At 32.4% G+C, this 134,504-nt stretch overlaps 5 protein-coding genes and 2 long non-coding RNA genes across 9 annotated transcripts; 2 read left to right on the top strand and 5 right to left on the bottom strand.

Moving 5' to 3' along the window:
• Positions 1–5,406: 5,406 nt before the first annotated feature.
• On the bottom strand, positions 5,407–6,516 carry LOC111697889 (uncharacterized). The gene is made up of 2 exons (XR_002764399.1): positions 6,282–6,516; positions 5,407–5,506 (listed from the first exon to the last, which is right to left on the bottom strand). It is a non-coding gene; the product is annotated as an uncharacterized LOC111697889 (long non-coding RNA).
• Positions 6,517–23,862: 17,346 nt separating this feature from the next.
• Positions 23,863–29,395, bottom strand: LOC111697888 (acylpyruvase FAHD1, mitochondrial). 2 transcript variants are annotated; one of them, XM_023468023.1, is made up of 12 exons: positions 29,296–29,395; positions 28,633–28,685; positions 28,507–28,567; positions 28,210–28,258; positions 27,366–27,437; positions 27,112–27,143; positions 25,964–26,015; positions 25,753–25,822; positions 25,116–25,179; positions 24,822–24,871; positions 24,540–24,604; positions 23,863–24,032 (listed from the first exon to the last, which is right to left on the bottom strand). In XM_023468023.1, the coding sequence occupies exons 1-12, from the start codon at positions 29,373–29,375 to the stop codon at positions 23,976–23,978; spliced, it is 705 nt and encodes a 234-aa protein (XP_023323791.1). In that variant the 5' UTR covers positions 29,376–29,395; the 3' UTR covers positions 23,863–23,975. The 2 variants fall into 2 exon arrangements, with proteins under 2 accessions (XP_023323791.1, XP_023323792.1); XM_023468024.1 differs by lacking the exon at positions 29,296–29,395 and adding an exon at positions 29,097–29,284.
• Positions 29,396–32,165: 2,770 nt separating this feature from the next.
• LOC111697906 (uncharacterized) lies at positions 32,166–34,080 on the top strand. The gene is made up of 3 exons (XR_002764403.1): positions 32,166–32,311; positions 33,340–33,397; positions 34,055–34,080. It is a non-coding gene; the product is annotated as an uncharacterized LOC111697906 (long non-coding RNA).
• A 32-nt stretch (positions 34,081–34,112) lies between these two features.
• Positions 34,113–48,043, top strand: LOC111697895 (protein msta). Its single transcript, XM_023468030.1, has 17 exons — positions 34,113–34,120; positions 34,532–34,586; positions 34,647–34,734; positions 35,778–35,857; positions 35,948–35,989; positions 37,089–37,181; positions 37,498–37,604; positions 38,678–38,756; positions 39,135–39,234; positions 39,821–39,970; positions 41,657–41,760; positions 42,942–43,046; positions 44,143–44,250; positions 45,922–46,023; positions 46,391–46,474; positions 47,060–47,137; positions 47,865–48,043. Exons 1-17 carry the CDS (start codon positions 34,113–34,115, stop codon positions 48,006–48,008), a joined length of 1,527 nt encoding a protein of 508 aa, XP_023323798.1. The 3' UTR covers positions 48,009–48,043.
• Positions 48,044–56,187: 8,144 nt separating this feature from the next.
• On the bottom strand, positions 56,188–79,384 carry LOC111697899 (uncharacterized). 2 transcript variants are annotated; one of them, XM_023468035.1, is made up of 19 exons: positions 79,144–79,384; positions 76,835–76,927; positions 75,794–75,857; positions 74,117–74,174; positions 73,777–73,825; positions 72,005–72,907; positions 69,677–70,892; positions 68,484–68,619; positions 67,532–67,593; positions 65,696–65,756; positions 65,352–65,417; positions 64,065–64,151; positions 62,650–62,802; positions 60,595–60,658; positions 60,124–60,206; positions 59,644–59,712; positions 59,292–59,377; positions 57,874–57,980; positions 56,188–57,302 (listed from the first exon to the last, which is right to left on the bottom strand). In XM_023468035.1, the coding sequence occupies exons 1-19, from the start codon at positions 79,380–79,382 to the stop codon at positions 57,191–57,193; spliced, it is 3,708 nt and encodes a 1,235-aa protein (XP_023323803.1). In that variant the 5' UTR covers positions 79,383–79,384; the 3' UTR covers positions 56,188–57,190. The 2 variants fall into 2 exon arrangements, with proteins under 2 accessions (XP_023323803.1, XP_023323804.1); XM_023468036.1 differs by having other exon boundaries at positions 57,874–57,923.
• Positions 79,385–94,239: 14,855 nt separating this feature from the next.
• On the bottom strand, positions 94,240–108,516 carry LOC111697894 (uncharacterized). The gene is made up of 7 exons (XM_023468029.1): positions 108,301–108,516; positions 107,992–108,034; positions 102,688–102,751; positions 100,751–100,871; positions 100,484–100,579; positions 95,997–96,046; positions 94,240–94,363 (listed from the first exon to the last, which is right to left on the bottom strand). The coding sequence occupies exons 1-7, from the start codon at positions 108,304–108,306 to the stop codon at positions 94,240–94,242; spliced, it is 504 nt and encodes a 167-aa protein (XP_023323797.1). The 5' UTR covers positions 108,307–108,516.
• A 7,095-nt stretch (positions 108,517–115,611) lies between these two features.
• LOC111697893 (uncharacterized) lies at positions 115,612–126,087 on the bottom strand. The gene is made up of 9 exons (XM_023468028.1): positions 126,079–126,087; positions 124,515–124,624; positions 124,018–124,209; positions 123,887–123,956; positions 121,708–121,856; positions 120,304–120,369; positions 117,184–117,243; positions 116,690–116,792; positions 115,612–115,929 (listed from the first exon to the last, which is right to left on the bottom strand). The coding sequence occupies exons 1-9, from the start codon at positions 126,085–126,087 to the stop codon at positions 115,717–115,719; spliced, it is 972 nt and encodes a 323-aa protein (XP_023323796.1). The 3' UTR covers positions 115,612–115,716.
• Positions 126,088–134,504: the final 8,417 nt, after the last annotated feature.

Below are 134,504 nucleotides of genomic sequence, written 5' to 3'. Positions count from 1 at the left end.
CCCCCCCCCCCCCCCAGCAGGAATAGGGTTAAAAGAATATGGTAGAACGAAATTCCCAAGTTTCCGGTTTGGAGTCTTAACATTTACGTAGATTTTAATTTAAGAAATTAGAAAACAAGAAGAGAATGTAAAAAGAAACTTTACATGAAATTATATGTATTAGCGAAGATATTGATGCCTACAAAATTGCCTGATCCCATTCATGAAACCGGGTTTACGAGACTGGGTTTCATTACGAGACTCTGTTTTAAGCTTCGGGCTCTGGGGTTTCACAGCGTTCTTTGATTTCTGCACATTTTCGGGCTTTCTCATATGACCTTAAAGGGATTGTGTTCGCGAACACTCCCTTTAAAGGGATACCTGGAGTCTGGACAAAAGCTCTCATGAAAGTGGTTTACAATATACTGTACTACAATTTACGCAGTATAATTATATCCTTAACTATATAAGTTTTTTTTTCTGCTACACTACCCCTCACCCCAACCCACTAGCCACCCCCCATTCTAGACCTCCCTAACAAAGTTGTTCAAAAAAAATCCTACGATGAAATCCCGTATTTCTAGATTCAATTCAAAACAGTGCACGTTAAACATAGACAAAGATAGACACTCAGCCACCTCATTTCACAAAACCTCGATTTTAAGAGGAAGTTGGTTTCATACAGTGCACACATACTACAGGGCAAGATAATAATGCAATGATATTTAATTGCTGTTGCGTATTCTCTGCGTAAATATTTAAACCAGTTCTCTCTGGTCTGTGTTTAGGGATGTTAACATTTCGTTAAAAAAAACGATAGTTTCGTTAAAAAAAACGAGGACGAAAAATCGAAAACGAAACGATCGTTTTTTTTAAAGTTCGTGTTTTTAAAAAAGGTTGTTTTCAAAACGATCGTTTTTATAAAAATCGTATTTCGTTAACGATCGTTAACGACGACCTTTTGTTAACAATCGTTATCGACGAACCTTTGTTAACGATCGTTTACGACGAACCTTCGTTAAAGATCGTTAACGAAGAACCTTCGTTAACTATCGTCGTTAACGAAGAAAGGAAACCGACCTGAAGGGTACCTGAACTTATCATTGAGTAGTTTTTAAGAAATTATCCCCCACAACTTTTTAATTTCATGTAAGACGACATTACATTTTTTGCATGTAATTTTTTTCAAAAACTTAAACAATAAAAGATGAATCAGTGTTCCTCTCGATCCGAGGAGGATAAAAGCATTTGATTTTGATCATTTTGATAATTCACATAACAGAATATTTGATTTTTTTTATGTGAAAGATGAATCCCATGTTATGCTGTACCATCCGTCTTGTGTTTACTTTACAGCCCAGAAACATTACTCTGCAGTACAAAAAATGCGTACACCTCTGAAGTGTTTTTGCAATTTCTAATTACTAAATGATCTCAGAGATAGATAGATATTTTCCCTATAAAAAGTAAACAAAAAATAAAAACAAAGGAAGCACTGGAAAAATAACTTGTTAAGAATACATACGTACACAAACTACCCCAAATTTCTAAACTTGTAAGTTTTGTCCAGCTTGCCTGAGATGGAATTTAAAGAATTTGAGCGGCGGTTTAAATCCGTCAAAATCCGCCAAAACCCGGTTTAAATTTAGCGCCGGCTTAAATCTTGAAACATTTGATACAATCTTAAGTGGAACCAACCATATTTAAGCCGCGGCTTAAATTTAAACCGCCATACAAATTCTTTAAATTCGGCCACTGTTGTACTCAGTACGTATTAAACTTCAATCAATATCTAAACAGTGACTTTAAACTTTTCCCAGCTTGCCTGTTGTACTCAGTACTTTAAGCTTCTATCAATATCTACACAGTGACTTTAAACTTTGCCTTATCAAGGAAGATGGAGATATCAATATTTTGTTTGCTAAAAATTGAATTTCTTCGGAAACAACGTTAAATCATTTAAAATTAATGTACAGTGCAAAACTGTTCATTCCAGTTTCCGTAACACTCAATTTTCATTCTGGAAAAAAAAGGATATCCACGTTCCCGGGCAGCCGTATTACATTGAATTTCCGAGCCGGGTCAACTTTTCCGGTCCCAGTTTGTACTGCATCGCCCGGTCATTGGGTACAGACACTCAATAGTACTATAGCCAGTGCAACAAGGTTGACGCAGTCAGACTTTAGGTTGAATTTACTTTTAATGAAGGGTCAGAGGTACGTGCGTTGTCAATGTGAAGATAAAATCTTGAAGGATAATGTTAAGAAACGCTATAAAAGAGGGTCACTTGAAATAATGTCTACTTTGTCTCTTTTAGCAACTTCGACCCCTTCTTATTTTTTATTTAATAATTTAAAGTTTTGAGCTAAAAGATACAGGTTTTTTTTTAATCTAGAGTATGCTGTGTGCCTAAACATCTCATAAGCATAAGAGTTCCAGATTATCTATTACTAATATGAACATTTCATGTAAAGGGTTCCCCAGAAAGGGACCATAGGTTTAATTTAGAATTATTTATAAACTTAATTGTACATTTTTACCGATTATCGCATAATTTATGCGACCTTTCATTCAAAAAGGTTCATGTTAGATACAAAACGGTGCCCTTTAACAGATATCTCATACAGATCTTGGATGAAAAAGAATTCCGAATTTAACTAGATAAAAATAGTGTGAAATACTTTTTATCGCCAAATTTTTATTTTATGCAAAAAAACATTAACAATCGAAACACCAAATCTTTTAAAAATGATACACTATAGTAAGTAAATACAGTTTTTATCACAGATTCCTGAGGATTTCTAATCCTGATACAAAGGAATTGAGTGTTTACCACGAACTCTGATTTTCTAATCCCTATATCTTTGGATGCCAACCTCGTTAACATTTGACATTTCAAACTATGACTTCTGTTAGATCAAATAATATAAGTTTGAAATATCAAAGGTTTACGACATTGGGTTCAAAAGATATAGGGATTAGAAAATTAGAGTTTGTGGCAAAGACTCTATTCCTTTATGCTTGTAACTATAATTTACTTTTTGTAAAACACACTGTGGTCTAAAATTAGAAGATAAAAACCCGAATTATTCTAGAAAGCACAATTTTAACAATGCATTAAATTCATGCCTATAGGACATTATTAATTCAAACGTTTATTTGATAATATGTAAATATATCCGGGTTCTATATATCCGGGTTCTTTTTAAAATTAGGTTGACAAATAAACGCAGCAAATTATATCAAAAATCAAGACGACATTTAAGTCGTCCTGCATACTGTCATGTTTCGTGGGACACCCTGTATAAAGCGTTTCCACGATGTATAATTACTAAGTTTGAGTGCGTAGTTTTTGAATTTGGGTGGGTACGTTTTCAAATTTGGTTTTTTAAAGATCATTAAATAACGACGACGAAAAATAAAGTAAATATTATACAGTAAACTAATTAGATGTTAAGGAACATATTTCTCAAAAGAAATTTGCCATTAAATCAATTTTAGAATCAATCATTTTGTTTCCATCATTATATTGAATTTCTTATTTGTGAATAATCAGAGAGTATAGAAACTGATAATTAAATAAGATTTCTTATTTTCGATGATAAGATTAATTTTTATTTTCTCAACCTGTTCCTAAGTTGTTTAGTTAGTTTACAGTAGAATTTTGTTTACATTTTTTGTCGTTATTTAATATAAAAAAAACAATTCTTAAAACGTATCCACTAATGGATGTAATCCTTCGTCTTTGCAATAAGGACAGAGATCAGGGTTCAAAAGGAATCTGAACCCAAAACTTAAGACAGGGTATATTTATGAAAACCAGTTGAGCCCGAAATTTAAAAGAGTATCGTTGAACGAAACTCCCGAGTTTCCTTTTTGGGGTCTTAACATTTGTGTAGATTTTGATTTAAGAGATTCGAAAACGATGGAGAATATGAACAAACTGAAAAAAATAATATTTCATTACAAAAATATTAATATTCACAAAAATGCCTAACACCATTCGTGAAATCCGGGGTTGTTAAACTTCATACATAATTGCTTCAAATAGAGTATTTGATACAATTCAGGACCTCCCGTGTAAGATATAATGTAAGGTGAAATAAATTGTTTTGTTTTGTGTTCAGGGATTTCCCCCCCCCCCAATCTCTCATTCATTAACTTCATTGAAAATAAATGATTTTTTTCTGATACATAATAAATGTGTCAAACTCAATACTTTTTTTAATTGATTCAGATATAGACCAGTATTCTAGACTTACAATTTAGGACTGCCACTGGAAAAGGAGGGCGCGTCCCCCTTAAGTGTGTTATATAATGTGAGGTGAAATAAGTTTTTTTTGCTGTGTATGAGGGATTTTGCCCCCTTTCCCTCTGTTTTCCCTCTGAACCCCCTTCACTGTTCCTGCAATTTTTTGTTGAAACAAACCGCCCCCCCCCGTTCCGAAGAATTAGGGTCGGGAGAGCGGGTAGCTTGATGCCCCACCCCAAGGTTTGACAATTTTTGTCCTCCCCCCTTCAGGATGAATCGCCCACTTGGTTGCGCCTTTAATTCTCTGCATACTCGAACCCATTTTCAATTTTCATATAAAAAACTCCTTTTGCGTCATGTGTTTCAAATTGCTAAATAAGCTAAATATTTTTTGAATATTTGAACTTTGCACAAGGAACTTTTAAAGGTTAGAATATCGATTTGACAAATGTACATTAATTGGTTTCAGCATTTTATCATGTGTAGAATGAAGTCTACAAAAATCCCCCTCTTCAACAAAAATCAACCTTTATGTCCAACGATTAGGAGTCAGTACAATTCCCTTGTATTAAATGTTCATCAGCATTCTATACTCTAACCTTTCTCCGGTATTCACCCAAAAGTACGACTTTGAACATCGATTTTGCGCTCAAGCTCAGATCTTTAAAACGTTTTTTATGTCTCAAATAAATCCCAAAGAATTTGTCCCAAAAACTGCATACTCAGTTCAACTACCTTACATAGCCGGTCTGTCCCTTTAAGTAATTTTAAGTAATTAAGACAATTTGTATTTTCTTGCAAAATTCTTCCTCCATATTTATTCCTCAAGCATTAATTTCAAATTGTTTTCTGAAAAACATATTTATGTTTTAAGCACACTAAACTTCCAAAAAATAGGAATAAAATGGGGCCAAATTTTTACTTTTTACTACCTATTATTATATAAAATTTGCAAGTACTATATGACGCGACAATCTATATCAGAGTTTTGCAAATTAATCCTAAAAAATGTAACCTAAAATTTAAATCTTTAAACTCTTTTGTGAAGGGCAACAGAAAAGTGCTAGTTGGCATTAAAAAATAATGGGAAATGTCAGGTGACACTTTAATGTCGAGTTGAGTCTTTTTCTACGTTAATGCATGATTTTCCTAGTATTGTGTAAATATCTGATTACCTGAGCTCTTAACAGTTTTGATTGTGTTTGAGCCAACTCTGATGTAAGTAGTCCTATTTCTTTATCTCCTAGCTCAATATCTCGACGAAGTTGCTCCTCCCTATGGAATATTTGATTGACTGATAGATTCAACATAATCATTATTATTTCATGCGTTATTTACAAGGTGTATCTGTTATATGATATTGGAACCAATTAACTATTTTCTGAGGGGACTCGGCCAAATTTAATATAAAAATTCCGTTCTTTGCTTTGAAATATTTTCATTTTTAACATATCTTTATGACTTTAACATTTTTAAATTCGGTATTTCAACACGGATTTTTGATACCATGCATCGACATATTTTAAAGAAAAAACATGTTTTCACCTGCACTAGCGAATAAATATTTACAAGATTTTATTTTATTATAGCAACTGTTAGACTTTTTATTACTAGTCATACAAAAAATTTTCTATTGCAAATGTCCATTTATAAATTGTTCTATTTATGAAATTGTCCATTTATTTCATATCTTTTTATGAAACTGTTGTGTACTTTATCATAATTAATCACTTCATCGTGAATTTCATAATAAACGTGCTATAAAGTAATCATCGTGCTATACATTATAGCACGTGCGCTATACAGTTTTGATTGGTTCCCGAATTATTTGAGCTTATTTGATCTAGAAATAGCCAATGAAATAAGTACACAAACGTTTCATAAAATTATGTTATTTGGGTACGACGTGCTATAAAGTTTTCGAAGGTTCTCTCCTTTTTAGATTATATGGTGTCCCTCGCTAAAGCTCGGGAAAAAATGAAATCTAAAAAAGCTTGAACCTTCTCGATAAAGAGAAAATTTCTGTCCCAAAACTTTCAAGATAACTCACTTTTCTAAATGTGACATATTCTGACGTCTAATATTGTTTGTATTTTCTGTTGCCAGGTTCAGCATGCCTTCCAACTCAGCAATCCTGGAGAAAATTCACAAAACAAAAAATAAAAAATAAAATTTATTACTGGTCAAGGGTTTCAATAAGTCAATTGAGTGTGAATAGTTTTTAAATCTCTCTAAATCCTTGATTTCGAAAGTAACACCTAATTTGTTTTAGAAGTGAAAATAGAAATGAGTTAGTTCCTGGCTGATCGCAGTATGTCCCTCGCCAGTCAGTCTTTCCTGTGCTTCCTTTAAGCGCGTACTTTGCTTTTCATACAAAATCTACAAACAATTGCTACAGTGGTAGGCGATTATATCAATGCAACGAAGACGACTTTCTATTTCAATTTTGATTTAATTCAAGCTGTTAAGCAGCATGAATACACTTAAACATAGAAGTCAAGAGAAGCTGCCAATGAAAAAGCTTCTCTTTGATTACTTGTAAACTTGTTATTCGAAAAAAGCTTGTTAAAAATAAAAATAAAATAAAAAAGCCGTCTTCATTATATTGATATAATCGCCTACCATTTTAGTACTTAAATATGCAACTTTTTAAATTGAAATTATCTAATATGGTTTACATAAATCATAATATGGTAGTATTCTGCTTGTTGAGATTTTGAACTGTTGTTTGAGAAATGCAATGAGATGTCAAGTTATTTTGTTGGAAATTTAGAACTTTCAGAATTGACGCTACAACATTTTAATGCTGGCATCATTTTTTTGAAATGCACATCAAATACGTCAACAGACATATTTTCTGCACGTAAATATTCCTTATCTTATCATTTTTGTTTAGGTTAGGGCTTCTGATGAACCGCAAGGTACAAGAGGGACCAAAATAGCTGTGACTAGACCAGTATAAGGGACCGAGCACCACAAAAATAACAGGTTAGGTACCGAGCGCTCTGGATAAAAAGTCATTAAGCAAAAATTACACAATCATAGATAACGCTTAGCAAAAATCACATTTGCCAAAACGTTGCAACGCCTTTAAAACATTCCTAACCTGTAATCTTGAAACCTCAGACCTTAGGTTACTCTCTCTCTCTCTTGATAGTGCAAGCTCTTGACCCTCCAGACTCATTTTTGTCTCCTTACTTTCCCGTATTCGAACCTTATACAGTGTACAGTGTATTTACAATAAATGTTTAAAGGGAGTGCTTGGCTTGGTATGGGACTTGTGACGTAATTAGAGTTGTTTATAATATACTCCTAATTAGTTGTCTTGACATTTTACAAGGACTAATTTTTCCAATCCAGGTATGAATCCTAGGGATTTCTGGATCCACAATTTACTCACCGGGGTAGGGTACATGTAAATGTTTCACCTTGGATCCCAGTACTCCTTATAAATCCCTTTATAATATCTTTCTTGATATGTTTGAGGTTTACTAATGAATAGAGTTTTGTCTTCATTTAAACTTTTATTGATCAGGTAAATCTGTACAAAGTTAATCTTGATATAATCAGCTCTTTATACTATTCTGGGGAACCCACATTCAGCTAGGGAAAGTATACAGGTTCTCTGCCTGGCTATGATGGCTATGAGCATATCAAGCTCACGTGCTGGACCAGGATGTGGTCCGAAGACACCACAAGACATGAGGGAGGAGGATATCCAGATTGTCAATCAATAGCAGCAATTCTCCGTCTAGTATTGAGGTAATTCTGATAAGGCAGGCCTAAATTGTCCTCTGTCGTCCTCTATCTCAAGGTTAAGGGTGGGAGGATGTTTGGTGTCTACCTCATCAGATTCATCTTCGACTTCTGGACGGATGGTCTTTTATGGAGGCTTGCTTTCAAGTATCGATTTTTAGAAATTTTTTAATAACCCGGACAAGAAACGTAATTATTTCAACTATTTTGTTGTTTAGAAACAGACTGAAAACATAAAAATTAACTATAAAATAGGCAATGGTATGCAGTTCTCTGATTTTGTTATGTTTTATTCTTCCAAAGAATCCACGTGGCATTGTTACATTATTTACCTCGCTGGTTAGAGCAGCTGTGATTCTTGCTATCTCAGTTCTCAGTTCTGAATTTTCCTCCACCAACTTTACCCTGGACCATAGATTAATTAAAATAACAGATAGGGCACTAGATGTCGTCTTTTTAAGGTTTATAAGTATTTCGTTTACATTAACCCTGAGGCAGAAGCCCAATAGGAACTATGCTACGCCCACTTCGCGTAACTCCTTTGGGCTGCTGCCTCAGAGTTATTGTGAACAAAAAAATTATAAATCTTGAAAAGACGACATAAAGTGTCCTATCTGTTATTTTAATTAATCTATGCCCTGGACATTCGAAATTTAAAATTTCCTCCTTTTTCTCAAATTTTTCCTTTAACCCTCTTATCAGGACATAGCTGTTGTAAGTATATGATAAAACACTTTAATCAAAGAGTGGTGGATGATAGAACACTTTAATCAAAGAGGGACTGATGATAGAACACTTTAATCAAAGAGGGACTGATGATAGAACAGAGATGAATATTGAAGGAAATCATTTTCCACAGTAAGAAGACTAGGATATGTTACGGGGGGTGGGGTGAGGGGTTGAGAAATGAAATCTGTACCTGACAAGCTCTGCTCTATCCCTAGTCTGGATCCACTTCTGCTGCTCCAACTGCATCTCCTTGTTCTTCTGGAGAACACTTTTCAACTCTATCTCCAGATTCCGTATAGTCTCCTGGCTTACATGGGGACTGCTTCCAAGAAACTTGTCCTAAACCAAGAACTTAGTCTAGACCTGAGACCTTCTGATAAAACAACCTATCCCACAAATGAGAACTTATTCACATATATCCTAAACATATTTGATTTTACCAAACCATATTGTAAACCTTTTACTAGCTCTAATTCTAAGTTTTAATATTGTGTAATAAAGTGAAAATTTCTTCTTAAAGTATAACAATTTAACCTAAAAGTATAACAATTTAACCTAAAAGTATAACAATTTTTCCTGGAATTATAAAAAACTTAATTAAATAAAAAAATCATAAATCTTACGCTGACCATAAACATTTCAAATATTTTCTTGATATTAATTTGTAAAAAACTTTGATAAAAACAAAATGGTTCAATTTTATGAATTAATTATGATACCTGTAATTGGTTGATAGCAGATTGTTTACTAACTAGTTCTAATCTACTAGCTTCTAGTTTCTGATTGGAGGATTCAACCTCTTCCTTCCCTCGCTCCAGCTCTTCATTTAACTCTTGAATTCTTCGTTCTCTGAAAAGTTTTTAGATGCAAATTGCAATGAAGTTTATTTTATCTATCCCAAGCTGGAAATTTTTTAGGTTCCATACCATTAACCCCGATTGCTTTATCTCGATATCCACTATATGCACTTTTAAATTTCCTGCTAAATCCTCTCTTTGGTTTCCGATCAACGAGAGTGTGAGAAAGAAAGTAAATTGGTTTCGCACAAGATTTCCCGGCTTCGAATTGACTGTTCGGTTTCTTTAAACGATATTGCGATTGTTGGTTGAAGTTTATAGATACTTTCCTAGATATCAAATAAAAGTTAAATTAATCTGTAGATTAACTAAAAGAGAAGATCAAGCATTAGTCATGAACTTGTATACCCTTATAACTCGAACTCACCTATCCTTGCTAGTAATAGCTTGTTTCTCTAGATCCATTAATATAACACTATTTTCTTCTGCTTTATTTTTATTTTCTGCCTCCAAATATTCAACTCTGATTATCCGTGGAGAAAATAAATGTTTTAAAATTGTAAAAATAGACTTTTAGAGCAAAATTCTTTAGTAAAATTTTGTTAGAAGGTACAACATATATATATATTCAAAAGTCTTGTTTTATTATATTAATTAAGGAATTCAATCTACAAAGGTTGGCCAATTAAAAATTATTTATTCCTCCCTTCCAGTTAATCTACTAATCTTCTCAATATATTTATTCTTCTCATCACATCTGAAATTATACGTCAATTGATTCTTCACAAGTATTTTCCAGAAATAATAATCTTAACATTCAGGATTACTCAAAAAAGAATGAGACTTCAGAGACGACTGCACGTAATTTATTAAGTGTTTTTTTTTTCTAAATTCGTGATTCCCTCCGCTCCAAACTCATCTTATTCTTTGCTAAATCATCTAATATTCAATTTAAAGACAGTATCTAATCTATGAAGAGTTTCGTGTCATCATTAAAGTCTCATCCTTAGTAAAAAACCAACTTGTACAATTCATGATGTGACGCCTTTGTATACCGTCTTTTATCCACGGACTTATTTCAGAAAGGAATTGAGTTTTTGCCACAAACTCTAAATTGTCAAATCCTACATCTTAACAACCCGATGTCGTAGACCTTTAATATTTCTTAATATGAAATATGTTAGATCAAATAGTTTAAGTTTTAAATATTAAAGCTTTGCACCACCAGGTTGCAAAGAAATTTGATTTTGTGACAATAACTTAATTCCTTTTTTCCAGATTTAATTTTTTAAATTTAATTAGTTTTTTTCCAGAAACTCAGATTTTCAAATCTTATATGTTTGCAACCAAACGTACCTTTGATATTTTAAACTATGCCTTGTGTTAGAGTAAATAATCAAAATTTAAAATATCAAAGGTAAACACCTTCAGGTAGCAAAGATATAGGGATTAGAAAATTTGAGTCAGTGCAAAGACTCAATTCCTTTGTCTCCTCTTTGTAAATTGTAAATTGTAAGATATTTAAATTTTTTTTGGAAAACTGACAAAATTAACAATATTTAGATACAAATTCAATGAGTTACACGTTTTGGTCCTTTTGTCTAAGTGTTTTGTTAGCATTCAGCTTGTTACTATCATACTGATAGACATTTTTCAGCATAGAACACCTAAAATAATCTGTTCACCTATATTGTTCAATGTTCTTTATTCTTGATTCAAGTTTACTCTTTTCTATTTTACTCTCTTCTATTTTCACAAACCCTGACAAATAATAATGATTTAGTTAATTAAGTAAGTGAAGAGAAATGACGAATTCAATTCGGGACAACATTTGTTTGTACATAGTTAAAATATCATAATCTTTTTAAACATTTCCATCATAGATGCAACAGACAGAGGTAAAATTAGTAGTGATCATTTTTCATTTTTCGCGAACACTCCCTTTAAAGAACTCAAAACGAAACAAACATTTATCTGAAATTAAATTAATATTAATTATTCTTTTTGTTGTAAATATAAACTTAATTAAAGCTTACATTAACTCTCTACCCCGCCTGTAGCAATACATTAATTGTTATCTAATGGACACCTGTATCTATAAGAAAAAATATCAAGCTTAATATTTGGATTTACAGGAACTGTAATTTCAACCGACTCTCCATTTACATGGTGGCATGTCCGATTCACAACAGTTCCCTTTAATCCTCTGTCTGATCATTGACGGTAGAGTAATCCGCATGTTTTTATCGATCCCTATATCTTGGTAACCCAACTTGGATATATTTAATTATTAATCTAAGTTTGAAATATGAAAGGTACACACCATCAGGTTACTAGGATAAAGAGATTTGATAATCTTAGTTTGTGGTAAAGACTCAATTCCTTACCGGAAGACGACTAAGTGATCACTTAGGCGTTGAGTGTGAACTTAACGCAGCTGGCTCACTAAAAACTCCGATTAATTTCAAGTACCTGACCGACTTTTAGCCAGCTAGAACAAGCAGTACAGTACTAATTCAAGACAAAACGGAACAAAAACACTAAACTAATGATCCCCCAGTCTTTTGAGATTTATGTGGACTTAAATTATTTTTTGAAATACGCGGTTTTTTAACATTTGAATGAAAACTGCTTTACTTTCTGCGAAAGTAAATAATAATAATAATCTTTAAATAAAAAAACCTTGAAAAGAAAGTTATCAATAATGAAAAGCGTTTCTCTAAATTAAATAAGGATAAGTCTGTCATCCTTGTTCAGTCGAAGGTTTTGAGTGCTTTGTTCTAAATCAGACACGCCACACTACACATGGAGAATCAATTGACATTGAGTCTTAACATTTTTAGAGATATACAGGGTAAGTAAAAAAAAGTCTGCATAGCGGCGGCTGGTGCAAAATTGTACCTTTTTTTGTGAAACTTTACTGTATGCTTTGTTTTCAATATCTTTTGATTTTTTTTGGTACTTCAATAGTCTAAAAAAATCCGCGAAACTTTTTTTCTTATAAAATCAAAAGCTTAGAAAAGCAAAAATGTGTATAAATTATTTCTATAAAATTCTAAAATTTTATAAATATTGAATCACAGAAAATTTTCAAAATTGTAATATAAGAAAATTCGCAATTTTCAATTTTGATGAAATTTTTGACGAAAAGTTGTTGCTTCCTCAGTTTTCAACTGAACAACGTTTATTTATGAATTTCGAATATTCTTAGGAAATTTTATTTGATTCTGTAGTTGTGCAAATGAAAAAACAAAGATTTAAAAAAAACCTGCTTGAAGTTCAGATCTGAGTTTATTAATGATATCCTTGTTTGTTCTATCCTCCTCATCATGTTTGTAAACAATCTCCTGTTGTACGTCCTCTCTAGGGACAATCTCTTGGTTCCCATCTCTCCCACCTTCTCCTGAAAAAAAATCAAGTAGGGCCAAGGGCAGTGCCTCCCACTAGAACTCAGAGCTATCACACTTTTCAAATCTTAAACTGAAGAGTGAAGAACATAAACAAAGGAATTGAGTCTTTGCCACAAACTCTGGTTTTTAAAAATTCCTATATCTTAACAACCCAATGTTGTAGACCTTAGATATTTCAAACTATGACTTCTGTTATATCAAACAATCAAAGTTTGAAATGTGTTGTAGACCTTAGATATTTCAAACTATGACTTCTGTTATATCAAACCATCAAAGTTTGAAATATCTAAGGTTTACGTAGTTTGGTTGTAGATATATAGGAAGTTGAAAATTGGGATTTGTTGCAAAGACTCAATTCCTTTGTTTGCTGTTCTGAATTGGGGGTTTGAGGGGAGCAACCCCCCCCTAGGTGTTCATTTAAAAAAATTTCTTCTACTATCTAAAGTTTAAATACTAACAGAAGATTAAATAAAATGAAGATTTTTAAAAACATGTTGTTTCTGCTAGTATTGTTTGAAGAAGAAATAATGTAGTATTTGCAGCGTAATTTAATTGGACTGTATGTATATCTTTAAAGTATCTTATACTTATAATTATGCCTGATATCCAAATGTTTTGAATTTACAGCTTAAATGCTGCTTTCCCCTAGAAGCTTCTAGTGGGGCGGGGGCAAACAAATTTTTTTGCAGTTCGCTTATTTTGCCCCCCCCCCCCCTCCTAGATTGATTTCTGTATACACCCTTGAGTAGGGCTCTAACATTTAATCTCAATATCAATGACCGAAAGCACAACATTTTTTGTTAGATTTGGAGAATATTTTTTCAGCATTTAGAATAAGATTTAAATAATTGTCTCCAATTTTCTTCTGAATACTAAGTTATGTCCAAGTGAGATTTTGCTAGATATCCCGCAGATGCTGTTCTCAAATTTTAACTTCCTTTTTAAATACTTCATAGCTTTAAAATATGTTAATAAATTTCAAATGTTTACGTGTAAAACAAAAATTCATCATGAATTTTAGTTTCTTTATTTTATATCTGACAACTGTCGCCTGCGAAGAAAACGGGAAGCTAAATCTTTAAAATAGGGTTACCCACACAAAAGAGACTTCAGAATGTCTGTATTCAAATATTGCATAATGCATAACTATAGTACTATACACCCTTAGTAAAAGGAATTGAGTTGTTGCCACACACTCTAATTTTTTAATTTCTATATCTTTGCAACCTTTGATCTTCAAATTTATATTATTTGATCTAACACAGTTTGAAATATCTAAGGTCTACAACATTGGGTTGCAAAAAATTAAAGATTTGAAAATCAGAGTTTGTGGCCAAAACTCAACTTAACTCCTTTCTGAAATAAAAAGGAAGATTCATCCAACAGTTTTCTAAACCCCGTTGTTATTCTTGAAAGTAATTATATTAAATCCAAACAGATACATTTAATTGAGAAATATTATTTTGACAAACAAAGGTTTTTGCTAAAAAAATTACCTGAAATTTGATTTTTCAAAAATATGATTTCCAATTCAAGAATTTTGATCTGCTGCTGCAGACTCTAAACATTATAAATCAAGTACGTTTGGCTTAAATTTTCAAATTGTGTTTAGTTTTAAATTTGATAAAATGGTGGCATTATATTGAGACCAATATCAGGGTCTTGAATAAAAGTTCAAATATGATGTGGGGGAAAGTGGTTAAATCTATGACTTTCAAAAAAACAATCTTATTCAACGGAATTTAGTTTTTTTTCCACAAACTTAAATTTTCAGACCTTTACAACTTAAACTTTTTTAACTATAAGTCATAGTTTGAAATATCACAGGTCTACAATATCGGGTTGCAAAGATGTAAGGATTAAAAAAATTAAGTTTGTGGCAAAAACTCATTTTATTTTTTTCTCATAAAAATTAAACAGACCGAAGAAGCATAAAATATTGAAGTCTTTAAAAAACATGATAACCGAGAAAGTATAAAATAAAAAAAGACGATATTATAATTTTTTATGATAAAAAAGTTTCAAGGTTACTTTAATCAAAGGTTCAAAATAACAAAACACAATGAGAAGGTATCAAGTGAATTCTTAATCTAAAGAAATAGGTTTCTTTTTCAAACTTTTTTATTCGTTTATCTTTACCATCTATTGCTGCTTCAAAATTTGACTATTTATCATGGAACGTCTCAAAGTGACAAGTCAATTTTTATTATTGGAATCAATTTTGATATTAAAAGTTTTATCACTTTTATTTCTTGGTCCGTATTTTTTTTCTGATTATCTATATAATATTAACAAAAATAAATATTTGTAAAGTATATTTTGTATATGTTTAGCCACTGGCCACAGTGTACACTGTTCATTCATCTTTCAGAAAAGCAACAACTGGGTTCTTCTCGGCGCTTCTAAAAATTTTCAGAGATACAGGAGGAGAGAGAGAAAATGGCAAACTAGTATGCTGTATTAACCTGAAGAATGGACGTTTTTACCTAGTTAGATCCAGAATTTGCTACTGACTTATATACTCCTTAATAACAAGCCTGGTTAGCTGTTATTAAGTATCTGAACTCGTCTGAAAGACGTTAATTTTTTTGATTGATGTGTAAGCATCAAGGGAGCTCAGAACAGTCAGGTTCTTACACAACTCTCTCCAGTTTCTTGTGGCTAAACAGAATCCTGTGTGTGGAATGACATGGCAGTATACACCCTACTTGGAAAAAATGATAGTGCTGAAAAGGAGGGGTTTCTCTATCCTTCTTATCCCCTTCCTCTTGCCAGAAACAAGGTAAAGAGACAGGAACTCTGTAAGCCCTGGATAGAGATGGGAACTCTGTAAACCCTGGTTAGAGACGGTAACTCTGTAAACCCTGGATAGAGATGGGAACTCTGTAAACCCTGGTTAGAGACGGGAACTCTGTAAACCCTGGCTAGAGATGGGAACTCTGTAAACCCTGGATAGAGACAGGAACTCTGTAAACCCTGGATATAGACGGGAACTCTGTAAACCCTGGATAGAGACGGGAACTCTGTAAACCCTGGATAGAGACGGGAACTCTGTAAACCCTGGATAGAGATGGGAACTCTGTAAACCCTGGATAGAGACAGGAACTCTGTAAACCCTGGATAGAGACGGGAACTCTGTAAACCCTGGATAGAGATGGGAACTCTGTAAACCCTGGATAGAGATGGGAACTCTGTAAACCCTGGATAGAGATGGGAACTCTGTAAACCCTGGATAGAGATGGAAACTCTGTAAACCCTGGATAGAGACAGGAACTCTGTAAACCCTGGATCAAGACGGAAACTCTGTAAACCCTGGATCAAGACGGAAACTCTGTAAACCCTGGATAGAGATGGGAACTCTGTAAACCCTGGATTGAGACTAGAATTCTGTAAACCCTGGATTGAGACTAGAATTCTGTAAACCCTGGATAGAGACAGGAACTCTGTAAACTCTGGATAGAGACTGGAACTCTGTAAACCCTGGATAGAGACGTTCACTCTGTAAACTCCGGATAGAGAGGGCAACTCTGTAAACCCTGGATAGAGACAGAAACTCTGTAAACCCTGGATAGAGACGGGAACTCTGTAAACGATGGATAGAGACGGGAACTCTGTAAACCCTGGATAGAGACGGATACTCTGTAAACAGCTTGAATTCGAATCCTGATAGGATGGGCACTATGCATATGATACCAGTTTATACTCTGTCGGTTGCAATGCAAAGATTGATGTAGACAAGGCCACATACTACAGTCAGAGAAAAAAATTCACTGCTCTTTGAAAAAATTTTTACAAATTTTTTATTTAGAAATAAATTGTAAAAAAAGCTATAGATGGTCCAAGGGCTGAACTGAATTGGCTAACATCTTTTAAAGGAAAAATTAGATTTTCTTCTTCAAATTCGGATTTTTTATTAATTCAATTTTTTCAGCCGTTTCTAAAATTCTACGGGCAACGCCGGTCACTTCAGCTAGTTGTTAATATTACCTTAATATAATTTTCTTGTGAGGTATTCTGAGCTTGAGGACTGGAAACATTAAATCCTCCACCCTGATCAATTATTCATTGATTAAAGGGACTGTTAACGTAAATTCAAGTGACCCTCCATGCAAAGGTGGAATTGCCCGATTCGCAACGGTGCTGATCAAGTATCATTTAAAAATCCATAATTATAATTTGGAATATTGATTATTTTCAAAAGTTCGTTCTTCGCATTTCGACTGTAGAAAACAATAAAGTAACTATCACAATTAAACACTATTAAACCTAGAAAAACGACAATATCTACCACATTATTTTCAAGGGTACCGGCGTAATGAATCATGCATTTCCAGTTTTACATGGAGGGTCAATTAATCAAAATTACGCTTTCTGAAATTAAACACTTAATGTATTCTCTAATCCCTATCTTTGCAACTCAGTGACCTTAACCTTGATATTCTTGTTACTGTATCTACAAGTTCACTCCGAAATTTGGCATTTAGGGGTTTAATTTAAGGCTAAAAAAAACTTATGAAGTGTTAGTTTCCACGGCTTCCTTCTTTTTTTTCGACAACAAATATTATTGAAATCAGGCCAAATTTGAATCTTAAAAGGAATGAGCTTTTATTTAATGTGCATTGTTATATTAAATTATCGTTTTAATTTTAAGTAACGTTCTATCTAAAATAAGAGAGGCATGTCTTATTCACACCGGTACCCTTTACAAAATTTTCTGGTCAATAATGTGGAAGATATTGTCGGGTTTCAAGGTTGAAATGAGTTTGATATAACAATTTTCTCTGGAATATTTAATGCAGAAATTTTTCTCCAGGGTCATCTGATGGAGAAATGTGCAAATCGCTTAATAGAGTAACAACAGTTAAATCAGATAAAACTTTCCGAGATTTCATTGATAATATAAGTAGAGAGTCACTTTACCCTCAGTGCACTTTATCTGACTTTTAAAACTTTTTGTGGTAAAAATATTAAGTTGAAATACCATTTTCTTTGCTATCTTCGTTGCAGAAATCGCCAATTTGCTCGCTTGAAAAGTCGCATTATGCATTTGATCTTTTTTGGCGTAAAAACTATTTTTTTACCTTCCAGATATTCAGGGCCAGTGTTCCACATTCTGGACACGGACCTCTGCATATATTTATAATTTTGGAATTTACAACAAGAGTTATTAAAGTTTTTTTTTATTTGATAGAGTTAGATTTGATAATGTAAGATAAAAGATACAGTATCTGGTTTAACAATGTTTATTTTTAAATTTGATTTAATAAAATTAAAAAGTAAGATTTGTAGTTCAATTGAGCGCCGACTTAAATCTTGAAAAATCAAACACAATTTTTAGTGGAACCAACCTTTTTTGAGCCACGGCTTCTCAAATTTAAGCCGTGGGTCAAATTCTTTAAATTCGGCCTCAGGTCATCTAATTTCTGTTAAGCCGAAGTAAATGTATAAGTCGTACCCAATAAACAATTACTTTCTTTAATCTATATATAAATTTGGCTTGTCTGTTTGTTTGTCTGTCTGTCTGTCTGTATCCAATAAACGTCAAAACGGCTGTATCCAATAAACGTCAAATCGGGCCCAATTTTTTTGTGGGACATCACGTGACCACAGGGAAGGTTTATGAATGATAAAAATTAAAAAAATGTGATTTAAAGGTTTTTAATTTTGTAAAAAATTTAAATTCTTGAAAATCCGCGATTTTTTTTTTAAAAATCCGCAATATTTTTTTCTTCTTTTTTTTTAAATGTAAACAAAAAGAACATGTTCACAATTTAAATAGAAGATGGGCGCGGAGCGCCCTAAAAGCCTAGTAACCTTAAAGTTGATATATTTCATTAATAAAATGTTAAATAATATGAAATAAAACCTTGCAGATGCTGATTCCACAAGACCACGTTTCACTTCTTTCTTTTCTTTCTTCATTTTACTATTTCTGGAAAGAAAATCTTTTTTAAATATAGATATTTATAAAATAGAAATAGAATTAAAGCAGTTAATAATTTTACTTTAATGTTCTACTCTTTTCAAAGGAACCCTACCTTCTTTAAGCCAGGATCTTCAACCTGTCAAATCTGTAAGAGTAATTTTTATTGACCCTTCATAGACAGAAGTCAATGCCAATTCTCAATATTACCCTTGAAACCTTTATCAGATCAATAATAAGGAGCAACCATGTTTAAAATCGCTAATAATAAATCGTTTACTTCGTGAAATAATAGATAAATTGTCCGTACTGTACAGTGTACAGTTCGTACTGTACAGTGTACAGTTCGTCAGAGAAACTTCAGATTAATAATCCGTTGTTACGCCAAGTTACAGAAAGTTCGTGTTAAAAAATTTCTTTTTAACTAAAAATTATGTAATTTAGCAAAGACAATAATTCTATTAAAATTTGTTTAAATACTTGTAGACGCCTCACTGCAATATAGTTCTTAATTACTAAAGTAAATTTCAAGCTAATCACTTCAATTAGAACTACTCTTATTCCATTTTGAATCTATAGTAATTAACCAAACAGAGGAATTAAGTCTTTAAAACAAACTCGAATTTGCTAGTCTCTATATCTTTGCAACCTGATATAAACCTATGATATTTCAAACTTGGATTATTTGATTTTTCAGAAATAATTGTTTGAAATCTCAAAGTTCTACGACAAATTGGGTTGCTCAAATATAAGGATTAGAAAATCAGAGTTTGTGGTAATGACTCAATTTCTTAGCTTTTATCATACTTTTGTGCATGAAATCAAAACTAGAGAAGCCACATATCAACAATGTCACAAAAACTAGGCCTTCTCCTCCTGTTTAGCGGAGTGCATTATTGTTTATACTGTGATAAGGTTTGGAATTTATTAACAAAACTTGAGAAAGGTTTTTCCAATAATTACTTTAGTATATACTTTCCCATACTTTCCTTTACTCAGCCAGGTAGGTAGGTAGACAGATAGATAGATAGATAGATAGATAGATAGATAGATAGATAGATAGATAGATAGATAGATAGATAGATAGATAGATAGATAGATAGATATAGATAGATAGATAGATAGATAGATAGATAGATAGATATAGATAGATAGATAGATAGATAGATAGATAGATAGATAGATAGATAGAAAGATAGATAGATAGATATAGATAGATAGATAGATAGATAGATAGATAGATAGATATAGATAGATAGATAGATAGAAAGATAGATAGATAGATAGATAGATAGATAGATAGATAGATAGATAGATAGATAGATAGATAAATAAAAGCTTAAAAATTAAAGAAAATAGAGACACACAAGTGTTCTTTTTTCAGCATTAAAAATTTGGTCCGTATAATGTATAAAAAAGGTTAAAGCGATTCAGCGGCTTTAAATAAATGTGTTGAAACCCATATTGACATTTTTGTAAATCTATTTTTCATTCTTTTTTAAAAACTATTTCTTCCTCAATTGCATTCAGTTTTCTATTTTGTTAAGTATTGATTTATTTTTCTTTACAAAGCTCTGAAAATAGTTAGACGCAAGTATAATATAGACCCATGACTAGGGCCCATAGAAATAGTCCTTGCAAGGTTTGGTTTCAAAATCGACCTGTGCACCATGGTATGTAAGCATACATTCATAATTACATAAAAATATTACACATACATACATAAATAAAAAATAAAAATAATACACAATTTTCATCCTGGGTTAGGTTTGATTATCAGGTTGGTATGTAGTAAGATGATGAAAAGACTGCGCATACATAAAAACTAGTCCAAATTTTATTTTGTTAATGAAATTTGCCCTGCAGATGAGTAAGAAGGTTAACACTAAAATGTTTGTTTGAAGAAAAAAAGTTCTTTTCGACATTTTGATTGAAATTTTGCCACATGCATTGGATCCGCATATTTTTAGGATTTCTGCTCTAGAAACAATTTCGGGAATTGTTAGAATTAAACACTAAAAGCGACGAAGTCTTCTCATTATTGGTAAAAAAAAGGTTTAAAGGGTAATGTAGTCTTTTGAGTATGTATGGAGGGTCACTAGACACTAGACAGTGATGGTTTCTTTAAAATGTTAATTTGATACTCCAGGCCAGGAGCAAAATATAGATATTCACCAGGAGTATGCAAGAAGCAATATAAATAAATATATAAAGATTATAGAAATTGTGATTTTGGCCTAAGATTGATTCATGTTTAAAATATGTTATGATAATATGATTTGTTTTAAACCTATACGATAGTCAATTGTTTCTATGAAAAAATTCTTACTAAATGATTTAAGAACAACATTTAGTCTAAAAAACAAAACCGACCTAATATTTTATTTGGTTGCCTAGTATTACCGCACTGCCGGATTTTTAAACGCATTTTTAAAAAGCTTTAAATTCTCCAAATCAGTGTATTTTTCATATGTTGTGATCTGATAAAAGAGTCAATGACACTCTCCACTAAACCCCACTATTTATTTGGTCAGAGTACTGGAAATCGCTGGAGTACACACTGAAAGCTGAGTTGAGGGTGATGAGTTTACACAATAACACATTGTGTAAACTTTTAAAATATGAAACACAAAATGTTAAGACGATTAAAACTTTATCTATTTAAGCGTCAAATCCAAAGAGAATAGAATATATTAGAGTGGAATTTACTAGAAAAAAGTGAAAAACGGCCATTTGTTGTACTTTTTCTATACTGCAGGTGTACTTCACACATTAGTGCTATATAACCTTTTGGGCCCTGGAACATCATGTTATAGAAAAGTTTTCTTGAAAATTATTTTATTTTCTCTAAATCAATTCTCTAATAGCCTGTCATGCATTCCCGGGTTCATTTCAGCAGAAGTTTCGATAAAAATCTATTTGATGTTTTTATTTAGTAAAAAACATAATTTTTAATTTGAGGAAATCAAACAGTAAAACCAATGTGGGCACTAATACATTTAAGGCTACAGGGTTAACCATATGGGATGAGACTGTGAAGACGACTTAAAAAATTTTAAATTGACAATACCAAGTTTAGTCCTCTGCCTTAAGTATAGTCTTCTGGGAAATATATCATAAAAATAAAATAAATATAAAATAAATATATGTACATAGACAGTATAAATTAAGTACAGTTGTCACTGAGGGCAACCCTGTATATGCTTGATTTCTCAATTCAACTTATTCCTTCACGAGGATGTCGAAAATAAATTCAATTAATTTGTAGATCTGCTATACATATAATATGGAGATCAATGCTTGATCTGTAGATCTGCAATACATATAAGATGGAGATCAATGCTTGATCTGTAGATCTGCATATAAGATGGAGATTAATGCTTGATCTGTAGATCTGCATATAAAATAGAGATCAATGCTTGATCTGTAGATCTGTATATAAGATGGAGATCAATGCTTGATCTGTAGATCTGCATATAAAATGGAGATCAATGCTTGATCCCGAAAGTCACCTAATACAAGTTCGGACTTCTGTTGTAATTGGGCTATTACTAATATTTTAGCAGAAGCAAACAAGTTACATATTCCGATCATGTATGTTTGGGGGTGGACAATGTGCATGCACATTTTGGATTAATGTGGCACACTCCAGAAATGTGAACTGACCCGGGACAAAATCTATATTTACATATACTTTGCTTGCCTGTTGGGGTGGTTGTCCGTTTGTGTCCAATAAACGTTAAAACGGCTGAACCGAATGGGTCCATATTTTCTGCGGGACCTCACAGGACCCCAGGGAAGGTTTATGAATGATCAAAATTTCAAAAAATTGCCTCCAACAAAATTCGATTTTCATTAAATGTTGAAAATCTACGAAATTTTGTTTTATTAAATCCGCAACTTTTTCTTGTTAATGTTTTACAACGTATAGAGAAAGTGTTTACTAAATTTGAGCTAGGTCGCTGAAAACCTACAGTCGATTCAAATAATTATCTGTAGTTCTGTAACGTGTTATAGTTCAGTTATTCAAAGTTTGCAAGCGCTCACGCACAAATAGATTGGAATTTTGCCAATTACTTAATTGTAAAATGAAGTTAAAAACGAGTGTTTTAGAGTTCTAAAATGTCCATGTTTGAGGCTTAATAAAGTATAAGGGAGTTATTGAGGTAAAAAGGGTAAGGTGTGTGTTGTGACACTTCAATGTCGATCTTGAAAACTGATCCAACTTTTTATAGCAATGTAAAGCTAAGCGAAGACTCCATGTAAATTCAAATAGTTGCATTATTTCACTCAAACCGTAAATAATTCAATCAAAATAAAAAAAAATTTTCTTTGAAAATTATTATAAATAAATTCTGGATTTGATTCGGTTAATTTGAATGCATTTGACATAGCATTACATTTCTTCTCTTATTCTTCGTTGACAACTTATTTTTAAGGCTGGAGCTGGATTTTTGAATAAATGAAAATATGCAAATCTCGTCTTAGATATTAAAAATATAATCGCATCATATAAAAATTAAAATTAGGATTATATTTTTAATTTATTCGAATGATCTAAATCGAATCCGGAATTTGTATTGTACAGTGAGAACCAGAAAACTCTATAATAGGAAGAGGACTGATAGTCATGACTTTAAATAGTCCAAAGAGCATGGAACATCACAGCAATTGTGCTGTGTAATTTTATATTACAGTATTTATAGTATCAGATCATAAGCTTAACATATTTGAATTATTAAGGGTTAGAGTGGATCAATCCAACTTTTTCAACCGTTTTCTCCTTTTTTACACAACAGATAAAAGTAAAATTAGTAGACGGGGTGCGTGTGTGCAGATGTGTGAGCACCCTATTAAATTGCTTTGACCATCATTTATTTATTTTATACATATTGTTAAAAAATAAAATTTAAAAAAAAAGAATCTTAAATATTCTATGAAATGTCCTATCTATGAATTTATTTTTCTATGAATGTCCCATCTATGAATTTTATTTTTCTGTGAAATTTCCCAACACCGATTTATTCTAAATTTATTCACATTAAAAGATTTAGACAACAAAACAACTAAAAATAAACTATTCCTATTATTAATTAACAAATATATACTGACAATAATCCCAAATATTATTATTTGACGTGAAATTCTATTTTTGTAATCTCTTCTCCCATCTGGACCAGGCCAGCCTGAAAACAAAAGATTTCGAAAACCAGTTTATTTAAGTAATATTTTAGTCAAATTAAGGGTAAAGAAACTGAGTTTTTTTTGCCACAAACTTAAATTTTATAATCCATTTGTCTAGCAACCTGATGATTCAATGCATTTGATATTTCTTGCTTAAACTATTTGATATATGGTTTAAAAAGGGCTGCGACATCGCGGGTTGCAGAGATACGGATTATAAAATCAGAATTTGTGTCAAAAACTCAGTTCAAATCGTGATAGATTGAAATTATATAAGTTTTAATCATAGCTCCTCTTTCTTAGGCGTAATCAAGAAGAATAAAATAGTTTTTGAATTTTGATTGTGCAATCTATGAAAATTTGCTTTCTCATACATGGAGAAAATACGAGGTCACAAAACCATACAAGTAATTTGTCATGACCTTCTCCCTCTGTATAGTGAGTTTAAATGAATATAAAATGTTGTTATTCTTATATATGCTGAAGTAAATGAATATTAATGTTTAAACCTGAATAATATCTCCTGACACAACCCTCCCTACTCCTTCAGGGGTTCCGGTCAGAACCAAATCACCTAAAATTTCAAGTAACCTCCCATTTCAGAATCATCGAAAATGTGGAGCTTAAGATTTTTATTTTAACAAATTTTCTCTCTTATTTGATATTTAAGCACAATTATATATATATATATATATATATATTTTCTACTAAATATATCCCAGATTTCACAAATATAAACTTTATATATTTATAATTAATAAATAAGACAAAAACCTTGGTTTAATACTGACCTGGTTCAAGAGTAATGAATTGAGAAACGTAGGAAAGAATCTGAGGAATCCTGGAGATTAAAAGTATTTTGTGCTTTAATTAGGGGGGAAAACTCAGTTAACGTTCAGAAAAAAAGATTATTCTCAAATCAGTATCGAACAAAAATAATCGTTGCAGAACACAACGATTTCGAGGTTCGCCAAGTGAATTGACGCCTAATGCATGTACTATTATATAAACCACTGCTTACTAATTGGTACCTTACAAATGTCTGAAAATATATGAACGATCCCTTTAATGACTTTTTATTTTACCTGAAAATGAAATATTTGGTATTTGATCTTTGTCTTTTAACTCCGTTCACGGATAACCAAATATCTAACCAAACATATAGAAGTTTTAACTTTGTTAATGATCAATCAAATATTAGAAAAAAAGTATATAAGTTTATTTTGTTCATGTTCATGTTCATTATTCAATCAAATATTAGAACAAAAGTATAGAAGTTTACTTTGTTCATGTTCATGTTCATTATTCAATCAAATATTAGAACAAAAGTATAGAAGTTTACATTGTTCAGGTTCATGTTCATTGTTCAATCAAATATTAGAACAAAAATAAAGAAGTATTGACTTTGTTTATGTTCAATTAAATATTAGATCAAAAATATAGAAGTTTTAATTTTGTTTATGTTCAATCAAATATCTGAACACAAATAAGAGGTTTACTTTGTTTGTGATAAATCTAATATTAGAACAAAAATATAGAAATTTCAATTTTGTTTATGTTCAATCAATATTAGAACAAAAATATTGAAGTTTCAACAACGTTAAAGTTTCATGATATATCAAGAAATAAAATAAACTTATTTTTTTGACTAAATTTTAGACAACTTATTAATATTATATTATTATTATTATTGTTATTATAAAACTGAAAAAAGCTAAGTACCAAGGGCATGAGGATCTGATATTTTATCTTTGCTAATGAATTCGCCAACTGGACAGCTCGTATCAAACATCTTAATTTTTTATTATCAATATTTTCAATATTCGTATTATCATTATTATAATTTCCATGATTATTTGTATGCATATTATCATGATTAATATTTTTACTGTTATTAGTATCATTATTATTAATATTATCGTATAGTTAATACTTTAGCTAAGGTCCACGGAACTCCTGCATTTTTTGCTTTCCTCTGCTCATCTCTTAAATAGATTTTTGAAATATATATTTTATTTTCAGCGAGAACAACAAAAATTGTCGAGTCATTCTGATGTTCCTGTCAGTTGTTTCTGAAGAAGAAATGTGCAAATCACCGTATTGAGAAAATAATCAATTTTCAAAGATGAGATAATGGATATCTCATTCTTGATCAGACAAACATTTTTAGGTTACAGATGTGAATCGGACCTGACACTTTGTAATTGGTGCGTCAGTTGAATTTAAATCTATTCATAGTCCCTTTAAGGAACAAATACGAACTTTAAATCTTTCACTCGTTTTTTAGATTTTACTAAACAGACTTATTATTGGGTGAACCATGCTATGTCTATGAAAAGAAACGAATCCGAATGAATGTATATTTACTGTTCGCTCTCGCAGCTTAAGGGGACTGTAAAGGAAAAATTAAAAGAGGGATAGGCTTAAACCTTAGAATCTCAGGAGTTGATTGAGACATATAAAACTTCTATCTGATGTTCCTGTCTCGAGAAATTCATATAAAATTGTGTCAAATTTATACCAAACGTATATATATAAGATTTTGTATAAGATTCGTAGTATTAAACAGATCATATTCAACAAATACGCAACCAATCTGAAAACAACGATATCCTAGAGGAGCCTGAGAAACTCAAGTTTGCTCATATTATTATTTGAATTTAATAATAATGATATAATTGATTTTTATGCGTCTGGAAAATGTCACCAGAACTCCAACAAATTGCAGTGCAGCATTATTGTCACATGTCTCCGTCTGTATCATGGGGGGAGTTATGGTTACGTGATGCGGACGTATATTTTGCGTTTTGGGTTAATTTTGACACAGTTCTATGTCAATTTCTCAAGACAGGAACATCAGATAGAGGTCTTATAGTTATTGTTCAACTCCTGAGATTCTAAGGTTTCAGCCTATACACCCTTTCTTTTTTCCTTTACAGTCCCTTTAAAGTAGGTACTTGAAATAAACTGTCCCAATATTTATTTTTTCGATATTTTAGTTATTTTTAAGATTCAAGTAAACTTTGAACATATTATTCAAAAATTCTTTATGAAAACACGTTTAAAGTAATTTATTTTTACCTGGCGGTCATATCTAAAGCCAATGTGTAACCCTGTTCAAACATTTAATTCAGGATCAATCAGAGTTTACAAAAAATGTAAAATTTTATTAAAAATAAAAATGTAAATTGTGTATGTTTTTAAGTTGAAAAGATTCAGATTTACCAATAAGCAGGGTTTGTAAAAATTAGCGCAATAAAGAATTTTGCTAAGAATTCTAGGTGTGCCTTATAACCATCAATCAGCCAAAAATATTAAAAATCCTCGAAATCTTCCTGAATCCAATCCATAGCTTTATCTTCGGCAATGTTCTTCCCTGTTTTGCTGATTATAAGTCCTAGTTCAACCTAAACATAGCTGATTGTTTGTCCTAGTCCAATCTTCACATAGCTGATTTTAGTCCTAGTTCAACTTTAACATAGCTGATTATTAGTTCTAACTCAACCCTAACATAGCTGATTATTAGTTCTAACTCAACCTTTACATAGCTGATTATTAGTCCTATTTTCAAGCCTAACACATCTGATTAATAGTCCTATTTTCAACCTTAAGATAGCTGATTATTAGTCCTATTTTCAATCTTAACATAGCTGATTAGTAGTCCTATTTTCAACCTTAACATTGCTGATTATTAGTTCTAGTACAACCTAAACATAGCTGATTATTAGTTCTAATTCAACCTTAAACCTAGCTGATTATTAGTCCTGGTTCAGCCTGAATATTGCTGATCATCAGCTCTAGTTCTACCTCACCATAAAGGGTGTTGAACAGAAAACAAGGGGGCAGGGATACAGTGGGGATAGGGATACAGTGGGGATAGGGATACAATTGGGGGCAGGGAGACAGGGGGAACAGGGATTCAAGGGGGCAGGGAGACCTGGGGACAGGGATTCAAGGGGGCAGGGAGACAGGGGGACAGGGATACAAGGGGGCAGGGAGACAGTGGGGACAGGGATACAAGGGGGCAGGGATACAGTGGGGACAGGGATACAAGGGGGCAGGGATACAGTGGGGACAGGGATACAAGGGGGCAGGGATACAGTGGGGACAGGGATACAAGGGGGCAGGGATACAGTGGGGACAGGGATAAATTGGGGGCAGGGAGACAGGGATACAAACCTCATGTTGAAGATCTACACACCCAGGAGGCGTAATTATCTTTTCATCCCTGAAAACAATTTAGGAAAATAAAATTGAAAATCATAATTTTCTAAATATCTTTATAAATTAATTCAAACATTAAAATTTAAGCCTATCATTGTCTTCACAAATTCCTAAAATTATTAAAAAATTAAAGAATTCCTCAAATTAATTTAAAAAGATTCAGTCCTGAGAAATAAATTCTATAGAAAAATACATTTCAGCTTTTTTATTAAATTCTTTCAAATCAATTAGTATTTTAATTTTGCTTTTAACCTTGTTATATAAGCTGTGGTGGGTTTCAAAAAGAAAACAGGTACACTTGGTACATCGTTCCCTTAAGAAAATGAATCTACCTAACGGATTTTTAAAAAATATAAAATTGATAAAAAGAATTCGTACCTAGTTCTTTCACATGCATCTCATAATTTCGTCCAACACATACAATCTTTTTACTAAATTTGAAAATATCATAGTTTGGAATATAGAAGAAAGTTTTTGGAAACAGTTGCATCTTTTTTTTACTTTAAAAGCAGTTTTTCTCTTAAATTGTTAAAGATACTTTGAGGACTAGAACTATAAGGGCCGGATTCCCTGGTGGGGAACCTAATAGGTTTATAATATATAGAGAATGGGGTTACAGTGATTTGATCTCAAGTCTACTTATAGAAACAACAAAGACGGGTTCATATACCATTTGATTAATGTTGATGTCAAGTCTACTAGAAACAACAAGGACGGGTTCATATACCATTTGATTAATGTTGATGTCAAGTCTACTAGAAACAATAAGGACGGGTTCATATACCATTTGATTAATGTGAAACTGAATGTCAAGTCTACCAAAAACAAGAATGAGTTAACACCTTTGGACAAATGTGGATGTCAAGTCTACTAGAAACATCTTAAATGGATTTACGTATTTTGATTATTGTGGATGCCATCTTTCACTAGATTTTTCTTCAGTTGCCTTTCCAAAATGTAAGTATTAGTTATTTTTATTACGACGAAAAGTGATTATTTTTAAAAGCTTCATTCTTTCTTATTTGTAATATTTTGAATGACCTGTGCTTCCAGAACTGCTCAAAATCACACATTTTTTTACTAAAAACAATTATATTTTTAAAACAATTTTTACGAAACATTGAAGTTAAAATCTAAAAATGTGAAAACATAATATGTCTCACAACTAGTATGCTTGAATACTGATAACACATGTGTACACTGAATGTTTAACATGATGAACTGAGTCCGAAATTTAATAGAATATCATTGAACAAAACTTCCGAGTGTCCTTTTTGGGGGCTTAGCATTTTGTAGACTTCTATTTAAAAGATTCAAAAAAAAAATATGAAGAAACTAAATAACAAAACTGCCTAACCTCATTCGTGAAACACGGGTTTCAAAACTGGTTTTCATATCTTAAGTTTTTGGCTCTATAGTCTGTAAGTAGAGATGGGCAAGTTAGAACTTTTAATTTAGAAATAATGTTCGTTAATAGTTATTCAAATTAACAAAAAGAACAGTCCTCTCACGTTTTTGTTAATTTTTAGCCAATACTAACCGATTAGTTAAAGGAACCAATTGCCGAGCCCTATTACGCACAGCTTACGGTTTCAAACGAAAAAACTGATGAAAATTTTGCCAATTACTTCTTAAAAACTAAAGCCAAAAACAATTGCTTAAGAGTTCAAAAATTGACATATATAAGGCTACATAAAAGTATAAGTGAAAACCAAAGGCCAAGGCGTTGCGTGAAACCTATAATTATGTGGACCCAATCTTGAAGATTGATGCAATTTTTCATAGAAACGGAACTTAACCCAACCCTAACTGTAGGGAGTATTATCGCGGTGGTAGACGATTATATCAATATAATAAAAAACTACACACAAACTTGGAAACAAAGAGAAGCTGTAAATTAAAAGCTTCTCTTTAATTACTTGTAAACTTGTAATGCGAAAAAAGCTTATTAACAATTGAAACTTAAATACAAAAGTCGTCTTCATTATATTGATATAATCGCCTACCGTAACCAGAAATGTTGGGGGGGGGGGTGGCTATATAAAGACAAGAGTGTGACATGCCGGTACAACACGTACTGTAGACGCATTCAGTCGTACCGTCCAGTTTGACTAACCACGGTAGAGTCGACCCAGTATTTTTATGCAACAAATGCAGCCTGAAAAGATCACAGTGGAATTAGTGCATTTAAGAAGTCAGCACACTTCAATCAGCCAAGTGGACCTAGTTTAACCAATTCAAGATATTCATTAAATCTGACCTCAGAACAAATATCTTTTTTTAGTATTGACATTCAATATATTGTTTTCTTTTTAAATATTAATGCTATTTATAATATCTCAATTATTAAAGTGTATTGATTTTACTAATAAATTTTGACATATCTCATGGGACCCCTCCCCCACGGTGGAAGTATTTTAGGGGGTCATGGAGTGGTTGACTATTTTTGTTCAATACTCCTCTTAAAATGCATTTGTCTTGTGTTTCATGTTGAGAATGGGCAAAATGAATATATTCTGATAATCTTTTCATTTACTAAAAGTGTATGACGATGCAGCTAGCAATTTTTTATAATGATTTCAATTTCCCGTTCATATATTTATCATTGAATTGATCCTGTAATCCCGCATTATATTTAGATGTCGTCTTTGTTACAACGAGTATTTCGGAAGAAAAACTTATATTTTATAGTAAAAGCGCAAGAAATCACTGGGGTATCGGGATAATCTAAATATATAAATAGATTCTAACAGCTATACAGAAAAGATTTAAGGGCTCCAGCAGCAACCAAAATCCTTAAGTTCGTCAGAGTAGCGTGTTGAAAAATCTTATTTTTAGAGTTTTCAATGAAATAGCGGGTTTTCAGTCTAAATTCTTAACTAAAACATAACATTTATCATTGGGTTACAAAGATATAGAGATTAGAAAATCAGAGTGTGTGGCAAAAACTCAACTCCTTTATTCAGAATTCCAAAGAACTCTAATATGTACAAAAAGAGAATATTAAAATTCGAACTGTATTTATATATATAGTTGAACATATTTTTGAACTTCATCTTTTATTTTAAATTGAATAAGGAAAATTTGTAGGTCCAAATCTGGGGAAAATGGTAAAAAATTACATTAAAAAAATGATCCAAATTATTTACTTCACACCCCCATCCACTTAGCAATTTACCCAACATGCACCTCTTCCTATATAATATATATATAATTTGGATTGAATATGCATGTAATGTATATATATGCGAGTGTAGTGTATACTGTATATGTGTGAAAGTCAAGATGACAGCTGGGCACACATCTATTTTTAGTCACTCGGTATCCTAGCTTCAACAGTTCAGGAGTACACTGATATACATAGTACACAGTAAACCTAGCTTCAACAGTTTAGGAGTACACTGATATACAAAGTGCACAGTACACCTATCTTCAACAGTTTAGTAGTACTCAGTTATACATAGTACACAGTACACCTATCTTCAACAGTTTAGTAGTACACAGATATTGATAGTACACAGTACACCTAGCTTCAACAGTTAAGTAGTACACAGATATACATAGTACTCAGGACACCTTGCTTCAACAGTTTAGTAGTACACAGATATAAATAGTACACAGTGCACCTTGCTTCAACAGTTTAGTAGTACACAGATATACATAGTACTCAGGACACCTTGCTTCAACAATGGGTATATCTGGTACATAATACACTAAGCTTCAACAGTATAGGAGTACACAGATATATCTAGAACATTATAGTACACCTAGTTTCAACAGTTAAGGAGTACACCGATATATCCAGAAGAAAGTACACATAGTTTCCACAGTTTAGCCATGAGTACACAAATAAATCTAGTACAAAGTACGCCTAGCTTTAATGTTTCAGCAGTACAAAGATATACACAGTACAATTGTAAAGTTGTCTAATATGTTATATGTACACAGTTTCCTATAAAGTTACATTGTATAAGTACACTATATAGTTAACAGATAAAAATGGAACCCAAGCACTGAACTACAAACGGTCTACACACTTAAATAAAACTAGCTACAGGTATGAGTTTATTTTACTTCTGTTTTGAATTGTTAAATAAAGTTGATAATTATTTAACGAGGGGAGGAAGGCCAGCCACAACAACTTCTCATCCGAGCCACAATCTCCCCATTTTCTCGTTAGAGCCACCTAAGAATCTTCGTCCTTCGATTATTATGTGTCAAATTCTCGAAGATAAAACTCTATTTTAAAAATCTGACCACGTAGGGCATAAAATATGGATGGACTGAATTGCAATGATTACATCATGTTGGAATCTTTAAACCCATGAGAATGATGTCAAACTTTATTTGGGTAAAACTTAAATCTTTTCAACCTCCGTAATGGCTAACCTTCTCGATATAAAAACAAATCGAAAAATATTTCGCACAACTCTGCATATAATTTTCCCCATGGAACCACCTGCAGGAAAATTTCTATGGTTTTCACTATAATTAACAAAAAAAATAAAGTTCTATTATTTGCGGAATTCTTCACCAGGAATATTTGAAAATGCGCGTAAAAAGGCGAACATTTTTAAAAACATTAAATTGGAAAACTTGAATTCAAACTGAAACTTTTTTCCGATTTACAAAAATTCAATATTTCATTAATGCGTGGCCCGATTCTTTAAAAATAGTTTTATTTGGGAGGATTAGACAGTTTAAAAGAATAAAATTGAAAGGACGAGGATTTCGAGGTAGATCGGACGAGAAAATAAGGAGAATGTCAGTGGCTCGGACGAAAAAATATTTTTGTTGGCCTTTCACCCCTCGTGTAACATACAGTTGATAACTGTATAACATACAGTTGATAACTGTATAACATACAGTTGATAACTGTATCACATACAGTTGATAACTGTATCACATACAGTTGATAACTGTATAACATACAGTTGATAACTGTATAACATACAGTTGATAACTGTATAGCATACAGTTGATTATAACAAAACTGTAAAAAATCGACTAAAACTGTAAAATCAACTTAAATTATATTTTTATGATGATTATCTATTAAACCATAAAATAATTCTGTAATCTTAGAATATGGGAGAGATGGAGGAGAAAGGAGAAGATGGAGATGTAGGAAACGGAGATACAGGTATAGGAGGTAGTGACGGGACATAACTTAGCTTTTAAAAACTATTAAGGTTTTCCAAACTTTTATATGCAAAAAACGAACCAAAACAACAGTTTTTCCATATATTTTAGTTTAGTAACATCAAAATTTTACATATAGGGTGTCCCCCTGAAACATGACATTAGCAAGACGACGTAAAAGTCGTCTTTAAACTTTGAAATAATTTGCTTTTTTTTTATTCTTAATCCCAATATTAGAAATAAAATTCTAGAGCTAATAATCATAAGCAACCCATGGTATTGAAATTTCCAAAATGTGGTCCGCCTTTTTTGTGCTTTCAATATTACCCGTTTAATGAAAAATTTCATTATAATTTCGCTAACTTTGATCTTTTTTAATAAAAAATTATATCTGAACGAAATTTTTTATATCTCTGTTAATATTGACAGCACAAAAAAGGCGGACCAGATTTTGGAAATCCCAGGCCTATACGAATTTTTTGGTTATTGTTTTAAGTATCATAGAGTGGTAGCCGATTATAGAAATATTATGAAGACGACTTTTTATTTAAATTTTAATTGTTAACAATCTTTTTATCGAATTACAAATGTACAAGTACTTAAAGATTGTTTATGTACAGGTTAATATGCACAGGTTAATGTGCAGGTTTATGTTCAGGAGATGCAGAACAGTTTGTATGTGCAGGTTTATGTTCAGGAGATGCAGAACAGTTTGTATGTGCAGGTTAATAATAATAATAATAATAATAACAAAACTGAAAAGTAATAAAAATGCTTAGTTGTTCTAGAAACAGTAATGCTGATTAGCAGTGATAATGATAAAAAAAATGATGAAATTAAGATTAATGAAAAAAATGATAATTATGATAATGATAATACAATTAATGATATTAATAATATTAACTGTACAAGTTGCTATGTTACGTAGCTCATTATATTTACTAAAGAAAAATATTTTTCATATACATAAAAGATTGTGATTATTATAGTAACAATTTTTGTTAAATTAAATAACCTTACGAAAATAAGAATATTTAGATTTAAAAAATAATATTAATCAATACTGCTACTGATATCAATAATATGTTAATAATAATATAAATACAATAACGATAATAATAATAATACTAATTAGAGATCACCAGAAACAGCACTGGAAAAGACATAAATCCTCCTGCTGTGCTTACAAGGTAAATAAATCAAAACTTTTAACAAATTAGAAAAAACGAATTTAAACATTTTTCCTTTAGATTTGTATGTCCCCTGAGTTAGGGAGATACTTAGTTGCAACCCGAGATCTTAAACCAGGAGAGATGGTCATATCAGAGACACCACTAGGCAACCAAACGAAATATATAACAACATAAAGGGATAGTTCACTAAAATCTATATATTTCAACATAAAGGGATAGTTCACTAAAATCTATATATTTCAACATAAAGGGATAGTTCACTACAATCTAAATATTGCCACATGAAGGGATAGTTCAATAAACTCTACATATTTCAATATAAAGGGATAGTTCACTAAAATCTAAGTATTTCCACATGAGGGGATAGTTCAATAAAATCTAATTAGTTTAACATAAAGGGATAGTTCACTTAAATCTAAATATTTCTACATAAAGGGATAGTTCACTAAAATCTAAATATTTCCACATGAAGGGATAGTTCACTAAAATCTATATATTTCAAAATAAAGGGATAGTTCACTAAAATCTATATATTTCAATATAAAGGGATAGTTCAATAAAATCTAAATATTTCCACATGAAGGGATAGTTCACTAAAATCTATATATTTCCACATGAAGGGATAGTTCACTAAAATCTATATATTTCAACATAAAGGGATAGTTCACTAAAATCTAAATATTTCCACATGAAGGGATAGTTCAATAAACTCTATATATTTCAATATAAAGGGATAGTTCACTAAAATCTAAATATTTCAATATAAAGGGATAGTTCACTAAAATCTAAATATTTCCACATGAGGGGATAGTTCTATAAAATCTAATTAGTTTAACATAAAGGGATAGTTCACTAAAATCTAAATATTTCTACATGAAGGGATAGTTCACTAAAATCTAAATATTTCCACATGAAGAGATAGTTCACTAAAATCTAGATATTTCAATATAAAGGGATAGTTCACTTAAATCTAATATTTCAACATAAAGGGATAGTTCACTAAAAACGAATTAGTTCAACATAAAGGGATAGTTTAACTTAAATCTGAATATCTCAATATAAATAAATTTTTTACTAAAATCTAAATATTTCAACCTAAAACATAAAGGGATTGTGCGATATACCTTTTTATTTTTGTTAACGTCATTACTAAATCTATGTGACCATTTTTGGTTTTGTTTTGGTTAGTGTTGGGACCAATGGCTGTGACTGTTCCTGTGTGTTTAGCCTGCTATAAACCTGCTGATGGGAAGTTTAGCTGTCTCAAGGTAATATTTTTAAATATGTATAACTAGATATGCCTAGTGTTTTCAATAGCAAAGATCATTTTGATTATTTAAAAATATTATCTATTTTAGTGCGGTTGGCCAATGTGTAATCCTGGTTGTGCTAAATCCCCAGTAAGAATAATTTTATAATTATAAGCAAAATGTTTTTGAAAAATCAAAATAAATTAAAAGATATTCGAAATTGAAGTTTTTTGGTGGACACTTTTGTTTAAAGGAACTGTAAGCATAATTTCAAACGATGACGATGCCCGATTTACAACGATACCCTTGAAAGTTATGTATGCAGATCAAGTATGAATTAGATATCAATAGTTTTGTTTCTTTAAGCTGTTTAATTTTAACGGAGAAACTCACAGAAATAGACCCTTTTCGAGTCTTTTGCATGGAGACTTGAAATTACTCTGACAGTCCCTTTAATTTTATCCCATGAGGTCGGTCATTGGGTTATTTTATTTTAAAGCAAAATATTCTGTACATGAACGAAGTACCTTCCGAATACCATTACGGTCCATGAAACCTTCCTAATACCATTACGGTACATGAAACCTTCCTAATACCATTACGGTACATGAAACCTTCCAAATACCATCACGGTACATGAAACCTTCCGAATACCATTACGGTCCATGAAACCTTCCAAATACATTACGGTACATGAAACCTTCCTAATACCATTACGGTCCATGAAACCTTCCGAATACCATTACGGTCCATGAAACCTTTTGAATACCATTACGGTACATGACACCTTCCGAATACCATTACGGTCCATGAAACCTTCTGAATACCATTACGGTACATGAAACCTTCCTAATACCATTACGGTCCATGAAACCTTCCGAATACCATTACGGTACATGAAACCTTCCGAATACCATTACTGTACATGAAACCTTTCAAATACCATTTCAGTTTATGAAACCTTCCGAATACCATTACAGCACATGAAACCTTCCAATTATTCCTTTACAGTACATGAAACCCTCCGAATACACAACTCAACTCTATACTATTAGGTACATGTACACTGGCACACCTCTATACTACAAGGTACATGTAATCACAACTCTATACTACTAATACATGTAGACTGTAGAGTGTACACATCTTTGCTACTAGGTACATGTACACCTCTATACTAGTAGGTACATGTATTGTACATACACCTACATACAACTAGGTACATGTACACCTCTATATGTACTGCTAGGTACATGAGCCTGAGTGTACTCTGACCGCTAGTCGAGGTAGCCCACTACAGATGCCATCTAACTGTTATAATAAACCCTATCCTATATATGAGGTAAGGTTTTTTATCTTCATTCAAAAACTTTCTTTCATCTTTCACAAAAATTTCAAACTTAAAACTTTTTTATTTCAGTTTATTTCGAACTGAAATTGCGTTTTAAAAACTTTATTTTACTAAAAACGTTCACATTCCGACGCAAACATTTACAAGGACTATTAAAACTGAAGCTAGAAACACACCATGGCTTAAAAAAGGTATTGAGAGTCGGAACTGTCCTTTTTAGTAAAAGACCTGACTACACTTTCTCAGTTATGAAATTTATTGTTGCTTTTTCAGTGCCTTAAAACAAAAGCATTATATTTTTTACAAGGTTGTGACCATTTTACGGAGTTTGTATCTCAAGCAGTCCTCGCCCAGTAAATGGAAGAAATTTAAAGAACTAGAAGCTCATGAAGAGGGAAGAAGAAGAAATGGAAGGTAATACAGGGTTACCTGCAGCAAAGGATGAGGCAGTAAAGACGATCCGAAACTCGTTTATAATGACGATTAGATTAAGTTTGTTGCCTTACATATATATCATCTTTTAATGGCTTAGTCGTCAACAAATAATCTTAATTTAAAGGAATTGAGTTTTGCCACAACTAAAATCTTCTGATTCCAATATCTTTTCACCCTTATGGTGCAAACCTTTGATATTTCAAACTTAGATTATTTTATCTATAAGTATTAATAGTTTGAAATATCTAAGGTCTACGGCATTGGGTTACAAAGATATAGAGATTAGAAAATCAGAGTGTGTGGCAAAAACTCAACTCCTTTATTCAGAATTCCAAAGAACTCCAATATGTACAAAAAGAGAATATTAAAATTCTAACTGTATTTATATATATAGTTGAACATATTTTTGAACTTCATCTTTTATTTTAAACTGACGGAGTTATGCCATATTGCCTGGGTTTATCTAAACATTAAAATCCATTATCTCTTACGCTAATAAATCACTAAAAAGCAGACTTTTCTTGGAAAGATTTGGAGGGTTTTGATAGTATTTTTAAGTACTATAATAATATAAGTGTCAAAATGACTGGTAACCACTTTGAGTTTTTATTTTTTTAATTTTTAAGCAAATTTTTAAATTACTGAGAAGAAATTTAAAACAGGTGGTTCTTTTTAAGGACTCTTCAATAAGAGGGGTTATTATTGAAAACATTTGAGAAATTTAGATTAATTTGACGTGGGCATATGAATCTCATTTTAAAGATAATACCCGCAAAGGATGAGACTGTAAAGAGGCTGGGACTCATAAAATATGACAATTTCAAGATTAAATTTAGTCTACTACGTTAAATAAAGTTTATAAAGAGTTTTTAAAGAAAGAAACAAGTTTACAGAATTGTAAATATTAAGAAACAAACAGATATACATTTCGTGCAGTAGTCTCTGAATTATCATTCTTTATGGGTAACCCTTAATATCAATATCCAGAAAACATAAAAGAGATTTAATATTGACACAAGCAAATACTTCTGCAAATTTTTGTAAATGTTTAGATATGATAAAGATTTGAGTACGATGGTTCGAGTTATCAGAGAGTTCTTAAGAATACCAGAAACTGTCTTCACGCAGCAGGGAATAGTTTGAAATAATTTTTGCTTTAGATATTTTTTGCAATCCCATCGGCAAACTATGATCATTTAGATAAAAAATATTTTCTTAAACAGTGGTATGCGATTATGTCAATACTATGAAGACGACTTTTTTATTTAGGTTTGGTTGTTAAAAAGTTTTTTTTTCGAATTTCAAGTTTACAAGTAATTAAAGAGAAGCTTTTTTTTTATTGACAGCTTCTCTTGACTTCTATTTTTAACAGCTTAAAATAAATCAGAATTGAAATCAAAAGTCGTCTTCGTTGTATTTGTAAAATCGCCTGCCACTGTATGTAAAGCAATAAAAATAAAAATAAACATTTTTCGATCTATTACAAACAAAGATGTTCTGAAAATTCAGGAAATACTGGATGTCTGTGGGGTGCTAACAGTAAACGCACATGAACTACCAATAACAACTGTTCCTGTGCAAGCCCTCTACGCTAATATATCCTTACTAGGTAACAAAGAAAAAAATCCATCTGAAAAAACGTATTTAATTTAAAAGAGCATGTATCCTTTTATTCAGAAACTAATAAACTAAATATTTTGATACTATTTTACTAATCATATATATATATATAGACACTGATTACTTCATTAATATTTAGATTTATTACTTAATCGATATTTATTTACTAAATACCATAGATTAATTAATCTATGCTAATACGTTGATATTAAAATGCAAGCAACTTAATTATATTTCACTTCTAACTATCTTTATAGTGATACTATTTATGTATAAATTAATAGTTTGATTATTTGTGTTTAATAAACACCAACACAGCTGAATCCATCCATGACAACTCACATGACCCCAAATGATATTTATATACTTGTAAGCAACCCCTATACTGCAGATATTGATATTGGCATGTAGAAACAATAACCTAAATATCTATAAATGAACAATAATAAATATTTCTAGAAGAAAAAAGATTACTAGATATTGACAACTTCATTATTGAGATACAAAGCTTCAAGATTTTAGCTTTTAAATGCTAACTATGTTAACTAATCTTAATAATATTTTCTTTATTTTAGAACATTCTTGTATAAACAACGCCAGCAAACATTTCGATGGAGATTTTCGAGTTGTAGTTCGAGCAGCTGTTAATATTAAGAAGGGAGAACACATTTCCATTAACTACAGTGATCCAATGTGGGGGACAGCAAGCAGACAGCTGCATCTAGGTAGGATACAGCTGGCAGACAGTTGCATCTAGGTAGGATACAGCTAGCAGACAGCTGCATCTAGGTAGGATACAGCTAGCAGACAGCTGCATCTAGGTAGGATACAACTAGCAGACAGCTGCATCTAGAAAGGATACAGCTAGCAGACAGCTGCATCTAGGTAGGATACAGCTATAGCAGACAGCTGCATCTAGGTAGGATACAGCTAGCAGACAGCTGCATCTAGGTAGGATACAGCTCTAGCAGACAGCTGCGTCTAGGTAGGATATAGTTAGCAGACAGATGCATTTAGGTAGGATACAGGCTACAGCTAGCAGATAGATGCATCTAGGTGGGATACAGCTAGCAGACAGCTGCATCTAGGTAGGATATAGCAAGTAGGCAGCTGCATCTAGGTAGGATCAGCTAGCAGGCGGCTGCATCCAGGTAGGATACAGCTAGCAGACAGCTGCATCTAGGTAGGATTCAGCTAGCAGACAGCTGCATCTATATAGGATATAGCTAGCAGACAGCTGCATCTAGGTAGGATTCAGCTAGCAGACAGCTGCATCTATATAGGATATAGCTAGCAGACAGATGCATTTAGGCAGGATACAGCTCTAGCAGACAGGAGCATCGATGTAGGATACAGCTAGCAGACAGCTGCATCTAGGTAGGATATAGCTAGTAGACAGCAGCATCTAGGTAGGATACAGCCAGTATACAGCTGCATCTAGGTAGAATACAGCCAGTATACAGCTGCATCCAGGTAGAATACAGCCAGTATACAGCTGCATCTAGGTAGGATACAGATAGTATACAGAAGCATCAAGGTATCGGATACATCTAGTAAATAGCAGCATCGAGGTAGGATACAGCTATTTTTAGTTAGGATCTTGATACAGCTAGTAGACAGCAATATCTAGATAGGATACAGCTAGTATACTTTAGTACCGTCTGAGCTTTAACGTTAGATTGTGCCTGCAGCAAATATTATTAAATATTTAATATATCCAAAATGATTATATATTTTCCCCAGTCAAATATAAAAAATTCTCATATTTAAAGGGAGAGACCGGTTATGTAACATATTTGAGCTGCAAGTGCAGTATTGTATAGAAAACTTTAGGATTCATTTGATACCAATGAGACAATTTTACGGTGTACACTTTTTGAATGAGTGTAAAGTCGTTTGCAATATTTCACCAGTTGTTTCAGCCAGAAGAAACGTTATTATAATTATATTTAATAACCCGGACAAAACATCTAAAAATTAAAATTTTCAAACTAATACATATTTCTTAAAAAAAATTATTGATGGCAACAATAGTAGAACCGTAGAATCGATAATTCCATTATTGCCATTACCTTTGGGGTTTCTATAAATTTTTTCACAGATTTCTTCACAATTAAAATAAAAAAACAAAGAATTTGCATAAATCTGCGAGATTTTAAAGCGAATTTAATAACTTATTTCCAATGATAGATCTAGTTCATTGTTTTTCTCAGCTCAACCTATTCCTATATATGCAACTAGTTTGTAGAATAGTATTTGTTACACGTTTTCTCCATCGTATTTAAGAATTGTAAGCATTCGTTTCTTCTCCTGCTGGCTGAAACAACTGGAGAAAAATTGCACTCTCAGTTAAAATATGATACATAGCCGGTCTCTCCTATTAAAGCAAATAATTATGTTTAACTTTTCAGCGGAGACCAAATATTTTAACTGTCAATGTGTTCGCTGTCAAGATCCTACGGAAATGGGTACAATGTTTAGTTCCATTAGATGCCCTCAGTGTACTGTGGAACAGGTGTGTTTAGGCTTAACAAAGGTTATAATGCAAGGAAAGTTAATTGCAGTTGCCTATACTCTGCGTACATATTGAAACCAGTTCTCTCTGGGCGGAATTTGTAAACAAAAATAGATGCATCAGTGTTTGTTTAGTATCCATGGAGGATAAAAGCATTTAATTTTGATGTTTTTTATAATTCACATAATAGATCCTTTGACCAGAATATTTCATTGATTTTTTTTGTGAAAGATGGATCCCATGTCAGGCTTCGACATCCTTCTTGTGTTTACATTACCGCCTAGGGACAGTACACTGTAGTACAAAAGATGCGTCCACCTCTGAAAAAACTTTCCTTGCACTATAACCTTGGGCTTAACAAAAAAAATGTAAAATAATTCGTCCACAAATATGTTTTGTTAAAGTACCGTACCAAGTTAAAGGCAGCCGAGAGCAACAAGTACAGTTTACATACTTAGAATATATAGCAGTAAAACGGGACGGTAAACCAAATGAATTCTACTTTTCCTAAACCACCCATGCTATCGCATGTGCTTTGAAAAGCACAAACAAATCCTCTAACTTACTTACACTGCACTACCATGTGATAATTTCAAAATTTGGCAAATTGCAGAAAAACAGTTATACAGGGTGCAAATGTATAGTAATACTATTGGTATACAGTACAGGGTGTATACGATATTTGTGTACATTACATGGTGTATGCAATATTGGTGTACAGGGTGTATATATATAATATTTATGTACAGTACAGGGTGTATATATATAATATTTGTGTACATTACAGGGTGTATATAAATATATATATAATATTTGTGTACAGTACAGGGTATATATAAATATATAATATTGGTGTACAGTACAGGGTGTATATATATATATAATATTTGTGTACATTGCAGGGTGTATATATATATATATAATATTGGTGTACAGTACAGGGTGTATTATATATAATATTTGTGTACAGTACAGGGTGTATATATATAATATTAGTGTACAGTACAGGGTGTATATATATATATAATATTGGTGTACAGTACAGGGTGTATGTATATAATATTGGTGTACAGTATACAGGGTGTATACGATATTTGTGTACATTACAGGGTGTATAAAATATTCCTGTACAGGGCGTATAAAATATTCCTGTACTGGGTGTATAATATATTTCTATACAGGGTGGATATCTAGTATCTGAGAACCCTACAGGGGGACCAGCAAACTGGACCTGTATTGCCTGTACTAAAGTACAACCTCATTCTTTTGTGGATGCTGTCACTCAAGTAAGTTATTTAAAAATAATTAATTAATTAATTAATTATTTATTCATTTTACTTTAATTTAATCAAAGCAAACTCCTTAGCGTAATAATTAAGCAACTTTCTTACTAAATTTAAACAATTTTTTGAAAAAAATATTTTTAGATAAATAACATTTTGCGCCAGAGCAAAGTTTGGAATTATAATAATCCAATAGTTAACTTTTTTCATCTTAGAATATAGCCCATATAATTACCAAGTGAATTCAAATTAAACCTTTCTTCATTTAGATATTCTTAAACAAGCATTTAAGAATTTATTTCATTTCAAAGAGAAAAAAATAACTTTTTTTGTTTACTTTTCTGGAACACGTTGTATTCAAGAAAATTAAAAGAATGAACCAGCCCCGCAATTTAATTATGATCCATGCATTGGTTTTCTGTTTAAAAATTGAAAACTTGAGATCTCCACTTGCAATGATATCAACTGCTGTTATCTACATCAAGCGAGCACGAAAACGAACGAAAATTCTTTATTTTCAGAAGAAATGGTTTATTGTTAAAGATTAAAATGTTACTGTTTCGAAATCGTTCATAGCCGGCAAAATTAATCAAACTCAAATTATTCTACAACTTAAAGAATGCAAATGAAGAACATTTTTGAATTAAACCAATTCATATTTTTATTATAAAATATAGTATAATTATTTTAACACCAGAAAACTGTGAAATGAATGTCATCTTTGTTTCTTTTTTGTTGCAACTGATGTACGTAGTAGTAGTACGGACATCGTAAAACATCTGAAATCACATTTTTATAAATTGCTCAGTTCACCCTGGACTAACCAGGGTGAGATGCGTTCGGTTTCTTCTATTTGAATTAATCTTGCTTTGGTCTATAATTTAACAATTTTAATCCACAGACCTTTTCTTAAGTATAAGTTTATTGCAATCAAAAGTCACATCTTGCGGGGGGCTAAGGATCGAATTGTTTAACCCTAGTAATTAGCAAATTTAAAATCAATGGCGACTGTATTTTTCAAAATTGAGAAAGAATACGATGAGAATTCCACAATTTTCTGGTCACCACTGTATGCATATTACTATAGTTTACTATTTAGTCAATAGGAGAGGAGCTGGTTATGCTTGAGAAAGGAAATATCGAAGCTTGCCAGGCATTTATTAAGAAGCATTCACAGAACCTACATCCTAACCACTACTATCTCCAGGTATATTATTATACACAGAACCTATATCTTAACCACTACTATCTCCAGGTATATTATTATACACAGAACCTACATCCTAACCGCTACTATCTCCAGGTATATTATCATACACTGCAGAACCTACATCCTAACCGCTACTATCTCCAGGTATATTATCATACACTGCAGAACCTACATCCTTACCACTACTATCTCCAGGTATATTATTATACACAAAACCTACATCCTAACCACTCTATCTCGAGGTATATTATCATATACAGAACCTATATCCTAACCACTACTATCTCCAGGTATGTTATTATACACAGAACCTACATCCTAATCACTACTATCTCCAGGTTTATTATTATACACAGAACCTATATCCTAACCACTTCTATCTCCAGGTATATTATTATACACAGAACCTACATCCTAACCATTACTATATCGAGGTATATTATCATACACAGAACCTACATCCTAACCACTACTATCTCCAGGTATATTATCATACACAGAACCTACATCCTTACCACTCTATCTCGAGGTATATTATCATATACAGAACCTATATCCTAACCACTACTATCTCCAGATATGTTATTATACACAGAACCTACATCCTAACCACTACTATCTCCAGGTATATTATCATACACAGAACCTACATCCTTACCACTACTATCTCCAGGTATATTATTATACACAGAACCTACATCCTAACCATTACTATATCGAGGTATATTATCATACACAGAACCTACATCCTTACCACTACTATCTCCAGGTATATTATTATACACAGAACCTACATCCTAACCACTACTATCTCCAGGTATATTATTATACACAGAACCTACATCCTAACCACTACTATCTCCAGGTATATAATCATACACAGAACCTACATCCTAACCATTACTATATCGAAGTATATTATCATATACAGAACCTACATCCTAACCACTACTATCTCCAGGTATATTATAATACACAGAACCTACATCCTAACCACTACTTTCTCCAGGTATATTATCATACACAGAACCTACATACTAACCACTACTATCTCCAGGTATGTTATTATACACAGAACCTACATCCTAACCACTACTATCTCCAGGCATATTATTATACACAGAACCTATATCCTAACCACTTCTACCTCCAGGTATATTATTATACACAGAACCTACATCCTAACCACTACTATCTCCAGGCATATTATCATACACAGAACCTATATACTAACCACTACTATCTCCAGGTATATTATCATACACAGAACCTACATCCTAACCACTACTATCTCCAGGTGTAGGGTTACCCACAAAAGAAAAAACCTTAAGACGACCTGAAATGTGTTCTATAATAAACATGACAATCAAGAGACGAGTGATGGTCGTTCAACTACATTAAAAATCATAAATCTGGAATAAAATGATGGCATACTTGTATTTGATGCTATTGCTGTTACAAAGCAAATAGTTTCACCAGTAACTTATAAAATCACTTATTCAATAGAATGGGTCTGTTTACCCATGTTTAGTGCACTATTTAGAGTCATATACTTTGAGTCCAAATGCCATCTTTCTATTCCAAGGTTTTCTGGTTCTTATCTTATTGTATAATTATCTCGCTTATTCATAAAATGGAGTCCCATGCTTTATAAGAGAATATATTTAGGATATAAAGCTAGCACTCTGTCAGATGATTGGACAATCAGCTACTGGTCAAGGACATGAAGTCTTTAATCTTTCAGAAAAAGAACTTGTTTACAAACAAAAGGTAAACTTAAAGGTTTTAGAGAAAACAAAGAGAAATTAGGAATAGAATAATTGTTTTTTTAATTGCTAATTTTTTAAAAAGATATATAATTTTTAAAGAATTAAATAATGTGTTGGTACAGTGGTCGGCGTTTATATCTAAACAATGAGGACGAATTTTCTATTTAAGGTTTGATTTCTTGCAAGTTTTTTTAATAACAAGTTTACAAGCAAGCTAGGAGAAGCTGTTAATTGTCAGCATCTCTTTGTTTCCCTGTTTACGTGTAAGCATTAGAATGTTTTAAAGCTTGGTAGAAATCAAAGTTTAATTTATTAATGCACAATTAAAAGGAAAATAAAATAATAATTATTTGTCACTATGTGTTTAGATAGGACTTGAACTGCTCGAAGTAGCTAATAGAATATCTCCAGGAATATCAAGGCTCAGAGGGGTGATATTGTATGAACTTCAGGTACAGGGTTACCCAGAAACAATGAGTTTTTAGAGACGATTGTATGGAATTCATACTGTCTGTTCCCTTATATTTATTTATGATCTCCTGCAACCTTAAACTCATTTCGTTCTTTGTCAAATCATGAAATAAGCTATAAAAAGACTATATTTAAGGCAGCAAATTTAATGCCTGATAAAGTGCCAATCAGCTACGTTTTTTGAATCTCTCATGGCCTGAGATTATTATGGCTTCTAATCTAAATATTTAAATTAGCAATCTATGTTTTTTTTTTTGCTTTTTTGAATGTCCGATCATAACTCATGAAACCCTGACAAATTTGCCTCAAATTTTGATTCGGGAGAATGTTCTTAGCTGATTTTGAGATTCTAAGTTGAGTGGGTCGACTTGAAAAATGGCTAAACTCGTAATTTAAGACCAAGCGCGGGTAAACGGCGGAAGCAACCATGAGTAACCTAGGCAATGCACAAACTTTACTAACTTTACTACAATTTTTTTGTAAGGACATATCCTCATACGTTATTTTAAGTTACGCTGATGGCATACCTTACAGGTTCTTTAAATTCACAATCTGAAAATGTTCAGGCTACACTGGCTGCCTATGCACGAAGGAAGTTTTCAGCTGGAGAAATTTCCTCCGAGCACATGAGAAATATTATGAAGGTAAACTATGACCTCCGAAGGGTGGGGGGGGGGGGTGTTCCATTAAACATAGAGTGTATCTTTAACTAGGTTAAGAAGGTTACCTAGATACTAACTGAATAAAGAGTCTAAAAATTCATGGTTTTTTAAAAGGAAAATTTCTAAATATTTGACAAAACCCTCTTTATATTTTAATGAAAACCAATTAATATTTTAAGGAGGAAAAAACGATCATTAACGTTTCTAAAAAACGATCATTAATGTTTCTAAAAAACGATCATTAATGTTTCTAAAAAAGCGATCAAAAAAACTGATTTAAATTTTTTCCCTTAAAATTGGTTCTTGGTCACAATTTCACAAACTTTAAAAACGTCATGTAAGAAGAGATTCATAAATTTCTCTTGCTGCAGAATCTTTTTAAAAATAAAATCTTTTAAATTCAAATTTGCTTTTGGAAACATTTAATAACATGATGGTTTTTATCTTTATCATAGTTTTTCAAAGACCAAAACGAACAGTCCGTTGGTTTTAACCATTTCGTTTTTTTAAACCCGAAGGCTCGTTAGTTTTGAAAAATCAAAAACGAAACTAAACACGACCTTTTCCTTTCGTTTAACAATCCTAGATACATAATTAAATAATTTCTAATGGCATCTAAACCATATTTTTTACAGTGTTTGAGTTAATGTCCAAGAATTTTTTAAAACTACATTTTTGGTTTTCTTATTTGAATTTTTGTTTTGTTCAGGAGGTTAAGAAGTATCTTGTTGAATGCATCCAGATCTTTAGCTTTGAGCCTCCATGTCTTCAAGAGGGTCGCCTTGCAACCATTGCTAGACTTGATCTCCTAGAACTAGAAACCTTTCTAGACAGCCTACAGAACAAAGTCTAAATCTTAGTGTTACGAAATACACTTTTTAAAAATTTCGTAAATTTTGTTTTGTTCTACTGAACATATTTGTTGTTGGACTCCTGAAAAAGTTTAAAAGTAAGGAATGATTAATCTTTTAAATATCAAACTTATCACGTCGATATATGTAATGTCCATTGTCCAATGTGCACTCAAAACCCGAGAAGAAGAAGGAGAAGCAGAAATAAGTGAATTGAGCGTTTAAGCCCCATTTTCCAGTTCAGTTGATATTTTACAGCAATTTTTTTAATGACTGATACCTTTTACCTGGGGGATGGGGGGGGGGAGGGGGGGTTATGAAACAATTGAGTTCATGCCCAAACTCTGATTTTCTATTCTCAATGTCTTTGCGAACCTTTGATATTTTAAACATACAGTGGTAGGTGACTATCAATGAAGATCAATACAATGAAGACGACGACTACAATTACGAGTTTACAAGCTTTTTTGAATGTCAGCTTCTCTTGACTTCTATGTTTATGTGTATCTATAATTTGGTTCCAGAGATAAAGGAATACGAAAATCAAACTCGATTTCTTAATCTACATATATTATTTGGAAACAAGATCTTTTTTCAATGACATCCAAATTAAGTTAAATAGTTTTTCAAAAAAAGTTTAAAACGTTTGAAAAAAATAGAACTGATTACAGCTATATACATTCAGAATAATTTTGTCTCCAAATTCATTTTTTTGTTTTATGGCGATCACTTTTTTATTGTTTTAACGGCCGGCCTACACCCTAAAATTCAGAAAAATAAAAACCGGTTTCGTAACAACTTTGTTCGATCGTTGCATGAACAGTAATTAGGGTTTCCAGCGAACGAAAACTTTCGCGAAAAAATGCGATTTTTTTTATATTTCCTAAACTTTTTTTTGTGAAATCCCGCATTTTTCGCGAAAATAAATTAGGCAAAAGGAATTAAAAACGATGCGTTATTTTAAAAAAACTAAATATGCGCGAATTTAACGAAAAATTGGGAACATTTTCGCTTTTTTGCATTCACCTGTTTCGCACAAAAATGCAAATTTTTTTTGCAAAACCAAAAATGCGAAGTTTTCTGAAAAAAATTCGCAATTTTCCGTGAAATTTTTGCGTTTTTTTGTGAAACAGAACTAAGCGAAAATAGCGAAAATTTTCGGTTTTTTCTACAAACGGAATGCCAAAAAAAACAATACTTTCGGCGAAAAGAAAAATTTTCGCGAAACGATTTCGCCTTTTCGCTGGAAACCCTAACGGTTATTGCTCTAAAATTTTCGAAACTTAAACTATAATTTTTCAATTTTTTCTCCAAGTTAATTGGTTTATTTTTGAATTGTAGTTACTTCAATTGTAATTTTAGCTGCTAGAATAAACTTTTTCCTCTACTTTCTCCATATCAGATAGGCAATGCATAGTGAATAGTAAATACGATTTTGTTTATTAGAGACGTTTTATTTTGATTAGTACACTGCAGTAATTTCTAATGTTAGATTTAGAAAATAAAAATTTAAACTTTGTAATATTTTTACACCTAATTTAATTAAAATGTACATCTTAACCAAAAGTAGAAGTCTTTGTTTAGAATATTCCTTGAAAATGATTAGCTATATTTGTTTATAATTTTACTTACCTTTTCAAATCTGATGAGACATCCTAATCCAATAATTGTACATAATTTAATAGTAATGACAATACTAGATTCTTATTCAGTTTTATTTAAAATTTTACAATAATAATAAGATTTACAATAGCCTGGTACCCACACAAAGGACTTATTCTGACATGACGTTCTAAAACTCTAAAATTACAATACTCTAATGGCGAAATCCTTTGTTCGTCTATGAATATAGTTGCTAAATGATATAGCTCTGAAGTCTCATCCTTTGTGAATAACCCCTGTATCTATATTGTTAAAATGCTAGAGCAAAGATGAATTTACCATAGATTGAATGCTAGAACAAGGATGAATTTAATCTGGATTGAATGCTAGAACAAGGATGAATTTACCAATTTATCCTACAAAACCAAGGGTTGAAGGGGTAGAGATTAGAATCCGTTAATTAGCTTCCTCTTCTTGTTCTCTTGAAGTTTTATCATCTTCTTCATTTATTCTCTATGCATCCGGGTAGTCCAGGCTGGCCTGTGCCAGGATTATAGCTTCTCTTCTTGGTGTGAATATGGTGGGCTCCAATAAAGGTGAGGTTTTTCCAGTGATCCATAATCCTCCGATCCCGTCTCCGGTCCCTCTTTCTTCTATTGCAGGAAGGGGGGAAAAAGAAATGGGAGGGGGGAGGTAAGTTTTGCTATTCTGCATTCCATGTAGCCAAAACATCTTTCTTCATTATCCATTAATTATCTTCCATGAATTCCTTACTACTCCTCTTCTTTGTTTTGCCAAATATGATTATTTGCAAAATCTATGCTTCAGGTTTGAGTGTTTTACACTTCAGATTCTTTTTACAATTTTTAGATTAATTATAATACGTTCACTATCAATTATCTATAATGTGATCAGCAAAATATTAAAGTTTCTAATCTTTATTGAATTGAAGTTTGAGTCTTGTACTCATTTATCATTCCTCAAATGATGGTCTTTATTCTGTTCTTCCTTAGAACATAGTATAGATCCGTCTCTGTTTGCAAACTTGCTAAATCTTCAAGAGAACTAAGAGTATCAAATAATAAGAATTTTTTTAAATATAAATGTAGATCTGTCGAATTTATTTAATACTTCTGTATGTCTATTATTTGACATATACAGAGTATAAATGTTTGCACTTGGGGTTATACATCTGTGTTTTGATCTTCCACTTTGTAGATTACACATCTGTTTCCTGGGTTCCTTATGGTTTCTCATACTCTATGGTAGGTTCTACATTCTCCAACTCATCCGTTGAATAACAGTTTATCCAGCTCGGTATCTGATGCATGCACAAAATTGTTTCTTTTAATGATGTTGCAATATTTATTGCAATATTATTATCATAACATCCCCCAAACAATTCGTGCAATGCATTGCAGAAGTTTTAAAACAATTAATCCGATTCAAAATTAATTATTAATCCATTAGAGTTGAATGTTGAAGTTAATCAGATATATAAAAATATCTCTAGATTAATTTATATAGAATATATTTCAGTAGTAAACAGTAATCAGATATATAAAAATAAATCAAGATTATAGTTCTTCGTATTTTCGAGTTATTATAAGCTGAGTCGTCATGCCGCGTTTTCTCCAAGCTGTAAGTCCGTTTCGTTGACTGCGCCACTTTGTAACATTTAATCCTTTGATATCGTTACAATCCCAGACATAAATCCTAGGGAAATCAAGATCAATCCTTGTCCCTCATCTTTGAAGGTTAATACAAGACTTCACTTTCATTCCCAGTACCAATTCATAATTTACCCAAACCTCTCATCTTGTTTATAATATCTATCTCTCAAGGTCTTGAATAAGTGGGTTTATCAATATACATTTTATTGGTACAAATATATCTGTTAATATCTGTTTATATTAAATCATATTCCATATATCTGTAGAGCGGTAAAACCAGTCTCCACTAGCTCTTATATAGGAAGAGTCCCTCAGCGGGAAAGCAAGCCTCCACTAACTCTTATATGAGGAAGAGGCCCTCAGCGGTAAAGCAAGCCTCTACTAACTCAGGAAGAGTCCCTTAGCGGTTAAGCAAGTCTCCACTAAGTCTTATATATGAAGAGTCCCTCAGCGGTTAAGCAAGTCTCCACTAACTCTTATATATGAAGAGTCCCTCAGCGGTTAAGCAAGTCTCCACTAACTCTTATATATGAAGAGTCCCTCAGCGGTGAATCAAGTCTCCACTAACTCTTATATATGAAGAGTCCCTCAGCGGTTAAACAAGTCTCCACTAACTCCTATATAGGAAGAGTCCCTCAGCGGTAAGCCAAGTCTCCACTAGCTCTTATATATGAAGAGTCCCTCAGCGGTAAGACAAGTCTCCACTAGCTCTTATATAGGAAGAGTCCCTCAGTGGTAAAGCAAGTCTCCACTAACTCCTACATAGAAAGAGTCCCTCAGTAGTTCATCTGAGCCTCTGTTCCCTGCTGGGCTAGATGTGGTGTCAGCTAATCCTTCTATAGATAATATAACTGGTGATCTCCGGATCAATCCTAGCTATATATCAATCTGCTACAGACCTATGATCTTCTCCTGTGATACTTGTAACTGGTGATTTATGATCATCCTATTTCTCTGTCAATCTGCTGTAGATCTATGATCTCATACTTGCAGTTCTCCTGTGGTTCATAAAGCTGGTGATCCATCCTAGCTCTCTATCAATCTGCTCTGGATCTCTAGTCTCCACAGTATCTGCAACTTCCACAGTATCAGCAATACTTCCATATCTGCAGTGTCCACAATATTTGCAGTATCCTCAATATCCGCAGTATCCACAGTATCTGCAGCATCCCTAATATCTACAGTATCCACAGCATCTGCAATATCCTCCATATATGCAGTATCCTCCATATCTGCAGTATCCTTCATATCTGCAGTGTCCACAATATCTGCAGTATCCCCAATATCTGCAGTATCCACAGTATCTACAATATATGCAGTATCCACATTATCTGTAGTCTGCTCTGCATCTCTTTTGATCTGCTCTTTATCTCCGTGATATGTAGTCTGATCTGCATCTCTACAGTATGCTGTATATCTCGGTTGATCTTCCATCAACTTGATATCTCCTTGATCTGTAGGATGCTCTGCATCTCAGTTGATCTCCCATCTACTTGATATCTCCTTGATCTGTAGGATGCTCCACATCTCGGTTGATCTCCCATCTAATTGATATCTCCTTGATCTGTAGGATGCTCTGCATCTCGGTTGATCTCCCATCTAATTGATATCTCCTTGTTCTGTAGGATGCTCTGCATCTCGGTTGATCTCCCATATAATTGATATCTCCTTGTTCTGTAGGATGCTCTGCATCTCTAAAACGATCGTTATTTTTTAACGATCGTTTATTTAAAAACAATCGTATAAAAAACGGTCACTTATCGTTTTTCTGAAAATGATCGTTTTCAAAAACGATTGTTCTTCGTTTTCTAACAGTTCAAAACGAGTGGGTTGTTTTAAAAACGATCGTTTTTTTGAGAAAACGAAACGATCGTTTTTAAAAATGATCGTTTAACGAAGCAAAAAACGATCGTTAAACGATCGTTTTCAAAAACGATTACCAACCCTAAGTCTACGACTAGCAATAATAGAAACATTCCGGGACCAGGGCAGGATGTTCTACAGTGAGGAGGAACACCAGCTCAAACAGGAACTGGCACTTGTCACAAACATTTCCCTTATCCTGGAGCAGCGGTTGGAGCTGCTACAGTTCCTTGCCATGAGAGTTGAGCTTGGATCCGAATATTAATCTCCTGAAATGAATAATACTTTATTAATAAATTTAGATCAATAAATATGAACTAAGAGAGTTAATTATTGTGTTAGAAATTCTGCTGTAGACCGAAGCAAACTCGGGGTTTACAACAGTAGGTAGTTGAACCAGCTGTATAGAGGTGGAACCACATCTCTCTGATTCTATTGTAAACCTGAGATATCTATCTCATCAATGGTTTATTCCTCTGATCTGTTGTAACCTGAGATATCTGTCTCATCAATGGTTTATTCCTCTGATCTGTTGTAACCTGAGATATCTGTCTCATCAATGGTTTATTGTATTCCTGAAGATGTGATCATGTAAGATATAATTATGTAAGTCCACATGCTGTAAGCCTTCTGAGAGCTGTCCATGAAGTGCCTGTCCCCTAGGCTTTGGTTGAACAAACGGAGCTTGGGCTCATATGTCTGTTCGGTTCAAAGGTCTAGGGTGCACTGTTGAATCTTAATGAATCAGGTTAACTACTCCGCATTCATTAAAAGAAACAAATAGATAAAGGTGTGAGGCTGGGGGAGGGTTTTAGCATGAGTCTCCTATACTTTAAATATTACACCTCCATTCATGTCATTTTTTTGGTGTAGATTGATTCTTATTAAGAAAACTTTTTGTCCATGCAAAGTTGAGTTTTCCAAGCAAGTATTTTATATGATAAAAAAATAAAAAATATTCTCCAAAATTATGATTTTCTTTTTGTCATGTATGGAATGCAAATTTAATTTTTTTAAATTTTGAATTTTTTGGAAGTCTAATAATTTGTAGACATTTGATAGATGCGACATTTGACATTTGATCAAAAGCAAAAACAATTTCTAAAAATTATAGCTTTCTTTATTGGAATGCAAATTTAATTAAAAATCAATTTAACATTTTTTTGTACATTTCATAGTTTCTTGGACATTCGAAAAATGCGACTTATGACATTTCCGACATTTTTATTGAGGAGACCTTTGAAAAGTAAAACAATTAACAGATATGACATTTGACATAAAAAATTATCTCCAAATTTATGATTTTCTTCATGTATGGAATGCAATTAAATTTTTTGAATTCCGAATTTTTCGGAAGTTTAATAATTTGTAAGACATTTGATAGATGCGACATTTGATATATGCAACATTTGACATTCACAGATGCGACTCATAATATTTGCGACATTCTTATTGAAAAGACATTTACAAAAATAAAAAAATAGAAATACTTCAATAACACACTTTTATTTCTAATCCATTCTTCTTAAATGCAATTATTTTTATTTCTCTTTTAACTCAACCCATACTTCACTTTTTTTAATCCGTCCCTCTCTTGAAACTCAACCCGAACTATTTCTAATCTTTTGAAAGCATTCTTATTTTACCCAATCCATTCGTAATTCTCTTGTCTTTCCGTCCTTTTTTAAACTTATAGTAAATTCAACCCCCTTTTCTCCTTTTAATCCGTTCTTCCTTCTCTTTATAATCTGTCTATATCATTTTAAACATTTCCAGTCTTTAAACTTAACCCATTATCTGTTTTTTAATCCAACCCATCTTTCAATTAAACCGTCAATTCATTCCCCTTTTCTTATGTAATCCGTCCTTTTCTATAAAGTTATAGACCTTTCCTATTTTAAATTTGTCCCTGTCTTCTCTTTTAAAGCTCTCCTTTTCTATCCGTCGGTGTCTAAACCATTCATCGCTTTTAATCCGTCCTTAGTCTCGTTAAACTCCAGTATCCTGTATATCCAAAAACATGTATCCCGTCTCCAGTATCCAGCATCCTGTATCCTGGATCCAGCATACAATTCTTTATCTCACATCGTTAATGAAATCTGTATTCAATTTTTTACTGTAAAGGTTTAGTAATTTTTGTAAAAAAAAAATTGTCATAACTATGGGTTTTGATCATTTTTATAGTATTTTCACGTTGTATAACGCCAAACTGAGCCTGGCTTAAACAATGGCAAATTGTCCTCGTGAACCGTAATGATCTGTTTGATGTTGTAATGACTAGCTTGGGAACCTGACTACCCATGGCAATCTAAATTTTCCCTAAAAAAGTCGACACACTCGAAATTTAGAATTTACTAACCAAGCTAAAAACGTTCCCGTGGTTCTACTGAGTTCTCATATCAAAATTTGATGCGAATAAGACAAAAGGTTACTGAGTTATGATCAGACTTACAAACAAACGAACAGAGATTACTACTTTATCTACATAGATTTCTATATTTTATAGAACTGTCCAAAATGAAAATCACAAAAATCTATATAAACATATAACATAAATCACAGGTGTGTCAGAGTCAATAATAACTTTTCATGATTGATTAGAGTCTCAATTAAAATGAAGAACTAAGTTTAAATGACCCCCCTCCAAAAAAAAACGTTAAATAATTGAATCCCAGTAAACTAAATTTGGTAATAGCTCTCAATTAATAGGAAATTAAGTGGAGTTCAATTATATACTTGGAAATTGATTCTCTATATGATTAGAAAAAACTCATACCTAAGATATTGGAATTAAGTTTAAATATACATGGGTTGAGTCAAAAGAAACTTGAAAATTTAGTCTCAATAAACTTAGGATTTCGGTTCAATAAAATAATTACATTAAGAGTATACACAGATTATTGTACAAATAACAGAATTACAACTTTATATTGGAAATTTCTCAAATGACTGGATATTTGGGGAATTTCCCAAAAACCCAGGCATTTGGGAAATTTCCCAGATACCCAGGCATTTGGGAAATTCCCCAAATTCCTGTAGGTATTTGAGGGTTGTATATTTTTAAGATTTTGGAAATTTCCCAAATATCCAGTCATTTGAGAAATTTCCCAAATGCCTAGGGTTTTGGGAAACTTCCCAAATACCTATTTAAAAAAAATGTGAATGCTGTCGTGTCATGTATTACTGACAGATTTGATATAGATATATACTTATTACTGATACAGATATAGACTTATTACTGATACATATATAGACTTATTACTGATACAGATATAGACTTATTACAGATACAGATATAGACTTAATACTTATACAGATATAGACTTATTACTGATAAAGACATAGACTTATTACTGATACAGATATAGACTTATTACTGATAAAAACATAGACTACTTATTACTGATACAGATATAGACTTATTACTGATACAGATATAGACTTATTACTGATACAGATATAGACGTATTACTGATACAGATATGGACTTATTACTGATACAGATATAGACTTATTATTGATACAGATATAGACTTATTACTGATACAGATATAGAATTATTACTGCTACAGATATATACGTATTACTGATACAGATATCGACTTATTACTGATACAGATTTATACTTATTACGGATACAGATATAGACTTATTACTGATACAGATATAGACTTATTACTGATACAGATATAGACTTATTACTGCTACAGATATAGACTTATTACTGGTAAAGACATAGACTTTACAGATATAGATTTATTACTGATACAGATATAGACTTATTACTGATACAGATATAGACTTATTACTGCTACAGATATGGACTTATTACTGATACAGATCCAGACTTATTACTAATACAGATCCAGACTTATTACTGATACAATTATAGACTTATATAGATATAGACTTATTACTGTATAGTCTATAGAGATCAAGACTTATTTCTGATACAGAGTACAGACTTATAACTGAGAGACTTATCGAGATAAAGACTTATTACTGGCACAGTTATAGTCTAAGTACTTTTACTGAGTTCAGACTTATTACTGTAAGGACTCTAAACAGAGTTGAATAGTGGGAAGACCACGAATACATCTGTGTACGTCCTGCATTGCCTCTTCAACAGTTCGACCAGAGAACCGGCCTAGATGACGCCTAAAACAGTGTTTATTAAATCATTAGTGCACACTTCAGAAACAAGATATTGAACTTCTAAACTGAGTACAGGCATTAAAATTAGATTCAAGAACCAAAGTCAATTAATGTTAGCTTAGAATCTTAATTTTTTTAAAGTTAAAAATCAACTAAGAGAAAAAATAGGGTTTAACAACCTTTTAGGCACCCACAAGTTTGTTTTTATTTTCTTATCGATTATAAATTAAGTTATTTTTTGTATAATAAACTTTTCACAAAATTATTCTGAATTTTTCCCATTCATTCATATCAATTACAATTATATATATCTTACCTACTATCAATTTAACCATGAGTTATATAAAATGTATAAATGACAATACCAGTGTAACTTTCAGTAATCTTAAATTTCATCATGTTATCATCAAAAGACAATATATACCATTTTCTTATTTAAACCTTTCCTTGCCACTTGTATATTTATTCATCACAAAAATTTAAAAAAATATGCCTGAATTGATTTGCATTTTAAATAGAAAGTTAAGAAAATAAATATCACTCTTCCTGAAGGATTTATATAGGATGGGTTTACCTGAGAATTGTAAAGAACTCTGCTCTAATGTTTTCCACCTTGTCTCTATCCTGTAAACCAGGAGTATCAGGATTATATAAAACAATGGCCACCATCAAGAAGTAAATCTAGAATATTTCAGATTACTTCTGGAAGTTATTTTTAGTTGTATTAAAGGGGCAGTATACCGTATAAACGTATGTCTCCATTTCAATAGAATGGGCATTGTGCTGGACATTAGAAAAATATATTGGAAGGACGAGGATTTCGAGGTGGCTCGGACGGGAAAATGAGAACAATGTGGCTGGGACGATAATTGTTGTGGTTGACCTTCCTCCCCTCGTGTAAGCTGGGCATGTCCTATCATCTGATCATCGACGGTTAATAATTCTGTGTGTTTCCTGCTAAAACTAAACCAGGAATTAAAATGTTAATTGTGCACAGTGTAGTGGGCTTCACGGAGAGTACTTAAAATATTTCTCAAAAATCTCGAATATTCTTTGTCCATTCTCCAACGTGTTTTTTTTTATTTCCAGAAAATATATACTTATACGATGTTTTAATATAAAACAACTTGCATAGATAGTTATCAACAATAACAAGAGTTTCTGATTAAATATATGTATATCTTCGTCATCATGGTTCAGTAAAAGGTTTAAAGGGTACCGTTGTGAATTGGAATAGGATTGAAAATGTTCAATTCCGATAATTCCCATATGTTTTCTGCAGTAGAAATGCTTGAATCACTTTTGTAGAGAAACCACAATAAAAAATAATCTGTTTTTAAAATTATAAACGTTGTTTTTTAATTTATAATTGATGAGACAAAGCTCCTAAGGGTACCGTTGTGAATCAGACATTGCCATCTTAGCATGGAGAGTCGCTTGTAATTACGCGCATAGCCAAATAGAATAGAATATATATTAGAGTGGAATTTAAACAATCCCTTGGTATGAATTTGTTCAGTTCCTTTCAGCCTGAAAGGGAGTTCAAAGTGTACAAATCATGTAAATGTTCACAAATTATATGCAGTAGAGTACATTAATACAGTATGTTCCCTAGACTATCCATTTCAATTTCGAATTTTTTAAGCTGTTAAATAAACTTTATAATGAATTAGGTGAATAAAAACATCATTTGATTTATAGTTATAACGGAAAATCATCGTTTGTAAAGTGGAAGGCATAGAGTCTATTTGAAATGATCATTGGTCAATTATGAAACCAGCCTATTTCATAATTTGGTTTTCTTTTAATATAAATTTTAGATTTTCTATAAAATGATATTCCAAGGCCCAAAAGGTTATAGAGCACAAATATGTGAAGTACACCTGTAGTATGGAAACAGTACAACAAAATGACCATTTTACATTCAACTCTAGTATATATGCTATTTTCTTTTCTCATAGCCCCTTTAATTCCTAAAATCCGCCAAGTTACCTTGTTGTCTTTCAGAAACGGTTTGTCTGTATTTTCTTCTAGAACCTGGAGAAGAAGAGTTTTCATGGTTGGAGCTAGAGGTGAACCTTTTTATCAGATCAATGTAAACTCAAGAATTATAAATCAGGGGCACCTACTCTAGTACCTATATTTAAGAATTACTTTCCCAACCCCTACAATGGATAAAAATAACCCAGCCCCCCCCCCCCCCCCCCCCCCCCCCCACCCTCTGCTCAGACCAATAGTAAAGAATCCCTCACCCCTCGTGCACCCCTTCCCTATGGTTATATTTAAGAATAGAATACTTTAAATTAAATAATAGGAGTATTGGTGATTAGAGTTAACATGGTTCCTTGGAAGATATTCTTTAATGAGGTAAGTGGAACACTCTCCCTCGTCCAGATGGAGTAATCAGCACTTCCTAAACAAAATTGAGTTTTTTTTTAACCGGAAGCATTTCGAAAATATGAACAATTAGTTAAACTTTGAAATTATACTATAATCCATCTTAAAAGAAATTTATATTTCTTCTTCTTAATTTTAACAATGATAATTCGCGCAATATGTTTCTTTCGATTGTTTCGTTGGCCTTGAAGTTTTGCGTAAAATACTCGTAACTTGATTATTTTAAGTTACGGGCTCATTTACATTATTATACTGTGCGGCGTGCCACCCATCACGTACCTTCAGAAACTTATTAACGTACTCTTTCTTTAAGGTAAATAAATTTTAGGTGTTTTTTAATTAATAAGAGCCATACAGGTGAAAAAAGGACTCAGCGCCAAATGCCGCCCTTCCCCCTTTTTTGAGGTATTTAAAACAAGTTTATTACCCAAAGCGTAGAACTGTTGATCATCTGTAGCTTGTAAATAATTCCAAACAGTAAACAGGTATCCAGCAGCACGGACATTCCTCCTGGATAAACGAACCAGTGTTTAAAGGGATAATTTAGCTCATGGGTATACAGATTACAGGGATCCAGAGGTAAAAACTCTTAAAAGACAGGATAATTTAGCTCATGGGTATACAGATTACAGGGATCCAGAGGTAAAAACTCTTAGAAGACAGGATAATTTAGCTCATGGGTATACAGATTACAGGGATCCAGAGGTAAAAACTCTTAGAAGACAGGATAATTTAGCTCATGGGTATACAGATTACAGAGATCCAGAGGTAAAAACTCTTAAAAGACAGGATAATTTAGCTCATGGGTATTCAGATTACAGGGATCCAGAGGTAAAAACTCTTAAAAGACAGGATAATTGAAAGAAATGAAGAAAGATGGAAAGATGAAAAATTATACCTGAGTAAGGTTATATAGTCAGATTCTGCCAAACGAGTCACATCATCAAATTCAAACATAAAGGCTGAATAAAACATACAATTTACAAATAGATAGTAAAGGGAGTGACCGGCTATGTGAGGTACAGGGTGTCCCAAAAAACATGGGAATTCAGTGACGAATTCGATATCGTCTTTGTTATGAATTAGCATTGTAATACCTAATTTCAAAAGCCATAATATTATTATGTCTGCTAGAGTTTATTTAATGAAAAGGGTAAAAGACTGAAAAGATGTGTCTATATTGTCTCCGCAAGATGAACAGTGAATATGGACAAGTTTACTCTGTTTGTATACTGTAATTTTCTTGTTTTACTAAGTACAACCGGTTGCAGTCAAAACATAAACAAACAAAATGTAAACATAGCAGACGAAACTCTTACAGATTACAGCTTTCTCAGTAGGTATCACTATACTAAATCAAAGAATTATTCATGAAGACGATATCGAATTCGTCACTGAATTCCCATGTTTTTTGGGACACCCTGTAGTTAAACTGAGTATGAAGTGTTGTGGAAAACTTCTTTCGGATTCATTTTAAGGATCTGTAAATCCTGAATTTGAGCGCACATTTAACGTTCAAAACTCCTTCTTTTGGGGTGGATAAGTTTTCAGAATTAGTTTTGTTTTAATTATTTAATAATGACAATGAAAAATAAAGTAAAAATTAGACGGTAATCTAATTAGATGGTTAGGAACATATTTTTCAAATGAAAGGAATTGAGTCTTTGGAACAAAATCAAATATTTAAATTTTAAATATCTTTAGAACCCGATGTTGTAAGCCTTTGATATTTCAAACTAAGATTATTTGATCTAACAGAATTCATAGTTTGAAATATCTAAGGTCTGTAACATTTGGTTCCAAAGATATAGTGATTAGAAAATCAAAGTATGTGGGAAAGAATCAATTCCTTTGTCAATAAATCAATGCTAAAATCGATTATTTCGTTTTCATTATTATATTGAATTTATTCTCTTTGAATTCATTCTTTGTGAATAATGAGAAACCAGAATAATGAAAAAATAGAAACTAATAATTGAAAAAGATTACTCATTTTCGATGAGAAGATTAATTTTTATTTTCTCAACATGTCCTATACATGACGTCTGTTGTTTATTGTAGAACTTTTTTACATTTTATGTCGTCGTTATTTAATAATTTAAAAAATCTAATTCTGAAAACGTATCCACTCCCAAAGTAGGAATTTTGAACGTCGAATTTGCGCTAGAACTCAGGATTTACAGATCTTTAAAAAGTTTTATATGTCTCAAATGAATCCGAAAGAAGTTTTCCACAACACTGCATACTCAGTTCAACTACCTTACATTGCCGGTCACTCCCTTTAAAATCTTAAATTAAGATGGTTCTCAACTAAATCTGGGTTTATAAAAATAGCATTATATTGGTATCTTTAAGTCGACCTGGGACCGAATTTAATGAATGAAATGACCAACGGTTAAGTTGAAGATTAATGAAGGATTTGAATCGGTGATTCAAATTTAAATCGGCGGTTGCAGTTTCAAACCATTTAATTCGGTCCCTGGCTGGACTGCAATGACTAATATATGTGCAATGTTTACTTGTATTCATTAGTTCAGGTTTAGCACAAATGTAGATGTTTCCAAATTGAAAACAAAATGTATAGTTTTTAGCAATCGTGACATGAACATGAACCTGATAATTCTGAATAATTTTCACTTACCCTATGTAACAAAAATAAAAAATTATGGCAACATTTTACAGTCAATAGTTAGATGTCAAAAGATTTTTTGTTTTTGTTGATCCATTTACATTATTAAGATTGTGAATTTGTGGGAAACAACTTGATCCTTTTTAATGTTTTAAATTGAATTTTCATTGAGAATCTTTTAATACCAATGATGACGTATTTTTAAGATTTTTTTGCACAAATTTGCTGAGGAGGAATTTACTTGACATAAAAACGCCCGAAATAAAATTTAATTTTACGTAAAAGCCAGAGTATATAATCTATAATATGATTTAAAAAACTGACCTACTAACCGTTCTACCAACTGTTTGTTTCCTTGAATGAAGAATTGAGGAGATATATCTCCCCCTGCCCTACACCAGTTAGCATATGCTCCCAGTACCTCAGAACCAAGATTATACCCGGACCATCGGGTCCAGAAACATTTAGCTCGGGATTCTAAATGAATATTTTACTGAATTTCCAATAAAATGATATTTTATTTTATATTATTTATTTATTAAAAAAAGATCATGCATTATAGTTTACCATCATTTTATCACCCTAGGGACAGAAACTACCTACCGCCGCCGATTCAAATCTGTAATAACCGATTCAAAGCTTTAGATTTATGAGAATTTGAAATGTTCCAGGATTTGAACCGGAGGTAGGTAGTCTTAAAACATTTTTGCCATATTCCATTTAAATTAAAGTTATATACACAGTTATAATAGACTTTATAATCTAAACCACAAGGCAAAGGGTTTACGACACTTTAAAGTCGACCCAGTCACAAAAAATTACTCCGAATTTTTATATCTCTCTGGATATCTGTGGGGAAAGTAACAAAAGATTTGAAATATTTGAGATTATTTATCATTATGAAAACTACAACTGAAAATATGGTCCTTGGCCAGGAATTTGTCCAGGGGGGGGGCCTTAATTTTTTTTCTGGGAGCTTTGACCCATTTTGGCCCCAAAACCCTCTGGAAAACATAGATTTAATTAATATATGATATTCAATTTTAATCTTTTCAGCAGAGCAGAGGCGTATTCAGGGATATGAGCCCTGAATATGCCTCTGCTCTGCTTAAGGGATTACAATTGAATATTATGGCTTCTCTTGAAGAATCCAAGATTATCTAAAACGATGAAGAATCTCCTGAAGTTTAATCCTCTTCGGTAATTTAATATTTTTCTTATTACACACCTAAGAAAAATATAAAATTACAACTTAATTTTTCTAGTATATTTTTTTACTGCTAGCATTGCTTTTTGTTTTAAGAGTTTTTCAAAATGCGAATCCAATTAACTTGTTTACATACATTTCGGTCCAACTTTATAATTTGAAAGAAATTTTTCTAAAAAATAAATAATTTGTATTTAATTGGCTGTCATAATAAGAACCAGACTTTCAAAAGAATATAATAATAATGTTAATAATAATAAAAATATTATTAACCATGGTCAACCATGGACTGCAAAACTGTAAAACTGCTTAAATAATATTCATTTTTGTTAAAATTCAAAAATAAACAATTTATTAAAACCATTTTCATATCGTATTTATGAAATTGAAGTTAATACCGGCCATAGTTGAACTACTTTTATAGTACACTCGTCAACACTAGAGTTCAACTAGCATTTTTAGTTCAACTACTTCACGTCATTCATAAATTTCGACCTTATTTAATAAAATTGTTTAATTAATAATATTTGACCTAGATATTTGATCTCCTCCACAGTATAGAGTTCTAGAACATTTGAGATTTCTAGACTTAGAACAAAATCCAATATTTCAGAATCCTCTGCAAGGTTCAGTAAACCTGCTCTCTATCTTCTTAAAGGGACTGTTTTTGAAGTGAACCAACCATTTAAAGAGTTACACACACAATTCACAACGGTAGTCTGACAGCAAAATTGATATACATACAGGGTGAGTAAAAAAAGTGAAATTAGCGGACACCTGGTGCAAAATTGTACCTTTTTGTGTGGAAATCTCCTGGTCGGTATTTTTTCAATATTTTTTTGAATTATATTTTTTGGTACTCCAGTGGCCCGAAAAATCCGCGAAACTTTTGTTTCTCTCAAAATAAAAAGTATATATTGTTTTTTATCAAATTCGAAAATTTTATAGAAATTGAATCACAGAATCAAAGAAAATTCTCAAAATTGTAATAAGAAAATTTGAAATTTTCAGTTCTTGTCTAATTTTTAAGAAAAAGTAGTTTTTCATTGGCTCCTCCGTTTTCAACTAAACAGCGTATATTTATAACTTTAGAATATACTAAGAAGAAAGGACCTATAAGAGGATGTAAAGATCATATTATTAAAGATTTTCAAGCAAAATTTTCTGCATAAAATTTATTTTAATATCTTCCAAGCTTTTAAACCAATATTTATAAAATCTTAGAATATAATAGAAATAATAAACATAAACATTTTTGTTTTCATAAACTTTTGATTTTGAGAGAAAAAAGTTTCGCGATTTTTTTCGGGCCATTGGGAGTACAAAATTTTTTTTTTAAATATTAATAAATACCACTCAGGAGAGTTGCACAAAAAAGGTACAACTTTGCACCAGGCGCTGCTAATCAAACATGTTTTTGACTTACCCTGTATATAGGTATCCTTGTTTTCAGGACAGTTTATAAATTAATGTACTACATGTGTAGTAGAATCTCGGAAGAAAATTTACAAAAATGATGCCGGAGCTGGGAACTTTAGAATGTGATATCCTTAATCCCGATCTGTTAATTAATCTGGAGATTAAATTCATGAGGACAACAAGCAATATTTAATCTGGAGATTAAGAAAAAGAGTGGATTAAGCATTAATCCCGATATCCACCATTCAAAAGTTCCCAGCTCGGGTTACATTTGTGAATGTAACCACGAGGGTCAGTTGAAATCACGCCGACAGATTCTAAAATCATATTAAAAAGTTTAACTTTTAACTTTTAGATTTTTTGTTACGATTTTTTTAATCTAAAAGCAGATTTAAGTTTCCTAAATTAAGTTCTTGTGAATCAATGCTCTCTAAGCTCGAGCTGTGCTGGAACACGGCAGGATTATCTGAAATTATTAAAAAAATGTTGACGATTATTTGTTCAAATCATTGCAACTTTTTTTCTTCTCAATTTATAAATATTTGGTTTTTATTTGTTTTAAAACTATTTCTTCAGGTTTCAGTTGGCCCAAAAAAAACCGAACGAAGCAAAATCAATAAATTTTGTCACGAATGCCCAAATATTTGGATAAGAATTAAAACTAAAGAAAGATGACACAGTGCGTCCAAAATGCCAATATATAGTTTAAAATTGTCTGATCTTTATTTTCCAAAATTGTCCTACCAGGATTAAACTCTTGATCTCTGCTCATCATTAACACACTACGCCTTGAAGTACCAGGCTCCTATACAACAGAGACCAGATTTAATAGATTGTAGTGAGAAGTAGATGAACCGCGTAGACTTGTTAAACCACCCCTTTAGTTAACCAGAGTCCGAATTTAATGAAATTGAGTCGCGTCTCAAATCCACCAAAAATCGGTTTGAATTGAGCGCCCGCTATTCATTAATTTTGATCCCAGGAATATTTTTGTGTACTTAAATGAAGAAGATGATTATTAAAAAGTTTCGAAATTGGAGAGAATGATCTGAAAAAAAATTTAGCAATAAGTTGTCGAGTCTTTTTTATAGATATAACAGACAGGCTGACCCGATCTGGCCCATATTTGTTTTATAGATATAACAGACAGGCTGACCCGATCTGGCCCATATTTGTTTTGGTGCCGCAAATTGCCTATCAGAGATAAAATGAGTTTCGTTACTTTCTATACTAGCTTGGGAACCCGGCGCTGCCCAGATTACTTATAGTTTCTCTCAACCCGTACTTTTTTACCGATTTACGATTTTACCGGGATACTAAATTTTCGCTTTAACAGTCGACCCGCTCAACTTTGATTCTCAAAACCAAGCTAAGAATATTTCCATAGTTCTCCAGACTTCCCCAATCATATTTGAGGCAAATCGGTTAATGGTTCCTGAGTTATGATCGGACAATAGACAAATAGAGATTGCAACTCTATATATATAGATTTGAGTACGAAGAAGAGCGCTAACATACAACACTTCTAAACTGTTTTTATATTGCTTAAACATTGTTACGCTTTATTAAGCATCAAATGATAAACAATCTCCTCAAAACTGAATCATTTAACAGTTACAAGTAGGCCTTATGAAGTTGTTTTCAACCAAAAGTATCGTCTACGTATTTAAAGAATAGTATGAACAATGAACACATGCTCAATCTGAATATATAGTCAATCCCCGCGGTTTTTCTATAGGAAACATGTCTACAATAAATTATAAATAAAAATGATCGAAATCTTAACTCTCTTTATTTTTCAGATGATTGTTAAAAGGGGAACTTCTTGCATGCTAATGGCACACTTCTTAACCCTATCACGATTGATGGGAAGGGGGGGGGGGGTTGTTTCCTCCCCCCTGTGTGTTTTTTTCAAAATAACTTAAAAACATAATAGTTGTGAACAAATTTTGGTATTTTTTTTTTAATGAATAGGGTAGGTTGGAGGACAGTTAAACGGCGGTTCGGTGTTTCAAAAAAATCAGAAATGGGTAATTACGTTTTTATTAATTAAGCTACATGGCTAAAATATATATATTTAAAAAAATCTTTGAAAATTGAATGTATAACATATGTCACATGTTAACATTTGTTAAAAGTAAAAAAATATTATTTTTGAACATTTTTTCAACGTACTTTTTGAACTTTTTAAAAATCCTCCCTTGCACCTAAATCATTAAAGATAGAGGAGAGGTATAATTTTGTTTTAATGAGCAGAACTTAGAAAGTTTGACTAGGGACTCAAAATCATAGGGGGTGAAAAATATCCCCCCCCCCTCCCCCCATTTCTATATTAGACAAAAATAGCCCAATTGGGATAGGATTTAAATGATGTATACAATTTCCTATCGTAAACCTTGTTGTCTGAAACATTGTTTTAATGAAGAAAAAATACAAAACATCAGACGCTCCAAAGAAATAAACGTGTTTAAATAATTTTTTATGAGATTAGCGGAATAGTAGCAAATATAAAAAAGTAAATTTTATTATTTAATTCATGTTTAAAATCCAAGTATTCCATATGAATAAAGATATTCCTACTTGAAGCCGAAGATTAAGATGAGTTTGTCCCTGATGTCCAACTTCAGGAGTTCCACACATATCTACACAATACATATTTATCATTTATCAAACATTTAAAATAAAACCATGATAGTAAATTTAATGACATATATTTGCATTTCATTCATGCCAAGAATTTGCGATTAAAAATTGAAAAACATAAAGTAAATTTTCTTAAACAAACTTAGAAATGAGTTTTTAAAAAATGTATAGCTTAAGTTACAGAATTAAATGAATAAGTTAGATTACAGAGTTAGAATGCAGAGATTGATTGCAGACTTAGGTTACAGAGTTAGATTGTATGTAGAGTTAGATTACAGAGTTAGATTGTATAGAGTGAAATTGCAGAGTTAGATTGCAGAGTTAGATTGCAGAGCTACATTGAAGAGTTAGATTGCAGAGTTAGATTGTAGAGTTACATTGTAGAGTTAGATTGCACAGTTAGATTGCAGAGTTAGATTGCAGGGTTAGATTGCAGAGCTACATTGAAGAGTTAGATTGTAGAGTTACATTGTAGAGTTAGATTGTTGAGTTAGCTTGCAGAGTTAGATTGCAGAGCTAGATTGAAGAGTTAGATTGCAGAGTTAGATTGCATAGTTAGGTTACAGAGTTAGAAAAGCAGAGCTAGATTGTAGAGTTAGATTGTAAAGTTGATTGCAGATAAAGAGTTAAAATTTAGAGTTAGGTTGCTGAGTTAAATTACAGAGTTCGATTGTAGAGTTAAATCACAGAATTAGATTGCAGAATACAGAGTTAGATTACAGAATTCGATTGCAGAGTTAGATTGTAGAGTTAGATTGTAGAGTTAGATTGTAGAGTTAGACTGCAGAGTTAGATTGTAGAGTTAAATCACAGAATTAGATTTCAGAGTTAGATTGCAGATTTAGATTACAGAATTCGATTGTAGAGTTAAATTGCAGAGTTAAAATACCTGAATTTCCAAAGCTCCCTGTATATTGTGTACTCCTAAACTTCTTGTGATAGTACAACAGATGTTTTTGAATCACTTCCATCATATAAATGTCGTCTTCGTCCCGTTTATTTACAGTCACATCAGGAAGACAAATCTTGAACAAAATAAATAACACAGGGTTGCCCACAAAGGATGAGACTTCAGAGAAGACTGAACAGAATTTATGCAGACTTTATTTTTGGTTCCCTCCAGCTTTAAACTTGTTCCTATTGATGCTAAATCATTTAACAGAACAATTAAAGACTAATTTTAGTGCAAAATACCAAATTCAATCTTCTAATTGTTATATTTTATAGATTTTTGGTCGTCATTACAGTTTCATCCTTTGTGAGTAGCCATGTACAATGATTTAATTCATTATATTTGTTTATTAGAAAATTAGAAAATGCCAACCCAGAAAATATGCTTTTAAGGCATGCTTGAAAGCGTGGAAAACCGAAGCCACCGTTGCCCCAGATTCTAGTTTAAAATCAAGTCAATAGGCATGAACCACAGCTTAGAAGGAGAAAATAGAATCAATGGAATCAATATTAACGAAGGTTTGGAAGACAGAAGATTAACTCTTCGTATGAGGCGAATGAAAGGCGGAGAGTCTGCAAGAGAGCTCCGGCTTTCCATAATTTATTAGTATCATTTTATTTGTTCTTTGTTTACATTTAAATAAATTTGTTCGTATACTCTGTAGATTTATTCACATCAGTTTCAGGCTTTAGATTTCCTTTATATCATACCAATTTTAAATGGCAACAACATATTGACAGCTGTGGGATTTGAACCCACACCCTTTTGGACTGGTGCCTACCAGTGAGTTATATAAACGTGAAACTTCATCAAAATATAACTTGAATTACACTGTGCATAATCAAAGATGAAATTAATACAGTGCTAACCAAAAACTGTGCAATGAAAAGACAAAATTATAGCAATACTTTTGTGTATTTGATTATGCTATACAACACAAATAAAATTACTTTTAACTTATTAAATCATTAATTAAGTTAAATGGGTCTGTGTTCATTATACAATTATGATGTCTCTTGTTCTTTGAACTATTTAAAGTCATAACTTGAGTCTAAAAGTCGTCTTTCCATTCCAAAGTTTTCTGGTTCTCACTGTAGCTGACAAAATGTTTGCAAATTAATTTAATTTACCTTAAATTTTTTTTCTTTGCAGTCCAGTTGTTGGGTCTCCAAAAGCTGTGAATCCCTGGCAGCTGTATTCTCTTCTATATATTCTAGCTGGTCAATGTCCGAGGTCGGGGTTAGATTCATCTTGTTAGTTCTGGTCTCAACAACATGTGGGAGTGGACTTTTTGAACTATTTAACAAGATAGGACTGCCATCAGTGGACACCTGTATTCCCTTGATATGTGCACTGGTTTCAGCTCTATGATGGATTGCTGGACTGTTGTCAACTCCAAGAATAAAATCGGAGCAAATGTCTGGTTCAAGAATAAATTTTGGATTATTGTCAGTTTCAAGTGGAAAATTAGGACGGTTGTCAGCTTTACGTGGGAATTCATGATCGTCGTCAGCTTTCAGCGGGAATTCTGGACTATTGTCAGCTCCAAGCGGGAATTCAGGAATGTTTTTGGCTTCCAAAAGGAATTCAGAAGAATTTTTAACTCCAAACGGCAATTTGGACTTAGTGTTCGTTTTCAGGAGGAATCGAGGTCTAGCCGAGGAAGCTTTTATTGTCATAGCTTCCTGCTTATATCGTGAACAAGAAGAACCTTCCTCTTGCAGTTGAGTTCTAGAAGCTTCCATCTTGAATTTAGAAAAAGGAATAGCTTCCAGATACTGTGAGTTAGCTGCAAAAGAAGCAGCTTCCAGAAACTGAGAGGTAGCTGCAGAACAAGCAGTTTTTAGATACTGAGAGTTTGCTCCAGAACAAGCAGCTTCCACATGTTGAGGACTAACCGCAGAAGAAGCATCTTCCAGATACTGAGAGTTAGCTCCAGAACAAGCAGCTTCCAGATATTGAGAACTACCCGCAGAAGAAGCAGCTTTTAGATACTGAGTACTTGCTGCGGTATCTAACAGGAGGTGAGGACTGCTACCTGAAGACTGGTGGACCAGTTGGCTAGAAAGATTACCCATACTGAACGGATCACGTGAAATATGAACATTTTTTATTTGACGTCTTGTAGTTTCTGTTTCAAGGTTACTGTTATAAGCCAATGGGTTGGAAACACTATAGATATCAAAGGTCGAATGGGTGCTGAAGGCGTCATGGGGCCGAGGAACCATATGGTTTCGCCTAGGATCAGCAATGACAGAGTGATTCCTCAGATTTGTTTCTGCTTTTGGGTGCCGATTAAGATCAGAGTCGGTTTTCAAATGCCAGTCTGCTCTTGGATGAGGACATCTAAACATTTCGTTAACAAATTAATATCAAAGATGCCGAAGCAAAAATATGTTTAATATAGCTAGCAGTAATTCGGACTGCGGACAGTTTTTTTTTATTAATATGAACTTAAAAATATATTGCAAAAAACAAGATCAACGATGGAAGTGTTAGCTTTATTTCTTATATTTCTTGGAAAAGAACTTAAGTTAATTTACGTATTTTTACGTACAAACATACCAAGCAGTTTTTTTAAAGAGCTTAGTTTTTTCAGATACGTATTTTTCCAAGTTTTTAGGTTTTTATTTTAAATATTTGTACGCATTTTTCGTATTTTTTCTTTACATAAAAATTGTATTTTTTTTAGTTTAAAAGTTTGATGCAATCCTTATAATGCGTATATTTTCGTAAATTCTATACCAAGTAAATTTCTAAGTTTTTAGTTTTTTATTCTATTTATTTTTACGTATTGTTTAGGTTTTTCTTTACTTAAAAAATTGTATTTTTTAGAGTTTAAAAGTTTGATGCAAACTTAAATAAACGTATATTTTCGTAAATTTCATACCAAGTCATTTTTCTAAGTTTTTATATTACGTATTATTCGTTTTTTTCTTTACTTGAACAATTGTATTTTTTTAGTTCAAAAATTTGATGCAAACCTCAAATTACGTATATTTTTGTAAATTTCATATCAAGGGGGGCACAGGAGCACCTGCCCCCCTTTCACCCCCTAAGGAATTGAAGAAATGAAAAAATACAGCTACTACTTGAGCTAGTACTTAATCAAAAAACTTAAATTCAAGTGACCATCCATGCAAATCTGGTAAGGCCCAATTCACAACGGTACCCTTATAAATTTTTCTGATCAAAGATGAATTAGATATCAATTTTCACAATTTTGGAAACATTTCGGGTTCTCTACAAAAGAGACTCGCACATTTCTACTACATGAAAAATATTGGAATTAAACATTTTTAAACATACAAAAACTACAACATCGTCCACATTATTGATCAGATAAAGCTTTAAAGGGAACCGTTGTAAATTAAGCATTGACATCTTTGCAAGCATGAAGGGTCACTTGAATTTACACTTACAGTTCCTTTAAATTAGTATGTTTCACATTTTTTTACCTCTTAAGCATAGTATGGGAACTTGGATCTTGAATAAAACCTCTGGGAAATCTAAGTACTGGCCCTTGTTCACTGCAACCTTGGGGTATCATGGTTCTCTCCTGCACTGTCGAATATAGAGGAGTAAATTCATATCTAGCTCTAGTGCTCTGTAATTTGTTGGATGTTTGATATTTTGAAACCACTGGTTTCTTTGACAAACAACTTTCTGATTCCAAACAAAGAATTTTTGAGGATTGGGCATCTCTACAAGCCTCTGGGGATCCGTAGCCATATGCGTAAGTTTTAGGTCTAAATGCAATGGTCGGTTGGTGGAACTTAAAAGGCGAGTTAAGGACAGGTTTACTAGGGAGAAAGTCGTTTCTTTGTGCTCCTGAACAATGAAGAGAAGGCCTGTATTGTCGAATTGTTGAACCCTGATGGAATTGGTTGTTGCTAAGCAGGCTACTCGAGGACAGTAACTTATGGACCAGATTGTTGTTCGAAGAAAGGTTAGGATCTTCTTCTGGGCCAACGACTGAAGAGGATTTAGGTTTGATGGGTATTCTGTTGCCACGTGACCAGCTCTCATTTCCCTGGATAATTGTTTCTCTCTGGAGTGAAGCAGACTTGTAAGGATCAAAGGCTGTCTGGCCAGGGTCTCGAAAATATTGATAAGCATTCGCCAGAGGAGCATTTCCGTCCAATCTTCTTAAACTGGGCTGGTAGGATGACTTTGCCGGCAGGGATGGTCTAACTGAAATAACAGGTGTAGGAATTGACTTCTGCACTGCTGAAGTTATAATTGAGGTTTGAGATGAAGTGAGAGCGCTAGAGTGCTCAACTCTGATGCTCTGAAACTGCAACATGCCACGAGCATCCAAAAACGGGATTGAAGGTCGATTACTTGATGACATAGAAGATCTGAAAAAGGATACGTATGCGTTAATTGTTCCTTGTAAATTTTGTTGAAAATAAAAGTGAAGTTCCAAAACGTGATTTAACTGAAACCGGCCAGGATGTCAAATTTGGTAAACATTAGCCAATTCATCTATTTTAATGGTGTACTTCTTTTTGTTAAAGTTAAGTAGAAAAGACAATTATTCATCTTTTCATTTGAAATGAGATGGCAATGCCCTATACGATGACACCCTTCAAAGACTTGTTTGATTAAAAGTATGAAATATATGAAATAGATATCCATGTTTTATTTTTTTTTTTTTTTAAACAGTATAATCATTTATGGTTTCTCTGCAAAAGTGACTTGTGCATTTCCTGCGCCTAAGAAAAAATGGCGACATTTTCAGAAATAAACAGTTTTAGAGTCACAAAAACGATTTTATCAATTCCACATTTTTGTTAAATCTTGGGTTTTAAGGGTACCGTACAGTCGTCGATCTCCATCTTAAGAAGCTGATACGAATTAATTCAATTTGTCATCGATATCCCATAGTGGTTATACTCCACAGGGATCAAGCATTTATCCTATAATTTAAACGCGTCCATATTGGATATCAAGATCAAACGTTTAAAATAAATGATACTGCATTTACAAGTTTCAACCTGGTTCATAAGCATGAAGCAAGGTACGGTCAGATGCAGAACAATAATTTTAAGATTTTTAAAATTTTAACCTTGCATTGTCTGGGTTTCATTCCTCATCGTTAATTCAATAATAGGCTTAATGCCGGTACCGTTGTGAATCGGGCATTTACCGCTTTTAAAGCGAATTGTAATGCGTAAATTTGGTTGTCAGTCCCTTTAAGATAAGAATAAAGCTGTAATTTTCTTACCCGATTTGATACAAAGTTTCAGGATGTCTCTCGTTTGTAGAATTTGAAACTGAAAAAAAAGATGCTAACATAACAGTACCAGTACAAAACATTAATCAAAATCAAAAACATTTAAGGTTTAAAGAGCATCAACATTTGCGAAGGCATTTTTATCAAAAACTGTTGTTTTAAGTTAGTCTTGATTTAAAATTCTTTGGTTTTTCAAGGGTATAAATGCGAGCTTCTCGTAAATTTACAAACAAAAAAAACTCAATAATAGTTTATATTTAATACTTGACAAATAAATAAATAAAAGATGAGGACAGGTTTCTTGTATTAAGTAGAGGGCTGATGGTCAAACCTTGTGTGGTGCTGGCTTGAAGAGAAGCTTTCCTCTTTAATATATTCCTGAACCTGGCCTAGCAATAAATAAATGAACAATTTGCAATTAAGAGCTAAGTAACTTAACATTGTTCTTTATGCTGGATTAAAGTTAGATTTTACAATTGTTAAAGAAATGTGACAGTTTGTAATATCTAAAGTTTACAACCTCAGGTTGAAAAGATTTACGAAATTTACGAAGAGAAGATTAAGAAATGGTTGTTACAAATGCATGGCTTCTTTCGACGACTTAGTTTCTTTCTCTTTTTTTCCATTAGTTGATTTATCTTGCACAGCGTTAATGTTTTTCTCAAGTTAATTGTCGGAAAAGTATTAATTCGAAGGTTTTCAATTCAAAATGTTTATATCGATTTGGACACGTTGTAAAATATATTAATTGTGACACCTTGTACAACATATTAATTAGAGCACGTTGTAAAATATATTAATTAGGACACGTTGTAGAACATATTAATTGTGACATCTAGTACAGCATATTAATTAGGACACGTTGTAAAATATATTAATTGTGACATCTAGTACAGCATATTAATTAGGACACGTTGTAAAATATATTAATAGTGACACCTTGTACAGCATATTAATTAGGACACGTTGTAAAATATATTAATTGTGACATCTAGTACAGCATATTAATTAGGACACGTTGTAAAATATATTGATTGTGACACCTTGTACAGCATATTAATTAGGACACCTTGTACAACATATTAATTAGGACACCTTGTACAGCATATTAATTAGGACACGTTGTAAAATATATTAATAGTGACACCATGTACAGCATATTAATTAGGACACGTTGTAAAATATATTAATAGTGACACCATGTACAGCATATTAATTAGAGCACGTTTTTAAATATATTAATTGTGACACCTTGTACAGCATATTAATTAGGACACCTTGTGCAACATATTAATTATAGGACACCTTGTACAATATATCGATTGGGACACTTTGTACGACATATTAATTAGGACACCTTGTACACCATATTAATTAGGACTCCTTGTACAATATATCGATTGGGACACTTTGTACAACATATTAATTAGGACACCTTGTACAACATATTTATTAGAACACGTTTTAAAATATATTAAATGTGACACATTGTGCAACATGTCAGTTGGGTCACCTTGTACAACATATTAATGGGTCACCATGTATAAGTTTATTGGGAATCCTTGTTCAACGTGTTAATTGGAACCCCTTGTACAAAATATTAATTAAGACTCCTTGTTCAACTTGTTAATTGGAAGACCTTGTAAAACATGATTATTGGGACCCCTTGTACAAAATGTTAATTGAGACGCCTTGTTCAATTTGTTAGTTGGAACACCTTGTACAACATGCTTATTGGAACCCCTTGTACAACAAGTTTATTGGGATTCCTGTTCAACATGTCTATTGGGACACCTAGTAAAAAGTGTTTATTGGGACACATTTTACAAAAATGCTTATTGGAACCCCTTGTACAACAAGTTTATTGGGACTCCTTGTTCAACATGTCTATTGGGTTTGGGACACCTAGTACAAAGTGTTTATTGGGACACCTTATACAACATGCTTATTGGAACCCTTTGTACAACAAGTTTATTGGGACACCTTTTACAACAAGTTATTTAATTACCTTTTTCTCATTTTCATTCAAAATCAGACTCGTCTTCATACCCACACTCTGGCACTTGGCATATCTAGTTACAAGATACAGTATATATATAAAATTCAAGAAAGAGGATACAAGATACAAGATACAGTATACTGAACATAGGGTACATAATACAAAACACAGGGTACAGGATACATGATACTGGCTACAGAACACAGGACATAACACAGGATACAGAACACAGGATACAGAACACAGGATACAGAACACAGGACACAGGATACAGAACACAGGATACAGAACACAGGATACAGAACACAGGATACAGAACACAGGATACAGAACACAGGATGCATAACACAGGATACAGATCACAGGATGCAGAACACAGGATACAGAACACAGGATACAGAACACACAATACAGAATACAGAATACAGGATATAGAACACAAGATACAGAATACAGGATAGAGTACACACACAATACAGGTTAAAGGATACAGAATACAGGATATAGAACACAGATACAGAACACAAGATATAGAAAACAGGATACAGAACTCAAACTCCATGTGAAAGAAATACAAAATTTGACACTGACAATAATTTTCTCTAAAAATTACAATTTTATTAAGTACTTCTTTTAACAAAGTTGTTACGACTTATCTTAACATATTCAAACCCCGTTTGTGTATAAACATATATAGTAGGCTTTTAGGAGCGTCAAGCCCCCTAACCTACTGACAATTTTTGCTTTCAGCTCTAAAAGTTGCCATTTTCAAATTTTCGCAGATTTTACTGTCAAAAATTGGTGTATTTATAAAATACTAAAGTTTGCCGTTTTTTCCGAGGAAAATATTTCAACTTTTACCAGCCATAAACCTTCCCCAGGATCATGTGATTTAGTTGCATCAAGTTTTTTGGCTCGATCTGTTCAGCAGTTTTTACGTTTATTGGATACAAACACCCTGACAGACAAATTATATGTATATAGATATATATACCGCGTTTACAAAATATTTGATTGTGGACTAAATGTATATAAACACTAAAAGCCCACCTGCATGCAGTACACTGCTTTCTCTCACTATGAGTTACTTTACACCCGCCTCCAACATTACATGTAGTATCTATCCCTCGCTGTGTTGCTCGTCTAAAACAAGAAAACGTTTTTACTTAATAATAAAAAAAATCTTATTTATCAGCAAACAGTATTGATCATATTTCCGCATGCAGCGCTTTGTTCATTGGGCCTGCACTTAGCAAGTCCTGTCCTTAGGTTTGGCTAAAAAATATCGAACATAATTTACATTATTAACTATATAATATGTAATAAAGCTCTTCTCTCCTATATATATATATATACAATATATTTATATGTTAGCTAGAGCTGACCAAAGGGTTGGACCAAATTGGTTGACATTTAATTTTGGTACCCATGGATACCCTAATAAAGGATGAATAACAAAGGATAACAAAGGCTGAACATTTTTTTTGTTTCAGAAATCGATTTTATTTCTTCAAAAATTCCATAATATATTACAATCAATTTCGAAAGGAATTAGTATATAATTTGTCACATAAAAGTCCCAGATCTTTGCAGAGCTTTATAAAAACCAAGATACTTTAATTTTAAAATGGTATTTAGTAAAACTGAGAAAATTCTCGTAATTGTTTAAATCATGTGGTTAGATTTTGATAAGATATAGTAGTTTTTTAGATAGTTAATATCATATCATATTTTAGCTTTATATCAAGACGTTACTCATAAAAATTAAAAAGTTTATCAATTGATAAAATTTACGAAAGATAAAATTTTTTGATAAGAATCTCTGCTTTCTGCGTTCATTATTTAGGAATCTTTATGATCAAAAGAACTGGCAATAACTGTACAATTTTTTTTAACTTCTTTGACTTGCTCTTTAGAATTTATAAATTCTCTTTTCATCTAAGACATTGCTGTGTGTGGTTATCGAAGATTAATTAAATTATCCAGTAGATCTGCATAAGATGGAGATCAATGACTAATCCTGAAATTCACCACACAAAATTCTTACTTCAGTGGTGGGAACTCCTATATTGCGAATATCAAGATCAACGCTTGATCTCAATCTTTTGGTAATCTGCAAATTAATTCAAATTTTATTCGATATCCCGCATGGTAATCATACCCAGTCAGTGGTTGAAGGAAAATTTGATCAGAGGAGGAATAAATGAAATGAAGATATGGAATGTTTTTGTTATAACTGCGTACAGGTAGGGCTGGGCACGTTCCGACTTTTTTTAAATCGTTTCTTTCTGTTCTAGAATGAGAGCCTTCAGCTAGATTGTTCCGTTCTCGTTCCTTTTTTCCAATCGTTCCGTTCTTAGTTAAGAACGTTTCCATCCCCCGTTCCTTAAAAAGGGGGAAGTACAATTTGTAGATTTAGAAAGAAAAAAACTTAATTTTCATAATCAATATTTCAATAATATTGAAAAGATATATAAATAAATTATAGAAAACAATTTCTTTCAACCTAACTCTCCCATTAGCCCTCACAGGAGAGGGAAGCCAGGGAAAGGGGGGGGGGCGGGTTTAGAGTGGGGGAGGGGTCAGGGACCGAATTAAAAAAGTCTTTAATTTTTTTCTATATGATTTAAAATGCTTTTCTGACTTAGAACGCATTCTTGATAAAGATAACACGTTCCTGATTTAACGTTCTTTTAAAGCAATTTCTGTTTCATTCTGTTATGTTCCGATTGTAAGAATGCGTTCTATGCCTTCGTTCCTTTTTTCAGAACAATGGGATCGTTCTTGATAGTTCCATTCGTTCTTGTTAATAAACGATTTTCCGCAGGAACAACCCCCCAGCCCTACATACAGGTGTAATACTAATAACGACCTAATTTCCATTCATTTAAACGTGTTTAATTATAATTAAATTCTGAAACTGTTATTACATTTTTAAAATACTTCCGGATGTTTTAGGATTATTAATGTTACCGGAAATTGAAACAAGATAATTATTCTCTTGTTAAGGGAACTGTAATCATTAAAAAAATAATATATACCTACTGTCATACTTCAGAAACCAATGTCAAAAGTTTTGATCTTATACAAAGCAGAAACTCTCTAAGTAGCAGGAGCAGCAAAAATGAATATATCACCTGAAGCAGCTCTGCAGCTGGAGCAGCAAACACCAACATATCACCTGAAGAAGCTCTGCAGCTGGAGCAGAAAAAACAATATATTACCTGAAGAATGCTCAGCAACTGTAGCTGCAAACACCCATATTTTACCTGAAGAATGCTCTGCAATTGGACCAGCAAACACCAATATATTACCTGAAGAATGCTCTGCATCTGTAGCATCAAACACCAATATATTACCTGAAGAATGCTCTGCAACTGTAGCAGCAAACACCTCCATAGTGAACTCTTGCTTTAGGAACTTTTTCCTCGCAGACTTCACATAAACTTTCAACTGTAACACTACTAGTTTGATTGCTTATAACTGTTTCACGTTCGTCAACTATTGTTCTTTCTTCAACCCCACTTGTACTTGCTTCCTGAATACTTGTACTTTCTTCTCGAACACTTGAACTTTCTTCATCATCCTTATCTTCCATTTTTATCTGAATACATGATCGATCATCTCGGTTATCTCTTTCAAAAAATAGGAGTTAAGTAGCAATTTTTAATTTTTAGATTTTTAGTATTTTTGATTTACTTTTATTTTTTTTACAAACAAAGCTTAAGGAACCGGAAGCAAACAAAAATTTAGTGACCCCATGCACAGATGGCAATGCCCGATTTGCAATGATTCCTTTGAAACCTTTATCTGATCAGAGATCAATAACATAGAAAATATTGTCGTTTTTAATTCTAATAAATTCTGTATATTTTCCAGCAGTAGAAATTGTTAGTAAACCTCCAATTGGATATACTAAGTTTTTAAAATTATAAACATGATTTTACTATTCCATACTTGTTCAGACAAAGCTTTCACTTATTTTGGTAATTCCGGGGTAAACTTTATAGCTTATTAGCTATTGATTAATATTGTTCTTACTTTTTAAAGATAACTGTGGCCGGAGAAAAAGCCAATTTTTCGTTCAGAATTTGAGCGCAAAGGGACGGTCCCTTTGTATATAAACTATTTGATTTTTTTTGTCTATGTCATGGATTAAAACAAATTTCGAATATAAAATTAAACTGTAGTATCTAATAGTTAACTGCGAATGTGATAATTTATAAAAAAAAATTTAACTTTCTATTTCTAACTAACATAACACTATTTTAGCGCATTGAAAATTTTGTATTGCTTCTCTGTAAAATGCTGAATAGAACGCGGCATGAAATATGAAAGTTGCGCGCATACAGGAACAGGATTATACATTATAATTGGGTGGTTAATAATAAATTAGACAATTGATTGAGGGGTGTCATCATCGCCAAAGGTGTGAATGAGAGCGGGTCAGAATATAGTGGGTTTAATTTTGGATTCATTCATTTCCTGGAATTGTTCCTCGAAATTTAACGAAATAGCTCGAAATAACGAAATCGAAATAATGAAATAGCAGGAATAACGAAATGCGCAAAAAACCAAGATTTTCTTCATAATTTGCGCGAAATAGCTTTTGCGCATCAATGCAAAATTATATCGAAATTTCGTGCAATTTTTACTCGAAACGTAAGAAAATCGTTGTGCAATTATTGCAAGATTTTCGTGCAAAATTTTTTGATGGGAAACCCTATACGTTGTACATTATTAACTATCTAAGTTTGTAAACCTCACGTAAAACCTATAATTCATTCACATGAATACGTAGCATGATAAGCTTAATCATGTGATATATATATAATGATGTACATATTAATTGCGCCTATTTTAACTGTGCTGTAAATACCTAACATGATTGTCTTAATCATGTGATATAGATAACGATGTAGAATTGTAATTAGGTATATTAACTTTAAATTGTAACATATAAACCACAAATACACCAGTTGAAATAGAGACTTGGCTTTGATTACTGCGAGAGAGTAATTGTGTCCTTGTTCAAAATGAATGAGTTGAAGATTGTGTCCAAGTTGAGGCATTGATAGTTTAAGAGATTGTGTCCTAGTTGAGGCAATGATAGCTCAAGATTGTGTCCTAGTTGAGACATTGATAGTTTATACAACCGACCTAGTTAATCTATATAATAGGAATATCTTTAAAACATCTCTGTACATTTATATCTTTCAAGATGAAAAATGTTGTCTTATCTATGATTGTGTCCTAGTTGAGGCATTGATAGTTTACGAGATCATGTCCTAGTTGAGGCATTGATGGCTCAAGATGGTGTCCTAATTGTGGCATTGATAGTGTTGTAAACCCCGAGTTTTATTCGGTCTACAGCAGAATTTAAAACACAATAATTAACTCTCTTAGTTCACATTTATTAATTCAATGATTGTAATAATTGTATATTTATATTTAGGAGATTAATATTCAGCATTCGGATCCACCTCGGTCTCAAATGACATCAGGAGCTCTGTCCTTCTCAGCATCAGCAAGGACATGTGGGTCAACAGTTCCACCTCCACCCTCAGATAGCGTTCCTCCCTAGATATCCTCCTATGCCCCTGAGATGCATCTACAATCAATTGATGTAGGCACTGCCAGGCAACATCTATCTGACCCTCGATCCTTCTCCAGTTACTGATAACTACGTCTATCCGGCCTCTGTCTGGCTGGAGGCCCAGTCTCGTCCACAGGAGGTCATCCTTGTCTGCATCCTCAGGCTTATCCTCTGGGTCGGGGGGATCTACAGTAGGATCCCCCGTCTGGGGGTCACCTCCTCCTGGCCCTCTCCTATCCAGATCATTCCCTCCTTCATCTACAGATCTCTCAGACACATCAGTAGCAGGCAGGACCCAAACTACAGCCCCATGATCCTCATGGTCACCACCCACTGGGGGTAGGGTGGTCGTAATCTTCATTATAGCTTTTATTAACCCTTTGTGGTATTGTTAATTACTAAGCTATTAATATACTTCTAATCAATCAATAATTATTTATCTTTTTAGTCATAAAGAGTTAGTATCCTTTATGCAGCCTCACGGAGCTATTTGTTTTACTTAACGATATAAAGCTTTAGCAACTTTTAGGGTATTTTAGTTACCTAGCTATTAATATAATTGAGAACTATCTAGAATTGGTTATAAATATATATATATAACTTTACTAAGCTATTGGTCTTGCTCAGCGTTATAGAGCTATCTTATTTAGCTTTACGGAACTATTGACTTTGCGGAGCTATTAACTTGCGGAGCTATTAACTTTGCAGAGCTATGTATTGGGTTTAGCTGTGTAGAACTATATATTCTAGTCTGTCGATGTAGAGCTAGATATTTATAGCTAGCTATACAGAGTTAGATCTTAGTTAGATTAATCTTATTTAGCTTTGCGGAGCTATTAACTTTGTGGAGCTATTAACCTCGCGGAGCTATCAACTTTGCAGAGCTATATATTGGGTTTAGCTATGCAGAATTATATGTATCCTTGCTTGTCTATGTTAAGATAGATATCTGTAACTAGCTATTCAGAGTTGAATATATTTATCAGGCTATTTTATGTTAATAGTCTGAGTTATGAATCGGTAAGAGTTTGGGAGCTGCACTTACCTAAGGTAGAAGATTATATTTGTATATAAGTCTTTCTACTAGTAAGGTTCTTTGTGCACTTCCCGTTCCCGTTTGCTTTGATTCATTATGTAGAGCGCTGGCTGCATTTTCTATATATATATATACGTAAATTCTAAGGTATTCCTAATCCGTTCCAGATTACAACAATAGTTACATGCGTCCATATAGACATTGATAGCTGATCGCGCCCATTGGTTTGGCATTAATCGATAAAGAGCTGGTGTCCTGGTTGACATTGATAGCTGAGTGAAACTGAATTGTACCTGGATAGATATGGGTTCGAGAGCAGTTTGTGGAGTACTTACTGAATGTTTACTACTATTTGGTCTAGGAAATAGTCTGGACAGTAAATTTATTCAGGAATATGCTGAGAATATCTCATGATATTTATGAGGACTCGAGAAAATCTTAGGAATTGTTCCCAGGAAATTGCCGAATTGGTAAAAAGAAATTCTCCAGAATCGGTTACAAGAAATTCTTCAAAACTGGACACATGAAACTCTCACGAAAAATTCTCCAACCGTTGTAAAATCCTTCTGAATGTCCTGTGTGAATCCAGCGAATTTCTCTATGGAGAATCTTTCTCCGGAAATTCTGATAAAATTCTCCAAAATCTGGCGACATTTTCACTGGATTTTCCAGGGTCCAGCTCCAGTGTCTTATGGACTGCATGATACCCCAGCGAGAAAATTACATAAGCACAATTTACTATGATACAACGTCATTCTACACAAGTGTTATACTATACAAACCTAGCATTCAGAGCATATTCAGGAATTTTTCCAAAGGGGGGTGATTAAATTTTATTTGTTTCCTGGGGTGGGCTCAGGACCTGTCGGGGCCAAAAAAAAACCTGAGCCACTACCTCCCGATGAATACGCCTAGGCTTGCATTCTCTTATATAACCATCCTTCGAACAGAATGGGACTGGGTTAGTAACTAGTTATTACAGTTTTGAATGAAAAAGTGGAGTCATTGTGTACTCAAATAAGTTAACAGTGAACGAGTTTGGAATGTAGTCCAATTCCATCAGAAAGCACAAATCCGTAACTTTTGTACAGATCATGGGTACTGGAATAGGGTATCCCAACGAGGCTCGCGCACGAATGAAAGGTCGATTCGGTACGGGGGGAAGATCCGTATCCTCTTACGTCACTGATTAAAACTATTGGTGGAGAATTCTCAGACCGCCAAAGAAATGCCAATCACAATTATGCGTATACTCGCCAGTGTCCACTTTGTGCCCTGTACCGGGTTATGACGTATGGTAAGATACAGAAGCTAGAATTGTATGACTACCTTACCCTATTCCAGTACCCATGGTACAGATTAAGTTATAATTCTTTCTGAGGTCCAACCACTTTCCTTTCCTGTCAAATAGCGCTCATCTAAAAACATTGTGACAACTTAAAATTTCGAGGTTAAGTGCTTGATCCCTTTAGTTCAGGGTGACCTTAACTCTGAAACATGAAAAATCCTCTTCATCTCCTAAATGAAATTGAAAATCTCCAAAATTCCCCCAAATTTAGACCAACTTTTAAAAGAACAAGTATGAAAATTGAAACCATAATTACCATGTAATAAATTAAGTTTTTTCATAACTAATAACTTTAGACAAAAAATATATATCTTTTGGTATTGATTAATTGTTTTTAACGTAGTCTATTTCTTAGCTCAGTTATTAAAAATATCCTTCTTGATCTTTATCGAACTTAATTGCATGTTATATAGATGATATTTCATAATATTATTTACTTGTTTCACATACGATGTACGTTAAACGACGATTTTTTGTCGCTAGGTGTCGTTGGAGTCGATATTCCATGTGGATCTCCAGTAGCATTAAAAGAAGAGACACCTAGTGCCAAATAATCGTCATTTAAAGTATATTGTATACAAACAAGTAAAAACTATTATGAAATATTAACTATATACAAAAAAGTCGAACAAAAATCGATGATTATAGGTTGTAATATCTGACTGATTTGTTTGGAAATAAAATAGATTTTTTTCTGATCCGAGTTGAATGTTGCAACTTTCTGAATTTGTTCGGACGCTACGTTCTTCGGTATGATCGTTGTTTTTAACAATTTTCTCCTTAAGACGCAACAGATAGAGAAGTAAGATTAGAAGCAATCACCATCGAATATTTTTCGACGTAAGCCTATACCCCCTTTCGTTTTTCGCGAACACTCCCTTTAAAGAATCCATCGCGATATTTCAGCCTGACTTTGACCTAATTATATAGATACCTACGCTTTATATGGAAAAAGGTTCTGAAAAAAAGAACGTGTTTTAAATTCGATTTTGATTTTGTGGTTTTATGCACTGTCTCGTGTGCAAAAAAACTATAACATGTGAATGAAACGTAAAAATGTAAATATTTTAAACCAGTTTAAGTTCAGAAAGAACAGGATTGTAACACAAGGCCGTTCTAATAAAGAAATGCAATACACTGGTGTAAACCCTAAGGGTATATTTACACTGGTGTATTTGTGTCCCCCGGTGTAACCTGACCACGGATTTAATAATCATTCCTGAACCCTGGGTCAGCTGAATTTACACCAGTGTCGCCATACTCACGGTTTTATTAATCATCCTTCTCTCTGACTCTCTCTCTGACTCTTTCTCTGACTCTCTCTCTGACTCTCTGACTCTCTGACTCTCTTAAAGAGAATAGAATATATTAGAGTGGAATTTACTCGAAAAAATTGTAAAACGGCCATTTTGTTGTACTTTTTCCATACTGCAGGTGTGCTTCACACATTTGTCTACACATCTGACTACAGTCAAGGAAAGTGCAGATCAATGTTGTCAATTATAATTAAGCTTTAATAACAAGTAGTTTTTTTATAAACTTTTATGAAACTATTGTGTACTTTATTATGCTTACTCAGTTCATCGTGAATTTCATAATTATAACGTGCAATAAGGTAATCATCGTGCTATAAAGTTAAATTAGCTGTACATCATAGCACGTGTACTAAAAGGTTTTAATTGGTTCTCTAAAAAAAATAGGATATTTCAAAAAAATTCTTTTTCAATTGAAATTAAAATAAAATTGAAATAAACTTTTTTTTTTACTTCTGCTTTGTTTCAAATCTATATTTAATCTATAAAAATAGCTTAAAATAAGACAATTGTACACAAACGTTTCAAAAATTTACCTAGAACACTTTTGTTTTGGCACGACGTGCTTTAGAGTTTTTGGCAAGGGATGTAATCCGTCGTCTTTGCAATAAGGACAGAGATCAGGGACAGAAGGGAATCGGTGTTAGGTATAGATCATGTAGTGACATACAGTACATCGGATAAATGATCGAGAGTTGCGGCATCTGTGTACACAGATCTGGGGTATGTAAACAGTAGACAGTTTTTCTATACCATAGCATGAAAGATTTGTTGTATAAAACTGCAAATTAAGAAGTTATACGATCATCAGTACATACTTGAAAAATTATCCGATGGGCATAACAATACTTCTCCGAAACATAAGAGCTTATACTAAGGTAAAATATGAATTTTGTTTAAATAATTTACAATTTTAAAGTTTTTGAAAAATCAACATTTCTGCAAAAGAGCTAGACTATCCCTCCACGGCTTGTGTCATTTGTGGAAATATTTTTTGAAAGAAGGATTGAAAGCTAGACCAACCAACGCATATTTTGTTTTATAGACTGTAACATATTTTCCGAATTGGATTTGTCTTAAAGGAACATTTCATAATTTTTTCATATCAAGGGCGTATAAATGGAGTGTTCGGAAAATGATGACAGCCCACGGCCACTATATATCTTAAGCTTAAACATAATCTTGTTTAGGTTTCATGATGCCGGGTCTGTCAGGAGATTTATGTACTTCATGAAGTTCACAAGTGAAGGAAATCAGGAAAATCATGAAGTTCTATTTCAAGAAATCTTTGAGAAAAGAAAAAGATGGAGTTGTGGAGTACTTTAAATAATTAGAAACCTAATTAAAATATTGTTCTTTTTTTCATTAATAAATGGTTAAGCCCACCATGTTGTACATTCTTTATAAAATTATTCTTACACCTTGGTCAGATTTAGAATTTGTTTCTTTCGAGTTCGATAATGTATAAAGATTTTAGATATTGGTTTACATACCATTTAATTTTACTGTGTCTAGTACTCTCAGTTTAGTTATCAAATAAGCTTTTTAAAGTAAAACAGAAATAAAAGCATGGCTATTTTTACTGTTTTTGCAATATAATTTTCCGTTTTTGGCCTTTCTTTCCAAGTTAATTCACTTATCACATAAACAGAGGCATATTGGATGTTAAATTGTTATCATGCATGTGAATTGAAACTGCTCGTGAGAAAAAATAATAGTTTTTCTGAGTAAAATTCTCAATTTGGAGCACAAAAAATATTTTGGGACAAAAAACTTTTGTATATGATATTGGATTTTTTGAAAATTCAAAAACTTTATTTCGTCAATTCAAAAGTGTTTAACTTTAACAGTGATAGTGATATATCTTGCTGGGAACCATGCTTTTTTAGTCAAAAAATTACAATTTAAATTCTTCCAACTTATGCTATGAGATTTTACATATAATTATTAATTGACTTTATTGGCGAAATAATTATTTTGGCATATGTCAAAAAACCAAAATAAGGTTAAGAAATTTAAAATACATCAGTAACATTTTTAGCATACAAGTTAAGGCCAAACCGGAGGGGGGGATTCACCGACAAAGGGTCAAACGACCCAGGGTCAAACGACACAGGGTCAAACGACACAGGGTCAAACGACAAAGGGTCAAACGACAAAGGGTTGGAAGGAATACTCGAGCGCTTGGCTGCGCTTATAATTCTCAGTATTCTCGAACCCCTTTTTATATCAAAAGAGCCATTTTGAATGTTTTGCGTCATGTTTTTCATATTGCTAAATATTTTTGGAATATTTGAACTTTGCACAAGGAGTTAGAAAAACGAATTGACACATGTACATTAATTGGTTTCTGCATTTTCATTCATGCTTAAAATGACGTCTACAAAAATCCCCCTCTTCTTTAAATGTACATGTTAACCTTTATGTTCAATGATAAGGGTTCTGTACAATTCCCCTGTACAAACTGTCTATCAGCATTCTATACTCTACCCTTTCTCCGGTTTTTAGACTTAAATTTTCTCTATATCTCGAAGGTTCTTGCATTTCTAGTTTATATTTTGTCCCGCGCTAAACTAAGGACAAAATTAAATCATCTAAAAAGGTTTGAACCTTCTCGATAAAAAGAAAATTTCTGTCCAAAAACCAAAGAGAATAAATTATACATAGAGTGGGATTTACTCGAAAAAGTATAAAAACGGCCATTTTGTTGTACTGTTTCCATACTGCAGGTGTACTTCATACATTTGTGCTATGTAACCTTTTGAGCCCTGGAACATCATGTTATAGAAAAGTTTTCTTGAAAATTATTTGATTTTCTCTAAATCAATTCTCTCATAGCCTGTCATGTCTTTCCGAGTTCATTTCAGCATAAGCTTCGATAAAAATCAATTTGATGTTTTTATTTAGTAAAAAACATTAAACCAATCTAATTTATGTTTGCTAAGTTTTAAGCCTTGTTAGAAAGTAAAACGGCTCTGAGACAGCTAAGGGGCAGGCGGAAAGGGGGTAAACCCTAGAAAATTGTGGGAAGCTTCTATTAGGTAGAATGTATAAATACTTAAATTCTATTTTAAGAATGGATTAAAAACATTTTCCCTGTGGAACAATAAATAAAAAATTGGTTAGTTAAATAAAGATAATACTTTTGTTTTGGCACGCAGGTAGCTTGGAATTTGCTAGTGGGGGGGGGGGCATTTTTTTGGACCAGAAAACATTAGAAAAGGTTGAAATTAATGACTCATTACACATTACAGTTTCTCGATTTAAAAAAAGTATGGCTGAGGGTTCAGTTTGAGCGTCAAGCTTTTAGACTGAAATGTTTTTTTTACCTTTAACGGCATTTTTCTTTTTGAATTTATGGCTATTATGGATGTAAAAGCTCAAAGGAAAAGGAAAAATATTGCAAAACTGCAGACAAAATATTTATCTAAATTGCCTTTGACAACAGGAAGTATATTGCATAAATCTTGCAGGGAAGTTAGGAAGTTTTACATTTTTTGCTATGTGATGGAATTTTAAAAAAAATATTTTGATATTTTCAAATCTGAAATTTTTTTCTTCACTGGTTCATCAACCTATCTCGATATCTGAGTAACAATGAGGGAGATATCATCATTTTCTAAATCCCTGACATAGAGGTGGGGGGAGTGAAAAAAAATGTTATCCCCCCCCCCCCCCTCCTGGCTTAATCCTAGAATCCCCTTTCTAGAGTCGTCTTCTAATTGTTTTGCTTTTTGGGACAGCCATTATGTGTTCTGCATTGATTTACAAAAATCATCCAAATTTATTGTCAAACCCTTATTACTTTTTTTTTACAAAACTACAAAGCGAAAATGTTCACAATTAGAATAGAAGAGAAAGCGAAGCGCCCTAAAAGCTTAAAAAATAATTTAAAACAAGATATTAATTGCAGTATACTAAAGAGTTAGAAGCAAAAAAAGTTAACAATTCTGTAGGTATTCACTTTAAAACGACGATTTTTACATTTTAATGTTTAAAAAATAATGATTTTAATTCACCTATAGCAAATACACACGTTTTAAGTTATTTAACAACTTTATAAAACAAAGAAATTGGAATGGATATGTCCAGGGATCATACTGTATTACAGTATTAATGTAATGTACTGCGTATATAACTTGTGAACATTTACATGAATTGTACACAAAATTCATACCGAGGGATTGTTTAAATTCTAATCTAATATATTCTATTCTCTTTAGACTTCTTAAAGAGTTAAAACACTGAGAAATAGGAAGACTCAAGTTTTGATTAAAATAGTCCAAAGAACATGAAATTATGCAGGGTTCACGGAACCATTTCACTAGATTTCAGTTGATTTTAAAATATGCTTCATGTTTATAGGAATTTTTAAAATAAAATCTTTAGTCTTACCGTCGTATTTATTTTTAACAGGCACCATATATTAACAGCCCAACCCAATGTGCTGGGTCACTTTTAATCAATTTATTATTACAGAAAAATTGGATAAAAATAATAATTCATAATTTCGCTTTGGTTCCTCCATGCTCCTTCAAAATTCACAATTTGTATTTATTTTGATCACTGTTTCACAATTCAGATGGTTTTTATCACTGAGAATGGGTATTCAGACGTCAATCAACCAGTCAACCTTCAAACAATGTTTTACTTCGATGCCCAGTTCCTGCTTTAAACATTAAAGTTTTCGATACATGACCAACAGATAGAATCAACAGACAGTATGTACTAGGGCAGATTAGAAGATGAAATCTGTCTTTTTTGGTTTCGATTTATATGTTTATGTGACGACACTCTTCTTCAGTTCCTAAAATAGATCCAGGGGTTTCCATTCTGAAATCTCTTCCTAAAATAAAAGAATAAATTATTGAAATTTCATCCTCGGAAAAGTTAACGCTTGGTTAAAACAAAACTCAAACCTTTGTAATTTCAAGTGACCAATTTAAACCTTATCTAACAAATAATATGGAAGAAATTGCCATTTTTCTAACTAGACGTAAAATTCTGACAATTTTTTCTATTGTTTCTTAAGAATGCACTGTTTCAGTCACTTGATAGACAAATAATGACAAGCTTTTGAGATACTTGGATTCTTGCAGTTAAAATAATCGTATATAGTGGGATTGAAATTTATTCTAAAATTTTCGTATATTCAAAACTATTTTAAAAACAGTTGACTATCCAAGCTATAAAGTTGTCTACAAGGGGTTATAATGCGTAGATCTAAAAGAGAGGAACAGAAAATAGATGTATCAGCTTGTATGATCAGCTTGAAAGAAGATAAAACAGTCAGAGAAAAAAAATTCAACACTTTTAAAAAAAATTTGTTTTAAAAAAATTTTGATTTCCAAAATAAATTTTATAGAAAATAAAGTTGAACACATATAAAGTAGAATTTATAAATTCAATAATTTCAAAACAATCAAATATTTTAAAACCTCAGGTTTTATTCAAGTAAACTTATTTTTCTGTCAAAAACACTTGTACACACTTTTACACAAAGATTCGATCATTCTGATAACAAAGATGCATGAATGAACGACTTAAATGGGTTTCAAATTCCAGTAGGTAACTGATTACTCGGCACAAACTCTAATTTTCAAAGTTTGAAATATCCATCGTTTACACAGTCAGGTTTTAATATAGATAAATAAATAAACATAGATAGCTTGTGTACGCAAAATAACCAAGAATTGTACAGCCCGCGAACTCTTACTTCTAGGGGTCAAAGTGTACTTCAAATGATAAGCTGGGTGGTTTGGTGTTTTAATGGATTTCACAGAATAGAGTGTAAAATAACTCCGGGAATGGAACTATTTGAACAACAATATTTCACTGAGCAATATATCATATTGACGAGAACTGAAGAAGGACATGAGAAGGACTAAACTAACTTAAATTTCTCTCTACAGAACTCATGTACACCACAAGTACTCAATGACATAAGAACAGCCAGTGTTCACAACCGACCTAGTTAATCTATATAATAGAAATATCTTTAAAACATCTCTGTACATTTATATCTTTAAAGATGAAAAATGTCGTCTTATGCGCAATCTATCTTTATCTATGGGTTTTAAAGATATAGGGATCATTAATAGAGTTTAAAAAGCATACTTTAGTATTCTTCCAAGCTAGATTAACAGAGAAACCTGCAGCCAATAGTAAGCTCATTGCAACCTACATCAAGCAAATATCATTTTTATCAATTAGATTACAAATTATATGTACAGGGTTTAAGTCCCACGAACATGACTGTGGCAAGATGGGTTAAAGTTCGTCTTTAATATTTAAAATAATTTGCCAAATTTATTCGGAAACATAATTTTGGAAGTAAAATTTTAGATTTAATAGTTACAAAATCCCGAAAATAAGATGAAATATATATAATAAAACCATGATGATGCTTAATTTTGTGGTTCTTGTTTCAAGAATCATATACATGAAAGCAGGTTGACGACTGAATGTCTCAAATAACTCCAGAGATCAGACGACTTTTAAATCGTCTTGCTACTGAATAATGTTTCGTGGGACACCCTGTAAATTTTATAATTTTCTCTTTTACTTTTTTGTTACAATTTTTGTAAAAAATTATACTTGTTTTTCGCATATATTAATATTGTTATAAATCTATAAATAAAACATTAAGTAATATGTTTTACAAAAATTGTAACAAAAAAAGCAAAAGAGAAAATTTGAAATATAGCGTCTTATTTTTACTGTGAATCTCAGCTCTCGATCACTGATAGTTCTCTGAGGTTTATGACCTCTAAACCTGGAGTTGGTATACAACCTCGAAACAAACCTGGGGTTGGTTCATAGCCTCTAAACAAAACTGGGGTTGGTTCATCACCTCTAAATAAACCTGGGGTTGGTTCATGGCCTCTCAGCAAACCTGGGGTTGGTTCGAATCCTCTATACAAATCTGAGGTTGATCCATGGGCTTTAAGCAAAGCCGGGGTTGGTTAATGGCTTCTAAACAAACCTGGGGTTGGTTCATAGCCTCTAAAAAAACCTGGGGTTGGTTTATAGCCTCTAAACAAACCTGAGGTTGATCCATTGACTCTGCACAAACCTGGGGTTGGTACATAGCCTCTAAACAAACCTGGGGTTAGTTCATAGCCTCTAAACAAACCTGGGGTTAGTTCATAGCCTCTATAAAAACCTGGAGTTGATCTTAACAAACCTGAGGTTGATCCATTGACTCTGCACAAACCTGGGGTTGGTACATAGCCTCTAAACAAACCTGGGGTTAGTTCATAGCCTCTAAACAAACCTTGGAATAGTTCATAGCCTCTGATCAAACCTGGATTTGGTTCATAGCCTCTAAAAAACCTGTAGTTGATCTTAACAAACCTGAGGTTGGTTCAATAACCTCTAAAGTCTAAACAAACCTTAGGTTGGTTCATAGCCTCTAAATAAAACTAGTGTTGGGTATTAGCCTCTAAACAAGCTGGGGTTGATCAATAGGCTCTAAACAAACTTGTGGTTGGTTTATAACCTCTAAATAAACCTAGGGTTGGGTTTATAGCCTCTAAACAAACCTGGGATGTATCTATAGTTTTAATAAAAACCTGAGGTTGGTTCATAAACTCTAAACAAACCTGAGGTTGGTCCATAGCCTCTATTTGCCAGTCGTTGATGACGAGGATGGTGTTACCGGAGGTTAACCCAGCCTTAGCTGCCGGACTGAACATCGAAACCTAAACAAATAAGCAATTCACTCAGTAAGATTATAAAAGAAAACATTAAAAACGGATTATTATATCTTTAGTTTGAAGAATCCATTTATTATAAGAATGTTGTAAATCTACCTTGTTGACTGCAACCTGTAGTTTGTTCTCTGCTAGAGTATAGGATAGGTTTAGCCCCCACTTCTCCTTCATTGATCCTCTCTTCAGTTCCTTCTTCATGTCAGGTTCAAGGGTCACAGTCTTGCCTTAAAGGGACTGTAGACATAATTTCCAGTTAAACCTCAATATTTAAAATAGAACATTCGATTTACATAGGTACCCTTTATAAACCTTTGGCTGATCATGGTAAATAAAAATATAAAATAAGCTCCAAAAAAATGTATTGCGATTTCAAGTTATTAAGCAAAAATCTGCAAAATATGAAAAAATTATACATTTTTGAAAACCCTTACCACGGCAAATTGAAATATACAAAAATATTTGCAAAGATTTTAAAAACTAAATTTGTATTCAAGGAAAACAGAAAATGTACAAATTCTCTTTAAAATTCATCTGCACAATAAAATAAGCAAAATTTCTTCTCAAAAATTGTGCGATCTGCTTCCCTTTATTCAAGGCTTTCCAAAGAGCTGTAAAAAGTCAAAATCCATTGACCGGAAGTAAGTCTAAACTCTAAATATAGATTTAGTCAGGTAAAGAGGAAATAAGGCATTCAGGCAGTATGCCTGAGGACTCAGGAAGTAGGTATAAAAGCTCCGCTTGGAGCCTAAAGTGATGGGTATGTGCTGATGCAGCCTGAGACCAATACTTTTTGAGTTATCTCCATTATCGTCAGGCCCCCCTCCCCCAGCCGGAATAGGGTTAAACATCTTTTAAAATTATCTTAATATAAAGGTGCCATCAAAAATTTACATTTACAAACTATAAGTTATGAAAAAGTCAAAGGGGTATGTTTTATAAATTAACCGTAACTTTAACAGTAACTTTATACGATTAACTGTAAAGAAAAAGGGTTCTTACCACAAACTCTGATTTTTTAATTGTTTTGTTTAGTAAAACTTTAATGTTTCAAACTTTGAATTATGTTGTATTTTGTTAGACCAATTCGTCCAAGTTTAAAACATCAAAGGTTTACACAATCAGGTCGCAAAGATATAGTGATAAAAAAATTTGAGTTTGTTGCAAGAGTTGAATTCCTTTAAGTATACTGTGAACCTAACCAAGTGTCCTCCAATGTGTGAATAGTACCGTAAATTCATTGCTCCCAGTTGGAGAAATGGAGAAATGTCTAACAAATGCAATCCAAGGATAAAGCCAAGCAATCCAGACCCAGTCAAAGAGGGTATTGAACCCCGAGTATGTTGCAGCCTGAGCATATGACAGGATAGGCCAAGGAGGATATTGAGCCCCCTTTCTCATCTGGATATATCAAGTTGGTCCAATTTAAAGGGCGGTTTGAGGGGAAGATTTAGGGTAAGATCGATGCTGGAGAAAGGAGTGAAACAGCATTAATCCAGCCGGGGAAGAAGGCAGTATCATCAGCCATCTTATCCCTGGGATCCTCCAAGACCTCGGCAGTTAGCAAAAAGTATCTGATCAGAAGAGTTGAATGGAAATATATTTGCCCAAGGCAAATATTTTAGATCCACTTTCATTGGTCCGATACTAATCAGTTGTATCGTTATGATGTAAATATTTTTGTTTACAATTTTTTTTAATTAACAATTTTTAACAAAATTTTAAAAAGAGCGGTGAATTTTTTCTCTGACTTGTGTGTTTTTTTTTAGCTAAACTGCAGTTTTCAGTTTTGCCAGGAAGGAACGCTGACTCAACTGATTGAAGTTTCAGGTTCAAATATAATTTCATAATTTAATATTCTTACAGGTTGGTGAGAAAAAAAACATTTCACTGCACTAAGCGGGGTTAGAAAAATTCTGAGGAAATTAATTGTCAGAATTCCGCCTTAATAATGACAAATGAGATAAGAGAGGTTGGGAAAGGAGTGGATATTTTTGACAAGAGAATTTTGGTTCTTGTTAGTTCATCTCTGACACAGTGCTTCAGAATAAGGCCTCGTCTACATCCATCTTTTCCTTGCAGCCGGCAGAGTATAAACTGGTATCGTAGTGCATGGTGCACACCCATCAAGATTCTAATCCAAGGTTTACAGAGTTCGCGTCTCTTCTGGAAAGAGGGAAGGGGAAGAGAAGCATAGAGAAACCCCTCCTTCTCTTCACTATTACTTTTTTTCCAAGTAGGGTGTACTACCATGTTATTCTACACAGGGTTCTGTTCAACCACAAGAAACTGGAGAGAGTTGTATTTAGGGATTTGCCATTCTATGCTGCGCGCACATGCCCCGTAAAATTCCAAAACAGAGAGAGGGGGATTGAATTTTGTAGATCCAGAAATTAGTATTTATTTAGGGTTAGGTTAGGTTAAAACACTTTCTGGGCCGAGCACTGCGGCTAGGACAGGCTAGGGGGCCGAGCGCTGCGGCCACATGTCTTACATTTAAGACCCCACCAGCTGCCAGTCCCTGTGCAGGCATGCCACAGATATTATTTTTCTGGATCTACAAAATTCAATCCCCCTCTCTCTGTTTTGGAATTTCACGGAGCATTGCGCGCAACAGAGATTGGCAACTGCCTTGTATTTATACCTGACTGTTCTGAGCTGCCTTGATTCCTACACATAGAACCAGATTCAATCGAAATAATTAACGTCTTTCCGAAGAGTTCAGATACTTAATAACAACTAACCAGGCTTGTTATTAAGGAGTATATTTTAAGTTGCCAGTAGCAAAATCTGGATCTCCAGCTAGATAAAAAACCTCCATTCTCCAGGTTAATACAGCGTTAAAAGATTAATGCAGGCCTTAAATGTTTCTTGTAGTTCTGTTTACTTCTTTTCCATTTGTGTGCAAGGGACCACTAATATACACCCCTGGCTTAAGTTTTTCTAGTTTGCAATTTTCTCTCTCTCACCCTGTATCTCTTAGTACTCTTAGAAGCACCGAGCCAGAGCCAGTTGTTGCTCCTAAGAAAGCTAAATGTATACTGCACAGTGTAAATATAGTTTGTTTGCAACCATGCTTCGTTCTTCCACTCAATATTAGCTTTTTACTACTGAGTTCTTTTCAAGTCTATAATACACTTCAGAAATAATAAACGGCCCTAAAATACAGGCTAGGTGGGCCGGGGCGTGGTTTTTTTGCTTAAGTACCTGGGTTTTATTTGTGAAGGAAGAAGCCCCAGACAGAGATCAGAAAATGTCTAAAATAAAAGTAATATTCCTAAAGATGCAGAATTTGAAACCGGGTTACTGATTGAATGTTATTTTATAACTAATATTTATTTCATATCAGACGGAAATTTTGTTTGAATAATATGGATAATGGGGAAAATGGATAATGTTAAACGTGAACAGTGATGGATCACTCAATTAAAGCTATCCCTACAGGGGATAACCATCAAGAAGAGTAATTAAATTAATATGTATATGGAGATGGAGATTAATGCTTGATCTCGAGATTCACAAACCGAAAGTTCTGACTCCTGAACTGAAAACTTTAGAATGGTGGTAATCAAGATTAATGCTTGATCCTCTCTTTTTCATAATATCGAGACTAATCTAATCTTGCACTTGTATCCTGAAACGTGTATAAAATTCAACCAATCAGAGTCACATATATAAAGCCTCTAAATTTAATATTTTGCGCGCCATTTAAGATTATATACAGAAATGGGAGGAACTCTCTAATTTAGAAAAACCGGTTTTTGATTTTTCTACTATATCCAAGAAAGAATGGTTTAAGAAGAAAATCAAAAGTTTGTCCATTGGATACTCAGATTTAAGCAATCGGGTTAAGGATATCTCATTCTAAAGTTTTTAGCTCTGATCAGTTTTATATTTTTCAATCATTCTTTTAATCTTAGGTTTAAACCTAAACACAATACACAATATTTCAGAATATACAGAAACCCCAAAAGGAATATTAAAAGTTTGATATAAATAAACATAATATTCCCCACAATAGTTTGCTTTGCTGAGGGTTATGGTTTCACAAAATCTTGAGATTTACCTCTCATTCTGCTCATATTTTCTAACAAAATTTTAAGGTTGTTGCTAAAGTTAAACCGAATGTTTTGGTTGTTGCTACAGATAAACCGAATGTATTGGTTGTTGCTACAGATGAACCGAATGTTAAGTTTGTTGCTAAAGATAAAACGAATGTTTTAGTTGTTGCTAAAAATAAACGAATCTTTTTGTTGTTGCTACAGATAAACCGAATTTTAAGGTTGTTGCTACAAATAAACCAAATATTAAGGTTGTTGCTACAGATAAACCGAATTTTAAGGTTGTTGCTACTAATAAACCGAATGTATTTGTTGTTGCTACTAATAAACCAAATGTTTTTGTTGTTGCTACTGATAAACCGAATTTTAAGGGTATTGCTATTGATAAACCAAATGTATTTGTTGTTGCTACAAATAAACCAAATATTAAGGTTGTTGCTACAGATAAACCGAATTTTAAGGTTGTTGCGTACTAATAAACAAAATGTATTTGTTGTTGCTACTACCAAACCGAATTTTAAGGGTATTGCCACTGATAAACCAAATGTATTTGTTGTTGCTACAATTAAACCAAATATTAAGGTTGTTGCTACAGATAAACCGAATTTTAAGGTTGTTGCTACTAATAAACCAAATGTTAAAGTTGTTTATACATATAAATTGAATGTTAAGGTTGTTCCTACTGATAAACTGAATGTTTAGGTTGTTGCTACAGATAAACCGAATGTTCAGGTTGTTGCTAAAGATAAACCGAATGTTCAGGTTGTTGCTAAAGATAAACCGAATGTTCAGGTTGTTGCTGAAGATAAACCGAATGTTGAGGTTGTTGCTAAAGATAAACCGAATGTATTTGTTGTTGCTACATATAAACCGAATTCTAATGTTGTTGCTACAGATAAACCGAATGTTAAGGTTGTTGCTAAAGATAAACCGAATGTATTGGTTGTTGCTACAGATAAAGTGAATTTTAAGGTTGTTGCTACAGATAAACCGAATGTTAAGGTTGTTGCTACAGATGAACTGATTGTTAAGGTTGTTGCTACAGATAAACCGAATGTTAAGGTTGTTGCTAAAGATAAACCGAATGTATTGGTTGTTGCTACAGATAAACCGAATGTTTAAGTTTTTGCTGCACATGACCCGAATGTTAAGGTTGTTGCTACAGATGAACTGATTGTTAANGTATTGGACTTCTTAAATCACTTTTCTATACAGAACCCTGTTATTGTCAATGAAAACTGCTTCCTTATACGTATGTCGATGGTTTGGAATTTTCTACATGAGGTTGTGGCAACAGATAACCCGAATGTTAAGGTTGTTGCTACAGATAAACCGAATGTTAAGGTTGTTGCTACAGATAACCCGAATGTTAAGGTTGTTTCTACAGATGAACCAAATGTTAAGGTTCTTGTTACAGATAAACCGAATGAATTAAGGGGACTTTGAAGTGTGAAATGAATTCAAGGGGCCATTCATTTAAAGATTTAAAATATATGTACCAAAGTGGCTTGCTGATTTTTGCAGCAGAGCCAAGGAAAAAAATTTACCGAATTAAATCTTTTTAAGATAGATAATTTGAAGGGTACAGGTTTGGATTGTTTGATACCATAAACAGTGGAATTTTGAGAACCATTTTTAAGACCGGAGAAATTGAATAATATAACGTCGAAGTCGAACCATATCAAAATTAACTTTTGTTGTATGTAGAATAAAAATTTACTCTTTATACTCGACCATAAGCATTATTTATTTTCTGCATTCAACAATTGAAATACCATGGATTCGACATGCAATACTCATGTCGCTCATAAATGATTTATAATTTAAGATCGTNCTTTTTGTACACTACAACTAGCTATAAAATGACTAAATTCATTATAGTGAACAAAAAATTAGTTCTGAGTTTAACTAGCTGAGTTCATTTACTGATCTTTTATTTGTTGAATTTAAAGATGGATTCCAAGATCAGATATTTTAAAGATGGATTCCAAGATCAGATATTTTAAAGATGGATTCCAAGATCAGATATTTTAAAGATGGATTCCAAGATCAGATATTTTAAAGTTCGGAAAAATTTTGAATTTAAAGAGACTGCTCGCGAAAAATACTTATTTACTAATTAGATCGATGCCAATATTAGTTATACCTAATTTACCTGTAAAGAAAAATGGCATATGTAAAAAAGTTACACGGCGAAAAGTAAAATCGCAAACACTCCTTTTAAACAGTGGGTGTAGGGAGCAAATGACTTTAACCTATAAGAATTTGAGTTTCTCCCACATACTCAAATTTTCTAATCCCTATATCTTTGCAGCCTGCATGGTGGTGTTAACTTTTGATAGTTTAAATATTGATTTTTATATCTAACGAAGATTTCAAAAGTGTCCGTCCTGGGTATTATAGTCCTGCTTCAGAATATAAATTATTCCTAGAGCTGGGTATTATAGTCCTGCTTCAGTATATAAACTAGTCCTAGAGCTGGGTATTATAGTCCTGCTTCAGTATATAAACTAGTCCTAGAGCTGGGTATTATAGTCCTGTTTCAGTATATAAACTAGTTTTAGAGCTGAGTATTATAGTCCTGCTTCAGTATATAAACTACTCCTGTGTTTTACCTCGTTACTTCAAGCGTATTAGTAAACAACATTCTCCAACACTTGAAATTGACAATTTGCCTCATTTAAAAATGAATATATTGAAGGAAAGGAATGCTCGGACTAACAATTACATAATTTAAGTTTAGTTGATGGACGATGTTCTTACTCACCCCTCTCTCCTTCCCAGTCCTTTCAGCTTCCCCTCCGAAGCTCCTCAACTCCCCCTCTCTGCTCTCTGCCCCGTTATTCCTTCCCATTTATTTTATGTCCCCTTGTGTCATGCCACCCTTAATTCCTACCGTGGCCTATGCATACCCCTCCCCTGATTCTTTTACTCCTGGGTCATAGATTCAGACTACTAATATCAAGCTTCATAATATTTTTAGACAGTGTCGACTTTGAAGTGTCGTAACGCCTTAGGCTTTTCTGTAGCCCTTGACATGTGCATATTAGCACTATAAAACACTTGCTTTTAGCTTTGGAAAAATTCTTATACATTTTTGGTTGAGAGCTTTTAACCCTTAAATCACAGTGCCTCCCCCCCCCATCATCAACCCCTCTTTCCGGGTATTTTTAAGAATAAAAGCATTTGGTTAAAAATAAAGTTTGTACTTTTCTTTACACCTATTTCTATTTTTATATTGTAAAGACAATTTAGAAAATGTAGTATCAAATATCAAATATCAAATATCAAATATATATATTTGTCCCAAGCCAAAAACATAGAAAATATCTGTTCAAGCTAATCCGGTCAATTCGACCTGAAATTAAAGGAACCTGGCCTACAAATAGTTTTTAAATGAAAATATTTCTATTTTCTTTGCAAAATTTGTTAATTTGGTTTTGCATTAAATGATGTTAAATTTTTTTAATTGTAACGTAATTATAAAAATTAGAAATGATAAAAATCACGCTTAAAAAAAACAGAAAACAGCGGAATAACTTTTGAAAGTTTTACTACGGAAAATTTACTGAACTAAGTTACTTTTTCTAATGACAATTCTTTCTTCTAATTCTTGCTTTTAAAGTTGTTTACCTCAAAATCTGGATCTTTTAGAACTTCTTGGTTGGCTTTCAATAACTGTAGTTCTACAATAGGCTTACATCGAGAGGAGTAGTTCCGTTCTGGACCCTGCAATTTATGTACATTGTACACTGTACAGTTTATTTACATTTTATCAACAGTAAATGTACACTAAATATTTCAATATTTATGTATGAAGTACAGTACATTAGTTTGCAAAGATATAGGGATTAGAAAATCAGAGTTTGTGGCGATGACTCGATACCTAAAAAATCCTACCTTAAATGTAGCTTGTGGAGCTGGGCAGGATAGTTTACGAGGAGGCGGAACCTTGGCGGGCGTGTCTGGACCTGTGGGGGCGGACAGTTTTCGTCGAACTGGAGGAGGTTTGCTCACCTTCCTATTGCAAAGTAATTGTTCATATATTTTGGTAGTGTAGAGGATACTTAAAGGTGTACATTAAAGAAAGGTTCTGGTTCTCACTAACATTTGGAATTATAGAATTCTCAATATTGGCAGTAAAGCGTGTGGATTTTATAATTACCAAATATTGGTTATTATGAAACTAACTCGTGCAAAAACTTGATTTAAAACTGATTTAGTAGATATTTTTGGTCATCTGCAACCCAGCCTACCACTGGCAAGTACAACATTCTGAACTAAGCCAGGTATTGGACTTCTTAAATCACTTTTCTATACAGAACCCTGTTATTGTCAATGAAAACTGCTTCCTTATACGTATGTCGATGGTTTGGAATTTTCTACATGAAATTAGAGAAGAAATAGTTGGGGGGGGGGGCCTTTTTATTGTACATCCTTTAATTATTCAACTATTCCGGCCGGCCTTCTACCCGAAAAAAAATGACAGAACAATAAATGTTTTGATAAGAATTCTTGAATTATTTGTCTTCCTTCTTTTGAGTTAAAATATGTAACTGTTTAAACTGCACAGGAATAAAACTTATCCAATAAATCTCCGTTAGAAATTTAAAAGCTCACATTAATATATTCATTTTCTTGAAAAAAAAATCTCATCAAATTTCAGCGCAAATGAAAAAATGAAAGAATTCGAAAATCCGGTTAGTCTTTTCAGAAAATATAAACTAGGAGTAACTTAGAATATAAAATAGTATTAAATCCTATTCCCAGGTACTCCTACTTCCCATTCCCAGGTACTCCTAGTTCCTATTCCAAGGTACTCTAGAATTAGTTCCTATCCAAGGTACTCGTAGCTCCTATTCTCAGGTACTCCTAGTTCATATTTCCGGGTACTACTAGTTTCTATTCCCAGGTGCTCCAAGTTACTACTCCCAGGTGCTCTTAGTTCCTATTACCAGGTACTCCCAGTTCCCATTCCGAGGTACTTCTAGTTCATATTCCCGGGTACTCCTAGTTTCTATTCCCGGGTACTCCTAGTGTCTATTCCCAAGTACTCCTAGTTTCTATTCCCAGGTACTCCTAGTTTCTATTCCAGGGTACTCCTAGTTTCTATTCCAGGTTACTCCTAGCTTCTATTCCCGGGTACTTCTAGTTTCTATTCCCAGGTACTCCTAGTTTCTATTCCCAGGTACTCCTAGTTTCTATTCCCGGGTACTCCTAGTTTCTATTCCCGGGTACTCCTAGTTTCTATTCCCAGGTTCTCCTATTTCTTATTCACATGTACTCATAGTTCCTATTCCTAGGTACTCTTACTGCATATTCCCAGGTAATTATAGTTCCTATTCCCGGGTACTCCTAGTTTCTATTCCCAGGTTCTCCTATTTCTTATTCACATGTACTCATAGTTCCTATTCCTAGGTACGCCTAGTTCCTATTCCCAGGTACTCGTAGTGCATATTACCAGGTACTCCTAGCTTCTATCTCCAGTTACTCCTAGTTCATATTCCCGGGTACTCCTAGTTTCTATTTACATCTACTCCTAGTTCATATTCCCAGTTACTCCTAGTTCCTTTTCCCAAGTACTCCTAGTTTCTATTCCCAGGTACTTATAGTTCCTATTCCCAGGTACTCATAGTTCCTTTTTCCAGGTACTCATAGTTCGTATTCCCGGGTAGACCTAGTTTCTATTCCCGGGTAGACCTAGTTTCTATTCCCAGGTACTCCTAGTTCCTATTCCCAGGTACTTATAGTTAATATTCCCAGGTACTCATAGTTTCTATTCCCAGGTACTTTGAATAGGATTTAGGAGTACCTAGGAAGAAGAACTAGGGGTATACCTGGGAATAGGAACAGCTCCTGTCGATCTGTAACATGAGACTGCTGCAACACTGTTCTCAACATCTAAACATATTTTTATGTATTTACAGAAATTGCTGATTATTTATGGGGAAGAAGTTGAATAAATAGGTTTATGGAGTCCCAATGAACAAAGTTTATGGAGTCCCAATGTACAAGGTTTATGGAGTCCCAATGAAGAAGGTTTATGGAGTCCCAATGTACAAGGAGTCTCAGTAAAAATGAAGAAAAAGATACCAATCAAAAATCGTTTTTAAAAGAGTGAATAAAAAAGATATTATGACACCAGCATGAATGTTGGTGTTATTTATTTTCTAATATGTACATAAACTCTCTTTGTACTATGTACAAGGTTACCCACAAAATATGAACTATAATGATGACCTAAAACTCTTCAATTCTAACGTTCTTATGTTTAAACTTCATCTTCGGTCCTAGAAATTGGCTTTTCAATGTTTAATATATGATTTGACAATGACATAAAAAGGTTAAAAGCTAAAGGAAACCATTAACATTTACAAAGGGACAGATCAATTTTCTTCTGTCATCTCAGAAGTCTCATCCCTTGTGGTTAACCCTGTTAGTAAATTTTACAGATTTAATAATCTCAAACATTTAAACCCCACATTTATTATTGGTTTTTACAATATGCGTGTTAAGTCAAATTTAAATCGAAATTAAAGGTAGTGACCGGCAATGTATAGTAATTGAACTGAGAATGTAGTATTGTGGACAAATTTATTAGGATTCATATAAAACGTTGTTTATGTTATGATGTATAAGAGTTTGAGCACAAAGTCGTCAATCAAAATCATCCGTTTGGGTGGTTCCGTTTTGAGAATCGATTATTTTTAGTTATAAATAAACGGAGACAAAAAAGGGAAAAAATTCTACATTAAACAAACGAGATGTTTAGGAACAGTTGAAATTTTCTCCATAAATCAATGTTAGAATCAATTATTTCTTTATCATCATTATATTCTATGAATTCTTTATGAGTTTGTTCACAGATAGAGAAAGATTTAAAAAACTTTGTAGAATTTTCATAACAGAAAAAATTACACCAACATTTTGTTCAGAAAAAGTAACGAAAATGAAACCCCCTAAATGTTTAGTAATTTAAACTTAAATAGCTCTTTACTCAACTAGCAACGAATTATAGTGTGTTGAAAGGTATGCACTGAGCTCTTGAACCTGTAAAGAAGCAAAAGAATGGGAAAACTATTCAAATAAACAGTCTAGTCTAATTTCAAGAATAAAACACATTCCTCAAATTTCAATCACTCATTAGAACACTCAAAGTAAAATTGTCAGAAAATGTATTGTCGGACAATGTATTGTCAGAAAATGTATTGTCGGACAATGTATTGTCGGACAATGTATTGTCGGACAATGTATTGTCGGACAATGTATTGTCGGAAAATGTATTGTCGGAAAATTTATTGTCGGACAATTTATTGTTGGACAATGTATTGTCGGAAAATTTATTGTCGGACAATTTATTGTCGGACAATTTATTGTCGGACAATTTATTGTCGGACAATGTATTGTCGGACAATGTATTGTCGGACAATTTATTGTTGGACAATGTATTGTCGGACAATGTATTGTCGGACAATTTATTGTTGGACAATGTATTGTCGGAAAATGTATTATCGGAAAATGTAATATTGAAAAATGTAATATCGGAAAATGTATTGCCAGACAAAAATTATCAGGGAAAAAATGTTGTTTGACAATGTGTTGCAGAAAAATTCGAAGTCAAACCTTATAGAAATCCAACGTATAGAAACTGCTACGTATAGCAACAAGGCGCATTTTCCACGAGAACATTTTTTATATTTTTGAGAAATTAAACGTTTTTGTAAAACATTGTAGCTTATCATTATCATTATCATAATTTCTATTTTTTTAAAATACCACATTGTAGCTTATCATTATCATTATCATAATTTCTATTTTTTTTAAATACCCTAGACATTAAAGGAGCAACATTGCTTAATACGTACATTTGTACTGCTCTCTATTGTGTTCAAGGTCCTCCAGATTTTATTATGTAATGACAACATAAATGAATGATTATATGGTTATACATAAATTGCGGGTTACTATTAAAAAAGTTATTTTATAAAAATGCTATCTACAGTTTTATTTTTAGAAAAAAAATTCTTAAAAGTATAAAAAAAAGTTCTCCAGTAATGCTAATATGATTTCATAAAATTCCGTTTTACCATTTAAATAAAAGGATTTTATGAAAACTATATCTACTTTACACTGATTATACTAATTTCTCAAAAATATAAAAAATGTTCTCCCGGAAAATACGCCTTGTTGCTATACGTAGCGGTTTCTATACGTTGGATTTCTTTACGGTTTGACGCCAAAAATTCATTGTCTAACAATGTATTAAGCAAAATAAGAGAAGTTTAATATTTTTAGAAAATGTGAAATCCTGCCGATCGCGATATATTAATTGTTTATAAGTACGTCTGTTTAAACTATTTGAGACAGTTACAATTTGCAGTATTCTAAAGTGTGCAAATTCACTGGCATTTTCGGCAAATGGCAAACTTTCCATTTCAAAGCTTGCATCCCCAGTCTAAAATGGTATTCTTTCTCTTTTATCTGGGCTTAAACGATGATGGTGTTTTTATCATAAAACGTGATGAATTCTGTCAAATGCATTCCTTTTTTCTGCCTCATAAGCCGGCAATTTTAGTCACTTTTAAAAAGAACCCACAACTTAAGTGATCAACTTTAGAGCAGAATGTAAATTATATTTTGAGTTTAGAAATCAAATCTAATAAATGCATGTTTCTGAGTTGTAAGTCCGCAACTTCTTGACAGAAAAATTCGCAATAAATTAGATTTCATTCCTAGGGTTGCGATCTAATATTTAGGAGGGGAGGAAGGCCAGCCATTAAAATTTCTAGTCCGAGCCACATTTTCCTCATTTTCTAGTTCGAACCACCTCGAAATCCTCTTCCTTCCAATATAATTTCTAAGTGTTTATAATCTTCTAAGATGAAACTATTTTTTAAGAATCATGCCACGTTAGGGAATAAATGAAATATTGAATAATTGTAAATCGAAAAAAATTGTTTCAATTGAATTAAAGTTTTCGAGTACGATGTCCTTAAAGAGGTTCACCTTTTTTACACGCATTTACAGATATTCCTGGTGTAGAATCCCGCAAATAATTCCGTTCAATGGGAGAAAATGATGGGCATAGGAATGCCAAATAGTTTGCTGTTTATCTTATATTGCGATGGTTAGCCATTACGATCAGGAAGAAGAGATTTAAGTTTTACTTAAATAAAGTTTGACATCATTAGATCATGGATTTAAAGATTCCAACAATACTTTAGACTATCCATATTTTTTGCCGAACGTGGCCAGATTTTTAAAAAATAGTTTTATCTTCAAGAATTAGAAACTTTAAAACACCTAATAATCGAAGGACAAGGATTTCGAGGTGACTCGGAAGAGGAAATGAGGAGAATGTGGCTCGGACAAGAAATTGTTGTGACTGGCCTTCCTCCCCTCGTTTCAGGGTTGCCCTGTAAATATCGAATATTCAATAGCAGCTCAATGTTGTTCAACAGTTGAAAAAATATAACTTTCGAGTTTTATTTGTTTAATTTGTCGGTGTGACTATATATAAAGATATGACTGAGTTATTTTTTGACACATAGACAAATTTAAAGGCCAGCTTACTTTCAACACAAACTGTTATGGACATTATTTATGCTCGTAAAGAAACTGTTATTGTGTTTAATACAGTCAATAGGATGATGAAAACTATTCTTCTATATATTTTTTTAATGCGGAAATCAAACGAACAAGAGAAAAAAGATTCAAGTGTGTATCACAGATCTGTTTTAAAGATGTTTAAAATACTGTTTTGAGTTCTTCTCCTCAAGTTCTGATAAAGATATCCTCGGAGATGATATAAATTTCTAACGTTGTAATACAAGAACTTGTTAATTTGTGCAAAGGTTTTTAAATTTAAATTTTGAAATGTTGAAAATTTTAAAACTCCAAAGCCGAAAAGGGATTGAATTTTTGCCACAAATTTTCTAATCCCTATATCTTTGCAACATGACGGAATAAACCTTTGATATCTTAAACTTGGACTATTTGAACTCCCGATTTTCCCACAACCTGTGAAAGGGTAGGATCGAAGCTTAATGAAACGCCAGTAATTTTCTTAAATTTGGGATGAGAAAGTAATTTAGTAAATATAAAAGAAATCATTATACAAATTTTTGTTTGTACTGCTTAAGTGCATTTTGACGCATCATACAGCTGTTCTTAGTCAATATATACAAGGATGTAATGCAAGGAAAGTTATTTCAGAAGTGTACGCATCTTTTGTACTGCAGTGTACTGTCTCTGGGCGGTAATGTAAACACAAGACTGATGTCACAGCCTGACATGGGATCCATCTTTCACATAAAAAATCAATGAAATATTCTGGTCATAGGAAACTATTATGTGAATTATCAAAATTATCAAATTTAATGCTTTTAACCTCCTCGGATACTAAACGAACACTGATGCATCTATTCTTGTTTACAAATTCCGCCCAAAGAGAACTGTTTTCAATATGTACGCAGAGTATACACGACCGCAATTAACTTTCCTTGCATTAAACCCTTGAATATGTATATATCTTGCCTTTTGGGGCCTGTACAGTTGAATGTGTTCATTAAGAAATAGAAAATAAAAAGAGAATATGAAAAGACTACTTAAAATAATATTTCTGAAATTGTCTGATTCCGACCCCATTCGTGAGAAAGTTTCCGATACCGGGTGTCATAACGATTTCCTTTTTCACTCATGGAGATAAATTTCTTTTATTTAATCTAGCTGAAGTGCCCGGCGTTGTCCGTGGAATTGTATGAACATTTTTTTTTTAATTTCAAATATTTAAAGAAATGCTTTCATCTACTGTCTGGGTTGATCTAGTTCATCAAAAATCTGATTCATCTTCTTTGAAATATTTGATAATTTGCTAATTCAGCATTTATGCGTCATACTAGACTAGATTCTCCATAAATAAAATATTATGTTTATCAACGACCCAAGTCAATTATAAATTTCTGTCGCACTATCTACATCAAAGTACCCTGCATGGTCCAACTTAAGTACCTGATTTGGCTAACAAAACTAAAATATCTAAGTGAAAACTCGATGACCAAATAAAAACTATCTAAGATATCTATTCTATAATATGTAAATCTAAATCTATGACTATTATAAACCATGAGAATGAGAACTACCATTTTCTTTCTTTTCATCCTTCGCCATTTCTGGTTTAGAGTTCTAAAAACGGATTATTATTAAATTTTATTTCTACATGCAACATTTGACCAGATAGCAATAAAAAAGAATGGGGTTTGTATAATGGTGTACATGTGTACATGTGTACTAATATGTGTCCAAATAAACATGGGAATTCAGTGGTGCGTTAGATATTATTAATTAAAGCACGAAACCATATGTTGTACTATACAGTGAAATCCTGAATAGAATAGAATAAATGTATAGTTTTCAGATTTTTAAAATCGTATTGGAAAACCCCTCCTTACCTCCATTTTGTCCGTTCTGAGTTATGTGTGTTTGCTGATCTTGAAATTTTTTCCGACCAAACCCATCATCCCACCACAGCATTATTTGTGTACTTAAATAATTATGTACTCACGTACTAAACTATTTGTGTACTCAAATCTGTTTTATACTAGTCATGACAAATGATTTTCATGTATATAACATGAAGCGAACTCTAAACATACTTTTCATTTAATTACTCTGAAATTATATTAAAGAAGTAAAAAAACTGTTTAACGATTAAACAATTTAGTAACATCGCGACATTTTCCTAAAATTAAAGAAAAAAACACAAACAAATGAGTGACACATACTTAAACACTCGGCTGCAAAATTGACTTTTAAAATTTGGTTAAACTTTCCTGAAAAGTTTTGCATGCGGACAATTTGGCAATTATTTCTTTTCTAAACAGACAATTTGTCTGTTTGATTCATATGACATATTAGGCTGAAGTTTTCAGGAATAAGGTCGACAGCTAAACAAATTATCATTTTGAGATTCAAGGCCAAAGCAGTAGGTTTCTAGGACAAAACAAAAATGGATGTTTATATATATATATGCAACCTTTGAAAATCCCAGATGTTTTCAAATTTAAAATTAATGGCACAATAAAATGGCAGTAGTATTTGCTCAGCCAAATGTTGTTCAGAGTAGTGTTTTATTTTCATCGTTGTGCAAAGAATTAAAATGGTAAACGTTTAATTTCGAAATGCTCCAGCCAGCTCGGCTATCTTAATTATACAGCTTGACTAATAGTGTAGATCAAATTATAGAGTTAGACTAAAAGTGTAGATCAAATTATAGAGTTAGACTAATAGTGTAGATCAAATTATAGAGTTAGACTAAAAGTGTAGATCAAATTATATAGTTAGACTAAAAGTGTAGATCAAATTATAGAGTTAGACTAAAAGTGTAGATCAAATTATAAATTAGACTAAAAGTGTAGATCAAATTATAAATTAGACTTAAAGTGTAGATCAAATTATAGAGTTAGACTAATAGTGTAGATAAAATTATAGAGTTAGACTAAAAGTGTAGATCAAATTATATAGTTAGACTAAAAGTATAGATCAAATTATAGAGTTAGACTAAAAGTGTAGATCAAATTATAGAGTTAAACTAAAAGTGTAGATCAAATTATAGAGTTAGGTTAAAAGTGCTGAGAAAGGTCCATTAAACTTATAGTGCAGATCAAAACATATATAGTTAATTAAACTAATAGTTTAGAACAGTTGGACTAGTAGTGTAGATCAAAACAAAGATAAACAAATAGTGTTGATCAAAGACAGAGTTAAATTAATAGTGTAGATCAAGGGATAGAGCTAGACTAACAATTGATATGTGGATGATATGTGGATGATATGTGGATGATATCTGGATGATATATGGGTGATATGTGGATAATATGTGGGTGATATGTGGATAATATGTGGGTGTTATGAAATGTGGATGATATTGTCCAGGTATCATCCACATTTCATCCAGATATCATCCACATATAATCCACATTTCATCCAGATATTATCCAAATATCACCCACATATCACCCACATATCACCCACATATCATCCAGATATCATCCAGATATCATCCAGATATCATCCACATATCATCCAGATATCACCCACATATCGTCCAAATATCATATTTACAACCCCTCAACTTGGTGAAAAGTCGAGTTTTAACCCTTATGACTATTGACGGCGAAAACTCCACTTTTAAACTCGATTAAAACTCCACTCCTTATCATCCAGATATTATCCAAATATCATCCAGAAATCATCCAGAAATCATCCAGATATCATCCAGAAATCATCCAGAAATCATCCAGAAATCATCCAGAAATCATCCAGAAATCATCCAGAAATTTAAAACTTCGTCCAGAACTGTATCAGTCCAGGTACAACTCGTCAGCTATAAATTTCAACCAGGACACAAACTCTTCAGTGATCATTGCCAACCCAATGGGCACGATCTCATCGACTCTAAATGTTCCACAGGGACACAAGCATAGCTATCAAACAAGCTCTTGATCTATCAATGCCAAGTCTCTAGGTACGATCTCAGCACTCGTATGTTTTAGCAATGACCAAAATTACTTCTAATACCGAAATCAAAGCAGAGTCCCAACCAACTAATGTGTATTTTCAAATATATCTGACATATTAAGTTTTTATACATTTTATAATATATGCACAGAAATATATCATTGTAGTTAAGCTAATCACAATATGTAGCTGGTCTAGTCAAATAACAAGTTTTGCGTAAAACTCAATTTCTAAAGGTATGTTCAAATTGTATTTATTACAAGGATACGTAATAAAACTAATAGTTTAAAATAAATAATATTTGAACTAAAATTAAAAGTTTAGAACAAAGAATGGTTCGGACTAATAGTGAAGACCAAAGATAGTTAAAGGATATTTGGACTAAAAGTGTGCAGACTGTTAAACTACTTATAGTGGGCAGAGCAGATCAAAGAATATTCGGACTAAAAGTATAGCTCAAAGGATATTTGGATAAAAGGTCCGTTAAACTATCAGTGTATCAAGGAATACCTAGTAAAACTTATAGTAGTTTAGAACAAAGAATATTTAAACTAATAGTGGGGATCAAAGGATGGAGTTAGACTTGCAGTGTAGATTAAAGGATAGTTGGACTAAAATTGTAAATCAAAGAATAGAGTAAGATGGTGTAGATTAGGCTTGCNAGAATAGAGTAAGACGGTGTAGATTAGGCTTACAGAGAAGATTAAAGGAATAGAGTTAAACTTGCAGTTTAGATTAAACAATATTTGGACTAAAAGTGTTATAGATCAAAGGAAAGAGTTACTTGCAGTGTAGATTAAAGGATAGTTAGACTAATAATGGTAGATCAAAGAATAGTTAAAGATTAGATATAAAAGAATAGTTGAACTAAAAGTTGAGAACAAGGGATTGTTGGACTAATCGTGTAAATCAAAGGATAATTGGATCAATAAACCGTTAAACTACCAGTTCAGATTAAAGAATAGTTAACCAAATAGTTTAAGAACACCGAATATTTGGACCAAAAGTGTAGATCAAAGGATAATTAGACTGAAAGTATAGATCAAATGTTAAATAAATAGTTTAGAACAAAGAATCGTTGTACTTATCGTGATAGAGCAAAGGATATGCTTGATTAAAGGAAAATTTATAACTATAGTGGAGATCATTAAGAATAGTTAAACTATAAGATAAGATCAAAGAATAGTTAATCTACCAGTGCAGATTAAAGGATAGATAATTTGATAACATTAAAGGATAAAATAACTAACAGTAGAAATCAAAGGACCGTTAAACTATAATAGTCTAGAACAACGGATAATTAGACCAACAGCGCAAATAAAAAAAAATATATATTATTAAGTTTATGTGTTTTCGTATAGTTTACTTTATTTTACTGAGAATTTAGTTTGAAAACTACTAATTAAGATTTTTCATTTTTATCTTATGCGTGATCGCTATGCAGTTTGCGAGCAAGGAATTTAGGAAAATGTTATTAAATATTTGCTTATACTTTAAAATATGTATAATGTTTGATCCAGAATATTTTTTGAAATATTTAGATGTTTTCAGGTTACATTAGTTTCAAAACGAACACTTGACCCATTTCTAACACTGTATTCAGTATGACGAGGTCAATAATTCCCAATTTAAAACTATTTTCTTAAATCAAAATATAAAAAAAAACCTTGAACTTTTTCAAGACATTGCCAGGTTTTTCCATTCTCGAACTTATCTTGAATTGGAATCATTGTCGCGTTTTCGATACAAAACCCACCTTAATAAATTAGTGAAACAAACTTTATTTTAAACTTGTTAAATCAGTAAATTATGTAAGAACAAGATAATATCAATATTTTGATTTCTCAATGCCGTAATTATTTTAGAATTATAATGCTAGCAATATATTTTTTATTTTCTATTTAGTTTATTTTTTAGCTTATGAATAAATCTTGTAACATTTATATTAATACCAGTAATTGTCTCAAAACCAGGATATGTTCCAAAACTTGACATGAGCAAAAATGCGGTAATTGTTTCAAAGTAAGGATATGTTCAAAAATGAAATCAATATCATCAAAACATAATTTTCACACCTTAGTTTAAAGTTGAATTTTCTTATTTCAATATATATGATATGGTATTACTTATATTAAATAAATGTATGGAGTATTTTTGTTTCAACTCAGCCTAGACTTAAAGATAAATATAATCGCTTGAAAAAGATAACGAGCGGCGATTTCTAACACTCATTGTTAGAAATGGACCAAGTCACCAAGTGTTATTTTTATAACTAGCTTCCACTGTAATTCGTCTTAAACAAAAATATTAACGAGCGATGTTTTTTAACAAAACTGGAATGATCATAAATTAGTGAGCATGGAACGAACGATTTTGATGTACGTTAACGTTAACGTCCAAAAACTTTTTAAAAAAATATTAACGTTCTATACACGATGTCTTTAAAGGGAGTTTTAAAAATACAGGTTAAAATCTTAGCAGGAAAAGTTATTGCCCCCCCCCCCNGGTGAATAAATACAGGGGGGCAAGATTCAGGGGGATTTGAATTACCGTAGAGCGATAACCATCGAGAAGTGGAAATTGTCGTCTTTGCTCCCTCTTTTAACTAGAAAATGTCGCAAAGAACTTTGAAATTTGTGACCTAACGAATAAAAAGAAACGTATATTAAATATTGAATGATATTGTTAGACTGCTGTGTTTAGAATATTCAGTTTGGTGACCGTGTCACTACTGAACACATATATAGGATGACCTCCAGCTATAAAGACAGTTTACTATCTAACTATCAATCTATCCTTCTCCCGTCTACCTATCTATCTATCTATAGCCCGGAAGTCAAAGGACATTAATCTTTAGATTTCTTCAGATTTTTTATATAAAGTAAGATATATTCCTTGTATGTTATACAGGGGTGTTTCGTAATCACAGGTAAACAGAAAATTAAGTTCAAAAGATTTGCACATTTGATTGAAATTCTATATTTGTGCAACATTTGTTACGCAACTTTTTAAAAATATATTAAAAGGTTTTAAAAACATACTTCTGAGTCTGAGCCAGGATGTTTAATGACAATTGTTCTGATAAGTATGTTTCTCTGGTCGTCATTTACATCTGTTTTTATATCCCTTTTCTCCCATAATTCCCCCTCTTACTTCCCTTGCTTACTTTCCCCTCTGAACTTCCCTTGCTTACTTTACAACTTACTTTCCCCTCTGAACTTCCCTTGCTTACTTTACCTACTTACTTTCCCCTCTGAACTTCCCTTGCTTACTTTACCTACTTACTTTCCCCTCTAAACTTCCCTTGCTTACTTTACCTACTTACTTTCCCCTCTAAACTTCCCTTGCTTACTTTACCTACTTACTTTCCCCTCTAAACTTCCCTTGCTTACTTTACCTACTTACTTTCCCCTCTAAACTTCCCTTGCTTACTTTACCTACTTACTTTCCCCTCTAAACTTCCCTTGCTTACTTTACCTACTTACTTTCCCCTCTAAACTTCCCTTGCTTACTTTACCTACTTACTTTCCCCTCTAAACTTCCCTTGCTTACTTTACCTACTTACTTTCCCCTCTAAACTTCCCTTGCTTACTTTACCTACTTACTTTCCCCTCTAAACTTCCCTTGCTTACTTTACCTACTTACTTTCCCCTCTAAACTTCCCTTGCTTACTTTACCTACTTACTTTCCCCTCTAAACTTCCCTTGCTTACTTTACCTACTTACTTTCCCCTCTGAACTTCCCTTGCTTACTTTACCTACTTATTTTCCCCTCTAAACTTCCCTTGCTTACTTTACCTACTTACTTTCCCCTCTGAACTTCCCTTGCTTACTTCACCTTCTTACTTTACCCTCTTGACTTCTCCCTTCTTAATTCCACCTCCTTCCTCTCTCTTTATTACTACCCCTCCTTACTTCCCCTTTATTACTTTCCCTTGCTTACTTCACCTTCTTACTTTACCCTCTTGACTTCCCCGTTATTACTTCCCCTCCTTACTTCCCCTTTATTACTTCCCCTCCTTACTTCCCTTTTTTTCCCTTCTTGCTTCCCCGTTATTAATTTCACTCCTTACTTCCCTTTTTTTACTTACCCTCCTTACTTTCCTTCTAATTTCCCCTCCTTTCTTCCCCGACGAACTCCCCCCCACCCCCCAATTATTTCCTTGCTGCAGACTACGTTAAAAAGAATGTCTCCGTCTCATTTCAGAGTTTTTCTTCTATTCAAATCACTAAACATATTTAGGCTAAATATTTTAGGGCGGGAAAAAGATCATTATTAGTCTTGAAAATAAATGCGTCGAGAAATGTGTAAGGAAAAAAGAAAAACAAAATTAAGAATCAAAATATAGAAAAAAAGACAAAAAAAAAGGATTGAAAAAATGCAGAATTGAGAAGTATAAAGTGGGATAGAAAAACTTGGAAGAAGATGACAAATGAAGACGAGAGAGAAAGGGACAGATATAAATGAGCAAAAGAATGAAAAAAAATTAACAGAATCAAAAATACAAGAAAATGAAATGTTACATACAGTCAAAATTGGTATGAGATGGCATTTTTAATTAGAAATATGATTGTTGATTTTGTAATTTATAGCGGTATGAACTTTTTGGAGAAAGCACATTTCCAGAATTAGAAATGTTACAAATTATAAAATGTTTAGCTACAATTAATGGGAATCGGAAACCCTTTTAATATTTGGATTCGAAGGTTAAATGTGATTTTGTGAGAGAGAAAGAGACAAGATTGTTATTGCAGGGAAGCATACATTTTAGAAAGCTTTCTCCGATCTTATGAAAGAATAAATTCCGTGCAGTCGTCTTATCATTTGTGGGTAAAATATTTTAAAAAACGACTCTATTCCACGAATCTAATGATTATGATAGTGTAATAATAAAAAACTTTTAAACTTTCATGCAAATTTTTTTTAAAATGAAATTACATTTACAAGTTTACGTTTTAGATCACAAAATATTCCTAAAATTGCTCCTCTTCGAACAATAAATACACTCGTAAAAAAGTTTATTTTTAAATCAATTAAATAAATTTTCTATGAAAAATATTTCTTTGCTCTCATTTGAGGTAAGCAAATGTCGTCTTAGATTAAAGGAGAATTTGAAATTCTAGTAAATTATTGATTTATATGATCATTTGAATCCAATATGATGTGGGACGGATAAACATGATCTAGTCTCTTTCATTTATACGGGGAGGGGTTAGTTGCGCCTCTGCCTGATTCACATTATATAAATCTCTTTTCAAGGTTTATTGTCTTTTTATAAATTTTAATTAGAATCACTTCCTTCCATTCTTCAAGAGTTAGTGTTAAAAATGTTTTTGTTTCCTACATTTTCAGACGAACAGATCGTCTTCACTGTTATTTATTGTGACGCCAGGTCTTCTGTTAACCATGCGGGGAAGTGAGCCTCCTCCTGTATTGTCTAACGAGAGTACACGACCAAACTTGTACGGCAAAGTACCAGTTTGAAAGTCTTTGCTAGATTGCCGCGAAAACATTTTAGCGCCTTTTTCCTCTTCTTTTTGAGAAACTGAAAACTGCTCCCCCTGCACAAAAATACCATTTAAAGATTGGTACTGAATATGTTTGATTTAGTTATATTAAACGGACTATATTCTTGTCAAGCTCAGCTATATTAAACGGACTATATTCTTGTCAGGCTCAGCTATATTAATTAACCGGACTATTCTTGTCAAGCTCAGCTATATTAAACGGACTATTCTTGTCAGGCTCAGCTATATTAAACGGACTATATTCTTGTCAGGCTCAGCTATATTAAACGGACTATTCTTGTCAGACTCAGCTATATTAAACGGACTAATCTTGTTAGGCTCAGCTATATTAAACGGACTATTCTTGTCAGGCTTTGCTATATTTTGCCTATATAGCCATTCTTGTCATTTCAAGTTTACCTTCATTTTTTGAAAAGAACTGTCTGATTCAAAATGGTGCCATTTAAACCTTTTTTGTCCACTAATATAGTTTATATTGTATAGAGTAGACACACCACAATTTAAGCTAGTAAATTTTTCAAGCGAAAATCATGCGATATCTCATTCCTTCTTAATTAAACATTTTAAAGTATACCGTGGTGAATCTGAAATGAAGGAACACTTGAAATGACGTTTATAGTTAATTAGGTGTTTCATTTTATAGAAAGACTTTTAATAGAAAGAAATATCAAAGAAAGATGTCTATGAAATTTCCTATGTCCATCAATGAACAATCTTTAGAAATGTCCCAACAGCATAATTACTATTCCTATATGTTTGTATGATAAAATAAAAATATATTTCCAAATTTAACCTGGTTACTAACAATACTGCTGTTCCGTACTAAACTCTCTCTCGGAGTTAGTCTTCCTTTAGGCTGTAGGTTGACCGTGCTTAGCTTGCGTCCAGTAGGAGATCTAAAAACAACTCCAAATCATCTTTTTAATATTGTTTTAAATTATTTAAATTTTTTTTATAAATTATTAATTTATTAAAAATTTCTATTTTCATTAATCTTGTGGTGATTTTTGCCTCTTTCGTTCTCTATTTAACACCAAATCATCTTTAAACTTTAAAGTAGAGACTTCATAAAAGTCTATGAAAGGAGTTGAGTCTTTGCCACTAACTCAAATTGTATAATCCCTATATCTATACAACCTGTTGGTGTAAACCTTTGATATTTCAAACTTAGATTATTTCATTTAACAGACTTCATAGTTTATTTTTAAAAAAGTCGTCTTCTATCATATCTAAAAGACTATTTATTTATCGATTAATTTTTTCAGAGAACTTTAGATGATGATTTACCTTTTTTCTACAATCTGATTTTCAGTTAACATCTTCAGCCCACTTTCGTATTCTTCAGGGCTAAATAAATCTTGTTAAATTCCATGTTTTTAAATGGACCTCTCTCTGTAAATTGAAATAAACTCTCATCTAAAGAGGTGCATGCCCCTGAATTCTATCTCATCAAGAAGAAAAGCGAAAATCAGAAAATCTGAAGACGCTTTACATGGAAATCACGATTAAAAAATATCGATTTTCAAGGAAAAGATGATCATCAAGGGGAATATAATTAAAATTTAAAGTGACCGTTCACTTATTTGGGTAATTTCAGGGTAAAGTAAAGCTTATTAGCTATTGATTAGTATTGGTCTTACTTTTCAAAGATAACTGTGTCCGGAGAAAAAGCCGATTTTTCGTTCAGAATGCGAGCACAAAGGGACGGAGACTAATACCAATCAACAGCTAAAAGACTGTTTAGTTTACCATAAAATTACCCAAGTAAGTGAACGGCCCCTTTAACGAAGACTCATCTTTTCTAGATATCTTGATTTATCATCAAAACATCAAAACCTAAAACTCTTTAAATGACACGTTATAAATGTTGAATATGCAATGGTCTCTAAAGTTTGCAAGCTTTCTCACAAAAATGTATGGCAATTTTGTCTTTTGCTTTTTACAAAACTAAAGCTTTGTAGTTCTACAATGTACATGTTTAGGGCTACAAAAAAAGTGGGAGTGAGTGCGGTAAAATCAAAGCCCAAGGCGCTGTGACACTTTAAAGTCGAACCTGTTTTGAAAATTGAAGAAACTTTTCATTGCAGGCTGGATGGATGTATATCTTTGATGTCTTATCCTTTTTGGTTGTATAATCCTGCACGATGATTGTTTTTATCCGAACCCTTGCAGCCTGCTTGAAATATTCTTAACCCTATCCTGGTTTGATTTTTTTTTCTAATATAGATTTGTTGGGACCAGCTGTACCCTGGCCCATGGAATAAAGTTTATTCTCACAAAATATATGCTCAATTTGAAGGTTGGAAAAGTAAAGAAGTTTGAGAGTTCTATTTTTTTGGTTTTAAGTCACAAAGAAAAAAAACATACCCCCCCCCCCTCCCATCGGGATAAAGTTAATCGAAAATAAGTTCCGTTCAATACAGGGTGTCCCAGAAAAAACTGTGCAGTAGAGGTATTAGTAACTGAGGAAACAATTTTCGTTCAATTTTTTACGATCAAGGTGTCATTTTTTTCTGGGACATCTTATATTTTGTAAATATTTGACAATAAATGAGATCAAGACATCTAGTCATCTATTTGTAAACAAACTGAGTACACAGTCCATGAGATAAACAGAAAAGAATAAAAATGATGTTAAAGACAAACAATGAAGTGCACCATTTGTCAACAAAATATTAAATCAAACAATTTAATCATTTTTTTTTTTTCAATTTTAGAAGAAGCTATGTACTTATTTTAACTAGGTTTTCAAAGCTTATCTGCAAAATACATATGTCTTTTTTTTAATCAAATTAACCTTTCAATTTAAAAGGTCAGACCCCCCCCCCCTATTGATTACCAGGAATGATTATGATATTTATTACATTGCTTAATGTTTTAACCTCTTATAGTTTTAAGGGCTTTAAATCAGTTTTTCTAAACCGTGAGACAACATATTTCAAAATCAGGACTTAGTTATATAACTTACTCAGACAGTGGAGCGAAAATTACTAAGTTATAATCTTTACATTTTCCCAGGTTCTTTACTTGTTTTTCCTTGATTCGTTCGCCAAGAATATATATTTCTTCCTTTAGTCTTTGCTATTTTCTAGAATCTTTCTTTTATGAACCTTACTTTTCCTTTATTCTTTACTTTTTCATAAAATCTATTTTTCATCCTTTAATGATTACTTTTTTCTTGAACATTTAGTTTTCCTAAATTCTTTACTTTTTCCTAGACTCTTGTTTCGCTACTTAGCGATTTCCCTAAAGACCNTTTTTCCTTGATTCTTCCCTTTCGCCTAGAGTCTTTATTTTTTCCTGGATTCTTTACTTTTTCATAAAATTTAAATTCAATCCTATATCTTTACTTTTTCCTATGGTTTTTACTTCTTACTAGATTCTTTACGTTTTCATAGAATCTATATTTCTTCCAATTGTCTTTACTTTTCCTAGAATCTATATTTCTTCCAAAAATCTTAAATTTTTTCTACATTAATAATTTTTTCCTAGAATCTTTACTTTTCCTAGATTCTTTACTTTTTCCTAGTATCTATATTTCATCCTATGATCTTCTCTTTCTTCATAGAATCCATATTTCTTCCAATTGTCTTTACTTTTGCCTAAAATCCATATTTCTTCCATCAATCTTTACTTTTTCCTAGTATCCATATTTCTTCAACAATCTTACTTTTTCCTGAAATCCATATTTATTCAAATAGTCTTTACTTTCTTCATAGAATCCATATTTTTCCTAAAATCTTACTTTTTCCTAGAATCCATATTTCTTCAAACAATCTTACTTTTTCCTGAAATCCATATTTATTCCCATAGTCTTTACTTTCTTCCTAGAATCCATATTTCTTTCGATAATCTTACTTTCTTCCTAGAATCCATATTTCTTCCAATAGTCTTTACTTTCTTCCTAGAATCCATATTTTTTCCTAAAATCTTTACTTTTCCTCTTTTTTACTTTTTCATAAAATCTATATTTCTTCAAATAATCTTTACTATTCCTTTTCGTTTTGAACAATAAACATTTTTTACTCTATTTGATTTTAGATCCAACCCGCCTAAAGTCCTACTTATTGGGACTTTGAAGGCTCAAAATATTAAACGTGTACAATGTACAATTTACACCATACACAGTACAGTATAGTAAAGGGTAACTGATGGGTACAATAATGAAATTCGGATAAAGAAACTGAACACTCGTCACTAATATTAATTTCCAAATCCATATATCTTTGAAGTTAAATTGTCGTAAAATAAAGATATTTCAAACCATAAATTCTGTTAGATGAAATAGTTTTAAAAATCAATGGCTACACCACCAGGTTGTAAAAGATATAGGGATTATAAAATATTAAAAATTATAAAATTATAGTTTGTGGTGAGTAATGAGTTCCTTTAAATGATGTAAATTACCTAGAAAGTAGCCTAAATACAAAATCTGCTTGTGTTTGTGAAGGAGATCTGTCTAATCGGGTGTGCCTAAAATATGTATTTCTGTAGCAAAACTTGGGGCCTAGTATAATATAAATACGGTGACATTTGTTCACATAATAACTACACAAATCCTGTAATGCGATTAACCCATTCCATGTTGGTAGATATACATAACTTCGTTATACCTATAAAATGTGATTTAATGTGGTATAGTAACCGCTCATAACTTGTAATTACGCTGTAAATACTCCAAATCTAATATGAACTACGAAATATAGATTAGTTGATTGTGACTCGGCTTTTGATTGAGTTTTCTAAAGCAAATTAAGCTTGAAACAAAGCTTGCTTTGGTTCTCGTTGAAACATACGAACGTAGATCTTGCCTTTATAATTGGCAATTGGCTTGAAAGATAGCTTGGGATCTCTTTGAATTATACGATTAGAGATTTGGGCAATGTGTCCTTTAGAATCGGAGAATTAGTCCTGGTTGATTTTTGGTAACGAATAGACCTGGATAGATACGTCTCTAGTAAAATGTTATGGAGTAGGCATTGACTACATTTCTTGATGGATTAGATACAGATGTTGGATGCAATCAGTTTAAATTGGTTTGCTTTTCAGTTGTTATATTTGCCTATATTTTCATAGAACATCTGCCCTTATTTTATAAACATTTTCCTTTCTTTGATTGTATGTCAAATTTTGACTCTGACAGAAGAAATATGCAAGAAAACGATCATCCAAAAACGATCCAAAAATGCTGCAAAACGAACGTGCTGTAATGCTAGTTTTTGGACTGTTTTTCCAATTTCATTGTTTTTAGGATAAAGGCATTGCAAAGTTATTAAAAGCAAATTTTACCATAATACAGTTTTGAAATCTTGAAACTTATATTGATTTTTTTTTCTAAGATCAATACAAGACGACTAACAACACTAGATGCAGTGCATAACATTAAAAATTATTGCTTCTTGATAATATGTTAATTACAGGTCGTATTTTTTAAGGTCAGAGCCGGGAACTCTTAAATCGTGGATATCAAGATCAAGCATTGATCTCGATATCTTGTTAATCTACAGACTAATTTAATCTTTATTCAATGTCCCGTAACGAGTGTTGAAAACGAACAGCAATCCAGAAGCCAACTATTATTTTGCGTTTAACTAATCAGAGATCAGAGATAATGCGGATTTACAAAATCAAGGGATAAAGCAGATTCTGCGTAAAAGCATTTCTATGAAGCAATTCAATCAAAAAAAAACTTAAAATATCTAGACTGTAATCTGAATCATAGCACTCTATTGCAGTTGCTTAAAGTTAAAATAAAATGTTCTATTTTTGTTTTAAGGTAAGGTAGATTATAAAAAAATCCATTATTTTTACCTTGTTTGCTGTAAAGAAATGGACTCTTTCCTAGAATTAGAAGGAGTTTCAGATTGAAAACTAATACTAGGGAATAAGGGCAGGGATATCACAGGTTTTATTCTTGAATTAGCTGATCTCAGAGCACTAGTCGTAGAACTATCCAAGACCTAAAACATTTCAGACAAAAAAAATATCCTTTCAGCAGTTTAAGTTTGTTACATACGTAACGGCTAAACCGATGGAGCCCAACTTTTTATAGAACCTTAACATCAGCAGGACACAATAGGTGGTTAATGTGCGAAGAGACAATACCCAAATTTAATTTGTAAAAAAAAAATTTTGATGTAGATTTTTTAAATTTTCTAATGAAGTCATATTTCTATTGTAAACAAAGATAATTCCAAAATATTAATATTTCTTTTTTTTGTTATTTTTTTTGCATTTTTAATAAAAACTAAGTTTTTAAAGATAAGTTTACAACATTATCTAAGCAACATGTAAGGCTCAGTTTCATTTGCCATAATACTTTTTCCATAAATACTCTTGCCATAAATACTTTTGCCATAATTACATTGGCCATAATACATTTGCCATAAGTAACACTCGCCATAAATTATACTTGCCAAAAGCTACACTTGCTATTATGGTTACACTTGCCATAATCTTTACACTTGCCATAATTGTTAAACTTGATATAATTACAGTTGATATATATAATTACACTTGCCATAATTAAAATTAAATTTGGTTAGAATTAACAAGCATATATATATATTCTTTATTATTACAAATTAAATACAAATAACAAATCTAATTCAGAGACAGTTCGAATTGTGGTTCGAATTCTAGCTGAGCACATTTTAACCGAACATTTTCAATATTTCGACTCTGGAAACGAGGTATTGGCTACATAGGTGTAGATGTTGCTGTCTCGAACCATTGGTTTACTATTTTTTTGTCTCAAAGGCCACCAAAGGGTCCTCCATTGTGAGATAATATGGAGCTGAACTTGTGTCAACTGTTCTGTTATAAAACAATGAGAAAACTAAAGTTGGGAATTTTCATTGGAAAATTTCCCGCATTTGCAATAAAAAAAGACAGATTTTAATCTTTTTAGAAATTAGAAAATTATGACAAAAGTAATTATAGTAGGTGTAATTATGGCAAGTGTAACTTATGGCAAAGGTATTATGGCAAGTGTAACTTATGGCAAAGGTATTATGGCAAGTGTAATTATGGCAAAGGTATTATGGCAAAGGTATTATGGCAAGTGTAATTATGGCAAGTGTAATTATGGCAAATGAAACTGAGCCACATGCAATGAGCAGGATAACTTCTATTTTATAAATTTAATAGTATTGAATTTTGTTAATATCACTTTTTTCTCTGCTACATTAATCTTCAAGTCACTTTTTAGATAGAAAAATAAGAACATTTTTAATCAAACGAAAGTTTAATTAATTAATCATTAAAACTCAATTAATTACTACTTTTAACTAAATAACATCATTTAGAAACGTTAGAATTTTACTATTTTTATTAGGAAATAAGTTTTTGCCAAAACTTAAATTTTCTAACCCCAATATCTTTGTAACCCGATAAAATTTGTTAAACTATTTATAATCTTTAAAAAAAAATATAGGGATTAGAAAATTTGAGTTTGTGGCAAAGACTTAACTTCAAATTTTTCTGAAATGGGCAATGTTTACATGATTGTAAACACTAAATGAATGGTGAAATGGAAACGCCTCAACACGGAAACGACTCAACACGGAAACGGATCAAAAATTATTTTTGAGGCATTTCCGTTTTTTTTTAGAAATTCGAGGAAATCCCTTAAAAGTTCAGAATTGTTGAGGGATTTCCGAATATTTTGTATCCGTTTCCCAATATTTAGAGTTGAATGGTTTCCTCTTTTTTTTGATCAATTTCCTCATATTTTTCTAAATGAATGTGTTTTCGTTTGAAAAATTAAACTTTTTCCAATTTCAACAACCTTTTCAAATATACTTTGCAACTAGCTTGGGAACCTAGGTTTAACCTTTACTACCTTGCTTTAAAAAAATAATTTAGGCAAATCAGTCGAAGGGTTCATGAGATATAATTGGATATGCAAACAACCAGACAGACAACCCGAGATTACTACTTTATATATATATATATGTAGTAATGTACTGTAATGTCGAAATTTCCTTACCTTTAGTCTAAAGCCAGTATCTGATGTCTCAACATCACTTTTATCTACGCTGCCGTTTTCAAGTTCATCACTAAATTCAAATCTAATCAAATTTTTCTATCTTTTTAATCAAATGACGACTATTTCTTCACCTTGAGGAATCACTGATGTCTGATATCTTTTTTTTTTCTTCCTCATTGTCATCTTGCTTCAGATCATCAGCATAATCTTCACCACCTTGACCTACATCAGATTGATCTACATCAGCATGATCTTCATCACTGGATTCATCTTCTTCATCAAAGATATCTTCCTCCTCCTCTATTATCTGCTGCAAACTATTCCTAAAAATAACTGAATATTGAAAATCAACAAAAACAAATTATAAATCGTAACTTTATGCCTCAAACGGGGGGGGGGGGGAGATTTCCTGCAGAGAACAAGGAAAGGAAATTTTACAGGTCGAAATAGTGACAAATGATAACAATAAATATTTTTTCCCTACAAAATTTTAATTTTAAGATTTGATTTTTTCCTTTTTTTATTAAGAAATGTTTTCAAGAAGTGATCGATACAAATCGATTTAACACATCAAAGTTTTTTGAAGAAAAAATTTAAATCTGGCAAGAAATAGTTTTGAAATTAATACCTGGGATCACTGTTAGTTTGGCTGTCACTGGAGGGAAGATATTGGTCAGGGAACACTTCGTAGAGTTCATTCAACTCTTTTAGATCTATACTTACTACATCATCTTCAAACTAGTAGCTAAAGTGATTAGCTTTCAGCCTATACCCCCTTTCATTTTTCCTTTACAGTCCCTTTAAGCAAAGAAGACAAAAGTTTCTTTAAAGGGAATTAAGAAATTTAACTCTTACAAATAATTATACACCGTAAAAACGTCTCAGTGGTTTAAAATACATCCTAAAATTTGTCTCTGTGATATACTGCGTCTGCCAGCACTCTTAAGGTTCAAAATTGTAACATTGCCAATTTCTAGTCAGTCTTTTTATTAATGATAATTAATACATGTTCTTTAAGCATAAATGCTTGCTGTCAAAGTCTACTACAGTCAACAAGAATGGGCTTGCACCCTTTGCTAATTGTGGATGTCAAAGTCTACCACAGTCAACAAGAATATGTGTACATCTTTTGGTATATGGTGTATGTCAAAGTCTACCACAGTCAACAAGAATAGATGTACATTCTTTGCTATAATAGTGGATTTCAAAGTCTACTACAGTCAACAAGAATAGGTGTGCATCCTTTGCTATAATAGTGGATGTCAAAGTCTTCCACAGTCAACAAGAATAGGTGTACATCCTTTGCTATAATAGTGGATGTCAAAGTATACCACAGTCAACAAGAATAGGTGTACATCCTTTGCTATAATAGTGGATGTCAAAGTATACCACAGTCAACAAGAATGGGTGTACATCCTTTGCTATAATAGTGGATGTCAAAGTCTATTACAGTCAACAAGAATGGATGTACATTCCTTGCTATAATAGTGGATGTCAACGTCCACCAACAGTCAACAAGAATAGGTGTACATTCTTTGCTATAATAGTGGATGTCAAAGTCTACCACAGTCAACAAGAATAGGTGTACATTCTTTGCTATAATAGTGGATGTCAACGTCTATCAACAGTCAACAAGAATGGATGTACATTCTTTGCTATAATAGTGGATGTCAAAGTCTACCACAGCCAACAAGAATAGGTGTACATTCTTTGCTATAATAGTGGATGTCAACGTCTATCAACAGTCAACAAGAATGGATGTACATTCCTTGCTATAATAGTGGATGTCAAAGTCTACCACAGTCAACAAGAATGGATGTACATTCTTTGCTATAATAGTGGATGTCAAAGTCTACCACAGTCAACAAGAATGGATGTAAATTCTTTGCTATAATTGTGTATGTCAAAGTCTACCACAGTCAACAAGAATAGGTGTACATCCTTTGCTATAATTGTGGATGTTAAAGTATACCACAGTCAACAAGAATGGATGTACATTCTTTGCTATAATAGTGGATTTCAAAGTCTACTACAGTCAACAAGAATAGGTGTGCATCCTTTGCTATAATAGTGGATGTCAAAGTCTACCACAGTCAACAAGAATAGGTGTACATCTAGGTGTACATCCTTTGCTATAATAGTGGATGTCAAAGTCTATTACAGTCAACAAGAATGGATGTACATTCTTTGACATCCACCATTCTGAGTCAACAAGATTGGTTGTACACCCTTTGCTATAATGGTATATTTCAAAGTCTACTACAGTCAACAATAATGGTTGTACATCCTTTGCTAATGGTATATGTCAAAGTCTACTACAGTCAACAAGAATGGGGTTGTATCCTTTGGTATAATGGTATATGTCAAAGTCTACTACAGTCAACAAGAATGGTTGTACACCATTTGCCAATGGTGGATGTCAAGTTTACTAACAAATCGAGTAAATGGCTGGAAACGTCTATGTGCAGTAAGAATGTATTTGAATCGTTATGTGCTGACTTGTTCTAAATAATTGCTTATGTGTATACATTTGATTCTTTCTAAATCTGATATTTTACTGAATTAACATGTTTTATGTACTTCTGATATTGTTTTGATTTTAAAAAAGCTGATTACAGAAACAGAATGAAATTAGAAAATGAATCGTTAGAACTCTTTTCTAAAATTGTTCGTTTGTTTGGTTTTTTATAGTATCTACACCAATTTATATCAATTTATATTTGTATGTGAAAATAAATCTCAATAATAATAATAATAATGATAAATATTCCCTAAAGCAAAGAGTAGAACCAGGGAAAATGAGTAGGCTGGTATAACAAAGAAGGATATCCAATCTGCCCCTAGCGGGTCTGTACAAACATCTAAAATCAATTAATTAATTAATCAATTAATATTGCAATCAATAGATCACCTGCACAGTTGAAAGAGTCAATTAATTAAAAGGTTTATATTGCTCTGTTTATCACTGAAGTAAATCGTCAATTATTGACGATTTTGAATTGTTAATCAATAAGACGATTTATATATTTATTAATGAATTGAATTTAACATTTGATTTATTAATAAAAAACTAATTTATTAATTGATAAATTGATTTATTGATTTATTAATTTATAAATTGATTTATTAATGATTTTTTAATTGATAAATTGATTTGTTAATTGATATAATGATATACAAATTGATAAATTGATTTTTTAATTGAAAATTAATTTGTTAATTGAAAATCCAATTTGTTAATTGAAAAATTAATTTCATAGTTACTGAAAAAAAAGATTATTTGATTAAATAATTCATTAATCATTAAATAGATTATTTAATTGGTAATTGATCAATTGATATTTTTACTCACGGATTGATTGATTTATTGATAAACCAAATAATTTACTAATAAATCGAGATACAAGATAATGAATGTATCTGCATACATACAAAGCAATGAGATTGGCATGAGGGAGAGTAAAGTAATCTATGGGAGAGCAACCAGAAAAGAAAATATTATGAAGGAGAGCAAAGTAATCTTTGGGAGAGCAACCAGAAAAGAAAATATTATGAAGGAGAGCAAAGTAATCTATGGGAGAGCAACCAGAAAAGAAAATATTATGAAGGAGAGCGAAGGTTAAAAAAGCATATTTTGCAGAGCAATTGCAGGGGACATTAGTTCCAAAACTAACAATTGGCCAATTTCTAACACTGAGTATTAGAAATAGGCACAAATTGAAAGACTGGGTTTTTAGGATCCCGGCCCATATCCAGAATAAAAACTATAACCAACATTTTATTGAACATGACGAGGACAACAATTCCCAATTTTAAACTTTTTAAAATGAAAATTATAAGCGGAGTTCTTTTTATATTAAATCTTTTGACCGTTTTCAAGACAATGACAGGTTTTCCATTTTCAAACATATCCTGTATTTGAAACATTGTCGCGTTTTCGAGACAAAACCTACTTTCCTGTTTTTGAGTATAATTCGCAATTCAAAACAAAACTCACTTTTATAACTTACAAAATAAATCACTGAAAACAGAAATTATCTTATGAAGACTAAATTAACTTCTGAATTATCTCTAGAATCTTTAAGTTTCCACATTTGATCTGTTAAATTAGAGAATATGGATGATTTATTTTCAAGCATTTTAAACAAACAGTTTCCTGCATTACTAGTTAAATCTTTATTGTAAGAAGTAATGATATTAATATTTTGATTTCTCAATGCTGCAATGATCTTTAAATTATAAAAGAACAGTTTGTTTATATTTTACCTTATCAAAAATCTTGTTTTGTTACGTAAGTGCGTAAATGCTTAAAAATTTACATTGATATGAATTCCGGTAATCGTCTCAAAACTCGAAAATGAAATCAAGAATCATTAAAAACCAATTCTCACACCTTACCATAAGTTTTAAATTGACATTTTTATAAATATATGGTGTAATTTTGTTCTACTCGACTTGGATTTAAAAATATATACTCTAGAAAAAGATAACTTTTCAGATCTGGCCCGTTTCTAACACTCAGTGTTAGAAATTGGCCAAGTGTTAGCTTTGGAACTAATATCCCATGAATTTTACAGAAAATTATTTGCAGAAGACCCATGTGTGCAAAAGAATGGAAGACTGTAGAAAAATAATATAAACCGAGTTAAGAAAATTTTCAGCATATTTTGAAAACTCTATTTTTATTATTATTAATTTAAAAGCATATTTTTTTATTTTCCACGATTTAAATTCATCAAAAACTACACATATCGAAATCAATAATTCAGGGGACATTAGTTCAAAAACGGGTTTATGGCTCATTTCCAAAACTGAATATAGAGTCATTGTCACGCCCGGGCACTATATTGTTTCAAAAATGAAACCAAGAATCATGAAAAACTAATTCTAATTATTAGTTTAAAATTGACATTTCTTGTATTAATATATAGTATTATCCATTGTCAATGAATATATGCTGTAGTTTTGTTCTACTAGGCTTTGATAAAAAGATATATACACTACCTTTGGCATATTTCTAACACTCACTGTTAGAAATGGATCAAATCGTGGTTTGAAATTAATGTCCCCTGAATTCAATTTCCCGTAACGTAAGACGAGTGGAAGAATCTTGTCAAACAAGATTTGAATAGAAGCGAGAATTCCTCTCAACGATGAATTGAGATTTTTCCACAAAACCGGAAATTAAATCATCTAATATTATTTGAAGGAAAAAAGTAAAGGCATATTCTTTACATATAGGGTAAATAACAGAGTTTAAGAGACTTTATGAATGCAACAAATTCTTTGGATTCCTCCATCTGATGTTTGAATATTATGTTTCGAGCATTCAATGCAATTCAAGTCACAAATGAAAATTCAGTAGGGATACATGGAATTGAGGAATTAGACTTAACAAAGCATGCTTATCTCTTAAAGGCGCTGTCAACGAATGTTTAAGTAAGCCTCCATTTAAAAAAAGGCATTACGTCTAAAATTGTATCCCTTTAAGTCACATCTGTTTTATTTCCACTAGAAATAGGACAGCCCTTCTAATTACTTGAGCTAGGAGCCCAGAGTCTAAAACTAAAGAACGAAAAGTTTTGACTTAAATTTTAAGTTCATGGTTAAATGCCACTTCTGACTTAATTTAAACCTGAACTTTAACCGTGAGGTTAAATATTTAACCCTGTGGTTAAATATTTAACTCGCCGAAATCGACGAGTTAAAATTTAAACACATGGGTTAAAATCTTGAAATTCTGCAATCCCTATTTGCCTATCATCATTCATGCAGCGGTAAGCGGCATTCAATTAATTATGATATATTTAAAATTAAAAATCATGATTTAATAAATTTCACGTTCTAGATTAATTAATGTTTGCACGTAAGCCCAAAATACGGTTGTAACTGGAAATATGTTTTGTTTTCTAGGGAAGGAGGCAGAAATGAATAAAACTATAAAATTGAATTGAACTAAAGTATTCAAAAATGCGTGTATAAAAGCAATTATCAACTGATAACACTAATTGTACGTATGATTTCAACAATGCTTCATGATTCATTCGCTTTAAATTCTTCTATCTTTCTATCTGTCTTTTTTACTTTTTAATTTTTTTATTTTCCCTTTCTATAGGGTTACCCACGAAGGATGAGACTTCAATGACGACATACAAATCAATATATAACAATATTATGCCAACTTTTATGGTTTAATTTAGCCGTTTTTCTTGAATAAAGTCTTTGATGAGTTTTTTTTTATAAGTGGAAAAAAGTTGAAAAATGTAAAACTCCGGGACGGACAAAATTCCAGACAGCTCCGTCTCTAACGTCTCATCCTGTGTGGGACAATATATATATATATAATATACGTATAATAAATATATAAATATTTTTAAAAATGTGGTGGATACATCCATCCGGTTGTCTTTATTGGTTGTTTATTTGTTTAATTTGAGCCCTTCGAAATGGGACCTCACATTGTCCATTCAAAGTTAAAAAAAATTGCCTTAAAAAGTTTTGTATTCTGAAAATGTTGACTCATGACAGAAAAAAAGGCAGAACCGATCAGGATTCAATTTTTTTTGTTGAATTTGGTGTGTTTATGACCGGTCGATTAAAAAAATATCGCCATCGAAAAACTCAACCCTAAAAATGTCTTTTGTAAGTTTATTTCTTTTATAAACATCTTCATGCTTCTTCTGTAGTCCATGTATATATAGTTGACCTATTTTATTTTCTTTATTCTTAAATCTCTCTGCTTTTCTCAGGTTTTAGCTTTAAGTATTCCCGTCAGGACATTCTTAAAGTCGCTGTTTTTTTCGTACATTGCTGGACAAAATAATTTCAATTTCAACTGGAAGCATAAACCTTCCAAAAAATGTCTTCTTCCTTATTTAATATTTACCTAGAAACTGGGCTTTCTTTTGTAAATCAAGCATTTTGATCTAAAACCATTATTTAGCTCTGATACAGTACAGTACACTACACTACAGTATAGTGCAGTACAATACAACACTTCAACACATAAATGATTTCTGAAATAAAAAGGTAAGCCATTCTTTATACTATCAGAATGTGTTATGCCGTTACGTTTTAGGAAAACTTTGGACAACGTATCAAGCTGTTAAATTGTTTTGAATGGTTTTGCAACCCGAAAGAGAGGTTGCAATATCTCATGCAAAAATGTATGATAATTTTGTCCTTTACTTCTTCAAACTAGTGCTCTTTAGTTCTAAAATGTAACTGCCTAGGGCAAAATAAAAGTATAATTAGTGAGTGACGTGAAACGTGGATTTATCGGTTCTGTCAATATTCCAGAAAGCTGTGACTTTCGTTAACAATTTGACCCATTAAACATAATTTGTTAGCCTTAATTTAAAATACTTTTTTGTTGGCATATACATTTTGAATAAAAATGTAAGACATACACAAATCCGTAAAGTAAATGATTATTAAATTAAAGACCAAAACACGTTTGATTTCAAATTGAAGCAAACGAATGCTGCTGACTCTGGTTAGTCCGGTGTGACGTAAAATCAAGGAGCAACGCTTTAAACCCAGTCTTAAAAATACTTTTCATACAAGTCTGGAATCAGGGTCTATGTGAGAATATGGCCGACTTACAAAAATTAAAAAGATAATGTTATTCTATCTGAAAATTATAAAGATATAACATTATAAAAATATACTATTATTATTCTATCTGAACATTGATCATTTCCAAATGTGGTTTTCTATAAAATTAACTTGCTGAGTTATGCAGCAGAGACAAAAAAAGAAAATTTCAATAATTTAACACTTTTCCAGACAGGAATATTACAGCATATTTTCCAGACAGGAATATTACAGCATATGTTCCAGACAGGAATATTACAACATATTCCCAATTCTCGCTCAGATATAGTTGTGAATTGGGCCCGCAACTATTTTAATGAAAATACGTCAACAGTGCCTTCAAGCTTGTTTTGATATCAACATTTTAAATTCTTTAAATTCCTTGTAGATAATTTCAATTTAAAGAAAAAGAAATCATCACTATATTGTTTCACGTGGGTTTATTAACTGTAAAGTATCATAAGAATATTAGAATAGAATAGTTGAGAGATAAGAGATCCAGGGTATAAACTGAAATGCTAGCACTGACTCAGTGTATGTACATTGTACATAATACATGTGTCTCTTATATATATATATATATATATATATATATATATATTGACCCCAGGGAAGGTTTATGGATAATCAAAATTTTAAAAATTAGATTTCAATTGAGTTTTGAAAATTCACGATTTTTTTTAGAAAATCAACAAACTTGTTTGTTTGTTTTTGTTTTATATGTATATAAAAGAGATAATTATCACAATTGAAATAGAAGATGGGCGCTAAGCGCCCTCAAAGCCTAGTGTACTAATTTTTAAGAGAGACAAATTGTGCTTTCTAAAATATTCAAAGCTCCGAAGTACAATGGTCGGTGAAATACAAAATTCAATGATTGAAAATGTAATAAAATTTAATAAAACTTATCTCGTTTGGTGCAGGAAGTGACGTTGTTTTGAGACATTTTATAGAGGGGGACATTTCGGAGATGGACATTTTATAGAGGGACATTCCATTAAAGGAAAATTTCAGAGAGGGATATTCCAGAGATGGGTATTTAAAAGAGGGGAATTGCGTAGAGATAAATTCCAGAGTAGAACATTTTATAGAGGGAAATTACAGGGACATTTTAAAGTTGGACATTTTACAGAGTGTCATTGGGGAGAGGGATATTTTAATGAGGGACAATGCCGAGTGGGACATTTTATAGAGGAACATTGCGGAGCTAGGAACATTTCAGAGAGGGACATTTTATAGAGATACCTTTCAGAGTGGGACATTCTTTGGAGGGACCTCCCAGAATAGGACATTACAGAGAGGAACATTTTTTAGAGGAAGATTCCAGGGACATTTTAAAGTGGGACATTTTATTGAGGAGACGGACATTTTTTAGAAGGACAGTGCGGAGTGGGACATTTTAAAGACGGACCTTGCGGAAAAAAACATTTTGTAGAGGGACATTTTAAAGAGGGATATTCCAGAGAGTGACATTCTATAGAGGGATCTCCCGTAAAGGGACATTCCAGAGAGGGACATTCCAAAAACGGACATTTCTAACAGGAACATTCCATTCCAGAGAAGAACACTTTATAGAGGGACATTCCAGAGAGAGACATTTTATAAAGGGACATTTCATAGAGGAACATTTTAAAGAGGGACATTGTGGAGAGGTACATTGTGGAGAGGGACATTCTGAATAGGGATATTTTATAGAGGAGAATTTCGGAGAGGGACATTCCGGGGAGGGACATTCCGAAGAGGGAAAACTAATACAGGGACATTCCAAAAAAGGACATTTTAGAGAGGGACGTTTCTGAGAGATTTAATTGATATCGATTTAATGGACAAGAAATAGACATTTCATAGATTCCAAATAGTTATTGTCGGAAAAAATGTTAGAAATATTTAGCAAGATTTAAGAATTATAAATTGAACTAGTCCTTAATGTATGTAATGTCCAATGTATGTATGTAATGCCCGATCTATGATATGTCCTATGTATGTAATGTCCAATGCATTTATTGTCCGATCTATGATATGTCCTATGTATGTAATGTCCAATGTATGTAATGCCCGATCTATGATATGCCCTATGTAATATGTATGTAATGTCCAATGAATTTAATGTCCGATCTATGATATGTCCTATGTATGTAATGTCCAATGTATTTAATGCCCGATCTATGTATGTAATGTCCAATGTATTTAATGCCCGATCTATGATATGTCCTATGTATGTAATTTCCAATGTATTTAATGCCCGATCTATGATATGTCCTATGTATGTAATTTCCAATGTATTTAATGTCCGATCTATGATATGTCCTATGTATGTAATGTCCAATGTATGTAATGCTCTTTTTTGACCAAATTCTATTAAATCAGAGGGGTTAAGCAGAAAGCTGAGTGTTTCAATATAAGTTCATCTCTCATTAGAGCCGGGGCGGGAAGATATGAAAAGTTTATTATTTGTAGCTGCTGGACGGATTAAAATCTGTAAGTTTTTAATAGTCTTTGATTTTTCATATCCTTTCCTGATTTCTTTGGAGTCAGGAGTTGGAGTCAGATACGCTGGCTACTCAAAAACTTCCTTTCTAGAAGCCGCTCTCAAAGCTTTTTCAATGGCAATCTTCTTATCTCTCTTGCAGTTGAAACTATCGCGCATGGGGCATGTACATTAGATAGATAGATAGATAGATAGATAGATAGATAGATAGATAGATAGATAGATAGATAGATAGATAGATAGATAGATAGATAGATAGATAGATAGACGGATGGATAGATAGATAGATAGAATATTGAATTCTTGTTAAAGAAATGACGATACTGTCACTTCAATTCAATGGATTATATTTACAATGTATATTGATATTGATGTGTATTGTGTACCTGCATATATGTACAATGTAGGTGTACAATGTACGTGAATCTATTTCATATTGGTTACACTGTACAAATGTTAAACTCCAGAACATGATGAAACTTTTCTGATAATCCGACGAATGGGCCACATGCCACATCATAGAACAGATATATT

The sequence above is a fragment of the Eurytemora carolleeae genome, unplaced genomic scaffold, assembly GCF_000591075.1.
Source record: "Eurytemora carolleeae unplaced genomic scaffold, Eaff_2.0 scaffold288, whole genome shotgun sequence".
Taxonomy (NCBI): domain Eukaryota; kingdom Metazoa; phylum Arthropoda; class Copepoda; order Calanoida; family Temoridae; genus Eurytemora; species Eurytemora carolleeae.
The sequence above is the reverse complement of the archived record's forward strand: the minus strand, read 5'-3'. Positions and strand labels throughout refer to the sequence as shown.

Coding starts and splice junctions, on each gene's coding strand:
- LOC111697888 (XM_023468023.1), bottom strand. CDS start 29,375: ATGTTTCGTAAAAATTGTTTTAAAAATATAATTGTTTTTAGTAAAAAA. Junction 28,568..28,632: donor GATGCATGTGAAAGAACTAG/GTACGAATTCTT, acceptor CATTTTCTTAAG/GGAACGATGTACCAAGTGTA. Junction 24,605..24,821: donor ATTCATTACTCTTGAACCAG/GTCAGTATTAAA, acceptor TTGAAATTTTAG/GTGATTTGGTTCTGACCGGA.
- LOC111697895 (XM_023468030.1), top strand. Junction 43,047..44,142: donor TTGTGGATGCTGTCACTCAA/GTAAGTTATTTA, acceptor TTTACTATTTAG/TCAATAGGAGAGGAGCTGGT. Junction 44,251..45,921: donor CTAACCACTACTATCTCCAG/GTATATTATTAT, acceptor GAATATATTTAG/GATATAAAGCTAGCACTCTG.
- LOC111697899 (XM_023468035.1), bottom strand. CDS start 79,382: ATGGAAGATAAGGATGATGAAGAAAGTTCAAGTGTTCGAGAAGAAAGT. Junction 70,893..72,004: donor TCCCATACTATGCTTAAGAG/GTAAAAAAATGT, acceptor CGAAATGTTTAG/ATGTCCTCATCCAAGAGCAG. Junction 60,207..60,594: donor GACTATATAACCTTACTCAG/GTATAATTTTTC, acceptor TCGTTTATCCAG/GAGGAATGTCCGTGCTGCTG.
- LOC111697894 (XM_023468029.1), bottom strand. Junction 100,872..102,687: donor GGAGCTGTTCCTATTCCCAG/GTATACCCCTAG, acceptor ACTTTGCAATAG/GAAGGTGAGCAAACCTCCTC. Junction 100,580..100,750: donor CTCCACAAGCTACATTTAAG/GTAGGATTTTTT, acceptor CATAAATTGCAG/GGTCCAGAACGGAACTACTC.
- LOC111697893 (XM_023468028.1), bottom strand. Junction 123,957..124,017: donor GACATCAGTGATTCCTCAAG/GTGAAGAAATAG, acceptor ATTTGAATTTAG/TGATGAACTTGAAAACGGCA. Junction 120,370..121,707: donor ATTTCTTTACAGCAAACAAG/GTAAAAATAATG, acceptor TACATATTTTAG/GCACACCCGATTAGACAGAT.